Below are 144,179 nucleotides of genomic sequence, written 5' to 3' on the forward strand. Positions count from 1 at the left end.
ATAAATAAATATATATATATATATATATATATATATATATATATATATGGGGTCACATGCTCAGTGTTTGTTACTGATAGAGGTACATGATCAAAAGAGCTTGGAGGCCACTACATTAAACTATGAATTTTGTAAATATAATTTGCATTGATTTCAATTTACACATGACTTGATTTATAGCTACATCATTAAAAAAGCCACTACATGTGATATTGTACAGAAATTATGTGATATTGTATAGAAATTATGCTTGTGACATTGTACAGAAATATGCTTGCAATGGGAATGAAACTGATTCCAGCATTCATCCTGGAACAAACTTCCCCCCAAACTTCGATTACTCGAGAAAAATGTGTTTTTAACTCCCCATGTAACACTGATATTTTTCCTGATAAATCTGGGAGGCAGTACCCTACAGTGCCTTTGGGACCACATTAAATTAACAATGACATATTAAGTGCCTGATTGCCATGGCAGATGTAAGTTCTCCTGCCTACAAAAAAACTGATTGAAATTTGCATACATGACCGGGCACGGTGGCTCACGCCTGCAATCTCAGCACTTTGGGAGGCCAAGGCAGGTGGATCACCTGAAGTCAGAAGTTCAAGACCAGCCTGGCCAACGTGGTGAAACACCATCTCTGCTAATAATACAAAAAAATTAGCCAGGTCTGGTGGTGCAAGCCTGTAATCCCAACTACTTGGGAGGCTGAGGCAGGAGAATGGCTTGAACCCGGGAGGCAGAGGTTGCAGTGAGCCAAGATCGCACCATTGCACTCCAGGCTGGATGACAAGAGCAAAACTCCGTCTAAAAAAGAAAAGAAAAGAAATTTGCATACATATACCCTTCTATTGCTGCAGGGACCTTCAGTTCATTGTGTGTGGCTGTAATATTAAGGAGTGACTTGGGGTATGTGAAGCAATAGAAATGAGAACGAAAACTAAGAGAACTAATGAAGAAGAGGAACAGCAAAAAATGCAGCTGATCTTGGATTGTTAGTTGAAAGGAGCAGTTACATTTTAGCTTTTGTACTTGAAGCTTAAGTACTTCTTTCTTTTTGCTTTGCCCATCTATGCTAATTATCCATCATTCCCAAAAGATTTAATTTTATTAATCCAGTGTTAAAAGCAGAGATCCATAAATAGAGTTTTAATTCAGAAATATCCTACTATAGCCCAGTGTTCCCAGCATAATGAATTCACTGTGTAATTAAAAGTTTGATTAAACTAGAACCTACAAAAATATCATGTTTCTGAACTAATGTCCATAAATAGACTCAAAGGTCGACCCAGTATTCTCTATACATTAGATGTATTCATATAATTTACTATACACTTTTCCAAAGCAAAGCAAAAAAAAAAAAAGCGTTATTTCTATGGTTATAAAAGAAGCGTTTATCTGCTTGAAAAAATTACTAAGTCTGTGTGAGTGGGGTCTGTCGTGGGCCAAGCTGCAAAGATCTGGCATGCATCTACCACAAGAGGGCAGTAGCACTCAACCGTTAATAGGGAACCCAGCAGAGCGCTGGAGGCTCATTAGAGGAATCATTAGAGCAGGTCGTTAACGCATCAACCTCTGGAAAGGACAGGGAAACAGGAACCACCGTCCAGACACTTTCGGAGCTTCTGTCTCGGTAACAATAAGACAGGAAATAAGCAACAGGGTCTTGTGAAAGAGAGCGACCTCGCTCACCATCCTCGTGTCGTTGAATCACCATGGAGATGGCGACTAGCTTAATAATGGCTGCAGATGGGTGTCTGCTCATGTGGATGTTCAGATAAGACCACTGTGGCAGGGGTCAAAGGAACAGAGCTCTTCATGGGCATTACGGAAGGGCGGAAGAAAAGCTGAGGGGAGCAGCAGAGCTGTTCTGTCTCCGAAAATTAGGACTTTTAGGAGTGTCCTAGGTTGAATTTTATTTTATTTAGCTTCATATCATTGAGACATTAAGACTATCTTTAGAAACCTGTGTCATTTACCTTGTAGGGTTTCCAGGAAACTAATTCATAGAAAGAGAGATGAATTGGCCGGGCGCGGTTGCTCATGCCTGTAATCCCAGCACTTTGGGAGGCTGAGGCGGGCAGATCATCTGAGGTCAGGAGTTCGAGACCAGCCTGACCAACATGATGAAACTCCGTCTCTACTAAAAATATAAAAATTAGCCAGACGTGGTGGTAGGCGCCTGTAATCCCAGCTACTTGGAAGGCTGAAGCAGGAAAATTGCTTGAACTCAGGAGATAGAGGTTGCAGTGAGCCCACAAGGTGCCACTGCACTCCAGCCTGGGCAACAGAGTGAGACTCCATCTCAGAAAAAAAAAAAAAAAGAAAGAAAAGAGAAAAGAATTGTAAAACAAATGCACCTTCAATATTTTAAGTACGTATGTCGATTGGTCTAGTGTTGCCCATAAAATGAATTGTGATCTCATGAGCAGCACCTGTTTTTGTTTTTATTCCTAATTCTCTCTAATGTTACTGAGCTATAATCTGGAAAGACGTTTAGTATTTGAAATACCTAATTCATTATTCCTTAATTTAATGTTTCAGTTTAACATTTATTGAAGACTTACAATTGAATGAGAAAAGACAATGCCAGGGTGGTGTGTGTGTAAGCATATGTGTGCGTTAAAACAGAGCATTTTAGAAAATTAATTGGATCCACGTTTTAAAGTCAGCTTCAAATAAAAATTGAGACTTGTGAAAGTTTTCCACATTTTATGTGCCTTTCCTATCCCGTAGTATACCTTTTGTTGTATAGTTCCTTCCAAACCATAGGACAGCTAAACCTAATTCAGAGAATCTTGTTCCTTTGTGTTGATAAAAGACAAGAAAATAAAATACGTTCTGCTTAGCAATTCTAATAGATCATTGCCATTACTGTTAATAAGCTATTGGATGGAAGACTTGATATTTAAAAGCTTTTGCTCAATTAAAAAAAAAAAAGCCAGGTGCGGGGGCTCATGCCTGTAATCCCAGCACTTTAGGAGGCCTAGGTGGGAGGATTGCTTGAGGCCAGAAGTTCAAGACTAGCCTGGGCAACATAACAATACTCCGTCTCTATGATTAAAGATAATGAATAAATTATTTATTTATAATTATAAATAAATAAATAATAAAGCTTGAACTCAATTGTAACTAAATGGTTTACTCAAATCAGCAAACATGTATTGGGTTAGGCAGTGAGTTAGTCACTAGGAATAACAGAAATGAATAAAACAGACTTGTAGGTGAGAGGCATCTGAAAGAAAGGGGGTAGTTATTATTATTATTATTATTATTATTTGAAATGGAGTCTCACTCTGCCACCCAGGCTGGAGTGCAGTGGCACAATGTCAGTTCACTGCAATCTCCACTTCCCAGGTTCAAGTGATTCTCCTGCCTCAGCTTCCCGAGTAGCTGGGATCACAGGTGCCCACCACCACACCTGGCTAATTTTTGTATTTTTAGTAGAGATGGGGTTTCACCATGTTGGCCAGGCTGATCTCGAACTCCTGACCTCAAGTGATCCACCCACCTCTGCCTCCCAGTGTGCTGGGATTACAGGTGTGAGTCACCGCACCCAGCTAATAGTTAATATTTTTGAGCAACTACTCTGGGACAGATCTTCACAAATATTTTCTCAGCCTCTGGTCCCAGCTACTTGGGAGGCTGAAGTGGGAGGATCACCTGAGCATGGGAGGTCGAGGCTGCAGTGAGCCATGATCATGCCACTGCACTTCAGCCTGGGCGACAGGGCAAGACCCTGTCTCAAAAGAAAAAACAATTCTTCCAATTTTGTTTTATGGGAGAAGAAACTGAGGCTCAGAGCAGTTAAGTGACAAAACTCATTGGTGTAGAGCCAAGATCTGTTAAACTCTAGATAGTCTTTCCATTGGACAGAACCCACATCTGTTCAACTCTATATAGTCTTTCCATTGGACCATTCTATTTGAATATTAGTCACTGACTCCTGGGAAAAAGCAACTTTTATGAATGACAGTTTAACAGTTTTCAATTTTAAAAACTTAAAACATATAATGGTGTGCAGTTACTACATAGCTTTAAATAATTTTTAATTAGAAAACATTTCAAACATGCAAGTATAGAGAATAACACCTGCATAGTCATTATGAAGCTATATTCTATATCCAACCTTAACACTGTGTTTGAGTTAGACTTTCTAAAGAAAACATTATAAGAACAGTTAAGGATTCCTATCCTTCCTCGATCCCACTGTCTTCTTGTCTTTCCCTAGAGATAATACTATCATGAATTTGGTATTAGTTTCATGCATGATGTCCTATTTTTACCATATGCTAATGAATCCATAAATAATATAATACTATCTTGCAGGTTTTAAAACTGTTTAATTGTGTCCAAAAGTACATATTATTCTATGACTTACTTTTTCTATTGAATATTTTGAGATTTATTCATGAATACAAATAACTAATTCTTTGTTAACTGCTGTCAAGTATTCCATTGTATGACTACACCAAAATTTATCCATAATCCTGTAAATACAAGATTCTGCTTGGTTTTGACTCAAAACATATCTAATGAACTTTAATCATAATACTGGAACTTATCATCTTAATAGTGAAGTGTAAAACTATCCACTCTTACTTTTTTCTTCCTGATGCAGGTCATTCCCGAACCGAAGTATGGAAATTTGGTAATGTTGTCATTGAACATCTATACCACTGGATACACATCTGTTCAGCTCTCACGAAGATAACCAAAAAACTAAATAGTTCTATTACACCCCCGTTGCCCTCCAAGACTGACAATTATATGTATGCAAAAATGCCAGGGGAAGGTTTGCAAGAGAAGTGATCATGAATGATAATGGAATTGGTACTGTATTTAGGATCCTTTGTTCATGTTCAGTTTTGTTTGTTAACTATAAAATATTTTCCACTGGAAAGGGGTACCCATAAAAGTCTTCTGCTCCTAACATTTTTCTCAGCACTTTCTAAACCGAAGAGTGGTACCTAAGAAGAAATTTAGCCAAAAAATATCCAGCGAAGGTAGCCATAGCCAAGTGTATTCAAGTATGTTATAGAATATATTTGAAAGCTTCCTTTCAGTTTGAGCTTTGTATCTGCTGTGGAACTGTTATGGTTGATTGAGTAGTTATTTTTCATTCTTATAAGGTGCAAAGTAACAACTGAGGATTTAGAAAACAAGAATACCAAACAGAATACCAAATAATAAAGATAAACCAAAAGAATACCAAATAATAAAGATTTTTAAGAAATGGACTGAGAATTGTTTTTCTAATTTTTCAAAGACTTATAGCATCACCTCTTCCCTCTCTCTGCTCCCCCTACTCTTGCCTTAACAACTCAAGTCATTTTTAACTTATTAATTTTTAATTTTTGTGGGTACATAGTAGGTGTACATATTTATGGGGTACTCAAAAGTGATTTTAATGAACAGAAATTCTTGTGGGAAAATGTCCATGACTCATGGAAAAAAGAAGACACTTTTTAAATGATAAAAACCTCTTCACTTTAAGAAGTGCAAAAAGAATTTATATTTGTTTAAAGCTTGTTTTTATGACAAACTTTACTGCTCTGTGGTGAGATTTCATTTTGCAATAAGATATCTGATGACAGAGTCCAGTTTTAATAACACTTTGGGAAATTAAACTTTATTTTCTTTATTAGATTGACAAAATGTGATGTGTCCAAATATCTTATAATTTGAGATTGGCTGTCCCTTTTTAACCTTTTCTGATAAGAGGGCGGTGTTATTACCAGTCCTCCTCTCTAGGATGATCACATGCCGGTTTTAACCTATATGCCTGTTTCATATTTGGAAGAGGGCTTTTTAGGGCATTCACAGCAACATTTCAAGAAACAATGTTCTTGAAGATATTAAACTGATAACCACATATCCTGATGGCTTCAGAACAAGTTTACAGAGTTCACTGTGAATACAAATGGCATTTTAGGGAGCAAGGAAGGAAAGATTTTGCAGAATGCTATGTTTGTAACCATTATCCTGGAAATCAAATTAACTAAATGACTTCTAGCTTGATAACAAATATCATACATTTGCATGGCACTTTAACTTGAAGTATTTTCACATACTAGCTTATCTGATTCTTCCAAATATCTCTAAAGTGGGTAGTCCTGATATTATCTCCATTTTATTTTATAAATGAGTTGCTCACTTCACAATGGGTATAAGAGGCAGAGCGGACCTAGCACCTAATTTCTGGTTTATTGCCCTTGCCAGCACCCTAGAAATCTCACTCACACTTTCCAGCTTTCTTACTAGGCTAATGACCATGCTGTCAGTCTTTTGAAAACTACTTTAAAATTTGCAGCCAACAAGCCAGATTGGTTAAATTTATTAAATAATCATTCAAGTAAAATACTGTCCTTCAACCTTAGGAGCTTATATTTTGAGTGAGGAAGATGTTATTTATACCTGACAAAGGTTAGATACAGATTTATATATAAATCCATTTATTTCACTGTTAATAGATTTATTTATTATATTTACATATGCTTCAGAAGCTTGGACTTGATTAACTGAATTTGTTATTGGCTCTTTCCTCACAGTTCATAGGTAACAATGACACTGCACAGTGTAGACCATCCAGACCACTTTCTTTCCTTTGCTTTCTTTTTTATTTTTTTAAGTGACGGGGTCTCGCTCTGTCCCCCAGGCTGGAGTGCAATGGCTTGATCATAACTCACTGCAGCCTTAAACTGCTGGACTCAAGTGATCCTCCTGCCTCGGCCTCCCAAAATGTTGAGATTATAGGCATGAGCCACTGTGCCCAGCTTCACTTTCTTTTATACTTTTGGCTTGTCATGATTCAGGAACATCATGAAGTGTAAAGATAATGACTTTGGAATCTCAAAAAAGCTCCAACTGCCTTTTTAAACAGCTTTACTAACATATCCACATACCATAAAAGTTACCCATTAAAGTGCAGAATTAATTTTTGTTATATATTTAGAGAGTTGTACTACCCTCACCACAATCAATTTTGGATTTTTTTTTTTTTTTCCCCGAGACGGAGACTTGCTCTGTTGCCCAGGCTGGAGTGCTGTGGTGCATCTCGGCTCACTGCAACCTCCTGGGTTCAAGCCTCCTGGGTTCAAGCGATTCTCCTGCCTCAGCCTCCCGAGTAGCTGGGATTACAGGTGTCGGCCACCACGCCCGGCTTTTTTTTTTTTTTTTTTTTTTTTTGTATTTTTAGTAGAGACTGGTTTTTGCTAGTTTGCCAGGCTGGTCTCAAACTCCTGACCTCGTGATCTGCCCACCTTGGCGTACCAAAGTGCTGGGATTACAGGCGTGAGCCACGAGCCCGCCAAACATTTTGATCATCCCAATAAGACACCACATACCCATTAGCAGTCACTCCCCACTTTCTCCTACCCCCAGCCCTAGGCAACCGCTAATTTTTTTTCTCTACGGATTTGCCTATCTGGACATTTTGCATAAAATATGTGGTCTTTTGTAATTGGCCTCCTCTTCCCTCATTTTTTTTTTTGAGATAGAGTCTCACTCTGTCGCCCAGGCTGGAGTGCAGTGGTGCAATGTTGGCTCACTGCAACCTCTACCTCCCGGGTTCAAGTGATTCTTGTGCCTCAGCCTCACAGGTAGTTGGGATTACAGGCATGCACCACCACGCCTGGCTAATTTTTGTATTTTTAGTAGAGACAAGCTTCACCATGTTAGCCAGGCTGGTCTTGAACTCCTGGCCTCAAGTGATTGGCCCCCTCAGACTCCCAAAGTGCTGAGATTACAGGCATGAGCCAGTGCACCCAGCCAATTCCCTCTTAATCTAAATAGGCTTAAGCGACCAGATGCCCTGAACTTCTGGACATTATCAATCCTCCAACTCAGAAGACCATTTGAAGGTAATTTAAGAATTGTGCAGGCCGGGCGCGGTGGCTCATGCCTGTAATCCCAGCACTTTGGGAGGCTGAGGCGGGCAGATCAACTGAGGTCAGGAGTTCGAGACCAGCCTGACCAACATGGAGAAAACCCATCTCTACTAAAAATACAAAATTAGCTGGGTGTGGTGGCACATGCCTGTAATCCCAGCTACTTGGGAGGCTGACGCAGGAGAATCACTTGAACCTGGGAGGCGGAGGTTGCGGTGAGCCGAGATCGTGCCACTGTACTCCAGCCTGGGCAACAAGAGCGAAACTCCGTCTCAAAAAAAAAAAAAAAAAGAATTGTGCATTCCTCTCATATAGGAGGTTTTCTGCAATGCCACCCCCACAAAACTTCACTTCACATCATCAACGCCATGTTCTTACTCTCCTTTCACAGAATCTTGTTACGAAGACCTCTCTCAGGATCAGAAAAAGTAACTATTGGATACTAGACTTGGTACCTGGGTGACGAAATAATATGTACAGTGAACCCCTATGACACAAGTTTACCTATATAACCAACTTGCACATGTACCCCACAACCTAAAAGTTAAAAAAAAATTTAAAGCAAAAATAAAAATTTTAATTAAAAAACTCAACTGATAAGATCAGTGAATTAAATATTGCCTATTTCACCTGTTTTCTGGTTATAAATATAGCTCACCACTTTGAAAGTAGGGCCATTGTGAACCATCTTTGGTCTAGAATGCTGTCCAGTTCCATAATCTTTTTCTTGGTCAAATTTGTTAAATTTATAAATAAATAAATATTGCCTAATTTCTCTGCCCTTAAGCTTGGTTATTACCCTCAGTAGGTGTACCATCTCCTAGTCATTAACCGTATTTAACCTCTCCTCCATCTACTGTCTGAGCTTAGACTGTCCTGCCCAATCACTTCAAGTGATTTCACTTTGTGAAATGGCCTAATATAAAAAGCACCCAAACCATGGACAAGCCAAACTGGGAAACAGCAATGGGAGCAGTGTCTAAAAGGAAATTAAGGCCGCGCACAGTGGCTCACGCCTGTAATCCCAGCAGTTTGGGAGGTCGAGGCGGGCAGATCACTAGGTCAGGAGTTCGAGACCATCCTGGCCAATATGGTGAAACCCCGTCTCTATTAAAAATACAAAACTTCGCTGGGCGTGGTGGTGCGCACCTGTAATCTCAGCTACTCGGGAGATGAGCAGAAGAATTGCTTGAACCTGGGAGGTGGAAGTTGCAGTGAGCCAAGATCGCGCCACTGCACTCCAGTCTGGGCAACAGAGTGATACTCCGTCTCCAAAAATAAGTAAGTAAATAAATAAATAAAACTTAAAAAATAATAAAAGGAAATTAAGTGTTTAGAGAGGCCAAAGGTGTCATGAGAGGCCTTGAAGGAAGTTGGTGCATAGTGCCTTCAATATGCTATAAGTTAGCAGAAACTATAGGTAGAGAAAAGGTGTGAGTAGTTGGTTGGGGAAAAGATTGGGTGCAAAGAGAAGAAACTGAAAGTAGTGAAGTTAACATTAGTAACACTAGTGTCAAAAGATTAAATGGAAGATCCAAGGGTTTCGGTAATGGATCCAATTTAGTCAACTGTTCTGTTCTGGAAGTTGAAGATGATTGGAAATTTCTGTTGTATAATAACCATGAGGATGGTAGTGATGATACTATCTTTTACTGGTTTACCCAGCTTGTCCTTACAGCATTTCTGGTTAAAGTTTCAAAAGTTGGGTTCCAAAATGTTAGGAGGCTTCTCTGTGCCCTTATTCACCGCTGCAGTTACCACCACTGCTGCAGACTCTACAACACTGCATCTGAGAAACTGTCCCTTCTAGCCTAGGGAAAATCCCATGACCGCTTCATTAAAATGTCCCAAAGGCAATGGAAGAATACAGAATATACCAATTGAAAAACTCAAATTATCTAGGATATTGAGTTCCCCCCTGGGTAATTATGGGTAACTAATTCCCCATTCAGTCTCTTCAAGCAAGAGGCAGGCAGCCCTGGCAGGGGGCTTTATTTTTTACTCTTTATTTTAAGCAAAGTAACACATACTCCTAAAAAGTCATTCTGTTACACAAGGTCTGCTGAGACCACGGCATTTCCCAGCCCCACCTTACCTCTATTTTCCTTGCTTCTGAATCAACTACTTTCAATTCTTTTTGCTCAGGAGTTGGTAAACAGCCCATTGGCCAAATCTGGCCAGCTGCCTGGTATGGTAAAGTTTTATTGGAATAGGTACGCCCATGTCTACGGCTGCTTTCACATTATCAGGGCAGAGTTGAGTAGTTGCCACAAAAACCACATGGGTCACATGGACTAAATTATTTGCTATCTGACTGCAGTAAAAGTTTGCCAACCTCTATTTCAGCTGTGGTTTTGACATTTACCTTTATATTGTTAAATTACATGCTTGTGTGGCTATTTTTGTTTTTCCGATTTAGGCAATATCTATTAATCTCCCAGTATACAATACAAAGATTTAGCTCCTTCCTCAGCATACATACACACACACTTCCCATTCTTCTCAATATTATTACATAGTAATTTAATCAGAATATATAAATATTCAGTGTTTATATTATCATGATTATGTATGCTATTTAGAGCTTAGCCATGTTGTAAATTACAATTATTTTCCATTCCTGTACATCCTTTTGCTTTCCCTAGAGTTAATGTCAAAAGAAAACTGGAGTGGCTATAATATCACACAAGTAGATTTCAGAGCAAAGAATATTATAATGATAAAGGTTATTTGATAATGAAAAGTCAATTAAGAAGACATTACAATCGTAAACCTAATGACAGAGCTTCAAAATACATGACGTTAAAACTGATAGAACTTCAAGTCTATAGACATAAAATGGTTACCCAGGACTGGAGGATTTGGAGGAAAATAGGAGCGACTAATAGGTACATGGTTTCTTTGCTGGGTATTAAAAATAATCTAAAAGTGGCCAGGCGCAGTGGCTCACACCTGTGATCCCAGCACTTTGGGAGGCCGAGGCAGGTGGATCACCTGAGGTCAGGGGTTTGAGACCACCCTGGCCAACATGGAGAAATCCTGTCTCTACTAAAAATACAAAAATTAGCCGGGTGTGGTGGCACATGCCTGTAATCCCAGCTATTTGGGAGGCTGAGGCAGGAGAATCGCTTGAACCCAGGAGGCTTGAACCCAGGAGCTTGCAGTGAGCCAAGATGCACCACAGCACTCCAGCCTGGGCAACAGAGCAAGGCTCTGTCTCAAAAAAAAAAAAAAAAATCTAAAATTGATTGTGGTGAGGGTAGTAGAACTATGACTATACTAAAAATACAGCTTTACTCTACTAAACACCACTGAATTGTACACTTTAAATGAATGAATTGTACGATATGTGAATTACCGCTCAATAAAAATTTTAAAAAAGATTTTTAAAAATATTATACTAGACAGAAATCTGAATCTACACAAAGACATGGAAACATGAGAAATGATAAATACGTGGGTAAACATATTTTTCCTATTCAAAAAAATCTTTTTAAAAACGAATTTACTTTTTATAGCAAAAATAATTTATCGTGCATTTACGACATAGTGACAATAGCACAAACTAGGAGATAAAATGGAAGTATACTTTTGTAAGCTTCTTATACTATACAGAAAGCGGTAGATTCTTACTTTAAGGTAGACTGTGATAAGTTTAAGACATGTATTAGAAACCCTAAAGCAACAGCTTAAAAAAATAACAAGCAAAGAAGTATGGTCAATAAACCAACAAAGGAGGCTGAAGCATGAAAATCATAAGCTGAATCACAGTTGGGAAAAGTAGAAAACAGCAATCATACTTTTTTTTTCTTTTTTTTGAGATGGGGTCTGGCTACGTTGTGCATGCTGGCCTCAACCTCCCAAAGTGCTGGGACTACAGGCCTGAGCCACCCCACCCAGTCTGCAATCATAGTCACTTTAATGAAAACGTTTTAAACATCCAAATTAAATGGAAGAGACTGTCAGACTGGATAAAAAAGACCCAACTATATTCTGTCAACGTGTGATCCAATTTGAATATAAATACACAGATTAAAATCGGTTGAAAAACATACACTATGCTAGCATTAATCAAAAGAAAGCCAGTTATATTTAGAGCAGACCAAGCAAAGAATAAAGGAAGAAAGAGGGCCACTTCTTAATGCTATAGAGGTTAATGCAAGAGAACATAACAATCCTAAATGTTTACATACCTAACTTCAAAATACATGACACAAACTGATAGAATTGAAAGGAGAAGCAAATTCACAATTATAGTTGGAGACTTCAACATCCTTCTCTCAGTAATTGATCTCTTTGGCTGCTCTGAGACTAGTCTGGAATGAACCAAGAGTGAATGAGTGCACAGATGTGGGTAGAGTTTTCAAAAAGGTATCATATATGGGCCGGGCACGGTGGCTCATGCCTGTAATCCCAGCAATTTGGGAGGGCGAGTCCGGCGGATCACCTGAGGTCGGGAGTTCGAGACCAGATGGAGAAACCCCGTCTGTACTAAAAATACAAAACTAGCCGGGCCTGGTGGCACATACCTGTAATCTCAGCTACTCGGGAGGCTGAGGCAGGAGAATCGCTTGAACCCAGGAGGTGGAGGTTGCGGTAACCGAGTTCGTGCCTTTGCATTCTAGCCTGGGCAACAAGAGCGAAACTCAGTCTCAAAAAAATAAATAAATAAAAATAAAAAATAATTTTGGTCCCATGTAAGGTATTATTAATACATGGATTTTCATTTTTCGCCTAATTATCCTGAACCAGTTAAACTGAACACTTGCAAGTGGGTAGGGGGAATATCGATAGCCATGGCCGTGGTTTTCAAACTTCAGTATCAGAATTACCCGCGGGTTAAAATTCAGATAACTCTCTCCACTCCAAAACTTCTGATTCGGCGGGTTTGGGGTGGGGCCCGAGAATTTGTCATTTTAACAATATCTCCCGTTGTGGTGATGCCGCTGGTCGCAGAACCACACTCTGGAACAACTGGCCTAGAACGTTGTCATTCTTTTCTCCTACAGATTTTGAGGCAGCCGGTGGGCTCCGAAACAAAACAGAGGCCACGGGACCCGATTCCCAGTACGGTAGAAGTGACTCAAACCAGCCACTCAACAGACAAGCAGAATCCGGGGCCCCCAAAGCCGCGCGAGAGTTTAAGTGACGTCATCGGCGTCAGCGTCACGGTGGCGTCGGCCACGTTCAGCGGACACGGGAGCAAGATGGCGATTCCGGGCAGGCAGTGAGTGATGCGGGAGTTAGGGTCAGGCTGGGGGATGAGAAACTACGGCGACTGTGTCTTTGGCTGAGGAGTTTTAAATGCGCTGGAAGTGAAGGGACTGTGTCTTCAGGGGTACAGACGGGAAAAAACGAGAAGTCCTGAGGAACGTAGATTCCCCTCCCCCGTACATTTTCCAGGATGGAAGCTCGAAGTTTGAGGGAGAAACTTGTGAGGAAATAAAGGAAGTTAGGCTGAGGGGCAGAGAGCGAGACTTTTCTATTTTCCAAAAGCTCGGTCTGAGGCCCCTCAGTCTTGCTTCCTACCCCGCGCTTGAGTTTCTCCCCGCTTGGATGCTCTCAGGGGCAGTGTGAAGAGAGACAATTCCTGGCTTCCTTAGAGGGCCTTGTTCTCCTTGGCAGAAGCTCAAGTCCTGATTCCCGCCCTTCCTTCTCGTTTTAGGAATATTGTTCTGAGAAGCCACAGAAAAAGGGTAGGCATATAGGAAATTGGGATATACGTTGCCGCAAAAGAGACAAATACTGTACGTACTTGAAAGGTTTACCTTTGATGTGTAATCCTTAGTTTTGATGCGGCCTCCCGTGATCTTCGCATCTTAAAGGCCAAAACGTGAGAAACTGAAGGAGGTGGATCTGATGGGATGGTTCGCTTAGCAAAGCACGTGATCTTAGTAAAGTGTAATGCGAACTTGCCCCATGGCTACTTGGGTTTCTCAGTTAATCTTTTAAAAATTTTAGTGAGTTACACTATCCAGTCAGTTCTTAGAAACTGTATAAGTACACAGTAGGAAACAAAAAAATCTGGCCATTTTCTTGACTTGTTAGACCACAAGGATAATTGAAAGCATTTTAAAATCTTTGGTGGACATGAACTAAACTTTCCACTACACATTTTTTTTAAAAAATGTTACCGTCACTTCGCTATCTTAAAACATTTCTGAACTTTTCATTTACTTCTCTTCTTTGATAAAAATGGTATTCGAGTTTGGCCCGTGTCCACAAATGATCACTTAAAGTAATAATTATAGAATCTTACGGCATGTTAGAATTTTGACATCACTGAGAAGCAGAAACAGTCTGTTATGTGTTCATAAAGCTTATGACATGTTTTGATTTGGTAGCTTCATGTGGAAGAGATAGTAGATGTATTTGTTAACATTTAAACATAATGGTTTAATTTCTATTTCAAAAAAAATATATGCAGGTATGGGCTTATTTTGCCAAAGAAAACACAGCAGTTGCACCCTGTTTTGCAAAAACCATCAGTGTTTGGGAATGATTCTGATGATGATGATGAGGTAAGGAAACCTATGTTTTACTCGTACATTGTTGGAAATGTAAATTTTTTAAAAATTGAACTTGCGACTCTGATACATTTGCCTTTGTTATTTGTCAGTACAGTGAAGTATAATTTACAGAACTGTCAAAAAGGAATGTGTAAAGAAGGCAGCTCCACCGATTTTTAAAAATATTTTTTTCCCTCTAAAAGCTGTGAACTTTACTTTAAACAAATACACAGTCTTTTCAGACTACTGAAATTGTCATAACAAAATTGTTGGTGTAAAGATCCCTAGGTATGAAAAAAAAAAAAAAAGATCCCTAGGTATGAGTTATTAAGATGTCACCAATTTCCTACAAATTTTTATTAGCAAAAGCAGTTTTTAATTTGTTAACCATGAGCTAAGATCACTATATAACAGTTCTTAACAACACTACTTTTTTAAAATTCAGTGTCTGCCAAATGTAACTGCTCAGTTATAATCGTGGTAGTAAATAGTTACCCTTGATAGTACTACAATAACATTTTCTATTACTTTGGGAGACCGAGACGGGTGGATCACGAGGTCAGGAGATCGAGACCATCATGGCTAACACAGTGAAACCCCGTCTCTACTAAAAAATATATAAAAAACCTAGCCAGGCGAGGTGGCAGGCACCTGTAGTCCCAGCTACTCAGGAGGCTGAGGCAGGGGAATGGCATAAACCCGGGAGGCGGAGCTTGCAGTGAGCTGAGATCCGGCCACTGCACTCTAGCCTGGGTGACAGAGTGAGACTCCGTCTCAAAAAAAAAAAAAAAAAATTTTCTATTTTAGCAGCCAAAACTTTTTCTGTGAAACCCACATTTATATATCAGAAACAACCACAAATGTTTGCTTTTCTTTTTTTTTTTTTTTTTTGAGTCTTGCACAGTTGCCAAGGCTGAAGTGCAATGCCGTGATCTCGGCTCACTGCAACCTCCGCTTCCTGGGTTCAAGCTATTCTCTTGCCTAAGCTTCTTGAGTAGTTGGGATTACAGGCACCTGCCATCATGCCCACCTAAGTTTTGTATATTTTTAATATTTTTTGTAGAGACAGGGCTTCACCATATTGGCCGGGCTAGTCTCGAACTCCTCACCTCAGGTGATCCACCTACCTCAGCCTCCCAAAGTGCTGGGATTATAGGTGTGAGCCACCACGCCCAGTAAATGTGTGCTTTTCTAATACTCCTGTCATGTTTTAATATTTTTTTTTCTTTTTTTTTTGAGACAGAGTTTCGCTCTTGTTACCTAGGCTGAAGGGCGATGGTGCAATCTTGGCTCACTGCAACCTCTGCCTCCTAGGTTCAAGCGATTCTCCTGCTTCAGCCTCCCGAGTAGCTGGGGTTACAGGTGCCTGCCACCATACCTGGCTAATTTTTTTGTTGTTGTTGTATTTTTAGTATTTTTTGTATTTTTAATATTTTTTGTATATTTAGTAGATTTTCCTGCCTCAGCCTCCTGAGTAGCTGGGATTACAGGTGCCCCACCACCACGCCCAGCTTTTTATATTTTTAGGAGAGATGGGGTTTCACCATGTTGGCCAGGCTGGTCTTGAACCCGACCTCAGGTGATCCACTCACCTCGGCCTCCCAAAGTGCTGGGATTACAGACATGAGCCACCATGCCCAGCCTCTTTTTTTTTTTTTTTTTTTCAGATGGAGTCTCCCTCTGTTGCCTAGGCTGGAGTGCAGTGGTGCAATTTCAGCTCACCGCAACCTCTGCCCCCTAGGTTCAAGCGATTCTCCTGCCTCAGCCTGCTGAGTAGCAGGGATTACAGGAACGCACCATCCCACCTGGCTAATGCTTGTATTTTTAGTAGAGGTGGGAATTCACCATGTTGATCAGGCTGGTCTCAAACTCCTGACCTCAGGTGATCCACCCACCTTGGCCTCCCAAAGTGCTGGGATTACAGGCATGACCCACTGCGCCTGGCCGTTTTTCAGTTTTTGTTATATAATAGCATGGGTAGATAATTGAACATATTTGATATTTCTTTGCTACTTTTGAAGACATTGGCTCTGTATGGCTCACACTTGCTAAAAATTGAGGTATCATTTACATATAAAATTCTCAGATTTTAAGTGCTTGATGATTTTTGACAAATGTATATGCCCCAATCAAGATTTAAAACGTTTCGCTCTCTCCCAAAAGGCCTTCCATACCCTGCTGCAGTCAGTCTACCTCTCCACTTGCTGCCCTAGACAAGTGCTTGTATTTCTATCACTAGATTAGTTTCGCCTGTTACAGAATTTCATATAAAAACTATCATACAGTATGTACTCTTTTATGTCTGACTTACTCCACTCAGTATAATGCCAGATTTATCCAGTAGTTGTAGAATCACTTTTTTCTTAAAATGGATTTTTTCCCGCTTAACAGTGACTTAAGTTTTTCTTCCATTTTTCTGTTTTTATTTCTTCATAAAATTTTAGAGTAATTGACATAAGAACTGAATCAAGGTTACTAGTTAAATCTCCATTTCTGCGTAGCCAACTAGAATATTTTCAAATGGAATATTGAGGAAGTTACTAATTACAAGTTTTGAATTTTTAATTATGTTGTTTCATTAATAAATATTTAATACCTACTATAGGTTAAGAGTTGATCAGTTTTGCACCTGTAACCTCTGTACTTTTTATTATGTAGTACCCTTTTAACAGTTTTTTTGGGACCATATATAGTGTTGCTTTCAACCAGTGTCTAGTCTAGTGGGGAAGACGGACATGTGAATATGAATATAAAGCAGACTGAAATTTGAAAAGGAAACTCATATACTGAGGATTCCTGTGTGCTTGTTATACTTTATTTGATCTTCAGGATCACTCTGTGATGTATTATTTCATTTTACAGGTCAGAAAATTGAAGCTCAGGTTAAGTAATTTGTTCAAGGCCATGTGGCTGATAAATAAGTGTCAGGATTGGGATTTGAACACAGGCGTATCTGACCTTCAAACCTATACTATTCGTTCTTCTGTCTTGCCTTGTTTTAACAATAGAGTTACAGAATGTGAATGAAATGTAGAGAATGAAATGATTCACTTTGCAGGAATAAGCATTTAAATAACATTCAAGGCTGGTTTAGATTTAAATAGGCAAAAATAGAGGTGGAAATAATTTCAGTTGGGAGAGAACAGCAAGAAATACAGAATGGCATACAAGTACAAGGCATTTTTGTGGAATACTGTGGCTGGAGAATAGGGTGTATAGGAAAAAAGTGTTGCAGATGAGGTTGTAACAGGATTGGGCCGGATTGGGCCAGATTGTGGAGTACCTTAAATTTTTTGTATAAAATTTCAACTTTATATTTTTAAGTAGTTTTTGAGCAATTTGGTAATATTATCACACTTTTACCTTAGGAAGATAACTCTTGAATTGTAAAGCAAAGAAAGGGAGAAATGAGAGATAAAGTTCAAAATGCTCGTTAGCAAAGCTTGTTAGAAGGCTTTTTTAGCAGTTCAGGTGAGAGATCTTAACCTAGGTTGAGGTCAGTGGGAATGAATGGGGAAAAATGTGAGAGATACCACAGAAATAAGTAGGACCTGGCAGCCACATTGAATATATGGGAAAGTAAAGAGATGAGTCCTTATGCAAGATCCTTTTTTTTTTTTTTGGTCATCATTTTTCCTTGTTAAAAAAAATGTGTAATTCACACACTGTATACTTTACCCTTTTAAAGTGTACAATTCACGGTTTTTTGTTTGTTTGTTTTTTTGAGATGGAGTCTCGCTCTATCGCCCAGGCTGGAGTGCAGTGGCACAATCTCAGCTCATTGCAACCTCTGCCTCCCAGGTTCAAGCAATTCTCCTGCCTCAGCCTCCTGAGTAGCTGGGATTACAGGCACCCACCACCAAGCCCAGCTAATTTTTGTATTTTTAGTAGAGATGGGGTTTCGCCATGTTGGTCAGGCTGGTCTCGAACCCCTGACCTCGTGATCCACCTGCCTCGGCCTCCCAGAGTGCTGGGATTACAGGCGTGAGCCACCGCGCCTGGCCAATTCACTGATTTTTAAGAGTTGTGCAGGCATCACCACTAGAACATTTTCCTCACCCAGAAAGAAACTGTGTACCCATTACCATCACTCCCCATTCTCCCCACCCCTAAACCCTGGCAGACACTAATTTACTTTCTGTTTCTATGGGTTTGCCTATTCTGCACATTTCATATAAATAGAATCATGCAATAGGCTGTCTTTTGTGCCTGACTTCTTTCACTTAGCATGATATTCTCATGATCGTAACGTGTCAATACTTTTTATTACTGAATAATATTCCATTGTATGAATGTACCATATTTTATCTGTCAGTGGTAGGCATTTGGGTTTTTCCCAATTTCTGGCAATAATGCTGCTATAAATACTTGTGTATAGGTTTTTTGTGTGGACATGTTTTCATTTCTATTGGATATTGTATTGGATATATACCTAGGATAGAATTTCTGGTTCATATGATAACTCTGGTTTTATTTATGTGTATATTTTTTGAGACAGAGTTTGGCTCATCACCCAGGCTGGAGTGCAATGGCATGATCTCAGCTCATTGCAGTCTCTGCCTCCCTGTTTCAAGCAATTCTTCCGCCTCAGCCTCCTGAGTAGCTGGGGTTACAGGCATGTGCCACCATGCCTGGCTAATTTTGTACTTTTAGTAGAAATGGATTTTTACCATGTTAGCCAGCCTGGTTTCTTTGACCTTCCAGTCAAAGCCAATGGACAAGGGAGCTACAGCTTATTTCTTAGTGAACGGAATATAAAACCATTCTTTAGAATAATTTCCTTACCTATAAAAAAAAAAATCAGTCCGGTTAATTCCAGCTTGTCTTTTTACTGAGAAGTAAATTTCTTAGTTGAGTATATTTAAATATTTGTGAGATTTGGCCAGGCACAGTGGCTCAGGCCTGTAATCCCAGCACTTTGGGAGGCTGAGGTGGGCAGATCACTTGAGATCAGTAGTTCAAGACCAGCCTGGCCAACATGGTGAAACCCCGTCTCTACTAAAAATACAAAAATTAGCTGGACATCATGGTGGGCACCTGTAATCCCAGCTACTCAGGCCGAGGCAGGAGAATTGCTTGAACCCTGGAGCCAGAGGTTGCAGTGAGCTAAGATCGAGCCACTGTACTCCAGCCTGGGTGACAGAATAAAACTCCGTCTCAAAAAAAGATGTAAAAAAATTGTGAAATTTGACTATATATTAAAATCTCTTTCATAATTAGTCAACAATTTAAGCAGCAGTTAAATTATTAGTGCTGTGGAAAATACAGAAGAAAGATAATTTCTTATTCCCCTCCTGAGGAGAGGGTTTGATACACTTGGAAAGGAGCTGCTATGAAGCCAACTTAATCTATTCTTTTCATCAGTTCAGCAGAAGCATTTAAGATCAGATTTTCTCTCTAGTGGTCCAGCAGAGGGAGCCCTAGCACATGAATTGTTTTCCTTTTGTGCTTGCATCCGGGGTTAGTTTAGTGGGAAAGTGGTAGTCTGTCCCTTTTAATTGTAATTTAAGCATTTCCTCCTTTCTTTTTTGAGACAGAGACAGAGTCTGGCTCTGTCACCCAGGCTGGAGTGCAGTGGCGCAATCTCAGGTCACTGCAGCCTCCACCTCCCAGGTTCAAGCAATTCTTGTGCCTCAGCCTCCCAAGTAGCTGGGATCACAGGCATGCGCCACCAGGCCCAGCTAATTTTTGTATTTTTTGTAGAGATGGGGTTTTGCCATGTTGGCCAGGCTGGTCTTGAACTCCTGGCCTCAAGGGATCTGCCTGCCTCAGCCTCCCAAAGTGCTGTGATTGCAGGCGTGAGCCACCATGCCCAGCCTAGTAGAAATTGTCAGAACAAATTAGAACTAATTATCATTTTGTTCAAGGTGGGAGAGATGGTGGGGGGAGGGGTGAAAGTTTTTACACCATATGAGTAAGAAAGCATATTCTGATGCTGCTCTCAATTCATAAGTAAGTGGTTTTGCTGTCATCATAATATATTTAATCTTTTTTTTTTTTCCAATCCTCTCTTTTCTGGTCTCACTGTCACCATGTTCATTCTTTTCTCTTGGATTATTTTAATTGTTTCATAACTACTTTCCTTATTATCTGTCTCCTCAAATTACTTCAGATATTGTTGTCAGATTGATCTTCATAAAGCGGTTATAATCACTGATCCTCAGTCCTGAACGTAATTATATTTAAAATCTAATCTTGACTTGGGAAACTTTCTCTGTTCTTTGCCCCTAAAATGCTTATTAGTATTTTCTCCTAACTGTTCCTTCATAAAAAGTACACTGTCGTGCTTGCAGTTTTTCACAGCTCTGCTTTTCTTTACAGTGCAAGTCTTCTCCCCATTTTTTTAATGTCTAAATTATAGCCATCCTTCAAAACCCAGTGCAAAACCTACTTCTTTCAAGATACCTTCTTTGATTTTCCTCACTGGAAAGAATCTCTTCCTTTTTCTTACATTGTTATTGCACTTAGCTTTTAAAATCTTGCATTATAAGTTGTTTACGTACATGTCTTGTCACTGTACTAGATAAAGTATGAGCTCTGTGAGTTAGGATCTGGCCATCTAGCCTAGCTTCATTTTAATTTTTTGAAACAGAGTCTTGCTCTGTTGCCCAGGCTGGAATGCAGTGGTGAGGTTTCGGGTTACTGCAACCTCCGCTTCCCAGCCTGAGTGATGTTTTAGCCTCTGCCTCCTGAGTAGCTGGGACCACCAGTGTGAGACACCACTCTTGGCTCGTTTTTGTATTTTTTTGTAGAGACAGGGTTTCGCCATGTTGCCCAGGCGAGTCTCAAGCTCTTGAGCTCAAAGTAAAACGCCCACCTTGGCCTCCCAAAGGATTACAAGCATGAGCCACTATGCCTGGCCTAGGGTAGCTTTTAAAAATCAGTAAGATTATTTATTCAGGTGTTTTAGCTGTCTGTATTGTAAAGAGCCAGGTAGTAAATGTTTTAGGCCTTGCAGGGCAACTGTACAACTTCAGTCTCAGTGTGAAAGCAGCCATTAGGCAATACATAAATTACGAGCATGAGTAATAAATGTGTTTTAATAAAACTTTATTTACAAAAATGGAGATGGGCTGTATTTGACCCATAGCGTATAACTTGCTGACCACTGGTCTGTATGATTGTTCTTAAAAGTATTTGTGATAGCCGGGCGCGGTGGCTCAAGCCTGTAATCCCAGCACTTTGGGAGGCCGAGATGGGCGAATCACGAGGTCAGGAGATCAAGACCATCCTGGCTAACACGGTGAAACCCCGTCTCTACTAAAAAAATACAAAAAAACTAGCCGGGTGAGGTAGCAGGAGCCTGTAGTCCCAGCTGCTTGGGAGGCTGAGGCAGGAGAATGGCGTAAACCCGGAAGGCAGAGCTTGCAGTGAGCTGAGATCCGGCCACTGCGCTCCAGCCTGGGCGACAGAGCGAGACTCCATCTCAAAAAAAAAAAAAAGTATTTGTGATAACAAATATTTCACGAGTGTTGTAAGTGACCAAAATGGTTAGATGTTGCGTGACAGATTAAACATTGAACTCCTTTTTAGATGTTTATCTATGATAAATGCCTGCCCATTTTGCAGAGCATAATGAATTTTCCTTTTAATGTCAGCAATTGAAATGTTTATTTCTAAACAATGGTATACTGGTGAAATCTAGTTTTGTAGCATAATTTATATGCCACTAAGAGATACGATGTATACAATCTGAAAATTGTTGCACTTATTTTGGAGGCGAGGTTTTGCTCTGCTGCCCAGGCTGGAGTGCAGTGGTATGATCACGGCTCACTACAACCTTGACCTTCTGGGCTCAAGTGATCCTCTCACTTCAACACTCCAGTAGCTGGCACCACAGGGATATGTCATCACATCTGGCTAATTTGTTTATTTTTTGTAGAGATAGGGTCTCCCTTTGTTGCCCAGGCTGGTCTCAAACTCCTGGCCTCAAGCAATCCTCCTGCCTCAGCCTCCCAAAGTGTTGGAATTACAGGTGCGAACTACTGTAACTGGCCTGGTTGTGGCTTTTAGATAAAGAGACAAAACTTTTTAACCACTTTAAAAGAGAGTATTAAGTTTAGATAGCTAAAATTTATTAACTTAGTTTTACATTTTATTTAATTTATATTACTTCTTATTATTATTATTATTTCCATTTCTTGAGACAAGATCTTGCCCTTTCACCCAGGCTGGAGTACAGTTTGTGCAATCGCAACTCATGGCAGCCTCAACCTCCCAGGCTGAAGCACGCCTCCCACCTCAGCCTCCCAAGTAGCTGGGACTACAGTCATGCACTACTATGCCCGCTTAATTTTTTTTTATTTTTTGTTGAGATAGAGTCTCACTATGTTGCCTAGGCTGTTCTGGAGCTCCTGGCTTCAAACGATCCTCCTGCCTCAGCCTCCCAAAGTACTGGGATTAGAAGTGTGAGCCACTAAGCCCAGCCTCCACTAGTCTTTTTTACCATTGTTTTCCATTTCTGAGGTCTTTGACTTAATTTCATAGTTTTTCAACATGTGCTCATTGGGGCATTATTTCTTAAGCTTTTGATTGTTTTTTTTGTTTTTCTTTTTTTTTTTGAGACGGAGCCCAGGCTGGAGTGCAGCTCACTACAAGCTCCGCCTCCCGGGTTTACGCCATTCTCCTGCCTCAGCCTCCCAAGTAGCTGGCACTACAGGCGCCCGCCACCTCACCCAGCTAGTTTTTTGTATTTTTTAAGTGGAGACGGGGTTTCACCGTGTTAGCCCGGATGGCCTTGATCTCCTGACCTCGTGATCCACCTGTCTGGGCCTCCCAAAGTGCTGGGATTACAGGCTTGAGCCACCGCGCCCGGCCTAAGTTTTTGATTGTTAAAGAATGCTTGCCCATTGCTTTTGTCACTTAAATATCTACTTGATTGGGTGTAGTATTTCCAGAATAACAATTTATTTCAAAATCTTACAGAATTAGTCATTTTTTTCTGGTACTTAATGTTCTTATCAGGAAGTACACTATAGGTTATTTTATCCCTACTTCTAGACTTGTTTTAATTGGCTTGGACCACTGGAGAGTGTATTCTTTTATAGCCTTTTTAATTCAATGTGTCTTGCCGCAAATAATTTTGAATTTTTTTTCCAGGAATACGTTGTTGCTTGTTCTCTAAATATTTAGCTTTTTCTTCATTGCATTGAAATTTACTGTCATCCACGCGCTAGGTTATCATTTTGGAGGATCGCCTTTTCTTCCGTGCCATTGTCGTGCGTTCATTCATGCACTCACCAGACACTTACTGATCACTTGCCCTGTGCCGATGAGACATAACAAAAGCCACTGCCTCAGTGGCACTTAGATTCTAGAGGTGGCACCAGGTGGTGGGGCGGGGTGATAAGTAATTAACATAACAGAGAAGTAAGTTACATGTGAATTTAGAAGATTACAGAGCTGTGAAAAAGTAGAGTAGGGTTAAGAAGAATTAAACAGGTATTTAGGGAAATTACCCAGTCTATGTCTTTTTCTCTCTACTGACTAAGATTAAACTTTTGTCAGTGCTTCAGTTATAGCTTTTCTGTTTCTTACTGTTTCTAATTTATTTATTAGCTCTACTGGTGTTATTTTAGTCTTCAATATGTTTTCTTTAGCTCTACAGTTTTTCTGTCTTTTATTGTCCCCTCATCTGAATATTAACTTTTAAAATTTAATTAGTGATCTTATTTTGAAAGAGTTTGACAGGGAAGAGACAGAGGAAGAGATGGAAATGATAGTTCGAAGAAATACAGGTATACCTCGGTGATATTGTGGGTATGTTTCCAGACCACTGCAGTAAAATAAATATCTCGGTAAAGCAAGTCCCTAGTGTATATAAAAGTTATGTTTATGCTATGCTATAGTTTTTAAAGTGTGTAATAGTATTATAGCTAAAAAAAAAAAGCCTATACCATAATTTTAAAATACTTTATGCTAAAAATTGCTAATGATCATCTGAGCATTTAGCCAGCAATAATCTCTTTGCTGCTGGAGGGTTTCGTCTCAGTGTTAACGGCTGCTGCCTGATTAGGTAGTGGTTGCCGAAGGCTGGGTGGCTGTAGCAATTTCTTAAGATTGAAACAAAGTTTGCTGCATTGACTGACTCTTCCTTTAATGAATTATTTATTGATAACATGTAATGCTGTTTGATAGCATTTACCCACAGTAGAACTTTAAAAATTGGAGTCAGTCCTCTCAAATCCTGCTGCTGTTTTATCAACTAAGTTTATATTACATTAGTACAATCTAAATTCTTTGTTGTCATTTCAACAATGCTCATGTCGTTACCGTTGAGTAGATTCCATATAAAGAAACCAGTGCAAGGCTGGGAGCGATGGCTCACATTTGTAATCCCAGCACTTTGGGAGGCCGAGGCGGGTGGATCATGAGGTCAGGAGATCGAGACCATCCTGGCTAACATGGTGAAACCATCTCTACTAAAAATACAAAAAATTAGCCAGGCATGGTGGCAGGCGCCTGTAGTCCCAGCTACGCGGGAGGCTGAGGCAAGAGAATGTCATGAACCCAGGAGGCAGAGCTTGTGGTGTACCACTGCACTCCAGCCTGGGCAACAGAGCGAGACTCCGTCTCAAAAAAAAAAAAAAAGAAACCAGTGCAGTGGCTCACACCTGTAATCCCGACACTTTGGGAGGCTGAAGTAAGCGAATCACCTGAGGTCAGGAGTTCAAGACGACCCTGGCCAACATGGTGAAACCCCGTCTCTACTAAAAGATAGAAAAGTTAGCCAGACATGGTGGCACGCACCTGTAATCCCACCAACTCAGAAGGCTGAGGCGGAGAATCACATGAACTCAGGAGGTGGAGGTTGCAGTGAGTCAAGATCATGCCACTGCACCCCAGCTTGGGCGACAGAGCGAGACTGTCTCAAAAAGAAAAGAAAAGAAACCTTTTTCTTTGCTCATCTAGTAGAATAAATTTGTCATCAATTCAAGTTTAATCATGAGATTGTCATCAGTTCAAGTTTTATCATGAGCAGTTCAGTCACATCTTCAGACTCCATTTGTAATTCTAGTTCTCTTGCTAATTCTGCCCCATCTGCAGCCACTTCATCTACTGAAGTCTTGAAGCCCTCAGTCATTCATGAGGGTTGGAATCAGCTTCTTCCAAACTCATATTAATGATGTTTGGCCTCTTCCCATGAATCACAAGTGTTCTTAATGACTTCTAGACTGATGAATTTCTTTCAGAAGGCTTTCAGTTTACTTGCCCACCCATTTCTTAAGCTGTAGAGTTTAAGAAATGTATTTTTTTTTTTTTTTTTTGAGACAAGGTCTTGCTTTGTCACTGTGGCTGCAGTGCAGTGGTGCAATCTTGATTCACTGCAACCTCTGCCCCTGGGCTCAAACAATCCTGTCACCTCAGCCTCCCGAGTAGCATGGACCACAGGCACTGACCACCACAGCCGGCTATGTTTTGGTTTTTTTTGTTTATTTTGGTACAGACAGGGGTCTCACCATGTTGCCCAGTATGGTCTCCTGGGCTCAAGCAATTCACCCGCCTTGGCTTCCCAAAGTGCTGGGGTTACAGGTATGAGCCACCACACCTGGCCTTGACATGTATTTCATAAATAAGACTGGAAGATCAGAATTGCTCCTTGAACCATTTGCTCCATAATGGATAGTGTGTTGATAGACCTGAAAACAACGTTCGTCTCCTTGTACATCTCTGTCAGAGCTCTTGATAACCCGATGCATTGTCAGTGAGCAGTATTTTGAAAGGAATCTTCTTTTTCGAGCAGTGGGTCTCCATGACGGGATTAAAATATTCAGTAAACCAAGCTGTAAATGGATGTACTGTCATCTAGGCTTTGTTGTTTCATTTGTAGAGCACAGGCGAGTAGATTTAGCATAATTCTTAAGGACCCTAGCATTTTTCAGATGCTCAATGAGAGTCAGCCTTTGAAGCTTTGAAGCCAAGCATTGACTTCTCTTGGGCTTTGAAAGTCCTAGATGGCATCATCTTCCCATAGAAGGCTGTTTTGTCTACATTGAGAATCTGTTGTTTAGTGTAGCCACTTTCATTGATGGTCCTAGTTAGGTTTTCTGGATAACTTACAGCAGCTTCTGAATTGGCTTAAGGGAACATAGTGGCTAGTTTGATCTTCTCTTCAGACTACTGAAATTCTCTCCATATCAGCAATAAGGCTGTTTGCCTTCTTATCATTCATGTGTTCGCTGGAGTAGCAACTTTTAATTTCCTTCAGTAACTTTTCCTTTGCATTCAGAACCTGACTGTTTGGCTGCAAGAAGCCTAGCTTTCAGCCTGTCTCACCTTTCAGCATGCCTTCCTCAGTAAGCTTAATCATTTCCAGCTTTTGATTTAAAGTAAGAAACCTGCTACACTTTCCATTGTAGGGTTATTAGTTGACCTACATTCAGTATTGTAGTGGCTCAGGGAATAGGAAGGCCTGAGGAGGGGGAGAGAGGAGAACACCGGTTGGTGGAGCAGTCAGAACACACACATTTGTCAGTTAAGTTACCCATTTTATCTGGGCATGGTACATGGCTTACCCAAGCAGATACATTAGTAACACCAAAGATTGTTGATTATAGATCATTATAACATGTAATAGTGAAAAAGTTTGAAATATTGTGAGAATTACCAAAATGTGACACACTGACATGAAGTGAACACATGCTGTTGGAAAAATGGCACTGATAGACTTACTCAGTGTTGGGTTGCCACACAACTTCAATTTGCAATAAAATGTACCGGTGAAGTACAATAAAACAAAGAATGCCTATAATGGTACAGTCAATGTAATTTTCCTTTTTGTTGTTGTCTTAGGATAGAGAGAATTTGTGTAGGTTTCGGCTGAAAGAGAAGCAGTTAAGGAAAAACGAGAGATTTTACAGCTAAGGAAACCTAGGGTGTCAAGCTGGTCCATAGCACACACACAGTACTTAGATAATAGAGCTAAATTTTGAATCCAGGTCTGCTTGATTAAAGTCAATGCTTTTAAACAATTTAATGTACTCCCTCTGAGAGTTAGTTTGTTCATCATGGAATTTCCAAAGTTTCAGAGAATGGATTTCAGAAACAATAGAAAAGGAGTTAGTAGGGGACTGGTAAAGATCAGGTTGACTTCAAAGGGTCAATCTTGTTTATTATTTGGAAAGGGAACACAAATAGAAGTTGTGGTCAAATGTGCTTTTTATCATGTGAAATTACACAACTTTGCCTTCCAGTGACCTAGGAATGTTTTGAGGAGATTAGAGGATATCCCATTGTCTGGAGATATATATATGTTTTATATATATATATATATTTTTTTTTTTTTTAATAGTCTATCCCAAGGGTTTTCAGTGGGTATGTTGCTACTTCAAGAGGACATTCAGAAATTTGTGGAGTGACTTTTGCTTATCACAATTGTATTTATTTATACTTACTTATTTATTTGTTTGAGACAGGGTCTTACTCTGTCTCCCAGGCTGGAGTGCAGTGGTGCAGTCACAGCTCACTGCAACCTCTGCATCCAGGACTCAAGCGATCCTCCCATTTCAGCCTGCTGATTAGCTGGGACTACAGGCACATGCCACCATGCCCAGCTAATTTTTGTGTTTTTTTGTAGAGAGGGTTTCACCATGTTGGCCCAGGCTGGTCTTGAACTCCTGGGGCTCAAGTGATCCACCCACTTCAGCCTCCCAAAGTGCTGGAACTATAGGTGTGAGCCACCATGCCTGGCGCTTATCACAGCTATCTTAGGTAGGATGTTGTTGGCACCAGTTTCTTGTTTTGTTTTTGAGACGGAGTCTTGCTCTGTCGCCCAGGCTGGAGTGCAGTGGCGCGATCTCGGCTCACTGCAAGCTCCACTTCCCGGGTTCACGCCATTCTCCTGCCTCAGCCTCCGGAGTAGCTGGGACTATAGGCACCCGCCACCACACCTGTCTAATTTTTTTGTGTTTTTAGTACAGACAGGGTTTCACCATGTTAGCCAGGATGGTCTCGATCTCCTGCCCTTGTGACCTGCTTCAACCTCCCAAAGTGCTGGGATTGCAGGTGTGAGCCACCATGCCCGGTGCTGGCACCAGTTTTTGATGAGGACCAGAGGTGGTAGATAACTGTGCATCTCATGCCCCGATTCATATAGGTGAAATCCCTCTGAACATGCATATAGATGAAAAACTGCTTATTTTATTTTATTTCATTTTTGTGATCGTGGCCCACTGTAGCCTTGGTGTCCCAGGCTCAAGTGGTGGCTCACGCCTGTAATCCCAGCACTTTGGGAGGCCAAGGCGAGTGGATCGCCTGAGGTCAGGAGTTTGAGACCATCCTGGCCAACATGACGAAACCCCCTCTCTACTAAAAATACAAAGATTAGCTGGGTGTGGTGGTGCACATCTGTAGTCCCAGCTACTTGGGAGGCTGAGGCAGGAGAATTGCTTGAACCTGGGAGGCAGAGCAAGACTCCGTCTCAAAATTAAAAACAAAAACAAAAAGAGTATTGGGTATGATATGATTGAGAACTACCAGTCTGGGCTTTCCCCACTGACATAAAAATGGCTTATTTATTATATATTAAATTTCCATAAATATGTAGGTTTGTTTCTTTGGACTATTCTGTTTCATTGATTTTTTTTCTTTAATCCTCCTTCAATACCGTATTATTTCAATTACTCTAGCATTATAATCTCTTTTAATATATGATAGGACAAAGAATAAGAAAAGCTAAAGTTTATTGAGCACTTTGTGTATGTTAGGCATGGCTTTACGTGTTTGGTATGAATTATCTCTTGTAATCATGTGTTAATTGATTTACCATATTTTATCAAATCTAAGATGCTTTGATATTGATGCTTTCTTGGTGTTACCAGAAAGTGTCAATGAAAACTTTTCAGACAGAACATCATTATTGCTTCCTGGGTGACAGCATTTTTTTAAGAAGTCATTGATTTCTGAGAGTTTAAGATATGAAGAATCCGTGTTTTAGAATCAGTGAAATAAGATGTCATTATTCTCATTTTATAGTTGAGGAAACAGGCAGAAAGTTTAAATAACTTGCCTGAGGTTAAAAGCTGATTGACTTAATAATCCATATGGTTGATTGGGATCTTTTAAAGTTATTACATTTTCTAAGCATTTATTGCTGATACACAGCAAAAGTAATTATATACACACACACATTTGTACATATGTCATATTTTATGTATATATCTAAGGATTTTTTTTGTATGTGGATATAGTATCTGAGCACCTTGCTAAACTCTTTCATTAGTTGTAATAATAGGTTAAAAATCCTCTGGATTTTCTGGGTAGGTGATCATATTACCTGAAAATGATTTTAATATTAATTAATATTTTAATACCTTATGAAGGTATTTCTAATGTTTCACCATTAAGTATGCTATTCACACTAGGTTCATGGTAAATATCCTTTTTCAAATTAAGGGAGTTTTCCTGTATTGTAGATTTGTCATTCCCAAATCTTGTTTACAACTATTGGGCAATCCTCTTTACTAGTAGAGTCTGTCTTTATAGAGTCCTTCTATCAGGTGCCCATCCCTATGAGAGAATATACTTCCTACCTTCTTGATATCAGGCTTAGCCGTGAGGCTTGCTTTAGCCAGTGGAAGTGATGTATGCTGTATCTGAGCAAAACTTCAGGAGTCGTTGCCTGATTAAGTCATTGCTTTTTCCCCCTCTGCCATTTGAACAGTATGTTGCATATAGGTACTGTGCCTTCAGCTTCAGTCCTAGGATGAAGACAGTGAGGAGCCACGGCTGTCCACAGTGGACATGTAGCATGAGTGAGAAATAAACCTTTGTATTGTAAGCCTTGAGACTTTGGTGATGTTTGTTAACACAGGATCAATTATCAAAATTGACCAATAACTGTAGTTGCTAAACATTTTAATTAGGGATTGAATTTTGTCAGCTCTTTTTTCAGTATCTGTTACTATTGTGAATTACATTGATAGATTTTTTTGAAAAGTGAAACCACTCTAAAATACTAGGATAAACGGGACTTAGTCTTGGTGTATTATTCTTTAAATGTGCAACTGGATTTTATTTGCTGTTTTTTAAATTGTAAAATATGCATAACATAAAATTTACCATTTAAGCATTAAGCGTGTAGTTCAGTAGCATTAAATGCATTTACACTGTTGTTCAACTATTACCATGGTCTACTTTGAGAACTTTTTTATCTTCACAAACTGAAACTATATACTCGTTATACTCCCCTTCCCCCATGCCCTGCCCAGTCCTTAGCAACCACCATTCTACTTTGTGTCTATAAATTTGACCATTCCAGATACTTCATATACATGGAATCATATAGTATTTGTCTTTTTGTGACAGGGTTATATTTCACTTAGCATAATATCCTCAGGGTTCATCCATGGTATAGCATGTGTCAGAATTTCCTTCTCCATTGTATATGTGTGTCACATTTTGTTTAATCTGTTCATCCGTGCCTGGACCTTTTGGCTATTGTGAATAATGCTGCTATGTACATGGCTACACAAGTCTTCATTTCATTTCCTGCCTTCAGTTCTTTTGAGTGTACAGTTGTCCCATGGTGTCTGTGGGGGACTGGTTTGAGGTCCTTCCTCCCACAGATATGAAAATCTGTGAATGCCCAAGTCCTTGATATAAAATGGCATAGTATTTGCACATAACCTATGCATGTTCTCCCATATACTTTCAATCATCTCTGGATTACGTGTAATACCTAATACAATGTAAATGCTGTGTAAATAGTTATACTCTATTGTTTAGGGAATAATAGCAAGGAAAAATCCTGTACATCTTCAGTACAGGCACAGTTTTTTTTTCCAAATATTTTCAAACCATGGTTGGTTGGATCCATGTAGATGGAACCCACAGATATGGAGGGCCAACTGTATACTTTGGGTGGTGGTGGGGAATTGTTGGATCATATGGTAATTCTGTGTTTAAGTTTTTGAGGACTGTTTCAGTCTTAAGGAACCACCACAGTGGCTATATCATTTTACATTCCTACCAGCAATACACACAAGTTCCAATTTCTCTACATCCATTCACAGCGCTTGGTATTGACTGTTTTATTTGATAGTAGCTATCCTAAGGGGTATGAAGTGGTATCTCAAGTCTTTGCCCTTTTATTTTTATTTTTATTTTTATTTTTTGTTCCCTGAGACGGAGTCTTGCTCTGTCGCCCAGGGTGGAGTGCAGTAGCACAATCTCAGCTCACTGCAAGCTCCGTCTCCTGGGTTCATGCCATTCTTCTGCCTCAGCCTCCCGAGTAGCTGGGACTATAGGCGCCTGGCACCACGCCCAGCTAATTTTTTGTATTTTTAGCAGAGACGAGGTTTCACTGTGTTAGCCAGGATTGTCTCAATCTCCTGACCTCGTGATCTACCTGCATCAGCCTCCCAAAGTGCTGGGATTACAGGCATGAGTCGCCGCACCCAGCTGTCTTTGCCCATTTTTTAATCAGGGTTTTTGTTCTTGTTGAGTTGTAGGAGTTCTTATATCAATCCGTGTATCCAGATATATGATATGCAGATATTTTCTCCTTTGTGTGGGTTGCCTTTTCACTCTGTTGGAAGGGTCCTTTCCTGCACAAGTTTTTAATTATGCTGATCCAGTTTATCAATTTTTTTGTTACCTCTGCTTTTGGTGTCATATCTAAGAAATCATTACCAGATCCAGTTTCATTAAGCTTTCTGTTTTCTTTCAAGAGTTTTTTTAGTTTTAGCCCTTATGTTTAGGTCTTTAATCCATTTTGACACAAAATTTTTATGTACAGTGTGTTTGCTATTAAGTTGCATTGGCCTATGGTTTTCTTGTGCTATTCTAATCTGGTGTTGATTTTGCTTCTTTCTTTTTTTTCCTCTAGAACAATGACTCTTCAGGTGTGAAATGGGGGTAGCCCTTGGGAATTATTTAGGATCTGCAAAACCAAAACTTTTTCACAGAAATACTAAGACACTATTTGAGGCTGGGCGCGGTGGCTCATGCCTATAATCCCAGCACTTTGGGAGGCTGAGACGGGCAAATCACGAGGTCAGGAGATCGAGACCAGCCTGACTAACATGGTGAAACCCCGTCTTTACTAAAAATACAAAAAATTAGCCAGGCGTGGTGGCGGGCACCTGTAGTCCAAGCTACTCAGGAGGCTGAGGCAGAAGAATGGCGTGAACCCGGGAGGCAGAGCTTGCAGTGAGCCGAGATCGCACCACTGCACTCCAGCCTGGGCGACGGAGTGAGACTGCGTCTCAAAAAAAAAAAAAAGACATTATTTGCTTTTTACTCTTGTAGTCTCACAGATATATGGTGTTTTCCAGAGGCTGCTTACATGTGATATTATAATTGAGCACAGAGCACATATTAGAATTCAGCAATCATTTGTTAACAGATTTGCAAAAATACAAAATACTTTGACTTTTCTAATTTTTTGAAACTAGTTGTTTTTCATAACTAGTTTTATAACCTTTGATAAGAATGTTATTAGCATGAAATGGGTTATTTTATAGTTAATTAATAACTTAAAATTTTCTCTTTTAATTTCCACTGTGGTAAATATTGACAGCTAAATCCATGCTTATAAACAAAAGCTATTTGGGTCCTCAATAATTTTAAAGAGTATGAAAGAGACCAAAATATTTGTGAACCTCTGTTTTAGGACAGTTAACAGAACTTTTGTTAAAGTTAAAGGTAATATATTTGGAATTGGTCCTTCACTATTTCAGTTTCTTCTTTTTTTTTAATTGTTCAGATTTTTTTTTTTTTTTTTTTTTTTGAGATGAGTCTCACTGTGTGGCCCCAGTTGGAGTGCAGTGGTGTGATCTTATCTCACTGCAACCCTTGCCTCTCAGGCTCAAGCAATTCTCCTGCCTCAGTCTCTTGAGTAGCTGGGATTACAGGTGTGCACCACCATGCCCAGCTAATTTTTGTATTTTTAGTAGAGACGAGGTTTCACCACATTGGTCAGGCTGGTCTCGAACTCCTGACCTCATGATTCACCCTCCTCAGTCTCCCAAAGTGCTGGGATTACAGGCGTGAGCCACTGCGCCCGGTCCCACATTTTACTTTTTCAGCTAATTTTGGTTATTTACATTTATTTAGAGACAGGGTCTCACTGTGTAGCCATGACCTCCTGGGCTCAGGTAGTCCTCCCACCTCAGCCTCCTGAGTAGCTGGGATTATGGCATGTGACACCACGTCTGGCTAATGTAAAAGAAAAAATTGTTTTGTAGAGATGAGGTCTTGCTATGTTACCCAGGCTGGTCTTAAACTCCTGGGCTCAAGCAGTTCTGCTTTGACCTCCCAAAGGGATTATGAGCGTGACCCACCACACCTAGCTGGAATCAGCTTTTTGATTATTCATTGTCCACTGTCTTTTAGTTTTCTATTTTATTACTTTTTTATCTTTATTATCTCTGTATAATCTTTCTTTGATATTAGCTCTCTTTTAAATTCTTCAATTTTTTTCTAAGAAATTTATTAATAGCTGTAAATTTTTCTTCAGTGCTGCGTTGAGTGCATGCCACAGGCTTTTATTTAGTAACCACATTGTGTATTTTTTTAGACATAATTTGTAATTTTTGTTTTGATTCTCTGTTTTTAATACAAAACATTTAGAATTATGCTTTTAATTTTCAAATATTTGGCCTTTTTCCTCCACTTTTTGCTGTTAATCCTAACTCATTTTGTCTGTAAACATGTCTATGGCCCATGTGACTTCTGTTTTTTGTAGTTTTTTGACATTTTCTTAGTATCTTAATACATGGTCACATTTTGTGACGATTCATCTATGTTTGAAATGAATGTTTTTCCTGTTTTCTTTAAAGTACGATATACATTTACATACTTATGTACGTTTGAATATGTATTTGTGTATATATTTGTGCTTTGTTTATTAATTGGTCACAAGCAAATTGGTTGTCGTGGCAATTTTTGAAACTTTAAAAATGTGAATATCGGCCAGGCGCAGTGGCTTATGCTGGTCATCTCAGCACTGTGGGAGCCAAAGTGGGCAGATTCATTGAGCCCAGGAGTTCAAGACCAGCCTGGGCAATGTGGTGAAACCTCGTCTCTACTAAAAATACAAAGAATTAACTGGGCGTGGTGGCCCGCACTTGTAGTCCCAGCTACTTGGAAGGCTGAGGTGGGAGGATCACTTGAGCCCAGGAGGTGGAGGTTGCAGTGAGCTGAGATTACGCCAGTGCGCTCCAGCCTGGGCAACAGAGTGAGACTGTCTCAAAAAAATTTTAAAACTGTGACTGTCTTCAGGTGGGGCTTGCTCTCTTTGACTAGCTGTAGTTTCTTCCACTCCCTACTCTATTACAAGAGGCTGTATCTCTGTACCTTGCAAGCAATCTGAGTTTGTATCTCTTGTCCAACCTTAATGCTGTTATTCACATCTATATCCTTTCTCACTGGTCTACATGATTTTTTTTTTTATCTGTGTGGTGTGATAGTTTTCCACTATGGTTATAGTGTTTTAAATATCTCTCTTTTGAAATAAGTTTTACGTTTATGTATTTCAAAACTATGTTAGATATGTAAAGACTCATTACATTTTTAAAAATCTATTTTATGACCGGGCGCAGTGGCTCACGCCTGTAATCTCAGCACTTTAGGAGGCCAAGGCGGGCAGATCACAAGGTCAGGAGATTCAGACCATCCTGTGAATGGTGAAACCCCGTCTCTACTAAAAATACAAAAAATTAGCCGGGCGCAGTGGCGGGTGCCTATAGTCCCAGCTACTTGGGAGGCTGAGGCAGGAGAATGGCGTGAACCCAGGAGGCGGAGCTTGCAGTGAGCTGAGATTGCGCCACTGCACTCCAGCCTGGGCGGCAGAGTGAGACTCCGTCTCAGAAAAAAAAAAAATTTAAAAAAATGTATTTTATTTTTTTAGAGATGGGGCGGGGTGGGTTTTGCTTTGTTGCCTAGGCGGGAGTGCAGTGGCTCTGTCATAGCTCACTGCAGCCTCGAACTCCTGGGCTCAAGTGATCCTCCCACCTCAGTCTCCAGAGTAGTTGGGAATATAGGCATGTGCCACCACACCTGGCTAATTAAAAAAAAAAAAAAATTACAGAAATGAAGTCTTGCTATGTTCCCAGGCTGGTTTGGAACTCCTGGTCTCAAATGATCCTCCCAACTCAGTCTCCCAAAGTGCTGGAACCTCACCCGACCTAAGTATTAGAAACAGTATCTTAAGTGTGTAGTCCAGTGCATGACACAGAAGTGCAATAAGTGGTAGCTATATTGCTACAATAATAATTATATCTGTGCAGTAATTATTATTCATCATTAGTGGCCTGAAAGTTTCCTGTGTTGTCTCCGTCCCACTTTGTGTTTGTCGTATTTGGTAGCCTGGCTTTTTAATGACCTTTTAATAGAATCTTGATCGCCAATTTGGGTTTGTGGCCATTCACTATGTACCATTATATTAGAAAAATTCCATAAATAAGGCAGTAATGTCCATAATTACATTTTTGAGTTATTGTTTTTTTTGGTTTGTGTACAATCTCATTGCACTCTTTTTACTCAACCTGTTTGACGATTTCTAATTAGAAGGTAATATAAGCTTTACTTCCAAATTTATGAAGTTAAATAAGAAAATTAGCTTTGTGTTTCTCCAAAACCATACACATCTGCTTCCATATACTGACAGGCTTTGATATTACCCATTCCAGCTTTACCATAAAAGTCATTAAAATAAAGTTTTTCCTTTATTTTCATGTTGTGTTTCAGTGTGTGTTGTCAGACAAAAAGCAATAATCCCTCATCTCACTCTTGAATTTATCAAAAGCTGAAAATAAAATAGATCAGATCACTTTCTGAAGCAAAATTACTTTATTAGTTTAGTAATAATTTGAGGTTACTTTAAAGATAAGAGGCAGCATTTGGAAGGAGATTCATTTCCTGCCTTTGGGCTTTATCTGCAAGAACTACATCTTTAGTGTCAAGAGATTGTGTATTTATAACTGAACTCTAATAAAGTCTGTACTGGGGACACTGCACACCTGACTTGGTCATTGTGATTATATATTAGGTGCCAAACTATTGCTTGTCTCTTGAAAAAAATACTAAGTGTTTTTCATTAAAATTTGGCCTGTGTAGAAAAGGTTGTAAGACCTTTGACTGTTCATTATAAGTGTGCTAGTTGTTACCAACGTAGTTAATGATGTTCCTTTTGAAAATAAGTTTGTGTTTCTAGCTGGAACAAACTTACGGAGTTTTTCTTTTATTGGTTAATTAAGCAATAATTGGAAAACATGTCATTAATTCTAGTATATATGTTTTCACTAAAGCTTATTAAATATTTGCATTTCTGATAGCACAGTAGGGTGACTAGTCAATAATAACTTGTATATTTTAAAATAACTGAAAGAATGTAATTGAATTGTTTATAACTAAGTATAAAAGCTTGAGGGAATGGATACCCCGTTCTCCATGATGTGCTTATTTCACATGGCACGCCTGTATCAAAACATCTCTTGTACCCCATAAATGTATGCATCTACCATGTATCCACAAACATTTTTTAAATAATTTTTAAAAATAGTAAATATTTGTTTTTCTACCATGATTTTTGGCTTACATTACAGAATATTGAAAAACATATTCTGATTTTTTTCCCTTTAATCAGTATCTTAGACTATATGCGAGTGTCAGGGAACTATACTATTTTCCTCATGAGCAATCTAAAATTACCCTCCTGTTCACAACCCCTTTATGCTTCTCCCACCTTTTGCTATGGTTTTTGTTGTTTGTTTTTTAACCTCAGAGCAATTATCACACAGGCATGTAATTTTTTTTTTTTTTTTTTTTTTTTTTGAGACAGAGTTTCACTCTATTGCTTAGACTGGAGTGGAGTGGCACAATCTGCCCGCTGCAACTTCTGCCTCCCAGGTTCAAGAGATTCTCCTGCCTCAGCCTCCTGAGTAGCTGGGATTACAGGCATGCACCACCATGCCCAGCTAATTTTTGTATTTTTAGTAGAGACATGATTTTTCCATGTTGGCCATGCTGGTCTCAAACTCCTGATCTCAGGCGATCTGCCCACCTCAGCCTCCCAAAGTGCTGAGATTACAGGAGTGAGGCCACCGTGCCCGGCAATTTAAGATTATTTTCAAACTGCATCCTTCATGGAATTTATATATGTATTTGCAACTGTATGTGTATGTATATGTATAGACACACACATCTGTATGTCGATATAGATATATCTGTCTTTCTGGAAGTACGACATCTCTTCTACAAAGGAAAGAACTGTTATGCCTATGCATACAATACACTTCTTTTTTGAAACATGTTCAGAGAATTGTTAGTCATACTTCTCATTTCAAGGCGCACACTCCTATCATCAGCCCAGCCTGCACAAAGCTCTTTTCTTCTTTATTAATTTTCCTTTTCTGATCCCCTCTCATTCCCCTTTGAATATATATATGTGCTGCTTGGATATCTGTGTTTGATATATGTGCTGATGTGTTTGATATATATGCTACTTAAATATCTGTGTATACTTTTAAATTATGTTTTGTTTTGAGTACACATGATTTTATAAACATAGATGTACTGCATTATGTCATTTTTTAAGTCCATACTGCATTACAATATGTATACCTAGTTAATTGTTTTTAACTACAGCATATACATCTACTGTATTTTACCTATTCCATTCCTTCTGAGATAAACACTTCAGTTCCCTGCTACCACAGTGATGTTATTTTAAAAAATTATCATACAAGTCCCAGTAGAAACCCGTGCAACAGTTTCTGTGGGAGTATATATTTAGGAGAGGGATTTCTAGATCATAGGATATGTATATAAATTATTGCACTAAGGCCGGGCACAGTGGCTCACACCTGTAATCCCAGCACTTTGGGAGGCCAAGCTGGGTGGATCACAAGGTCAAGAGATTGAGACCATTCTGGCCAATATGGTGAAACCCTGTCTCTACTAAAAATACAAAAATTAGCTGGACGTAGTGACACACACCTGTAGTCCCAGCTACTCGGGAGGCTGAGGCAGGAGAATCACTTGAATCCGGGAGGTGGAGGTTGTAGGGAGCTGAGATCATGCCACTGCACTCCAGCCTGGCAACAGAGCAAGACTGCGTCTCAAAAAACAAAATTATTTCACTAACCACTTTCTGAAATGGCTGTATCAGTTTACATTTTCATTGGTGGCCACTGTTGTTATTCTCATCAGCACTTTATTTATTTACCTTTTCTTTTGGAGACAATTTTTACAGTACCATCCACAAATAGTGGATGCATTTTTTTCCTGATTTGTGGGTTATCTTCATCATGCTGTATGCATTTACATATATCCATGAAACTGCTGCTAAGCTTTCCTGTTTTATTTTTATATGTTGCTGTGCCAAAACATAGTTTGTTTTGTTTTAGACAAGGTCCCACTCTGTTCCTCAGGCTTGAGTGCAGAGGCATGACCATGGCTCACTGTAGCCTCGATGTACGGGGCTCAAGCAATTCTCCCACTTCTGCCTTCCAAGTAGCTAGGACTGCAGGTGCATGCCACCATACCTGGCTAATTTTTGTATTTTTGTAGAATTGGAGTTTTGCCATGTTACTGATGCTGGTCTCAAACTCCTGGCCTCAAGCAGTTCTCTTGCCTTGGCCTTTCAAACTGCTGGGGTTATAGGTGTGAGCCACTGTGCTTGACCAAAACATCTTTTTTTATTATTACTATAACTTAGTGTATCTAGTTGGGTGAGCACCCTACTCTACACGTCTTTTTCAAACTTGATCAAACTATTTGTGGACTTTTATTCTTATATAGATAAAGTTTGTGAAATTCCTTCAAAATTAAAACTATTCTGAGATTTGTATTGGAACTGCCTTGGATTTATAAGTTATATTAGTCTTGAAGGAACTACATGTTAGTGTGGTATAGTTCTTCCTTCATTTAGACTTTTTAAATTTTAAATAGAAACAGTGTCTTGCTATCTTGCCCATGCTGGTCTCAAACTCCTGGGCTCAAGCAGTCCTCCCACATTGGCCTCCCAAAGTGTTGGGATTATAGGTGTGAGCCACCACACCCCTCCTAGACTTTTTATGAGGTAATTTTTTACCCCATTGAGGTCCTGTGCCTTATCTGTAGTTTAATTCCTAGATACTTCCTACATTTTGTAGCTACTGTGAGTGGTACCATATTTTTAGGAATATATATATTTTTAAGAGTCTTGCTCTGTCCCCCAGGCTGGCCTACAGTGACGCAATCTTGGCTCACTGCCACCTCTGCCTCCTGAGTAGCTGGGATTACAGGCGTGCAGCACCATGCCCAGCTAATTTTTGCATTTTTAGTTGAGATGGAGCTTTGCCCTGTTGGCCAGGCTGGCCTCAAGCAATCTGCCCACCTGGGCTTCACAAGGTGTTGGGATTACGGGCATGAGCCACCACACCTGAGCCTAATCATATTTACTGTAATAGTTTGTCTACACGATCTGCTTCATCTCTTCTAATCCTTATACCTCTATTTATTTTTCCTGTTTTACTTTATTAGACAAGGTTTCAGTAGTATGTTGAAAAATGTCCTTAGTGGGCATTCTGACGTGTCTATCCTAAGTGGAATGCTTCTGAATTTTTTTCATTAAGTTTGATTTTTGTTATTGGCTTTTGGTATATAGACTTTTTCTTTTTCTTCTCTTTGAGACGGAGTTTTGCTCTTGTTGCCCGGGCTGGAATGCAATGGTGCGATCTCGGCTTACTGCAACCTCCACCTCCTGGATTCAAGTGATTCTGCTGCCTCAGCCTCCTGAATAGCTGGGGTTACAGGCCCCCGCCACCATGCCCCAGCTAATTTTTGTATTTTTAGTAGAGACGGGGTTTCACCATGTTGACTAGGCTGGTCTTGAACTTCTGTCCTCAGGAGATCTGCCCACCTCGGCCTCCTAAAGTGCTGGGATTACAAGTGTGAGCCACTGCACCCGGCCAGAGTTTTTTAAGTTAAAGAACTCTTATATTCATAGTTAAATGACCAACTTTTCTTTTTGTTTTTTTTGTTTGTTTGTTTTGTTTTTTTGAGACCGCGTTTCACTCTTGTCCCCCTGGCTGGAGTGCAATGGTGCAACCTCAGTTCCCTGCAACCTCTGCCTCCCGGGTTCAAGCAATTCTCCTGTCCCAGCCTCTGGAGTAGCTGGGATTACAGGCATGCACCACCATGCCCAGCTAATTTTTTGTATTTTTGGTAGGTTTCCCCATGTTGGCCAGGCTGGTCTCGCAAACTCCTGACCTCAAGTAATCCGCCCGCCTCGGCCTCCCAAAGTGCTAGGATTACAGGCGTGAGCCACCACACTTAGCCTGACAATTTTTTATAAATTACAGATAGGTACTAAATGCCTTCCTGAATTTATTGAGCTAGTTAAGTCGTTTTTCTCCTGTGTTTCATTAATATGGTTTATTAGATTGATACATTTTTAAGTGTTAAACCATTCTTGAATTTCTGGCTTAAATCCTTTTGAGCAGGATGTTTCATTTTTAATATGCTAGTGAACTCACTCAATTCACTAAAGCTTGATTTAGGGTTTTCAAACATCTGTGTCTATAAGTGGAAAAGGCTTTGTTTATTGTCTAAAAATGTCTGTAGGATTTTAATTTATGGAGGTGACAAATGACATAGTGAGACCAATGCCCTTTAAAAGAACATTATTGTTATGTACGTTTACTGACAGGAGGAGACATGCCATTTTATGCAGGGCTACATGGGGAAGAACCAGTTTGGATCAGGAAAAGCATAGTTCAGAGTCTTTATTATTTTATTTTTCATGGGAAAGAAAGGGAAAAAGTTTAGTATTGGCTAATTTGAACCATGTCAGTTGCCTCTGGGCTGTAGGGGTGATCACCAGTTTTTTCATATCTGGCCCTGGGCAATGAAGGCAGAGGACTGTTGATTCCTGGCTTAGGGGCCAGAGGAGATGGTTTTAAGTTTGGGCTGTGGATTGGCTGATTTACAGTTTTTAGAATATGTATCTGTTCTGCCCAGGTTTTGAGATTTAATTGTTCACGATAGTATTTTTTAAATCTTTCATCTACTGTTACTTGCATCTCTTTACTTTTCTTGATTAATCTCGCCAACAGTTTGTCCATCTCACAAAATCTTTTTAAATAACCAGCCTTTGATTTTGTTCATCTATATTTTGTTGATTTATTCTCTGATTTCTGCCCATATCCTTATTGCTTCCCTGGGTTATCTTGTCAGTCTTCTCGAGTTTCTTTTTGAGTACCATTTTAGCTGTATCTCATAAGTTTTGGCATGTAGTGTTTTCACTGTTATATGTTTATAAATATTTTGTAGTTTCCTTTATGATTTGTTTAACCTGAAGACTTACAAGTATAGCTTTTAGTTTTGACATACAGGTTTGGTTTTTTTCAAGGATATTTTTATTGCTGTTTCTATTATTTTATTTAATTTTTACTTTAAAAAAATAGAGATGGGGTCTTGCTGTGTTGTCCAGGCTTGTCTTGAACTCTTGGTCTCAAGTGATCCTCCAACCTTGGCCTCCCAAAGTGTTGGGATTACAGGTTTGAGCTACTGCACTTGGCTCTTGTTTTTATTCTTATGTTTTATTGTGTTATGACTGAAGAACATAAGATTATCTGATGTATATTTTTATTCTTGATCTATTTGTTTCAGAGAGGAGTAAGTTAAAATTGCCATCTAAAATGGTTACTGTCCTTATATTTCTGAGAGTTGCTGCTTTTTATTTATTCATTTATTTAAAAAACTTTATTGAGATAAAATTCACATAGCAAGGCCAGGTGCAGTGGCTCATGCCTGTAATCCCAGCCCTTTGGGAGGCTGAGGCAGGAGAATTGCTTGAGCCCAGGAGTTCAAGACTAGCCTGGGAAACATGGTGAGACCCTGTCTCTGCAAAAAAATTTAAAAATTAATTGGACATGCCTGTGGCACATGCCTCTGGTCCCAGCCACACAGGAGGCTGAGGCAGGAGCATGACTTGAGCCCAGGAGGTCAAGGCTGCAGTGAGCATTTATTAGTACATCATTCCTTTTTATGGCTGAGTAATATTCCATTGTGTTGATATACATGTCATCTTTGTTGTTTCTACTTTTTGATTATTACTCCTGAGTAAGGCTACTGTGAACACTGGTGTACAAATTTTTGTGTGGGTATATGTTTCACTTCTCCTGAGTGCATACCTAGGAGTGGAATTGCTACGTCATATGGTAACTTTACTTTTAACTTTTTGAGAAATTGCGAGAATGTTTCCAAAGTGGCGATACCATTTTACAATTCCACCAGCAGGGTACGAGGGCACCAGTTTTTCCACATCTTTTTTTTTTTTTTTTTTTCGCTCTGAGACGGAGTCTTGCTCTGTCTCCAGGCTAGAGTGCAATGGTGCAACCTCGACTCACTGCAACCTCCCAAGTAGCTGGGACTACAGATGCATGTCACCACACCCAGCTAATTTTTGTGTTTTTAGTAGAGACGGGGTTTCACCATGTTGGCCAGGATGGTCTCGATCTCTTGACCTTGTGATCTACCCGCCTCGGCCTCCCAAAGTGCTGGGATTACAGGCATGAGCCACCACGCCTGGCCGTTTTGTTTTGTTTTGTTTTTTTGGAGTCTCGCTCTGTCACCTGGGTTGGAGTTCAGTGGCGCAATCTCGGCTGGCTGCAATCTCCACCTCTTGGATTCAAGTGATTCTCCTGCCTCAGCCTCTGGAGTAGCTGGGATTATAGGTGCCCGCCACCATGCCTGGCTAATTTTTGTATTTTTAGTAGAGATGGGGTTTTGCTCTGTTGGCCACACTGGTCTCGAACTCCTGACCTCAGGTGAACTGCCTGCCTCAGCCTCCCAAAATGCTGGGATTACAGGTGAGAGCCACCACACTTGCCTGTTTCCACATCTTTATCAGCATTTGTGACTCTTTTTTATTTTAGCTATCCTGTTGGGTATGAAGTGGTATTTGAATGTGGGTTTGATTTGCATTTCCCCAATGTCTAATGATGTTGAGCACCTTTTCATGTGCTTTTTGGCCATTTGTATATCTTCTTTGAAATAAATTTTTATTTCTTCTTTGAAAAAAAAGTTCAACTCCTCTGTCCATTTTTTAGTTTATTTGTCTTTTTATTGTTGAATTGTAGGAATTCTTTATGGGCTGCAAGTTCCATAATAGATATATGATTACAAATACAGTTGATTCTTGAACGATACAGGGGTTAGAGATACCAACACCCGTGCAGTTGAAAACTTTTGACTACCCCAAAACTTAACTACCAGTAGCCTAATGTTGACTGGAATCCTCATTGATAAACAACTAACACACTTTTTATATGTATTATGTACTGTATTCTTACAGTTAAGCTAGATTTTTAAAAAATGTTACTAGGAAAATCAGAAGGAAGATATATAATAAAATATATTTCCTATTTATTAAGTAGAAGTGGATCATCATAAAGGTTTTCCTCTTCATCATCATCTTCACATTCAGCTGGCTGAGGAGGAGAAGGCGGGATTGGTCTTACGTTTCTGAGTGCCAGAGACAGAAGAGGTGGAGGAGGTGAAAGGTGAGGCAGGCACACTGGGTGTAACTTTTACTTAAAATCTACATAGAGATGTACCTATGCAGTTCAAACTTGTATTGTTCAAGAGTCAACTGTATTTTTTCCCATTCTGTGGGTTGTCACTTTCCTTTTTTTATTTTTTTTGAGACGGAGTTTTGCTTTTGTTACCGAGGCTGGAGTGCAGTGGCACAATCTTGGCTCACCTCCACCGCCACCTCCTGGGTTCAAGTGATTCTCCCAAATAGCTGGGATTACAGGCATGCGCAACCGTGCCGGGGTAATTGTGTATTTTTAGTAGATACAGGGTTTCTCAATGTTGGTCAGGCTGGTCTCGAACTCCCGACCTCAGGTGATCTGCCTGCCTTGGCCTCCCAAAGTGTTGGGATTACAGGCGTGAGCCACACACCCAGCCTAATTTGTCACTTTCCTGATGGCTTTTGAAGCAACAATTTATTTTGATGAGATTTGAAATAATTTTTTTTTTTTTTTTTTTTTTTTTGAGACGGAGTCTCACTCTGTTGCCCAGGCTGGACTGCAATGGCGCGATCTCAGTTCACTGCAACCTCTGCTTCCCGGGTTCAAGCGATTCTCCTGCCTCAGTCTCTCAAGTAGCTGGGACTACAGGTGCGCACCACTGTGCCTGGCAAATTTTTGTATTTTTAGTAGAGACAGGGTTTCACTCTGTTGGCCAAGCTGTTCTTGAATTCCTGACATCATGATCTGCCCACGTCAGCCCCCCAAAGTGCTGAGATTACAGACGTGAGCCACTACACCCAGCCTATTTGTCACTTTCTTGATGGCTTTTGAAGCAACAATTTATTTTGATGAGATTTGAAATAAATTTTTTTTTCTTTTGAAACGGAGTCTCGCTCTGTTGCCCAGGCTGGAGTGCAGTGACACAATCACAGCTCACCGCAACCTCTGCTTCCTGGGTTCAAGTGATTCTCCTGCCGCAGTCTCTCAAGTACCTGGGACTACAGGTGTGCACCACTGTGCCTGGCTAATTTTTGTGTTTTTAGTAGAGACAGGGTTTCACTCTGTTAGGCAGGCTGGTCTTGAGCTCCTGACTTCATGATCTGCCCGCCTCAGCCTCCCGAAGTGCTAGGATTACAGGCGTGAGCCATTGTGCCCAGCCTAATAGGTTTCTTTTTGTTTTTGTTTTTGTTTTTTTTTGTCATTTGGACTTTTGGTTTTAGCTACACAGATTTTGTCATGTGTCTTATTTAAGGTCACAAAGATTTACTTGTATGTTTTCTTCTAAGAGTTTTATAGTTTTAGCTAAATGTAAACATTTAGATTAACTCCATTTTAAGTTATTTTTTGCAAGGTAAGGTAAGGGCCCAACTTCATTCTTTTGCATATGTGTATCTAGTTGTTCCAGCACCGTTTGTTGAATAGACTGTTCTTTCCCCATTGGATTGTCTTGGTGTTGCTTTATTTACTTGAAAGATACATTGTTAAAAGCATAAATGTTTATGATTGCTATTTCTTCTTGATCTGTTCCTCAGTATCTAGTACCCTACTTTGTTCTTCACATATGTTTCTCTTTAATTCTGTTTTTCCTGATTTTATAATTACTATCAAGCTTTTGATTCATATTTGCCTGTCATATTTTTTCCCACTCATTTATTTTCAGCTTTTTTTTGAGACAGAGCCTTGCTGTGTTGCCCAGGCTGGAGTATAGTGACATGATCTCAGCTCACTGCACTGCAACCTCTGCCTCCCAGGTTCCAATGATTCTCATGCCTCAGCTATCCTGAGTAGCTGGGATTACAGGCGTGTGCCACCACACCCTGCTAATTTTTGTATTTTTTAGTAGAGATGGAGTTTTGCCATGTTGACCAGGCTGGTCTCAAACTCCTGGCGTCAAGTAATTCGTCTGCCTCAGCTTCCCAGAGTGCTGGGATTACAGGCATGAACCACCGTGCCCGGCCTATTTTCAGCATTTTTATATCCTGTTGTATTTAGACTCTTTTTACAGACCTCCTATTTCTGGATCTTTTAAAAATCCAATCCCAGAGTTTGTCTTCTTTTTTTCTCTCTCTCTTTCATTTAATAGGTTGAATTTTCTTTTCCTCGTTTGAAATGTACACATTTCACTGTGTTTCAGTTATAATTTTGGTCGTTATCCCAAACCAATCTATGCTTAGATTTATATGTTTGGTTTCTTTTATTGTTGTTGTAAGTATCTTTATGTCACCCACTGTCTTCAACATAAGTACCATGGCACACTCTGGCTACCTTCTGGTTGTCTTCTCTCCCTCTCTTCCACTTGCTGCTTGCCTTGCCACTGTGTTTATATCATCTAGATGAGGTGTTGGCAAACTGTGTCTCATGTTGACATCCTGTTTTAAAATAAAGTTGTATTGGAACACAGCCTTGCCATTTGTCTGTCTGTGGCTAATTTTGTGCTACATGAATAGATGCAACAGGCCACATGGTCCATCAGCCTGTGTATTCACCGTTTGTCCCTTGAGGAAATTTGCTGACCCCTGCTCTGGATCTGTGTTAATATGATAGCCAGTAGTCTTAGAGGCTGTTTAGCTCAAGTAAAATTTAAAAATTAGTTCCTTGGTCACATTAGCCACATTTCATGTGTTCTATAGGCACATATGACTGGTGGCTAACATATTGGACAGCACAAGTAAATATTTTAGCCATTTCAGAAAGTTGTATAGCCCTGCTCTAGATTTGGTCCTGGATTGTTATGGTTGTTTTTTGTCTCATTTTTAAAGATAATATTAGGGCCAGGTGTGGTGGCTCTCATGCGTGCTGTAATCTCAGCACTTTGGGAGGCTGACGCAGGAGGATTTCTTAAACCCAGGAAGGAGTTCAAGACCAGCCTGGGTAACGTACTGAGATCTCTACAAAAAATAAAAAAATAAGCCAGGTGTGGTGGCAGGTGCCTGTGGTCCCAGCTACTCGGAAGGCTGAGGTGGGAGGATTGCTTGAGCCTGGGAGCTTGAGGCTACAGTCAGTCGTGATTGCACCACTGCACTCCAGCCTGGGCAACACAGTGAGACCCTGTCTCAAAAAAAAAAAAGAATTAAGTTTTACTAAGTTGTGTATTTAGCTTTCATGTATCTCATAATATTATTATTGGGAGTACAGGTTGAGTATCCCTTTCCTAAATGCTTGGGGCCAGGTGTGGTGGCTGGTGCCTGTAATCCAGCACTTTCTGAGGCTGAGGCAGGAGAATTGCTTCAGCCCTGGAGTTAAAGAACAGCTGGGCAACACAGTGATACCCTGTCTCTACAAAAAACTAAAAAATTATCCGTGTGTAGTGGTACATACCTGTAGTCCCAGCTATTCGGGAGGCTAAGGTAGGAGGATCGCTTGAGCCTGGGAACTCAAGGCTCCAGTGAGCCATGATCATGCCACTGAACTCCAGCCTGGGCAACAGAGTGAGACCCTGTCTCAAAAAAAAAAACAAAAAAAGGGAGAGAAAGAAATGAATGCTTGGGACCAGAAGTGTTTCAGATTTCAGGTTTTTTCAGATTTGGGAATATTTGTATTATACTTAATAGCTGAACATTCCTAATCCAAAAATCCAAAATGCTTCTTTGAGCATACTGTTGACACTGGAAAAGTTTTAGATTTGGGATTGTTGGATTAGGGATATTCATCCTGTACTTCCTTTATTTTCAAAGAGGGCTTTTATGAGGCAGACCTTCTGAGATTTTATGTGCTTAAAACATCTTTACTTTTGATGATAGTTTTTCTGGATATATACACTTTTTAGTTCAAAGTGCTTTCCATTAGCACTTTAAAGTTACTCCATCTGGGTAATGTTAATTAAGATTTACTACCTTTTTTAAAAAAAATTTTGTGAGTGTGAAGTAGATGTATATATTTATGGAATATGTGAGATATTTTGGTACAGGCATGTGGTGCATAATATGGATTACTTGTTCTTAAATCCCAGGTTGCTGCTGAGATATTTGATGACATTCTGATCGTACCCCTTTATAGGTGACCTACTCTTCCTTGTTGGAAGCTCTTAGAATTTTCTTTTTATCTTTGATTTTCTTAAATTTCATTATAATGTATCTAGTTGTTGTATATACAGGTGTGTGTGTTTTATTTATCCTCTGTCCTCTTTTGCATTCAAACCCTGTTCAATATGATATTTTTCTCCAATTCTGGAAAATTACCAGTCATTCAAATAGTTCTTTGAATCTGTTTAGTTTATGTGTCTTCCTCTGCGTCTTCTGTTATGTAAATATCTTTCATATCACTATACCTTTTTTTGTTTTGTTTTTAAGATACGGGGTCTCATTATATTGCCCAAGCTGAAACGCAGTGGCTATTCACAGGCATGGTAATAGTGCACTGTGCCTCAAACTGCTGGGCTCAAGTGATCCTCTTGCCTCAGCCTCCTGGCTGTAGCTAGGACTACAGACATACACCACCGTGTGGCTTTTTTCTGTTTTTAAGCTTTTTACCCTTTCCGTGCGTGTTCTAGGAGTTTCTTAGCCTAATATTCTAAATTATTAAAACATTTTTCAGCTATATCCATTCACTCATTTACCCATCTCTTAACTTAATTTTATTTATTTATTTATTTGTTTGTTTATTTATTTATTTATTTTTGAGATGGAGTCTCAGTCTGTCACCCAAGCTGGAGTGCAGTGGCATGATCTCGGCTCACTGCAACCTCCACCTCCCGGGTTCAAGTGATTCTCGTGCCTCAGCCTCCCTAGTAGGTGGGATTACAGGCACCCACCACCAAACCTGGCTAATTTTTATACTCTTAGTAGAGACATGGTTTCACCATGTTGCCCAGGTTGATCTCAAACTGCTGACCTCAAGAGATCCGCCTGCCCCAGCCTCCTAGAGTGCTGGACTTATAGGCGTGAGCCACCGCGCCCGACCCATCTCTTAATATTTTTATTTTGACTATATTTTCCATGTACATTATTTCAGATAGTTTCTGTTTACCTTGTCTCTCAGGACACCTTGCATTAAATCCATCAGGAAGTTGCTGTTTATCAAGCACAGACCCTCATGGAAGTTCATTGAACAAACAGATCAGGGCTGCCACCTCAACCTGACTAGACTGCTGCTCTGATGTTACCTTCAGCACTAGGTTGGTGTTGCTTTTTTGCCTCAGAGGAGACTGAAGACAGATAAGAACATTTCTGAAAAACTCTCTTTCATCCTACCCACCCCACCCCCGCCTCAAGTGGTGTGCCCTGTACTTTTCAACCCTGGATTGCTACACTGCCCTCCCTTCATTTACAAAAGCGAGCTTGTGCCTCCCCAGGGGTTTTTACAGTTTTATGTTTACTTCTCACATTTAACCTCCCTGACTTGTAGAACCTCTTTAGAGGGAGGGAGCCTGACTAAAGAGGAATTGGAAGCTGAGTATAACTAATTTTTTATATTATATATATTTGGCCTTTGAGTACGTAAGATTTATTTCCACAAATTTACTAATTATATTTAAACTTTTACTAGTTGTTTTGTATTTAGTCATCACATGTTCTCTTATTAGTGGGAGAGGAACACGAGAGGCCCTGGGCAATGGAAGTAAACTGGTCTAGAAATACTATGATAATTCAAAAAGTGGAGAATTTGAGTTTCAGTAAACAATTAAATTTTGTTATTGATACATGCTGTTTGTACATATTTACAGGATACATGTGATATTTTTACATGCATAGAATGTTAATGACCAAGCTAAAGTATTTAGGCTATCTGTCATCACTAGCATTTATCATTTCTATGTGTTGAGAACATTTCAACTCCTCACTTGTAGCTATTTTGAAGTGTACAGTACATTATTGTTAGCTGTAGTCACCCTACTCTACTATCGGACATTAGAACATATTCCTCTATCTCACTGTATGTTCCTACCCATTAGTACCCATTAACCAACCTCTCTTTATCTTCCTCCTCCCCCAAGTCCTTCCCAGCCTCTGTTAACTATCATTCTACTTTCTACTTCTCTGAAATAAATTTTTTTAGTTCATACATATGGGACATGAGATTTTGTCTTTCTGTGTCTGGCTTATGTTACTTAAGATAATGACCTTTGGTTTAATCCATGTTGCTATAAGTGACATGATTCCATCCTTTTTCTTTTTTTCTTTTTTGAGTCGGAGTTTCGCTCTTGTTGCCCGGGCTAGAGTGCAATGGTGCAATCTTGGCTCACTGCAACCTCTGCCTCCCGGGTTCAAGTGATTTTCCTGCGTCAGCCTTCCAAATAGCTGCAATTACAGGCATGCACCACCATACCCGGCTAATTTTGTGTTTTTAGTAGAGACGGGGTTTCTCCATGTTGATCAGACTGGTCTCGAACTCCCAACCTCAGGTGATCTGCCCACCTCGGCCTCCCAAAGTGCTGGGATTACAGGCGTGAGCCACCGTGCCCAGCTGATTGCATTCTTTTTTATGGCCGAATAGTACTCCACTGTGTAAATATACCGCATTTTCTTTGTCAATTCATATGTGATGGAGACTTAGGTTGATTCCATATTTTGGCTGTTGTGAGTAGTGCTTCAGTGAACATAAAAATGCATGTATCCTTTTGATATACTGATTTTCTGTCCTTTGAATAAATACCAGTGGTGATATTGCTGGATCTTACGGTAGTTCTGTGTTTAATTTTTTGAAAAATCTCCATACTGTTTTCCATAATGGCTGTACTAAGTTACATTCCCACCTACAGTGTATGAGAGCTCCTTTTACTCTGCATCCTTGCCAGCATCTGTTAGTTTTTGTCTTTTTGATAATAGCTATTCTGACTGGGTAGGATGATATCATTGTGGTTTTGATTTGCATTTCCCTGATAATTAGTGGTGTTGGGCATTTTTTTATATACCTGTTGGCTACTCCTATGTATTTTGAGAAATCGCTATTACCCACTTTTTTCCCTTTTTATTGATATACAATAATTTACATATTTATGGTGTACATGTGTTTGTTACATAGAAAGAATATATAATGATCAAGGCAGGGTAATTGGGGTATCCATCACCTAGAATGTTTATCATTTTTATATGTTGGTATCATTTCAAGCCCTCTCTTCTAATCACTTTGAAATGTACATATTATTATTGCTAAGTATAGTCACCTTTGTCTGCTATCAAACATTGGAACTTATTTCTTCTATCTAACTGTATGTTTGGGTACATAAGAAATAAGTTCCAGTGTTGGATAGCGGACTAAGGTGACTATACTTCTTGTAGTCTTTGTCTCTCTGCTCTCTTTATCCCCCCTCTCCCTCCCCTTCCCAGTCTCTGTTATCTATTGTTCTATTCTCTATGTCCATGAGATCAAGTTTTTTAGCTCCCACATATGAGTGAGGACATGCAGTATTTGTCTTTCTTTGCCTGGCCTATTTCACTTAAAATAATAATCTCCGTTTCTATGCATGTTGCTGCAAATGACATTATTTCATTATGGCCAAATAGTGTTATTGTTTATGTATAGCACACTTTATCCATTTATCTGTTGCTGGGCATTTAGGTTGATTCCATGTCTTTGCTATTGTGAATAGTACTGTGAGGAACATATGAGTGAGAGTGTCCTTTTGATACACTGAGTTCTTCTTTGGATAGATACCCAATAGTGAGATTGCTGGGTCTTAATGGTAGTTCTAATTTTACTTTTTGAGAAATCTCCATACTGGTTTCTTTAGGTTTGTTTTGCTAATTTACATTCCCACCAGCAGTGTATAAGAGTTCCCTTTTCTCACCAGCATCTGTTATTTCCTGTCTTTTTAATAATAGAGGTTCTAGCTGGGGTAAGATACCTTACTATGGTTTAGATTTGCATTTCACTGATGATTAGTGATTAGCATTTTTTCATATACCTGTTGGCCATTTGTATGTCTTTTGAGAAATGTCTATTCATGTCCTTCACCCACTTTTTAATGGCTTTTTTTTTTTTTTTTTTTTTTTTGCTATTGAGTTGTTTCAGTTCCTTCTATATTCTGGATATTAGTCACTTGTCAGATGAATATTTTGTAAATGTTTTCTCTCATTCATCAGGTTGTCTCTTCTGCTGAGGGTTTTCTTTGCTGTACAGAAGCGCTTTAGTTTAATACGGTCCCATTTATCTATCTTTGTTTTTGTTTACTGTGCTTTTGGGATCTTGGCCATAAACTCTTTGCCTCAACCCATGTCCCTGGAGCATTTCTCCTATGTTTTCCTATGTAGTTTTATAGTTTGGAGCCTTACATTAAGTCTATCATCGGTTTTGTTTTGATTTTTGTATATGGTGGGAGACAGGGGTCTAGTTTTATTCTTCTCCATGTGGATATTTAGTTCTCCCAACACCATTTATTGAAGAGGGTGTCCTTTCCCCAGTATACGTTCTTGGCACCTTTGTCAAAAACCAGTTGGATATAAAGATGTGAGTGGATTTATTTCTGGGTTCTCTGTTCTGTTCCATTCTTGTCTATGTGTCTGTTTTTATACCAATACTATGCCATTTTGGTTATGATAGCCTTGTTGTATATTTTGAAGTCAGGTAGTGTGATGCCTCCAGCTGTTCTTTTTGCTCAGGATTGCTTTGGTTATTCGGGCTCTTTGTAGTTTCATGCAAATTTTAGAATTGTTTGTTCTAGTTCTGTGAAAAATATTGGTATTTTGGTAGAGATTGCATTGAATCTGTAGATTGTTTTTGGTAGAATGGTCATTTACACCATATTAATTCTTCTGATCCATGAACATGGGATGTCTTTCCATTTTTTTGTGTCCTCTTTAATTTCTTTCATCGATGTTTTATAGTTTTTCTTGTAGAGGGCTTTCACCTTGGTAAAATTTATTCCTAGGGTTTTGGTTTTTGTTTTTAGTTTTTGGAAATAACATTGCTTTCTTGATCTCTTTTTCTTCTAGTTTGTTGCTAGTATATTGAAAGCTATACTGATTTTTTGTGTTGATTTTGTGTCCTGCAGCTTTACTGAATTTGCTCATCAGTTTTAAGAGGGTTTTTTTTTTTTTTTTTTTTTTTAGTGGAGTCATTTGGTTTTTCTAAATATAAGATCATGTCATCTGCAGAGAGGGACAGTTTGACTTCCTCTTTTCCAGTGTGAATGCCTTTAATTTCCTTCTCTTACCTGATTGCTTTGGCTAGGACTTCCAGTATAGTATTGAATAAGAGTGGTGAAAGTGGGCATCCTTGTCTAGTTTCGGTTCTTACAGGAAAAGCTTTCAGCTTTTCTCTGTTCAGTATAATGTTAGCTATGGATTTGTCATATATGGCCTTTATTATGTTGAGGTATGTTCTTTCTATTTATATTTATTTATTTATTTTTGAGATGGAGTCTCGCTCTGTTGCCCAGGCTGGAATGCAGTGGCACGACCTCAACTCACTGCAACCTCTGCCTCCCGAGTTCAAGTGACTCTCTGCCTCAGCCTCCCAAGTAGCTGGGACTACAGGCATGCGCCACCATGTCCGGCTAATTTTTTTTTTGTATTTTTGGTAGAGATGGGATTTCACCATGTTGGCCAGGCTGGTCTCAGACTCCTGACCTCAAGTGATCTGCCCGCCTTGGCCTCCCAAAGTGCTGGGATTGTACATGTGAGCCATTGTGCCAGGCCGAGATGTTTTTTCTGTGCCTAGTTCGTTGAGCATTTTTATGATGAAGGGATATTGAGTTTTATTGAATGCTTTTTCTGCCCCTATTGAGATGATCATATGGTTTTTGTCTTTCATTATGTTGATGTGATATATTATGTTTATTGATTTGCATATGGTAAATTATCTTTACGACTCAGGGATAAATCCCACTTGATTGTGGTATATTGTCCTTTTGATGTACTGTTGGATTTGGTTTGATAGTATTTTGTTGAAGACTTTTGCATCTATGTTCAACTATGGCCTATAATTTTTTTGTTTTGTTTTGTTTTGTTTTTTAATGTTGTGCCCTTGTCTGGTTTTAGTTTCAGGGCTTCACAGAAAGAGTTAGGAAGAATTCCCTCCTCTTTTATTTTTTGGAATAGTTTGAGGAGAATTGGTATTCTTTGTAAGTTTAGTAGACTTTGGCAGTGAAGGCATCAGATCCTGGGCTTTTCTTTTTTAGATTTGTTGTTACTAATTCAATCTCATTACTCGTTATTTGTTCAGGTTTTCTATTTCTTCCTGATTCAATCTTGATAGGTTGTATGTGTCCAAGAATTTGTCCATTTCCTTTAGGTTTTTCAGTTTGTTGGTGTATAGTAGTTCATAGTAGTCTCTGATGATCTTTTGTATTTCTGTAGTATCAATTGTAATGTCTCCTTTTTCATTTCTGATTTTGTTTGAGTTCTTGGTTGGTCTAGAAACATAATTTTGTAAAATGGTTTTCTTGTTAAACACTTGAACCATCATTCTTGATCATCTGATGTGTAGAAGACACTGTACTGGATACTACTGGTAGTAAGTAGAAGGCTGAATAAGACAGATCTCTGCTCTCAAGGATATTTATTATACATTATGAAAATGAATTTATAGATAATTCAAGTTAAAACTAAAATATCTTCACTTCTGAGAGAAGCTAAAATTTCAGAAGCTATTAAGGGGCTTTGTTAGGATTAGGGCCTTTTCTCATGCGTAACCAGGAATCAAAGACAGCCTTACTTTGAGAAGACCATTAACAGGTGAATGGATAAACAATTTGTGCCATGTCTATACAATGGAAACACTACTTGGCAAGAAAGAACAGACTTGATACATGATGTGAATTAATCTCAAACTATGCTGAAAGAAGTAGATAACCCCCCCATACAAAGTATATATGTTTCTGGGTTTTGGCTATTACAAGTAAACTGGCTATAAACGTTTGTATACAATTCTTTATGTGTACATAGGCTTTCATTTCTCTTAAGTAAATACCTATGCATGCAATGGCTGGGTCGCTTAAGGTGTCTGTTTAAATAGTCATTTTTCTAATTATTAGAAATGTCACTTCTTTCTTATACTAGTTTTCTGTATATGCTTGTGTTCATTTTTGTCTCTTGTCTATGGATCTGCTTTGTACTGTATTAGCACTATTATATATACTGTTTTAATTTCTGTGGCTTTATAATATATCTAATGCATATTTTGGGGAAATTTTTACCCTGTTGCTTTCCTATGGAATTGTTTCAAATAGACACATTTTTAGTTTACTTGCATATTCTTCAAAACCTAAATGTTTGAATATTAAAGAAAAATGTGGAAAACAAAGTTTTCCTTTTGTGATGAGGTACAGTATTGTAAGACAGTTAGATTATGAGAATCTTGTCCTATGTATGGGATTTGAGTCATCAGTGGTGAACTGTTGAAGTATGACTTGTCAAAGATGATACATTCAGATCCTTTTGGATAGGAAGTGTAATTTTTCTTTTGTTCGTATTTAGAACCATTCTAAAAACACAGCTATGGATGAAATGATCTCTCTGTGACATTTTCCCTGTCACATTTTTATGTTGTAAGAGTATGTCTTTGCTTGCCAGTATACCTTGCCAGGGTTGAGTAATATCATTTTTAAAATCTTTACCAACATGATAGGTGATAAAAGTTAATATTTTTATTTTCACCTCTGTAGTTATTGCTAAGATTGAATATTTTTAATATAGTTAAGAGTCATGTATATTTTCTCTAAATTTTCTCTTCATAGCCTTGTCTTTTTTTTTTTTGAGACGGAGTCTTACGTTGTTACCCAGGCTGGAGTGCAGTGGTGCAATCTCAGCTCACTGCAACCTCTGTCTCCCAGGTTCAGGCGATTCTCCTGCCTCAGCCTCCCGAGTAGCTGGGACTACAGGCATGTACCACCATGCCTGGCTAGTTTTTTTATTTTTTATTTTTAGTAAAGATGGGGTTTCCCCCTGTTAGCCAGGATGGTCTTGATCTCCCTACCTCGTGATCCGCCCACCTCAGCCTCCCAAAGTGCTGGGATTACGGGCGTGAGCCACTGCACCTGGCCATCTGTGTCTATTTTTTTCTGTTGTAGTGTTTGTCTTAGGTCTGAGCTTATGTAATGAAAATGTTAGGTACTCATCACAGCTCTTAAACTGTGTACTTAAAAGAGTTGTGTGAATATGGACAAATAAGGCCCCTAGTAGAGATTGCTGAGTTATAAGACTTTTAATAAGTGATCTGTTACTAAGTTTAAAAAAGAACAAAAGAACAGGAAGTTCTCAGCACAACAGAAAATTTTAGCCGTGAGCCATTTGAAAGAAGGATTGGTTCTTGAACTGTTTTTGTTTAGCTAAGAGCCATTATGGATAATTGGGTAGGTACAATTTTATTTAAGAAAGAAGCTCATATGTCCCATTGTGCTTTATTAGTTATGGAATAATTATTTCTGCAAAAAGAAAAAACTCAGAACCCATTACTAAATTTTTGTGTTAAAATAAATTTATGATTGAAGGTAATTTAATAATATAAATAATGGTCTAGTATCTATAATTTTTTCAGTGTCATTAGACTATGTTTTGTTTCCTGCTGAAGGAGTACCAATAATACAGACCTAATTCCTTTTTTTTTTTTTGAGACCAAGTCTCACTCTGTCATCCAGACTGGAGTGCAGGGGCATGATCTCAGCTCACTGAAACCTCTGCCTCCCGGGTTCAAGCGATTCTCCTGCCTCAGCCTCCTGAATAGCTGGGATTACAGGCACATGCCACCATGCCTGGCTAATCTTTTTTTTTTATTTTTAGTGGAAACGGGACTTTACCATGTTGGCCAGGCTGGTCTCGAACTCCTGAGCTCAAGTGATCTGCCCGCCTCGGCCTCCCAAAGTGCTGGGATTACGGGCATGTGCCACCACACCCGGCTAATTTTTTTTTTTTTTCCAAAATTATTATACTTTAAGTTCTAGGGTACATGTGCATAACATGCAGGTTTGTTACATATGTATACTTGTGCCATGTTGGTGTGCTGCACCCATCAACTCGTCAGCACCCATCAACTCGTCATTTACATCAGGTATAATTCCCAATGCAATCCCTCCCCCCTCCCCCCTCCCCGTGATAGACCCCGGTGTGTGATGGTCCCCTTCCCGAGTCCAAGTGATCTCATTGTTCAGTTCCCACCTATGAATGAGAACATGCAGTGTTTGGTTTTCTGTTCTTGCGATATTTTGCTGAGAATGATGGTTTCCAGCTGCATCCATGACCCTACGAAGGACACAAACTCATCCTTTTTTATGGCTGCATAGTATTCCATAGTGTATATGTGCCACATTTTCTTAATCCAATCTGTCACTGATGGACATTTGGGTTGATTCCAAGTCTTTGCTATTGTGAATAGTGCTGCAATAAACATACGTGTGCATGTGTCTTTATAGCAGCACGATTTATAATCCTTTGAGTATATACCCAGTAATGGGATGGCTGGGTCATATGGTACTTCTAGTTCTAGATCCTTGAGGAATCGCCATACTGTTTTCTATAATGGTTGAACTAGTTTACAATCCCACCAACAGTGTAAAAGTGTTCCTATTTCTCCACATCCTCTCCAGCACCTGTTGTTTCCTGACTTTTTAATGATTGCCATTCTAACTGGTGTGAGATGGTATCTCATTGGCAACAAAAGCCAAAATTGACAAATAGGATCTAATTAAACTAAAGAGCTTCTGCACAGCAAAAGAAACTACCATCAGAGTGAACAGGCAACCTACAGAATGGGAGAAAATTTTTGCAATCTACTCATCAGACAAAGGGCTAATAATATCCAGAACCTACAAAGAACTCAAACAAATTTACAAGAAAAAAACAACCCCATCAAAAAGTGGGTAAAGGATATGAACAGATATTTCTCAAAAGAAGACATTCATACAGCCAACAGATACATGAAAAAATGCTCATCATCACTGGCCATCAGAGAAATGCAAATTTTTTTTGTATTTTTAGTAGGGACGGGGTTTCACAGCCAGCCTGGTCTCGAATTCCTGAGCTTAAGCAGTCCACCCTCCTCAGCCTCCCAAAGTGCTGGGATTACAGGCGTGAGCCACTGTGCCCGGCCCTGATTCTTTTCTGATGGTTACTACCGCCCAGGAGGTAATCAGTTTAAAATTGTATAGTGACACAACAAAGGTCCATAGTCTTTTATTTTCTCTTCGATTTATCTGAGCTAACTGTAAAGGTTTTTTGATTTTTTGTAAGTCTCCCTTTTAGGTCATATCTGACTGCTATTCAAAATGAAGCAAGTATTAGATTGATTAACTAATTTTTATTCTCTACACAGAACAATGGAGGGAGAGGAAAACTAAGAAATCTAGTTGCAGTGTTTTTCTTAATTCTGCAGTTTATGGTGCCTATACTTTGACCACTTTTTGTTTTTTTTGTTTTGTTTGGTTTGGTTTTTGAGATAGAGTCTCCCTCTGTCACTCAGGCTAGAGTGCAGTGGCGCGATCTCCACTCACTGCAACCTCCACCTCCTGGGTTCAAGCAGTTCTGCCTCAGCCTCCCCAAGTAGCTGGGACTACAGGCGCACGCCACCATTCCCAACTAATTTTTTTTTTATTTTTAGTAGAGACGAGGTTTCACCATGTTGGCAAGGCTGGTCTTGAACTCTTGACCTCAGGTGATCTGCCCACCTCCACCTCCCAAAGTGCTGGGATTACAGGCATGAGCCACTGCACCCGGCCAGTGACCACATTTTTAACCCTTATAATATGTATGTGTGTGTGTGTGCGTGTGCGTGTGTGCGAAGTATTGTTTATGTTAATTTTGTTTGTAAAATAGACCAGCCACTTTCTTCCCTTTTTTTGTGGGTTCCTTTCTTATTTGGAATTAAAGCTAACTGGAACCTACTAACTCTTAGACATAAATTTAAATGTTGACCAAATATGGCTCCTTTCCCACTAGATTGTAATCTTTTTGTAGCACCTAGTCTAAGTGCTGTCCACATGTTAGGCTCTCAGCATGTTTAGTGAATTAACTTTAAACATTTGGAAGGAGCTGCTACTTCAGATTTTTGGAAAGGTATTTTCCTGAGATTTTGATGAAGAACCTATCTTGAGATATTAGTGTGTTTTTTGTACTTTTACAAAAGTTCTAATGTTTGCATTTGAACCTGTTTATGAGTTGATTTTTTTTTCCTTTGAGATAAAGTCCCTTATAGGAAGTAAATTTTGTCTCCCTAAATTTAAAACTAATGATTTTATTAGAAGGCACCATTGGCTGAGCATGGTGGCTTATGCCTGTAATCCCAGCACTTTGGGAGGCAAAGTTGGGAGGATTGCTTGAGCCCAGGGGTTTGAGACCAGCCTGGGCAACAAAGTAAGACCCTGTCTCTACAAAAAAATTAAAAAATTAGCTGGATGTGGTGACATACATCTGTAGTCCCAGCTACTCCAGAAGCTGAGGCAGGAGGATTGCTTGAGCCCGGGAAGTTGAGGCTGCAGTGAACTGTGATCATGCCACTGCACTCCAGCCTGGACAACAGAGCAGGACCCTGTCTCAAAAAAAAGAAAAAAGAAGCCACTTTTAATGAATATTCTCCTGTGTTACACTGCAAACTGGTCCTCAGGCATAGAATTAGAATAATTGTCTACCTACTAATTCTGAAATGAGTCAATTAATGACTGTATTGTGTGGTTTGGTCATATTCAGCCTTCATCTTTTTTTAAACAGCTGTTTTTCCCTAGATAACTTGTAAGCTAAGATATTTTGTGGCAAGAACGAAATGTTTTTGCAATGTTTATACTAAACAAAATACAAAATATCCTTGAAAATAATGCTGATAGAAAAGATCCAATCTCAAAAGGATATACTGCATAATTCAATTTATTTAACATTCGTCAAACACAGAGATAATGGTTGCCAGGGATTAGAGACGGAGGAGGATGAGTATGGCTTATAAAGGAGTAGTGCAAAGGAGTATTATGGTGACTGGTACAATTAAGTGTCTTGATTGTGGTGGTAGTTACATGAAGCTATGTGTTATAAAATGGCATGGGACTACACACATACACGCACAGATGTATATGTATAAAAATGGTGAAATCTGAATAAGCAGTGTGTGTGTACCAGTGTCAGTTCACTGGTGTTGATATTGTACTCTATGCAACTTACTAACATTGGGAGAGGTTAGGTAAAGGGTACGCAGTACTTAACTGTACATTTCTTTGAAGTTTAAAAATACGCTTTTTTAAACAAGTACTTCCCCTTCTCACCCCAAACCGGGGCAATTATTAAAAACAAATGTCTGTTCATTTGGCGTGTCCTTGGTATCTTGCCATTTGATTATAGCAGCACAGCAGAGGATACCCTCAAAGGAGAATACTCTCTAACCTACTCAGGTTTGGGGGCAGTGTATTTTTGTTTATGAATAGTTCCTAGTAAAGCCACTATCAATTCTAGAAAACCCATTTCTAGTTATGCTACAGCTCCCATGGTTAATTAAGTATTCAAATATGTGCATCCTACATTTTCCTGTTTATGGACATACTGAACATAAAACCTTAAAGAATCTTAACACAAAAGAAAACATATACAGCCTTTTAAATATTCAGCAGAATAGATTTTTCTAATTCAGTAAATGGAAATATAATTATATTAATGTCACTTCAAATAAATACCAACCTTACATTTTATTAAGCACACTGATAAATGTACTATAAAGAGGAATATTGTTTGCATGCTTTTCTGGTGAATAATTTTAACTATAATACTCCAAGAAAAAAAAAAAAGTATAGCTACTGTGTTCTCATAACTTAATTTTGATTTGTTTAAATATAAGCATTTCTTCAGCCATATATTTTTAAACAGAAATGTAATAATAACAAAAATGGTAGCTAACCTTTGTGAGGTAGGTACTAATATATAGATGAGGAAACTGAAACAGGAAGAAATTAGCACACCTAGAATAACAAGCTAGCAAGAGAGAGAACAGTTGTAGACTGTTTCTGAGCCTATGCTTGTGAACGTTATTCTGTACGTCCTCCTTATGCTATACAGTATAGGAACTCTGAAGTTAGAGATTAATAATCTTTGCAGTTATATTTAAATTTTGTTTTATTCATAGGACACACATGAAATCTATTCTTCTCTTGCTGAGTTCAGTAAGATCAACCCTTCCCTGATTTATGATTTAAAAGTTCTCTTAAAATTTGTGTTAGTATTTTAAAAAATTTTATACAAGTTTATGGGGTACCTGTGAGATTTTGTTACATGTATATAATGTTTAGGGATCAAGGCGGCAATTAGTGTTTGTTACCCAAGTACAATACGTTTCTGTTAAGTATAGTCACCCTGGCTGGGCGCAGTGGCTCATGCCTGTAATCCCAACACTTTGGGAGGCCGAGGTAGGCAGATCACTTGAGGCCAGGAGTTTGAGACCAGCCTAGCCATCATGGTGGAACCCCATCTCTACTAAAAATACAAAAAAATTAGCCAGGCGTGGTGGTGCGTCCTTGTAATCCCAGCTACTCAGGAGGCTGAGGCAGGAGAATTGCTTGAACCCGGGAGGCAGAGGTTTCAGTGAGCTGAAATCACACTACTGCACTCCAGCCTGGGCAGCAGAGCAAGACTCCATCTCAAACAAACAAAAAGGGTAGTCACCTTACTCTTCTGTGAAACACTGAATATATTCCTTCTATCTTACTGTATGTTTGTACCCTTTAACCAGCTTCTCTTCATCCTCCCCACTTCCCTCACTTACCCTTCTCAGTCTCTTGTTATCTACCTTTTCACCCTACCTCCGTGTGATCAAATTTATTTTAGCTCCCACATGCAGTTGAGAACATATGATGTTTATCTTTTTGTGTGTGCCTTATTTTACTTAAGATAATGACCTCAAGTTCCTTCCATGTTGCTGTAAATGACATGGTTTCATTCTTTTTATGGCCAAATACTATTCTGTTGTGTATGTATACTGTATTAGTATTTTAGGGATACCTCTAAAAATGTAAAAAGACTTGACCTTTAAAAACATAAGATCTGGCCAGGCACAGTGGCTCACGCCTGTAATCCCAGCACTTTGGGAGGCCGAGGCCGGCGGATCATGAGGTCAGGAGTTTGAGACCACCCTGACCAGTATGGTGAAACCTGTCTCTACTAAAAATACAAAAATTAGCTGGGCATGGTGGTGCGCACCTGTAATCCCAGCTACTCAGGAGACTGAAGCAGGAAAATCACTTGAACCCGGGAGGCGGAGGTTGCAGTGAGCCGAGATTGCGCCATTGCACTCCAGCCTGGGCCGCAGAGCAAGACTCCATCTCAAAGAAAAAAAAAAAGATCTTACTGATTTTACCTTTAATTGTACTAGTTATTTTTCTGTCTGATCTGAATCTAGATGAGTTTTTTATGTTATATAGAAGATCATTTTATGTATTTTTATGTAGGGTTGCTATTATAGAAAAAAGTAAGTTTTACTGCTACTCTTTTAAGCTTTTTGTATTTGTTTAAACAGGTTTTTGGCATTTTAATCATCATCCTTAGTAGTCATTCATTGTTAAAGTACCTTTATTTAGAAAATTGAGAATCAAATGACCTTCAGAAGAAGATCGTCAATCTTCCCTACTTTTTCAGGTTAGGTTCAGAGTTATCCACTGATGCTGTTGAATTCTAGGGATATAAGTTTGTGAATAGAATATGTAAAACTATTGCACTCCTTCCATTATGTTACCTTCCTGTGTAAGTAGTAACAGCTTGTTTTTTCAACAGTCATATTTCATTCTTCTAAACAGCTGTAAACATAGAAACAAAATCTTTTGAGATATCTCAAAATAGATACAGATTACATTGGAAAGGCCTTTCCCAGTCTGTTTATTCTATACTTTATAAAAATCTGAAAAAGTATAGCCTTGTGTTTTTCTTTCCCAAGTTTTCTTTTTGAAAGTTATTTTATTTCTCTGAGTATCCTCTATAATAACCAGGTTACATAGTTTAGATTGAAGCATCCAGTTTGAAAGGCAGCAGGTAAACTCTGACAGATTAAAGGTGACAGACTGAAGGAGGAGATAGGAAAAACTAATAAAAGCAAGTAAAAGAGGAAAACATCCAGCATTTGGAGATGTATTCTCAGTCAGTCCTGAAGACATCAACTCAGTGGTCAAGAAAAACATTTTTCATTCATACTAATTAGAAATACAGACATGAAAATACATTGGAAATATTTACTGTTACTTTCAGTTTTGGTATTTAAAATTGATATTCTAATGAATGAAAGTGTCATATTACATGTAACAGAAATTTGCATTAAATGAGTAATACATGTAATACACAGCTAGTGTACTTAGCATAGCACCTAGCTCAATACATGTTAGCAGCTGTTACTGCTTTTGTTATCAACATCTTTCCCCCAATTAGTCAGTTTACCATCACCTAAAATGTCTTTAGTTCTTTGCATACTTATTTAATTTATTAAATATGTACTATATTGTAAGACCTTTGTGTATTAAATTTATTTGTCTGTGGTCATAGAGAACTATTTTGTTCTGGTTATTACCATGAAAAAAAAAAGCACCAATTGCTGATACAATACAACTGAAGATAGCAAGTGTTAATAAACTAGACTACTATAATTCTAGAGCTGAGGATTATATTTAAACATATATATGTTAATATGTTTAAACGTATATATGTTTAATATATATGTTACTTAGACATGTTTTTATCTATATTTAAGACTTCATTTTTTTTTAAACAGCAGTTTTAGACAGCAAAATTGAGACGGACAGGGATAACCCATGTAGCCCTAGCCATAAAAAGATGTAATTCACATAGCATAAAATTCACCCTTTATACAGTTCAGTGTCAGTATATTTGCAAATCCTGATACTTTAAAAAAATTTTTATTGTGCATATTTAAGGTATATAACAATGTTATGGGATATAGATGGTAAAAAGGTTACTACAGTAAAGCAAATTAACATATCCATTATCTTACATACTTCTTTTGTTTCTGTGGCAAGAGCAGCTACAATTTACTCAGTTAGCATGAATACCATATATAGTACAATTTTATTATGTATTGTCCTCATGTGGTACGTTAGATCTCTAGACTTGTTCATCTTGTTACATCCCTGCCTCTCCCCATTTCCTCCCACCCCACCCCTAGTAACCATTGTTTTTAAGTTCTTTATCTCTCAGAGATTCCACTTACAAGTGATGTCAGGTACTTTTTTTCTTTTTGTATTTGGCTTACCATGTAGCATAATGTCCTCCAGGTTCATTCATGTTGTGCAAATGGTAGGATCTCCTTTTTAAAGGCTGAATAATACTCCATCATACATATGTACCACAGTTTCTTTATCCATTCGTCAATGAACACTTAGGTTGTTTCCATACCTGGCTATTGCAAATAATGCTGCAGTGAACATGGGAGTGAACATGATACCTTTACCAGGTGGTGGCTTCATTTCCTTTGGCTATATGCCAAGAGGGACTGCTAGGCTGTATGGTAGTTCTATTTTTAATTTGTTTATAAACCTCCATACTGTTTTCCATATTGACTGTACCAGCCTACATCTGCACCAGTAGTATACAAGAATTCCCTTTTCTGACACTATGCTAACCTTTGTTATTTTCTGACTTTTTTATAATAGCTATTCTAACAGGTCTGAAGTGTTATCTTATAGTGGTTCTGATTTACATTTCCCTGATGATTAAAGCCTGATACTTTTAAGGAAACATATTTTTCTTAAGTATTTTTTTTTTCTTAGCTGTATGTAATCTTTACTTTTGCCCATGTGATGACTACTTCCTGTCTTCCTCTTGCATTCTTTTACATTTTTATTCTCTTTGATTCTCATCTAATGTCATATCTCTTTTGGAAAGGGATTCCTGATTCTTCATATACATCTAGTTGCCTTCTCTGCCCTGGGCTTCCCAGCCCTTTGTTTATTCCTTTATTATATTGCTTATCACATTTATATTGTAATTCCCCCCCTTTTTTTTTTTTTTTTTGAGATGGAGCCTGGTTCTGTTGCCCAGGCTGGAGTGCGGTGGCACAATCTCGGCTCACTGCAACGTCTGCCTCCCGGTTCAAGTGATTCTCATGTCTCAACCTTCCAAGTAGCTGGAATTACAAGTGTGCTCCAACACTCCCAGCTCATTTTTGTATTTTTAGTAGAGATAGGGTTTCAACGTGTTGGCCAGACTGGTCTCAAACTCCTGGCCTTAAGTGATCCGCCCGCCTCAGCCTCCCAAAGTGCTGGGATTACAGGCATGAGCCACCGTGCCTGTCCATATATTATAATTATCTCTTTAATTGTCTTCCCTTTCAGACCATTTATCTGAAGCAAGATCTTGTTTCAGTCTCTGGCCTTAAGACAGAGACTGTTCTTGCTTTTTCACTATCCTCAGGACCTAAGTATGCCTGGTATGGAAGGCTTTTCAGTACATAGTTTTTGAATGATTATAGCCACGAATAGTTACTGCTGTCCCTAAGCTTTAAGCGTAAACCAAGAGCTTGATACACTATATTGAGTGGTGAATGTTAAAATAATTTGCTTTTTGTAAGCTGGGAATCATACCATTTTAGTGTTGGAAGGTACCTGAAATATTATCTAGTCCAGTCTTTCCCCATTTCACACACTCAAACACATACACACACACACACACTCTCTCTCTCTCTCTCTCTCTCTCTCTCTCTCTCTCTCTGTCTCTCATGTTCACATGAAGCAAATTGAAATCCATAAAGGTTGAATGACAGTAGTGAGGTTAGGATTAAAAATTCATGTTTCCTCATTTTTTCCTGTACCATTCTATTTTCTCTGACACCTTATAATCTATTCTGAGGATTTACAATGCAAATTCATTTATTTCCTGAAGTTAAGGGGAGAAACCCTGAAAATGTTAGTTTAATTCGTATTATTATCTTTTTACTTTTAGCTATAAGTGGGCACCTGAAAATGTTAGTTTAATTCATATTATTATCTTTTTACTTTTAGCTATAAGTAAGGCACCATTGCCAACCAGAAAACAGGTTGAGCATCCCAAATATGAAAATCGAAAATCCTGAATGTTCTAAAATCTAAAACTTTTTTGAGCACTAATGTGAAGCTCAGAGGAAATGCTCATTGGAGCATCAGATATCAGATTTTCAGATTTGGGATGCTGAACCACTGAGTATTTTAAAAATCTGAAATACAAAACATTTCTGGTTCCACGTATTTTAGACAGGGGACACTCGTACTGGAAAAGAAATTTTAAATTTTTTTAAAAAGTGATAATATATTTCTGTTTGATAGACCTCCGTGAGTGAAAGCCTTCAGAGGGAAGCTGCTAAGAAGCAGGCCATGAAACAGGTAAGGTAGAAGACTGGGATAAGTGCATTCAGTGAAGCATTTTGGCTCATTTTTAAGCATCAGTTTTGGTATCTAGGTGCTGAGACTAAAACAGAGTAGATTTAAGGAAAAACACAATGAAGAATTAGCTCCTTATTGCTGTGCTATAGATTAAACCAGTTCTGCTTGTAGATGACTCATTAGTCTAATAATGGATTGTTTGGCCTATTGTTATTATTGAATTCTTGCTAGTGAGCTTACTTGGGGAAAAAAACCTTTTCACAATCAAAATGGTTTCACAAACTTATCATTATTTGAAACTCATCTGCCAAGAAAGAAGAATATCAGAGATAGATAAAAATATATAGACATAGAGATTTATTTATTTATTTATTTTTGAGATGGAGTCTTGCTCTGTTGCCCAGGCTGGAGTGCCGTGGTACACTCTCGGCTCACTGCAGTCTCCGTCTCCTGGGTTCAAACAGTTCTCCTGTCTCAGCCTCCCAAGTAGCTGGGACTAAAGGCGCATACCACCACGCCCAGCTAATTTTTGTGTTTTTAGTAGAGACGGGGTTTCACCATATTGGTCAGGCTGTTCTGAAACCCCTGACCTCAGGTGATCCGCCCACCTCAGCCTCCCAAAATGCTGGGATTACAGGCGTGAGCCACCGTGTCTGGCCTGATAATTTTAAAAGAGTTGCTAGTACCTTAGTGTTTCCAAGTACTTTTTACATACATTTATCTTTTACAATTCTCACAAACTTGCCCATAGTCCTGATTAAGAAATCTGAAACTCAGAAGGAATAAAGTGCTCCTTAAGATCATACTACTAAATATCAAACTAGGCCTGAAGACTTACTAATTTTTCTACTTCTATACTAGTATATCTTAGATTTTCTGCTATAGAATGTAATGAAATTAAACAATAGCAAGGTGCCTTTCTTTTTCATTTTAAATTATTTATCCTCCACATTAGCTTTATAATTTTTGATACTATTTCCTCTTTGTCTAACTGGAAACCTGCATAAAGGTGAGTTTATTAAGCACTTTGTATGTGCCAGGCATCATGTCAACTATGTTTTAAGAATGATCTTTAATTCTTACAATAATTACGCTTTTATAATCCTTATTTTGTAGTTAAGGAAATGAAAGCAAGAAGGATTTATGTGATTTGCATGAGACCACATAGTTAATAAATGGTAGGGCTGTGTTCAAAACTAGACAGTGAAATTTCAGAACCTAAGCTTTTAACCACTGTGTTTCACACCCTCCTGGAGGAATTAGCACAGAAGGATATATTTAGTCATTTTAAGATAATGTCAAGAGTTTCACAGTGAAATATAATGTGTAACTCAGCAGCCTCAGAATGATTTAATATACACATAAAACATAAAAAAACTGATTATTTAATATAAACACTGTAGTGCTTTGAGTCAGAATTTTAGAGAGACCGTTAAATTCAACTTCCTCACTATGGAAATGGGAGACTTAGTTCTGGAGAGTTGGGTAACTTATCCACGATAATACAGGTATCTTGTTTTCCAGGATTATTTTAACATTTTTATGCTGCCTTTTTTTCTTCACTTAAAGCATGAATCCAAAATCTAATTTTATTCTTAACTCTGTCTTGTTCAAGACACTTTATCTGTTTAGTGGGACTTTTTCATAGTTTGCTTGGAAATTAGGAATGCTGCTACAACTGTTACACCTTTCACCTGCTTTCTGCTGTTTTTTTTTTCTCACGTGTATATTACATACTCTTCCATTTGTTCCCCACTTGGTTGATTCAGCTTGTCGAGTCTTTATCCATACCAGTTGAAGCTATTTTTCATTTTACTATGAAGAATACTAGCTTGATTGCATTTACTGAATCTTAGAGAAAGTGCTCTTTAAAATGGGGTACTTTAAACGATTTTTTTCTTCTTTTATCAGAACCTCAAGTTTACAGAACCGATGATGGCAACATTATTGTCGTATTCCCTATTTCATTGGGAAAACTTTCAGTATGTCATCAGGAAATAAAACATTTGCTGTAGGTCTCTGGTAGATATTTGATGCTAATCTAAGGAAATTGTTTTCTTAGTTTGAGGGTTTTGTTGTTTATTTGTTTAAATGGTAAACTATATACAGAAAGAATACTACTTCATGACCATGTTGGTTTTATACCAATAATGTGAAGTCAGCTTAACTTTAGAAAATCAATTGCTGTGACTTCACGTAAGTGGCATAAACCTAACATGAGCATAAAATGTTATCCTTTTCTTATATTGTTGCATTTGGCTTACTGAAGTTTTTGAAAGTTTTTAAGTATTGAAGATTTTTGCATCATAAGTGAGACTGGGCAGAATAGGGTAGTTTTCCTTTTCTTTCACTATAATTACCCACATTGAAAAAGTCTGATAATACCAAGGTTTGGCGAGCCTTATACTATGAGCTAATATAATACTGTATACATTTTGTTCGTTTCTGCTTCATTTTCTGTCCTGACAGATTAGTGTTTTCTTCATTCTATTTTCTTTGGGTTTATTTTGTTATTTTTCTAACTGTTTGAGATGGGTGCATAGCTCTCTGTTTTCTGTTCTTTCTCTTTTCTGATATATGCATTTAATGCTATATGTTTCCCTCTAAGTACTTCTGTAGCTGTGTCTTATAGATTTTGATAGGCAATATTTTTGTTGTTTCATGCAAAACATTTTCTGATTTGCATTATGATTTCTGGTTTGACCCATGTATTATTAATTTCTGAACATAACGGAGGTTTTTGATTACCTTTTTGTTATTCATTCCTGATGTGATTACTTTGTTTTTTTGCTTGTTTGTTTTTGGGGTTTTTTTGTTTTGTTTTGTTTTTGTTTTTGTTTTTGAGATGGAGTCTCGCTCTGTACGTAGGCTGGAGTGCAGTGGCTCACTGCAACCTCCACCTCCTGGGTTCAAGTGATTCTTCTGCCTCAGCCTCCTTATAGCTGGGATTACAGGTGTGCACCACCATGCCCAGCTAATTTTTATATTTTTAGTAGAGACAGGGTTTCACCGTGTTGGCCAGGCTGGTCTCCTGATCTCAGGTGATCCGCCCACCTTGGCCCCCCAAAGTGTTGGGGTTACAGGCATGAGCCACCACACCGAGTCCCTAACATGATTATTTTGGGTTCCAAGACACTGCACTGTATTGTTTCATGCCTTTAAAACAGGTAGAGGTTTACTTTATGGTCCAGTATATAGTCAGTTTTTATAAATATTTCTTCTGTGTTTGAAAATGTTCTGTATTGATATAAAAATTAGCCGGGCCTGGTGGTGTGTGCACCTGTAGTCCCAGCTGCTCAGGAGGCTGAGGCAGGAGAATCACTTGAACACAGGAGGTGGAGGTTGCGGTGAGCCAAGATGGTGCCACTGCACTCCAGCCTAGGCGACAGAGCGAGATTCTGAACCCCCCCAAAAAAAAGAAAAAAGAAAATGTTCTGTATGTGCCATTGGGCCAGTTGTGTTAATCCATATATATTCATACTGTGTTTTTGTTGTTGTTGTTTGTTGGTTGGTTGGTTTTTTTGTTTTGTGGGTTTTTTTTTTTTTTTTGTCCATTCTGTTACTGAGAGGCATATGTTAAAATCTCTTGCTGTGATTGTGGATTTGTCTATTTTTCCTTGGATATCTGTTCAGTTTTTGCTTTATTTATGTTGCAACATAGTTAATAGTAACATACCTACTCAAGTGCTCCCCTACAGCTCTCCTCCCAACATATACAAAGGCATGTCATCAGTTTAAAACAGCCCTGGCCGGGCTCAGTGGCTCTCGCATGTAATCCCAGCACTTCAGGAGGCCGAAGTGGGTAGATCATGAGGTCAGGAGTTCGAGAACAGCTTGACCAACATAGTGAAACCCCATGTCTACTAAAAATACAAAAAATTAGCCAGGTGTGGTGGCACGTACCTGTAATCCTAGCTACTCTGGAGGCTGAGGCAGGGGAATTGCTTGAACCCGGGAGGCGGAGGTTGCAGCGAGCCAAGATGGCGCCACTGCACACCAGCCGGGGCAACAGTGAGAGACTTCGTCTCAAAAAAAAAACAGCCCTCAGTCTTCCTTTTCCCTTGCTTTTTGTTATTGTAGTGGTGATTATTTCTTAGATTCCATGTTTCCCTCTTTGTGTTATCCAGGCTGGTTTTGGGGAGTGAGCAGGAGTGCCATTTCAACATCTAGGCAGGAGAATCTTTCACTTTCTAAAGGTTGAGAAGTGAAAAAAATGAATTTCTTAATATTTTAAACAATATTCTAGAAAAAAGGTTTTTCAGTTAGCATGTGCATTATTCACAGTTTAAATGTTGGTATGTAAAAACCCGAGTCTATCAGATAGATTCTTTTGAATAATTACATCATCCTGTCACTTAAAAAGGATCCCTCTTGGGTTCTACATTAGCCAATCTAGCAATTCAGGAAGAAGTTAAAGTGTATAGACTCTGTACTTCAGGAATTTACAACTGGGGGCAAAAGGCTAAGATTTGTAAAACAGGAAGTAAAAACACCCATGCCTGGCATGGTGACTCAGGCGTGTAATCCCAGCACTTTGTAGGGGCGCTGAGGTAGGTGGATCATTTGAGCCCAGGAGTTCAAGACCAGCCTGAGCAACATGGTGAAACTCTGTCTCTACAAAACATATAAAAATTAGCCAGGCATGGTGGCACACGCCTATAGTCCCAGCTACTTGGGCGGCTGAAGTGGGAGGACCACTTGAAGCCTGGGAGGCAGAGGTTGCAGTGAGCCAAGATTGCACCACTGCACTCTAGCCTGGGCGACAGAGCGAGACCCCATCTCTTAAAAGAAAAAAAGAAAAATATATATAGTGTATTATTAAGGGCTAATTATTGCAGAATAGAATGTTCCTCAGTGTTTAGAAGAAAGATCATTGGGGGTTAGAGGCCTCAGAAATGGGCTCAAAGAAGAAGTAGGACTGGCCCTTAAACACTGGATAAGATTTTGATAGCTTGAAAGAGGAGAAAAAAACATCATTTAAGATGGAAGGAACATGATAAAGGCAGAGACTTTATGTTTGACAACTCTAAAAATGATAATGAAAGTTTAGTATATAATACAGGCCTGTCAAAACCAAGGTTAGGTGTTTCCATCGTACCTTTTGACCTTTTGATGTGGATAATTATATACAAATGAATAGATGATAATAATAGTTGATGTTTATTGAATACTTATTCTTTATCAGGCTCTAAGTGTTTTAAGTTTAGTCATTTAATTATAACAGCTTAGAATGTAAAGATAATCATTATTCTTTCTCTTCTAGATGAGGAAATTAAGGTACCAAAAGATTATAAACAAACTTGCCCAGAGTAATTAGTCAGTGTAGAGCCAGGATTCATACCCAGGCAGCCTGGCTCCAGAATTTATTCATAGTTCGTATCTGAAATGTGATTGTAATTTTTATGATATATTTTCAATTTATGAACCATTCTCAAAAAACATAGATTTTGTTGTATCTATTGGCTGGCTCATATTTTTGAAACATGTTTAATTTTTTTTTTAAGACCAAACTGGAAATCCAGAAGGCCCTTGCAGAAGATGCTACTGTGTATGAATATGACAGTATTTATGATGAAATGCAGAAAAAAAAGGAGGAAAATAATCCCAAATTGCTTTTGGGGAAAGACCGAAAGGTTTGTTAGCTGAAATAACACACTTTCTTTGACCTTGACCTACATTTTGTGTTTTAATCTTATTTTAACATGAGAATGATCTGAGAAAAAGCTTTTAGGTATATGAAGTGTGAAGAGTCCCTAATTCCAGATATTATAGATTTGATCTTAGAACTCAAGAAGTACTACGTATATTATCCTAACAGGCCAAGTGAATTATCTAACAATTTTGTTTTTTGCTTTGAAACCTTTGCAAATAGTTTTTTGGAAACTTTTCCTTAGAATTCTAGTGTACCAAATTTGTACTGCTCCTGCCCTGTGTATGTTTATTTGTGTTTTATTATCCTCTCATTTTTTTTATTTCTTCCTAGCTGGTAACTGAATCATCTGCCTGCACCTATCATGATTTTATTTTCAGTGAGAAAAAAATGTGGGAGGGGGAAAAACTGAAATAAGTTCAGATTTTCTTTCTATCACCTCTTGTTCTTTCACAAGCACAGGCTGATTTTAAGGGCATTTGCATCTGACAGTTACCTACTAGTAGAGTGATGGTATAAAATTATATTAAAGCTACTATTTTAAATAGTCATATTTCTACTAAATGTGAAAAACTAGCAGGAACTTTTCTGATTTTTTTTTAATTAAGAGAATATCAGAAAAAAGAAAAAAATTATATTTAGTTTGATGTTTTTTTAAAGTTAAATCACATTATAAACAATTTCTATCTCTGCTACACCTAAATTTTTATTGAAAACAGTTTCAATATTAATCTTGCTAGTAAGTTTATACTGAATGTAGGGAAGACAATCTTATTTGGGCCGATCATTTCTATCTTAATGAATTCATTATAAAAATTGTAATATTAACAATTACTATTTTTTTACTCTTTTCGTAAATCTTTTTTATTTCCTTAGCCCAAGTATATTCACAACTTGCTAAAAGCTGTTGAGATCAGAAAAAAGGAACAGGAAAAAAGAATGGAAAAGAAAATCCAGAGAGAACGAGAAATGGAAAAGGGAGAGTTTGATGATAAAGAAGCATTTGTGACGTCTGCATATAAGAAAAAACTGCAAGAGAGAGCTGAGGAAGAAGAAAGAGAAAAGAGGGCTGCTGCACTGGAAGGTAACATGAAAGAGTGGGAAAGGCACAAGGAAACAGTAGCAGAATCTCTACCCTGTGGTTAGCTGTTTGCTCTGTCACTGAATTTTTGGGTTATGAATTTGTGATCATAATTTATGTTTAGGAATTCAAGACACGAGAAATATGGTATTATATAGTACTATAAAACAGAGAGGAAAGTTTAAAAACACAGTTGAACTCTTCAGTAACTATTATTTCTACTAGACTTAGTTCTCATTTTGTGGCTTTTGCCTTAGAACATGATTTGAAATGTAAAAACATTTATTACAAAGTATAACACCATGGCATTTGTCAGAAACAATATAAATATAATTTTAAACCCTAGTTACATTTTTCTGGAATGAGAAAATAATAGAGTAACACCACTCAAGGAGCATCAATGAGGCAATTAGAAAAAGAATAACATTAATTGAAGAAAGAATAAAAATTGGATGAATTAAGAATATCTTAATGCGTTAGTGCTTTCTGCTCATGATTATGTCTCAAGATCTAAGTAGAGTATGTATTTATAAAATACTTTTTTTTTTGAGACTGGGTTTCTGTCACCCAGGCTGGAGTGCAGTGGCTCAGCCATGGCTCACTGCGGCCCTGACCTCCCAGGCTCCAGTGATCCTCCCACCTCAGCCTCTTGGGTAGCTAGGACTATAGGAACATACCACTGTGTCTGGTTAATTTTTGTATTTTTTGTAGAGGTGGGGTCTCACTATGTTTCTAGGGCTGGTCTCGAACTCTTGGGCTCAAGTAATCTTCCTGCCTCAGCCTCCCAAAGTGTTGGCATTACAGGCATGACCCACCATGCCCAGCCCTGTAAATGCTTTAATTGACAAATGCTCATCAGCCTTTTTTTTTTTTTTTTTTTTTTTTTTTTTTTTTTTTTATATCTGAGACAGAGTCTTGCTCTGTCGCCCAGGCTGAAGTGCAGTCGTGTGATCTTGGCTCACTGCAACCTCTGCCTCCCGAGTTCAAGTAATTCTTTTTTTTTTTTTTTTTTTTTTTTTTTTTAATCTTTCAAGCTTTTATTTAAATGCCATGATCCAGGATGAATTTTAGATCTTGTTGAAAGCAGCCACATCCATGGACTGCACATAGTCCTCAAAAGCAGTGATCTGCTCCTCCAGCATATCTGTTCCAACTTTATCATCTTCAACCACACACTGTATTTGAAGTTTCTTAATGCCGTATCCCACTGGAACTAGTTTAGATGAGCCCCAGACTAAGCCGTCTGCTTGAATGCTTCTGACGCACTCCTCTAATTTTGCCATATCTGTCTCATCATCCCAAGGTTTCACATCTAGTAAGATGGAAGACTTGGCAACAAGTGCAGGTTTTTTGGCTTTCTTTGATTCATATTGTGCAAGACGTTCTTCTCTTAGCCTCTTTGCTTCTTCACTTTCCTCCTCATCATCAGATCCAAAGAGATCAATATCATCATCATCTTTACTATCTGTAGCTCCACTTCCTGTAGTGTCTTCCACATCAGCAGGACCATACTTGCCCAAAGCTTTCTTCACTCCTGGCAGGCTGGCCTTTTCCTTTTCGTAGGACTTGATGTGATTATACCAACGTAGGGCATGACACAAGTCAGCAGGCGGTGGCCCGGACACGGCTTCAAATACTGCCACATCTGCTTGTGATGGCACATACCCCTCGATGTAGCTCTTGTCCGCCAGGTAGTCGTTGAGCACCTGGAGTCCGGCGGGGCTTTTCAGGTCTCCGAAACCCATGGTGTCGGCTGTACCCGAGAGCTGGGAAGCAGCAGAAAGAGAGCGCACAAGTTGTGGGCGCCCCGCGCTTAAGAGAGGAAAAAAGGGAGTTCAAGTAATTCTTATGCCTCAGCTTCCCAAGTAGCCGGGATTACAGGCATGTACCACCACACCTGGATAATTTTTATATTTTTAGTAGAGACGGAATTTTACCATGTTGGCCAGGTTTGTCTTGAACTCCTGAGCTCAGATGATCCACCCACCTTAGCCTCCCAAAGTTCTAGGATTACAGGTGTGAGCCACTGCGCCTGGCCTCTTCAGCTTTTAAGCAGAAGAAAACCAAGTCTATAACATTCTGTCTAAGCATGTACTATGTGTTTAGAGTGCCAGTCAGCAGTCTTTCTATAAAGGACCAGATAGTATTTTAGTATTTATATTTTAAGACTTTAAATTTATAAATTCATATTTATGAATGCCAGATCGTATTCATACTTTAGGGCTTTTTGTATGTGTGATCTCTGTCGCAGTTACTCAGCTCTGCTTTTGTAGTACAAAAGCAGCTTTGGACAGTACATAAATGAACAGGGCTTTGTTTCAATAAAAATGTATTTACAAAAACAGGCAACAGGCCCAATTTGGCCTGTAGGATATAGTTTGCCAAATCCTGATCCAGAGAATAGTTTACACACTGTATGTTATATACTCTACGTCTGTAAAATGAAACTGCACTGTGCCTTATTGAATATATTCTAATTTTTGCTTTCCCTCTGTTAGCATGTTTGGATGTAACCAAGCAGAGAGATCTCAGTGGATTTTATAGGCACCTATTAAATCAAGCAGTTGGTGAAGAGGAAGTACCTAAATGCAGCTTTCGTGAAGCCAGGTGAGGAGATGTATATGATGTATATGAAATATTTTGAAGAAAGATACTGTTATAATAATCTGTGGTTGTGGGATCATTTTAACCCTCTGAAAGATGGAAGATTACAACATTGCATATTGTGTTGTCAGCCAGCCGTACCTAATTGAATGAATGGCTAGAAATTTGCAGTTTCTTAATTTTAAAACCTACAGATTTAGTTTAAGATCATTTTTATTCTGTAGTTCACAGAAATTGTTACATTAAAACATAGTCAGTGATTGAGTTTAATATTATTGTAAAACCAAAGACAGACTTTTAATGTATAAAGTTTCTGAATTTTTAAGTGACTTACAAGTCTTAACAAGGGAGAGCAAAATCTTCAAGGGAAAGCAAAATCAAATTGTGGTTTTTTTCTTTTTCTTTTTTTTATTTTGAGATAGAGTCACACTCTGTCACCTAGGGTGGGATGGAGTACAGTGATTCAGTCATAGCTCACTGCAACCTTTGCCTCAGGGGCTCAAATGATCCTCCCAAGTAGCTGGGACTACAGGTGCAAGCCATCATGCCCAGCCAATTTTCTTTTGTGTTTTTTGTGGTTTTTTTGGTTTTTTGGTTGTTTTTTTTTTTTTTTTTTTGAGATGGAATGGAGTCTCGCTCTGTCGCCCAGGCTGGAGTGCAATGGCGCGATCTCAGCTCACTGCAACCTCTGCCTCCCAGGTTCAAGCGGTTTTCCTGCCTCAGCTTCCTGAGTAGCTGGGACTACAGGTGCATGCCACTATGCCCAGCTAATCTTTGTGTTTTTAGTAGAGATAGTTTCACCATGTTGGCCAGACTGATCTCGAATTCCTGACCTCAGGTGATACATCTGCCTTGGCCTCCCAAAGTGCTGTGATTATATGCGTGAGCCACCACGCCCAGCCTCTTTTTGTATTTTTGTTGTAGAGATGGGGCTTTATGTTGCCCAGGCTGGTCTTGAGCTCCTGGGCTTGAGTGATCCCTCCATCTCAGCCTCCCAAAGTGCTGGGATTACATGTATGAGCCACTGCACCTGGCTGCTTTTTTTTTTTTTTTTTTTTTTTTAATAATGTAGGTATTCCTCATGATCCTTAAAATGATTGGTGCCTGGTACCTTAAAATGATTTTGCTGTCAGAATTAAGGAGAAATTTGGAAAGAATTAGGTGTCTACAGTGTAAGTCTTATATACATGTTCAGATAGTATATAAAAAGGAAAGTGATTTATTTTCAAAAATAGGACCCAGCCTTCATAAAATGTAAGACTTACATATCAGGGGCTAGAACAGCACTGTTCAGTATGTAGGCACTGGTCACGTGTAGCTACTTAATTTAAAGTAAATGAAGTAGGTTGAGCGTGGTGGCTCACGCCTGTAATCCCAGCACTTTGGGAGACTGAGGCGGGCGGATCATGAGGTCAGGAGATCGAGACCATCCTGGCCAACATGGTGAAACTTTGTCTCTACTAAAAATACAAAAATTAGCTAGGCGTGGTGGCACATGCCTGTAATCCCAGCTACTCAGGAGGTTGAGGCAGGAGAATTGCTTAAACCCGGAAGGCGGAGATTGCAGTGAGCTGAGATTGTACCACTGCACTCCAACCTGGCGACAGAGCTAGACTCCATCTCAAAAAATAAAATAAAATGGCTGGGCGCGGTGGCTTACTCCTGTAATCCCAGCACTTTGGGAGACCGAGGCGGGTGGATCGCAAAGTCAGGAGATCAAGACCATCCTCGCTAACATGGTGAAATCCCATCTCTACTAAAAATACAAAAACAAAAAATTAGCTGGGCGTGGTGGCAGCAGCCTGTAGTCCCATCTTCTCGGGAGACTGAGGCCAGAGAATGGCATGAACCCAGGAGGCGGGGCTTGCAGTGAGCTGAGATTGCAGTGAGCTGAGATTGCGCCACTGCACTACAGCCTGGGCGACAGTGCAAGACTCTGTCTCAAAATAAATTAATTAATTAATAATAAAATAAAATAAAAAATGTAAATAAAATTTAAAGTTTTGATCACAGTGGCCACATTTCAGATACTCAGTTGCCATATTTGGCTGATGGTTGCCATACTGAGACAGCTCAGATATGAACATTGCCATTTCTTGAGGCATTTCTATTAGTGCTGGTCTGGAAGGTAAAGGATTAGAGGATTTTTGAATAAAGTTATAAGGTATTATAGGAGTGGTGAGATGATTATGCCATAAGTATGTAGCTGAAGATAAAAGAGTCTGTCCTAAGCAAAAAAAAAAAAAAAAAAATTAACAGAAACGGTTCTGAGTAGATCTGAGTCTGTGTTGCTAAGGAAGGGAAGAGGTAGGAGAATAGAATTAAGGTGAGGAGAGGAAGTTTATGCCCCACTCCCTCCCTGCGCTGCTAGGTTTTGATTATAAAATTGGTGAGAAGTATGAACCTAAGAAACTGTATTTGAAGATTCAGGTTCTGAATGGAAATTATACGTTATGTCTTTGTATTAGAGTTTCATCTGGAAACTCTGTAATGTCGTTGACATAGTTGTACTTCTCAGAGTCTAATAATCAAATTCCTAACTGTTAGTGGGTTCCTTTAGCCAAGATAGTTCTGCTGATAATTCCTGGAGAACCAAAGTTGTTGCAGCATTAGTGTGGTTAGTAAGTGATTAGTAAGAATCACTGAGTGATTCTTATTTACATTATACTCACTGTGTGAGTAGTACAAAGTTAACTGTACTTGCCAGCTGGAACAACGTAAGTAATATAAATAATTTTAGTGCTGTTGATTCTAATGGACAAATTAATATATTTCCATTTTGTGATAGGTGCCAAGGAGTGTATCAGGATACTAGTGCGTTTTTCATCATGAGAGAGAGTAAATATTTAGGATTATATTTGCCACTGTTTTGCTGTGCAGAGATTATCTTCATGTATTTCTAGGACGATTTTTATAATTTTTTGAAAAGAAAAAGGCCGAGCATGGTGGCTCACGCCTGTAATCCCTGCACTTTGGAAGGCTGAGGTGGTTGGATCACCTGAGGTCAAGAGTTTGAGACCAGTTTGGCCAATGTGGTGAAACCGCATCTCTACTAAAAATACAAAAATTAGCTGGGCGTGTTGGTGCAGGCCTGTAATCCCAGCTGCTCAGGAAGCTAAGGTGAGAGGAGCACTTGAGCCTGGGAGGCGGAGGTTGCAGTGAACCAAGATTGTGCCTCTGCACTCCAGCCTGGGTGACAAACTGTCTCAAAATAAATAAGAAAGGAAACAAAAAATCTAAGAGTCACAACTTAAGCTTCATGTTGCGAAAACAGAACTTAGATTCAGAACATATCTTACTTTTCCCAATTATTCTTTGTCTTAGGCTTACCAAAAAATGAAGACCTGTACGAACCCTTGCCTGTAGGTTCTAGTAATATAGTAGACAAGGGCTAATTTTCTCTTTTCACTTCTACAAATATTGGACATGTTCTGAATGGTATGAATTTGAAATTACTAGTTTGCATAGACATCAGGACCTTTTTGCATTTGGATAATCAGATAGTGTATATCACTATAGGTGTATTGATTTGAGTATTGATAAAAATTATATGAACCCTTCATTTGCTTATTACAACTGATAATGTGGCATTTTTTCTGCCCTTTTTTGTTTTTTTGTTTTTAAGATCTGGTATAAAGGAAGAAAAATCAAGGGGCTACTCCAATGAAGTAAGTTCAAAAAGCAGAATACCACAGGAGAAATGCATTCTTCAAACTGATGTGAAAGTAGAGAAAAACCCAGATGCGGACAGTGACTTTGATGCTAAGAGCAGTGAGGATGATGAAGTAGAAGAAACTAGAGTGAACTGCAGAAGGGAAAAGGTCATAGAGACTCCTGAGAATGACTCCAAGCACCACAGGAATCAAAACCACTCTCGGTCACCTAGTGAAGAAAGAGGGCACAGTGCCAGACACCACACGAAAGGATCACGAACATCGAGAGGACATGAGAAAAGGGAAGATCAGCACCACCAGAAGCAATCCAGAGACCAGGAGAACCACTACACTGACCGTGATTACTGGAAAGAAAGGGATTCTCATAGGCACAGAGAGGCCAGTCATAGAGATTCCCATTGGAAGAGGCATGAACAGGAAGATAAACCAAGGTCAAGGGACCAAAGAGAAAGAAGTGACAGAGTGTGGAAAAGGGAGAAAGACAGGGAGAAATATTCCCAAAGAGAACAAGAAAGAGATAGACAACAAAATGATCAGAACCGACACAGTGAGAAAGGAGAGAAGGAAGAGAAAAGCAAAGCAAAGGAAGAGCATATGAAAGTAAGGAAGGAAAGATATGAAAATAATGATAAATACAGAGATAGAGAAAAACGAGAAGTAAGTGTTCAATCTTCAGAAAGAAATCGAGATAGAAAGGAAAGCAGCCCAGATTCTAGGGCAAAGGATACATTTCTTGACCAAGAAATATCCAACAAAATGAGAAACATGGCAAAGGACAAAGAAAGAAACCAGGAGAAAGCCTCTAATTCTGAATCATCACTGGGAACAAAACCCAGACTCACAGAGGAAAGGCAAGAGAAGGGTAAAGAACCAGACAGACCACCTGAGGCAGTGAGCAAGTTTGCAAAGCGGAACAATGAAGAAACTGTAATGTCAGCTAGAGACAGGTACTTGGCCAGGCAGATGGCGCGGGTTAATACAAAGACCTATATTGAGAAAGAAGATGATTGATGGCTACCCTAAGAGAAAGATAGTTTGGAGGGCATTTTAAATTTTATTTTCAAAATTTTAGGTTAAAATCAAAAGTCAGTCTTAAATTTTGGATGTGGATGTTTGGCTGAATTTATATATAGTATGTACTCATCATTACCACATTCTTCGTTGTATTCAAGAACTGTGAGAGTGTGCTAATTTCCTGTAGGTACATAATGAGGAAAATTGGCTCCACCACAACCATTAAAAAATAATTTTGGCCAGATGTGGTAGCTCGTGCCTGTAATACCAGCATTTTGGGAGGCCAAGGCAGAAGGATCACTTGAGGCCAGGCATTCAAGACCAGCCTAGGCAGGATAATGAGACCTTGCCTCTATTTAAAAAACAAAAAGCCTGGCATGGTAGTGCATGCCTGTAGTCCCAGCTGTTCAAGAGGCTGAGGCAGGAAGATCACTTGAGCCTAGGAATTTGATGTTACAGTGAGCTGTGATCATACCACTGCACTCCAACCTGGGTGACAGAATGGGACCCTGTCTCTAAAAAAAAATTTTTTTAATAAATAATTTAACTCTTCTAATAATGTTTTGTTGCAGGAGCTGTTTGTTTTATAAATATTGTATTTAAGATAAAATACGGATTTGAAAAATAGAAAATATACTTTATGTTCTGAAATTTGTATTAAAGTGTAAAATGTGAATCATACATCTTGTCTAAATAGCTTACAGCATAGTTGGCTTAAATGAAAATAAAATGATATGCTTATACATTTTATGCGTTTATTTTAAAGTAATTTTACTCATGTCGCAGTTCATCTTTTTGCTTTTAGTAGAAATTAATTTGTAATTCTGAAACCTTGACAAGTTAGTAAATTGGTTATGTACGTAAATCACTTTTGGTTAAAGGTGAAGCTGTGGAGACATTAGCCTAAATGAAATTAGCTAAAGATCCAGGTGACCTATTTCTAAACATATCTTGTTTTACATACTCTGAAAAAGATCGTGCAGTTTATTACAAGTTCCACTTGTGTATAAAAATAAAACTAGTATCTTTCTCCTGAGTCTTTGAAACTCGGGAGAAATAATTATACACTGTAAATATTTTGTTTATGGGGAAAGATGAATGCTGTGGAGAATAGGTCTTCCCGTTACGAAAGTGCTGTTTATCTCTCTCGCAATACTTTATCATAAAGAGTTAGCACACTTTCTTATTTTTAGAAGGATAAACTTGGTTTAATAAGAATGCTGACTAGATGAAAAACATTATATATTAAGGGTCAGATTTAGCATTTATAAATCATTTTATTGTATTGTACCTTTAAAACCAGAAAGGAAAAGTCACAGGAAAGGAAAAGTCACAGGAAAGTTAACGCCCGAATCTGTGACTGATACATTGAATGTCAGTTACATCCTAATACTCTAAAGTCAGTCAGTGACAGTGACAAACTCCCAAAATCACTGACTTGGTGTACACAAAGGGAGCAACATAATGTAAGTATGGAAAGGTAAAAGGGTGACATCATGGAAGGACCATGAGTGACAGACAAAATCTTTAACTTTGGTGGGGAATATGGTTTCTTTGTTAGGATTGTTTTATAACTAGAGCCATGCATTGGGAAGATTAATTTGATCATAGGGTGCAAGGTAGTCCAGGAGGAGAGACTGATGTCAGAGACATCTGATGATAAACTCAGTTTTCCTCTCCCAGAGGGAAAAGCTCAGAGACTTTTACAAAGCAGCTTGGATCCTTAGATAGGAAAGCTATAAATTACTTTTATTAACTGACTTAATTTGACATAAATCAGTATGAGAGACTGCAAATGAAGAGTTTTCTTCTGTCTCCTCCAAATATACAGAATGTTGGTTTTGCCTCTCTGGCATTCATTCCCCCCTTTTCCTGGTAACAGCACCTTGATTTGTCCTTGAGAAAACACACCTTTACTACCCTTAGTCCACGGGTTCAAATGGGGCAGAATAGCCTACAGGAAGGGTATGCAACTCAAGCTAGGCTGTTGCTGGTCCTGTTGTCAGAATGTACAGAAAGATGTTTTCTGTTGTCTTTGCTGATTATGGCGATGAGGTAAGTCTTGAGTGTCATGAGAGAGTGCCTTGATGCCTGGCAGAAAAAAAGCCTACAAAAAAAGCCAAACAGAGAAGGACAAAAAACCTGATGATTGCTTTTGCATCTCTGGCTCTAGTGTAGCTTTTTTTTTTTTTTTTTTTTTTATAAAGACATTTAAACCAATACTTTTCCCTTTTTCTGTTACGTTAGTTTGAATTGGATTTCTGCTGTCACAACTCAAAAAGTCCTATTTGATACAAGGTTCCATTCATGATAGCTCTGTGCCAAAAATTACCAGAACACTCTTAGTAAATTGTTTTGTTGTATAATGTTTAAAGTGCACATGGAGTTTACAGCTTAATGGATTCACACAGTACACCTAGTTTAAAAAGACATTACCTGTGCCATAGAAGCTCCCCTTAAACTTCTCTCCCAGCCTACTCTTTCTGACTTTTAGCACCATAGAGTAGTTTCGCTTGTTTTCTAGAGTCTTTACTACTTCTCCATTCTGTTGATGGACATTGGTTATTTCTTTTTGGGTTGTGAATAATATCTTCCAGGTAATGTATCTTCTAGGTACATTCTTGTGCTTGTCTTCTAGTACATACATGTATGTTTTGGTTGGGTATTTCTGAGGAATGGAATTGCTGATTCATAGGGTATGCTCATGTTCTGCTTTAGCAGTTAACTACCAATCAGTTTTCGAAAATATTTGAACTAAAAGGCACTCCCTCCATCAATGTGTGAGAGTTCCAGTTGCCCCACATCTTGCTCACACTTGGTATTTGTCTTTTGGCTTTTTGTCTTTTAGCTACTCTGGTAGGTGTTGTGGTATCTCATGATTTTATTTTGTGGTTCCCTGATGGCTCTTACATCTTTATTAACATTTAACATTTCGGTATCTTGGCGAGGCAGGGGGTGGTATTTGTTTTTGAGACAGGGTCTTCCTCTGTCACCTAGGCTGGAGTGCAGTGATGTGATCATGGCTCACTGCAGCGTTGACCTCCCAGGGTGAAGCGATCCTCCCACCTCAGCCTTCCAAGTAGCTGGGACTACAGCTGCATGCCACCACGCCTGGCTAATTTTCTGTAGATACGGGGTTTTGCTATGTTGTCTAGGCTGGTCTCAACCTCCTAGGCTCAAGCAATTCGCCTGCCTCAGCTTCTCAAAGTGCTGGGATTACAGGTATTAACTACCTTTCCAGTCCCTGCTTTTTTTTTTTGGGAGGGGTGGGGGGTGGAGAGGAACTCTCTGCCTTTTTCTTAATCCAGTACAGGTTTGGTTTTGTTTTGTTGTTGAGACGGAGTTTCGCTCTTGCCCAGGCTGGAGTGCAGTGGCACGATCTCGGCTCACAGCAACTTCCACCTCCCAGGTTCAAGTGATTCTCCTGCCTCAGCCTCCCGAGTAGCTAGGATTACAGGCGCCTGCCACCATGCCTGGCTAATTTTGTATTTTTAGTAGAGACGGGGTTTCTCCACGTCAATCAGGCTGGTCTCGAACTCTCGACCTCAAGTGATCTGCCCGCTGCGGCCTCCCGAAGTGCTGGGATTACAGGCGTGAGCCACCTCGCCTGGCCCCGGTACAGGTTCTTCAGATATTCTAGATACGAGTTGTTTGTATGGAACTTCTCCCTCCCCTCTGTGACTTTACCTTTTCACTCTCTTAACAGTATTTTTAATGAACAGATAGCTCTAATTTTACAAAGTTAATTAAAATTAATAAAATTTAAGATAAAGTTCCTCAGTTGCATTAGACATTTCAAATGCTCAACATGTGGCTGGTGGCTGCCACATAGGGCAGTGCAGGTTTATAGAACATTTCCACTGCAGAAAGTTATACTGGACAACATTTTCTAGAAGCATTATTGCCTATATTTCCCATTTAGATCTACAATGCACTTGGAATTAATTTTTGTTTGTGGAGTAAGATAGGGATTAAGATTTTGTTCCATATGGATATCAAATAGATTCAACAATGAATGACAGTTCGTTCAGATTAAAACCACAGTGAATACCATTACACTTCCACAAGGATGGCAAAATGTTAAGAGTCTTCTAATACGAAGTGTTGATGAGGATGTGGAGCAACGGTAATTTTTTTTTTTTTTTTTTTTTTTGAGACGGAGTCTCACTCTGACGCCCAGGCTGGAGTGCAGTGGCGTGATCTCAGCTCACTGCAAGCTCCGCCTCCCAGGGTCACGCTAGTCTCCTGCCTCAGCCTCAGGAGTAGCTGGGACTACAGGCACCTGCCAACACACCCAGCTAATTTTTTCTGTTTTTAGTAGAGATGGGGTTTCACTGTGTTGGCCAGGATGGTCTCGATCTCCTAACCTCATGATGTCATGATCTGCCTTCCTTGTCCTCTCAAAGTGCTGGGATTACAGGCGAGAGCCACCATGCCCGGCTCCCTTTTTTTTTTTTTTTTCAAAGATAGTCTTGTTCTGTTTCCCAGGCTAGAGTGCAGTGATGCAATTTCAGCTCACTGCAACCTTTGCCTCCTGCTTCAAGCAGTTCTCCTGCCTTAGCCTCCCGAGTACCTGGGATTACGGACGTACACCACCACACCCGGCTAATTTTTGTATTTTTGGTAGAAACAGGATTTTGCCATGTTGGCCATGCTGATCTTGAACTCCTGGCCTCATATGATCTGCCTGCTTCGACCTCCCAAAGTGCTGGGATTACAGGTGTCAGCCGCTGCACCCAGCAGCAACAGTAATTTTTGTGTGCTACTAGTAATAGGTGAACTGGTACAACATTTTTGGGAAAAGTTTGGCTTTACCTAGTAACTGACACTGCATGTTTCCTATAACTCATGTTCCACAGATGCACCAGGAATATCTGTAATACATTTTTCATAAATGATACAACCTAAATCTCCATCAGTAGTAGAGAATATATAGCTAGGCGTGGTGGCTCACGCCTGTAATCGTAGCACTTTGGGAGGCCAAGGTGGGCAGACTGCCCAATCTCAGGAGTTCGAGACCAGCCTGGCCAACATGGCGAAACCCCATCTCTACTAAAATTACAAGAAATTAGCTGGGTGTGGTGGGGCGTGCCTGTAATCCCAGCTACTAGGAAGCTGAGGCACGAGAATCACTTGAACCCAGGAGATGGAAGTTGCAGTGAGCCGAGATCATGCCATTGCACTCCAGCCTGGGTGACAGAGCAAGACTGTCTCAGAAAATACATATATATATATATATATATATATATATATATATATATATATAAAATTATATATATTACATATAAATATATAAAATATATAAATATATATAAAACAAATATTTATATATAGAATATATATAATTATATATATATTCGCACGCACACATAGGCAATACAACAGTTAAATGAACACACTAGAGCTATACCCAACTTGGATGAATTTCAGTCTTGTGAGAAGAAGTAATATATATATAGGGGGAAAAAAGGCAAAACTGTATTAAAAATACATGGGTAGGTGGTAAAAGGGGTTATAAATATGGAAAGGAAGAAAATTAGAATGAACTTTCTAGTGTTGGGTTGGAATTGGAGATATCGGTGTGACCACATGGTTTTTAAGATATGGAATTAACTATTAAATTCATATTATTTATACACACTTCCGTCCAGTGAGAGGGCTGAGGATCAGTGACAGCTCAGTAGCCATGAGAATACCTAACACCTAGATCGTGGTTTCTAAATCTGCTCTTGACTAAAAGGAACCAGGGCTTCTTGGAGATATAACTGATTTCAGAGCTGTGGCAGAGAAAGTACAAGCTGGTCCTGAAACATCTCACTCTGGAAAACAAGGAACTGGTCCAAGAATGATGGGGACATGTCAAAAGCACACAGAAACCAGCTTGAAGGGACTTTCTCACTGGCTAAATTTGGGACAAATTGAGCATTAAAATAAATAATAATGGGGGCAGGTGCTGTGTTTCACGCCTATAGTCCCAGCACTTTGAGAGGCTGGGATAGGAGGATTGCTTGAGCACAGGAGACCTCCTTGGGCAACATGGTGAAACCCTGTCTCTACACAAAATACAAAAGTTAGCCAGACATGGTGGTATGCGCCTGTGATCCCAGATACTCAGGAGGCTGAGGCAGGAGAATCACTTGAGCCTGGTCGAGGCTGTAGTGAGCCATGATCGCCCCACTGTACTCCAGCCTGGGCGACACGACGAGACCCTGTATCCAAAAAATGAATGAATGAATAAATGAATAAAATTGATTATAATCCATTGGATAAAACAGGAATCTATTTTAAAAAGCAAATGGATTGATGAGGACAGGATATTTGCACAGTGTTAGAATAACTCCATCCCCCAAAATATTAATGACAAAAAGAAAAGGAACTTTACAGTGGAAAGCCCGGTGGACACCACCCTAACCAAATGATTGAAGTTAACATCACCAGTGAGGGGACAAATCAAAATCACGCTCCACCTGGTAGGAGGCAGGGAAAACAACACAGCACTATTCCAGTGATAATCCTGCCAAAAATACATACTGTATTTCATTAGGAGGAATTGATCTTCAAACAAATCAAATTGAGGGACATTCTACAGAATAACTTGCCCATTAACGTCAAAGGCTTCAAGGTGGTGAAAGTCAAGGAAAGACTGGAAAACGGTTCCAGACTGAAGAAAACAAAAGAGACATGAAACTAAATAAAAATGATTCTGGACTAGATCCTTTTTCCTAAAGATCATTGAACAGGGTCTGAAGATGAGTTGACAGTCATGTAGCAGTGTTACTTTCCTAACTATGATGGTTTAATTGCGGTTATGTAGGAGAATGTCTTCATTTGTCAGAAACACATCCCTCATTTTCATTTTTGTAGTTAGAATCTATACTTTAAGATATGTTCTACTTTTTATTCAAGTCCATTTATTCAGATCTCAGCATTAACTATCCTCTCCATCATTTTACATACTGAATTTTTTAGTTTATAAAAACCATGTCTGTGGGTGCACTGGCTTATGCCTGTAATTCCAGTACTTTGGGAGGCTGTGGCGGGCAGATTGCTTGAGCCCAGGAGTTTGAGACCAGCCTGGGCAACATAGTAAAACTCGGTCTCTATTAAAAATGCAAAGAATTAGCTGGGCATGGTGGTGCATGCCTGTAGTCCCAGCTACTCAGCAGGCTGAGGTGGGAGGATCACTTGAGTCCAGGAGTCAAGGCTACAGTGAGCCAAGATCACGCCACTGCACTCCAGCCTGGGTAACAGGATACTTTGTCTCAAAAAAAAAAAAAAAAGTGTGTAAAAAAAAAAATACTGGTAATCATTTTGAGATCTTTAGTTATGACTTAGTGATGTGTTCCAAAACTGGAGCTGAGACTCCAAAGAGAATCCTGTAATTGAAATATTACACTTGATACTGGAGTTGCCCCAACTCTCTATAAAGCACTGACAGCATTAGCATTTATTTTAAATAATAACAATATCCCTGGAAAAGCAGCAGCACCCAGAGTGACCACTAGCCTTAGTGATAATAAATGGCATCTCATATCTGGATGAAACAGTTATCTCTAACAAAGCCTAGGATCAGATTTGTGGCATACCAACGGCACATGTGAAAATCATTCTGGTGTGACATGTAGCCTCATTTCTGGTCCCATTTTATTTTCTCGCTCTTGTTTTTCTTTCTTTTTGTCACCCATCTTTGGCTTATGTTATCCTTTATTTTGGGAATCCCTACCTTAATACCCCTTTAAACAAGTCCATGTAAATCAGTTAATTTGAATCTAGTACAAGGATTAGATTGAGTGTGGTGATGGTAACTGGAGAGTCTTTAACTGTAGGGCAGGAGGTCTGTTAGGAACTGGGCCACACAGCTCATTACCACCCGAACTTCACCTCCTGTCCCATCAGCAGCAGCATTAGATTCTCACAAGAGTGTGAACCCGGTCGTGAATTATGCATGCGAGGGATCTAGGCCGTTGTGTGCTGCTTATGAGAATCTAATGTCTGATGAACTGAGGTGGGATAGTTTCATCCTGAAATACCCCTCTGCTCCCCACCATCCATGGAAAAATTGTCTTCCATGAAACCGGTCCCTGATGCCAAAAAGGCTGGGGACTGCTGCTGTAGGTTACGCGCACATGTAATGATATATCAGTAACAGGTTCTTCTCCTATGTTAATTATTCTTCCCTATCACACTTTAAAATGAGATAGAACATCCTTGAAGTTTAGAAACAAAACCCATTCTGCAGTTGAATACTCTTTGGATTTCTCAAGCTTCTATGGATGCTAATTTTAAAGCTGAACATGTAAATAACCTTTGGGCTGGAATTAGAAAACCCAGGCATAAGGCCGGTCCTGGAACGTCCCAGGTGTGTGAACTTGGGCAAATCAATCAACCTCTTTGAGCCTCAGGCTCCTCATCCCGCCCCCATCGTCACCTGGGAAAATACATCTGTCACCTAGACCTCTGGTGATCCCATGGGGAAGCACATTATAAACTAAAACTCTTCACAAATTACAAAGAATTATATTAACTTATTTAACTTTACTGAAATTGAATACATCTAATTCAATGTAGATTTCGTACTGCTATGCAGTGATGTTTTGGAAGATGTTTAAATATTTTGACTATATGGTAAGATTTTTATTTTAACCTTAAGAGTTTAGAATTTTGTGTTTTTTTAATGATATAACAAATCATGATATTAAGCATTAATTACAGTAACAGTTCACAGCATAAATCATTTATTGATATCTCACAATCTAACTTGAAATATTTATAAACACTGCATAAATGAATACAAGGGCACTATATGAATTTTAGAAAGGGGACTCTTTTACACAAATAAATTTAGGTTTAATTCTGCCAGATAAAATTAACTTTAGATATGTCCAACACGCAATCAAAAGTATTCTGAAAAGTTGTATATAAATCAAATCATAGTTTAAATGCCATTCACAAAATAACTGTAAATTCCCCAATTTTATCTTTTAAAATATGCATTTTTCATATATCACTTTCTTAAGATAAAGTACACCTTTAATTTTAGAGTGTAAATAAGAGTAATCTTTCAAAATATCGTTTAAAAAATTAGTAAATGCTCGTATTTGTTTATGATATTTAAGCAAAAAGATGGGACATCCTTCTTCACCAAATATTTTTGTTTGGACTGTCAGTATTTAAAAATTGCTAGACACGACTCTTATCTACTATAATTAGAGTCTTCAGTTACATAATTGAAGGACCGATGCCATCTATTCTTTCCCCCAAATGACAAAGTTCTTAGTTCAGTAGACATTCAAACTTATTCTGATGAGGTCCTTCACCAATGCACACTGTCTCCAAATTAGAGTTGACTGGTGAAGAAAGTTTATTTTGGTAGCTTTAAAAAAATACTTGCACTGGTGGTAGAGCAGCTTGGCATAGATTCTGTGAGGCGTTGGTAAGAGAAATACCACCTGACATTCCAACTGAACTATATTGTGAATCATTTTCAACAAAAGAGCTTTTCTGTTGCAAAGGTGACTGTTTTTGAAACACCTAATATAGAAACAATACTGAATTGATTTCAACTATATGAAACAAAAAGACAGACATATTTAAGATTCCATCCTAAAATATTTATCTTTTCTATTGTGGCATTAAACCAATTGAGAGGGTTTTTTGTTTGTTTGTTTTTAAGATGGAGTCTTGCTCTGTCACCCAGGCTGGCGTGTAGTGGCATAATCTCAGCTCACTGCAACCTCTGCCTCCTGGGTTCAAGTGATTATCCCACCTCAGTCTCCCAAGTAGCTGGGATTACAGGCACCTGCCACCATGGCCGGCTAATTTTTGTATTTTTAGTAGAGATGGGGTTTCACCATGTTGGCCAGGCTGGTCTCGAACTCCTGACCTCAAGTGATCTGCCTGCCTTGGCCTCCCAAAGTGCTGGAATTATAGGTGTGAGCCACCGCGCCTGGCGGAGAAGGTATTATTTCATTCTAGCAGGGGCAATAAAACTCCAGTTCACTTGTCTTTAGTGCTCTCAAGAGCAGAGAAATTAGCTTGGTCCCCAGGTTTGGGTTTGTCTCTGCCTCTAATGGCATTATTTGACCTTTAAAATATTATTCTATCATTCAAATTTAGAGATAGTTAAGCAATGAAGTGGGGAAAGGGCAATACTATGGAAAACAGAAAAAGAAGACTTAAAGCTTTAGAATATTCTTTCCATGGAACTAAGCGTAACAATTTTTTTTTTTTTGAGACGGAATTTCGCTCTTGCCATCCAGGCTGGAGTGCAGTGGTGCTACCTCAGCTCACTGCAACCTCTGCCTCCTGGGTTCAAGCGACTCTCCTGCCTCAGACTCTCAAGTAGCTGGAATTATAGGCGCCTACCACCACACCCAGCTAATTTTTTCTATTTTTAATAGAGACGGGGTTTCACCGTGTTGGCCAAGCTGGTCTCAAACTCCTGATGTCAGGTGATCCTCCCACCTCAGCCTCCTAAAGTGTTGGGATTTCAGGTGTGAGCCACCACACCCGGCCTCTTGTGTATTTCTTACTGATACAATTACAAGAAAAAAAATTAACTTCAGTCCTTAAATAATGTTACAATTCAATTCTATTTTTAGTTTTTGTTTTTTTATAAATGCTACATATAGATGTAAAAGGTCTTTAAAATATTATTTTAAAATCCACCTACCTACTCTTAAATTAAAAAAAAAAAAAGTAGTAGTATTGATAAATAGGGGTCAAATAAATGCATACTATGCAGAACAGACAGAGATTTTTCTTTATTTATTTATTTTAGTTTAATAAAGTTTGAAAACTTTCAAAGCTCCTGCACAATTCCCTTAATACCAGGTTTGGCAAAACTCTAATTCTGTTTGAAAAGGTGTTTTTTTTTAAAGTAGCATATTGAACAATGTCTAAGTATGTGGGGTGCAGAGAATCCATAGCTGAATATCTTCATAAAGCAAGTTCTTAAAATGTGCAAAGCTATTAGGTTGGTGCAAAAGTAATCACGGTTTTTCTTTTGCCCCAACTAATATTTACCACTCAATATGCTGGCATTTAGATCACTTCCTTCTTTTCAGCATGCTAGACGGTAAAGAGAATGGGCATGAGGCGGCAGGAAGAATGAAAGAGTGAAGATAATGGAGCTAGGTCAGTGAGGGACATTTCTAAATTCCCCTCTTCTTTTCCTCTAGTATTCTGGGAAACGTCTCAGCAGCTATCATATAAGGAAAGCATCTCACTAGGAGAAGCAAAGAATCAGAAATAGCAGGGCATGGAGAGAATGCAGGAAGCAGGCCACGGCAGACAAGGCTGGGGAAAGGGGGCCCAGGGAGAAAAACCTAGAATTGGACAGGATGTTTCCTCTGCTGTCTGGACCTTCTTTTTATAAGGTTGTTAGAATTAAATTTCATTTATACAGAGAACTGAAGTGATAGGCGACCAGATGATGAAGTCCTTTTGTCTCTGATGAGGATTTATTCCCCTCAAAATTCTGATAAGGAATTCCCATGCTACAAATATTAATTTGCTCCTCTACCTATGCCTCTGAGAGTCACGAGCCACCAAAGGCCAAATTTACCTATCTATGTTAAGGGCTTTATGTGAAATGAAAGGTGATTTACGGAGCTGACCACTTCCCAAGCAGCCTTACTTAGACTCAATCTTAAAAATTATCTGGAGGGCTCACAATTGTGACTGCCAGTAAGTGGTGAGGTCCATGTAAGGCTAACCCAGACTCTCCAGTTGCTCTTGGAGTGAAGATGCCTTGGTTTAGGTTAGGGTGCCAGATCTGTATGCCCCAGGGCTAAGCAAGAATCTGATTTTCTCTCTTCTCTTCACCTAGCAAAGCAACCTGGACAGTCACACTCAGTCGCGTAAGGCAGACAAAGCTTAAACCAGAAGGTCAGGTAAACACTGAAGGGGCATGCGACAAGATCCACCTGCAATGTACTTCACAGCCAAGCCACAGTGACTAATGAAATAGGCCAGATCTGCCTGTGGAACACTGTTGTGAATGTTTAGCACAGAGAGACAGGAAGGTGGCAATGAGGTGCAGCAAACGCCAGAGGCTGGCCCGTAAAGGAAAGTTGTGGGCCAAGCAGTGTCGCTGGAAAAGGAGTGGGTGGCAGAGCATGTAGTAGTGATTGTACCCTTCAAATAATAACCTCCATACACAATTGAGTCGGTAGAATTTGTTAATGTAAGAAAAATTTGGGAAAATTCATATATTTGTAATGGGCCCAAAGTATTGGACTAGAGATAAGAATACACTGAAACAACAATATACACAGACTCACATGCTTACATGGACACATTATTTTTCATTTTAGCTTCTTACATCTTCCTTTCCTGACACCACAGCAGCACACGGATTAGAAGGTTCTAGTAGATTCCAGCAATAAAATTCTGTATGCTACTCAGAAAATATATGGCTAGTGAGATAGCATCCCTGTTCTCTCCTACTCAGTTTACGTATTCATGAACAGTGAAAACTTTAGAAGCAAACAGATATCAGATAGCAGTGATCACACCAAGAAATGATACAGGAGACTTTCACAGACTTGATTCTAAACCTAATCCTAACTGATAGGGTGCTTTTCATCACCTCCGTTCACATCCTCGCACGTCCAAAACAGGCCAGCTCAGCTGCGTCACAGTCTACCGTGGGAATATGTCCAGGGGAGTCCATGGAAATGAGTGGCTGGAGGCCTTGAGTCTGGGCACCATCGTCTCTTGGAACTGTGTCCCTGTAGAGAAGGCCCTTTCCATCATCAGGCTTAGCTGGAAACTCATCCACTTGGAGGGGACAAGGCAGGCGTGGCTCGTCAGAACTGGAGGAGGAGGTTGTGGGGAAGCCTTTTTCCTCTCATTGAGTGTGTTACACAGCATTCAAGCGGATGTCCCCACAAGGAATTTCTGTTGGTGTTTCTGGGGTGATACTTTTAATAATACGCTATTGGGAAGAAAATACAACGTTATAAACATTCTTGTAATTTTTAAAACTTGCAAAAATAGTCAACATTAATATTAAAACAAAGCTTAAATAACACTTCAATAACATCTAACACGAGGTGGAATTTGACTTTCCTTAGGAAAAGAATTCCCAATTTATTTACTCTCAAATATGAATTAAAATGATATATTTAGGAACTATACGCATCTGTACACTAAGAAAATCATTATAACACTAATGGAAGAAAATGATGAGCCTTCAATAGAATCTCTGATGGCCAATAACACGCTTTTGAAGGACTTGGGAAAGGGTACACTTTTCTCTGGACAGAGGAGGCTTCTGCGGCCACACAGGGCTTGGGGAGCAGAGCAATTGCTGGGTTTTGGCCCCCATCCCCTCACCCAGGCTCCTTGTCCCCTGCAGACACACTGCAGCCATAGTGCCCAGTGCTATCAGCCACTGTAACAGCCAGGATGTTACTAATTTAATGAATTCACCTGTAAAGCAATACTGGTTAGTTCATACAAGAGTGTAAATTATCACATAGTTAAATTGTAAAAGATGCAATTATTGCAATCATCACTTCTAATGCAACATTGTGTTGATGTAGTACTCATCACAGAGAAGTGGCTGAGAAGGTCTACTATAGAAACAGCTGAGGTACACAGAAGCTTTAAGATGGATCCGAAATATACTTAGGCTTAAGTATGAAATATACAACCTGCCTTGTAAAACTCAGCATCAGAGTGGCAAAAAGCAGCTCAGGGATATGGAGAGAAAAAAACAGCAGCACTGCCTGCAGAGGCTTCGAAAAATCTTTATTAAGTGGCTTAATAAAATCTTTTTTGGCCAAAAGTCTGTATGTATCATAAGCAGACAATTTGGATCTCAAAGCATCCTTTGATTTACTGATCTTTAGGCGAAGTTCTGCTCCTGTCATTTTTATTTTGGACTGAAAACGTCTGGAGACGCCTTCAAGCTTTTCTATTTTCTCTTTCTGGGAGTTTGTTGTTTAAGGAATAGGGCCTATAAAATTCAAAAAGTTCCAGTCCTACAGTTAATGAAATGCACTATAGGGCGAAATGCACAAAATTGCACATGTTATGCTCCTCATGACCTTAGTATCTGTGCACTGAACTCTCACTAGAAATCCGTTTTAAAAGGAGTCATTGCAGGGCTCGTCAGCTGCCAGAGCATGCCAAGTCACGGAAAGCAGCCTTTCAGAAGGCACACATTCCCACAGATTAACATGTGAACTATGCCTGATTCAACAGAATGATGACTTGTTAGTTGAGAACTAGACAGAGATCACTATAACGAGCCTTTTATTTATTTATTTATTTTTTTAGAGTCAGGATCTTGCTCTGATGCCCAGGCTGGAGTGCAGTGGCACAATCATGCCTCACTGCAGTCTTGAACCCCTGGGCTCAAGGGATCCTCCTGCCCCAGCCTCCCAAGTAGCTGGAGCTACAGGTGCATGGTACCATGCTCGACTCCTAGAACTTGTCTTAAGTGGAGCTATCACCACAGCTCAGAGAGAGAAGAGATCACCGAGGTATTTGGTGGGGCAAGGCCAGCAATGAACAATGTCGTAAAGTCAAACACTTGGCTTTTGTGCCCTAACCTACCCACATGGTCTGCCGCCCTGTTGGTGACTGACCACCCAGGATGCCAGGCCCACGTCTGTTTTCCGTACTTTGTCAGCATTCTAGTTGCCAGGCCACTGCTGCTCTCAAAATTTGCCAGGCCCTGGCCTTCTGCAAGATGGTAACAAGTTAATGTAAGAAATGGATTCCTCTTGATATCTTCATAAACGTGTACTCATTAGGGACCATTTTCCAGTATCTTTGGGTGGATTATTAGTAGTTTCTGCAAAAATGACCTAAGCCAGTGGATGACTCCAACACGAGACTTCCAGGCTGTGGGTATGTGTGATACCCTTCAAATTACACCAGTAAGCGGTGGCTCACTCCACAAACGCCAGCCTTGCATATGGCCAGGGCCCGAAAGGATTTAATATGAGGCTTCCCTCCCTCACAGACAGAAAGTTACAGACTAGCAAGTCTGGTATTCATAAAGAATTGTGAAGAATTCTAGACCTTTGGCAAAAAAAACACAGCAATGCTTTATTCTCAGAGATTAAACATGCACATGGGCATATTTTTGAGAAGTTTTTTTGAGAAGTCCTGAGGTAAACAAACCCGTTTATTTATTTATTTAATTTTTTTGAGACAGAGTCTCACTCTGTTGCCCAGGGTGGAGTGCAGTGGCTCGATGATCTCAGCTCACTGCAATCTCTGCCTCTCAGGCTCAAGCAATTCCCATGCCTCAGCCTCCTGAGAAGCTGGAACTACAGGTGCTCGCCACCACGCCCAGCTAATTTTTGCATTTTTAGTAGAGACGGGGTTTTACCATGTTGGCCAGGCTGGTTTTGAACTCCTGACCTCAGGTGACCCATCCACCTTGGCCTGCCAAGTGCTGGGATTACAGGTGTGAGCCACCATGCCCAGCCAAGAAACCTGTTTAACTTGCCTTAGTCCAGCGTCTCCAAAAATTACCTGACTACATAAACTTTTTCTCCAGCAATAATACCTGTGACAGCCCCTGGAACACACTTTGGGAAATGTTAATATGATCGAATGAGCACATTTGAAAGATGAGGAAACCGAGGCCCAGATAAGGTGAGTGTCTGCCAGAGCCGACTAGGGCCTTTTCCATGGTCCGCACTGACAGGGTGTATGTACCACACTGCTTCCGGGTAACCACTGCTCCCCATCTGGTGGTCCCTCAGGAAGACTGCCCTACCTACAATTAGTCTTACCTCTACTGCTAACGGATCTGAACTCTGTTAGTGACACACTTTTGGGTGGCATTCCCTTGTGGCCAACTGGGGAAATTTGTGAGAAAGATGGCCAGGATCTGAGGTGTAGCCTGTGACTGAAGAATCCTGACATTTACTAACCTAACACGGTTCCCACCTCCAACCTTGGCCTCTGGATTTGAAGCAACAGAGCTCATAGATCATCACAACTGCCATGACGGACGACCGGGAGGAATGCGTTCAGTGACTCTGGGTAAGAGAGTGTCCAGGAAGCAGCACAGGGCTCAAGGCTCTTTGCGGGGAGTGCAGTCACGAGAGGGCTGCTTTGGCTCTAGGAAATTAGTAACTACAGAGCTCAGAGTTCTGTTCACCCAGAATTCAGTTTTCCTGTTTCGAAAAAGAAATGAATCCAGTTGTTCTCAGAAAGGGCTGATGTTTGGCCGGGTGCAGTGGCTCATGCCGGCAATCCCAGCACTTTGGGAAGCTGAGGCAGGAGGATTAAGCTCAGGAGTTTGAGACCGGCCTGGGCAACATAGTGAGACCTTGTTTCCATTAAAAATTTTAAAAATTGGCCAGGCGCCTATAGTCCCAGCTACTCAGGAGGCTGAGGTGAAAGGATCCCCTGCGCCCAGGAGTTTGAGGCTGCAGTAAGCCATGATTACACCACTGCATTCCAGCCTGGGGTACAGAGTGAGACCTTGTCTGAAAGAAAAGAAAGAGCTGATGTTTAATTGCCTGTGTTCTCTTGCTTCTCATTTCTTATGAAATGTCTTAGGATGACTACTGTGATGGTCTCATGTCTAAATTTTGCTGTAAGATCTCAAATTAGCCCACTCCTGGTCTCAGGCTATTATAGATTATGCTGAGTAGCTGGGACTACAGGTCAGCGCCACCACGCCCAGCTAATTTTTGTAATTTTAGTAAAGACAGGGTTTCACCATGTTGGCCAGGCTGGTCTTGAACTCCTGACCTCAAGTGATCTTCCCGCCTTGGCCTCCTAAAATGCTGGAATTACAGGTGTGAGCCACCGTGCCCGGCTGGAAATAAGGAAACTTCGAGAGGATTATTCCCCACCTCCGTGTCCTTGTCTGGTAATAATGCCTGCTTGTTTACCTCCCAAGGTACTTTGATAACAGAGTAGGATACTTGACATGCAGATGCTTTGAAAATGGCACTCATACAAATTGTAAGGTACTGTTATTAACGTTTCTACAGCGCATTCATTGCTGAAATGAATCTTGCTATCCTGGCAAAACAGTTTTACTCCAATGGTTTGAGCTAAAATTATGCTATTGTTAGATAGCTAACAATTTTGAGCTAAAACTATGATATTGTTGCAACATCCTTATTTTGTGATGATTTTCAAAATAGTACTTGTCACATTGCTGTTAGAAAAGTCACCATGGACATTTCCCACCACAATCGCCACTTAAGATTTATGTATTGCTCCAGACATCACAGATCTGATGTCCATGGCCAGTGGCAAGCAGGAGGCAGGGGAGTTGCCTGACAAGTTTGAAAACCTACGCATAGCCCAAGCTGAATGCTCTGGTGCACCCAAATGATCAGCTCACTCTTTTACCCTTGCACTTGAGGCTTTGGGAGATGCCTTAAGATGACAGTGACAGCCATGAGAGGTCTTTGCTATGGCGCAGGTACATACATATATAGGGTTGCGTGCCTCCTGGTGAATCTCATTTTGAATAGAGGATAACAAGAGAATCCTTTTCTCCCAAAACAATTAGCAGTCTGAACACACACATATACACACTAACTAGCACGTACCTCCTTAAATGTCCCTGGAGTGCTGATCAGCCGATAAGCTATGTATGTGGGGATGCAGACGAAAGATGAGGTTCCTATGCAGTAACCCAAGATGATACTCCAGTGGGGATAATTATATTGGAAAAGTCGTAGCTGTGGTGGGCTCATCAGAAAACTGCAAATGATGAACTAAAACAGAAATTCCAAGAAACATTAAAAACCTTAACAATACCCACGCAGATAGAGACATTTCCGATACCATAAACACCAAACGCTAAAGGTAAGATACTTTCAGGAAATTCCCAAGATGTGACATATCCTGGATTGAACTCTGACACACAGAATTACCAGCCTCTGTACCCAAGCTGCAAGACTAAACCAGCCAGGTGCTTTCCCTGATTTTCCTCCCCAGCCCTCACTTCCTATAGGGGGATGTTGCAGTAGCCCTACAGCTGCCCCTACAGTCAGGGAGCCTGCAGCTCCCACTTCAGGACGGGCCTCTGCCCAGGCGAAGAGACTGGCAACCTTGAGAGTGATTTGGGCCTTGTCTTGCCAGAAGGCAGACGAATAAACTGGGTGACCTCTCTGCAGGCCCCGCCAGGCCCCGGGCTTCCTCTGCTTTGTTTTCATTGCCTTGCGTTTCTGGCTGTCGTTGTTTTTGGTCAGACGGAAGGTGCCTGATGTCCAGGAAAGATAAGAAGGTTCTCAAGACCCAGAGAGGACTCAGGCTCCTGGGGGTGTGCTCCTTCTCTCATTTTCTTGAGCTCTCTGCCTTCTGCATTAAGCTTCATCGCCTGGGATTTCAAGAAAGATAGCTCTGCCACTAGGCATCTCAGCAGTGAATGACTGCCTGCCACAGGTCCTCATCGTGAAAGGAATTATGGAAGGAAAAAAAGCAGCTTAATACACCTTTCACTTGAACATACTGTGAGAATTTTGACCAAGAAAAATTTCACAGTGTGCTCCCAACACCCGGTTTATGAGTTTTCTTATTTCATTGGTTTCCATAGTTTGCTTAGTACCACTGTGCCGAAATCGTTATTGCTCTTGATTTAATTGTATTTTATTATTTCATAGTCATAAAGAAGACAGTAATGTAAATTATTTGTGTGGTTAAACATCTATTTATATCTTTTTTTTCTCTGTCTGCAGGTAATAAAATGGGAAATTGCTAAACACACATCCATCCTCTGAGCGGTGCTGTCTTAAGTCTAGGAGGAAGCCTTCAAAACAGGAGCCTGGTCAATTGCAAACCTTCCTCCTAACCCACGCTCCTCATCCCCAGAGCCGGCTACGGAGGAAGACTGGGAACAGGGAAGGAGGATGTAGTTAGGAGCCATCCCGGCTAATTGTCTCCTAATGTCAGGTGTATGGAATCCCACTCAGTCGTCGGGGGCTCGACCTCTGGCTGGGGCAAGTGCTACTCCAGAAACCCCCTCACACATCCTGGCTTCTACTCATGCACAATATTTTCTTTCCTTCAACTTGGCTGCAGTGAAAAAGAATATTTTTAGTAAGCTACTTGTTGTTTACCTAAAGCAGCCTTAAGAAGCCCAAAGCAGGGGACCTGTTAAGTAAACGCAGAAGCGGAAGACAGATGTGCCTCTCTCAATTAGGCACTACGGCAGTTGGCTGTAGAGGGGGTGAGTATGGCAAACATCATGGGAATTGTGAGCAACGCGCCCACATCCAAAGCTGCACGTGGGTTTTACTGGGCAAAGAAACGCAATGACTGTGTACCAAGAGTTTACCCAGTCTGACAGCCAGAAATTGACAGAAATGAACAGACTCAAGTCCCAGAGCACATGGAGGCACTCACCTCAGGCACAACATTTAAGTGGGAGCCAAAATCAAAATAAATAATATTTTATTACAATGTTTTAAAAGACAGGATCTAACAGGGCCAGATTAGGGTAAAGCGAGTGAGGTAAGACGTACAAGTACAGGGCTGGCTCCTGTGTTTATCGAAAATGTTGATATTTTGTTAATCATGGATCTTTCAGAATTAATTTGTATTTTTAAAAAATATTGCATTAAAATAATATTCATCATGAGTACTGAGCTCTTTGGTGCCTTCTTAAATTTTATACCCACAGTGAATGTTTTACTTGCCTTCACGTCTCCCTAGACATCATTTCCTCACTGTGGGGGGAATAAATATGGAAGTAAACACACAAACAAACAAACAATCTTTCTGCCCTCAAGGAATTAATCCAATGACTCTTCTTCCTTTGAAAAACAAATAAAAATGTTGAAGTAGATTATTGAGAAGTACTGGTAATAATATAAATTAATAACCCATTTATGGCGGGGCTTCTGCTTCTGATAGGATGGGCTAGGCGGCTTCCAACAACCCTCACTGAAAACAACGAAAACTTCCGGATTGAAAACCACATGCATTTCAAATGTGCCTAAAAGCATCAGGAAGCTGATAAGGTCATAATGAGCTCCCAGGCCAACATCTCAGGAGCCCAGAGCTTGCACCAGAGTCACTGCACCCCGGGAACATGTGCTGCTTGGTGCAAACATTGGCTTTGATTTTGGAAACCTCGAGGGTCCGGGGAAAGGAAGTCAAGGAGGAATTCTGGGGTACAGAGACACACATGCAGTGTCAAAAGAACAAGTATGTTGTCCATCATAGATAAGTGAATGTCAAGGTGTGTGGGTACAAAAGAAGTACAAAAAATAAAGGGCTACCCCAAGAAAGTCAAAACACAGAATGCAAAAAGGGCTGTTTTATCTACAGCCATCTGATCTTTGACAAACCTGAGAAAAACAAGAAATGGGGAAAGGATTCCCTATTTAATAAATGGTGCTGGGAAAATTGGCTAGCCATAAGTAGAAAGCTGAAACTGGATCCTTTCCTTACTCCTTATACGAAAATTAATTCAAGATGGATTAGAGACTTAAATGTTAGACCTAATACCATAAAAATCCTAGAGGAAAACCTAGGTAGTACCATTCAGGACATAGGCATGGGCAAAGACTTCATGTCTAAAACACCAAAAGCAACGGCAGCAAAAGCCAAAATTGACAAATGGGATCTAATTAAACTAAAGAGCTTCTGCACAGCAAAAGAAACTACCATCAGAGTGAACAGGCAACCTACAGAATGGGAGAAAATTTTTGCAATCTACTCATCTGACAAAGGGCTAATATCCAGAACCTACAAAGAACTCAAACAAATTTACAAGAAAAAAACAAACAACCCCATCAAAAAGTGGGCAAAGGATATGAACAGACATTTCTCAAAAGAAGACATTCATACAGCCAACAGACATATGAAAAAATGCTCATCATCACTGGCCATCAGAGAAATGCAAATCAAAACCACAATGAGATACCATCTCACACCAGTTAGAATGGCGATCATTAAAAAGTCAGGAAACAACAGGTGCTGGAGAGGATGTGGAGAAATAGGAACACTTTTACACTGTTGGTGGGATTGTAAACTAGTTCAACCATTATAGAAAACAGTATGGCGATTCCTCAAGGATCTAGAACTAGAAGTACCATATGACCCAGCCATCCCATTACTGGGTATATACTCAAAGGATTATAAATCGTGCTGCTATAAAGACACATGCACACGTATGTTTATTGCAGCACTATTCACAATAGCAAAGACTTGGAATCAACCCAAATGTCCATCAGTGACAGATTGGATTAAGAAAATGTGGCACATATACACCATGGAATACTATGCAGCCATAAAAAAGGATGAGTTTGCGTCCTTTGTAGGGACATGGATGCAGCTGGAAACCATCATTCTTAGCAAACTATCACAAGAACAGAAAACCAAACACCGCATGTTCTCACTCATAGGTGGGAACTGAACAATGAGATCACTTGGACTCAGGAAGGGGAACATCACACACCGGGGCCTATCATGGGGAGGGGGGAGGGGGGAGGGATTGCACTGGGAGTTATACCTGATGTAAATGACGAGTTGATGGGTGCAGCAGACCAACATGGCACAAGTATACATATGTAACAAACCTGCACGTTATGCACATGTACCCTACAACTTAAAGTATAATAATAATAAATAAATTAAAAAAAAAAAAAAAAGAAAAAAAAGGGCTGTTTTTGTTTCTGTTTTTTTTTTTTTTTTTTTTATTTAGACTGATTCTTGCTCAGGCCCTGCTAATTTTTGTATTTTTAGTAGAGACAGGGTTTCACCATGTTGCCCAGGCTGGTCTTGAACTCCTGACCTCAAGGCATCCACCTGTCTCGGCCTCCCCAAATGCTGGGATTACAGGTGTGAACCACTGCACCCAGCTGTTTTGAAAGGGGACACAGAACAGCTGGATGCCAAAGAGATATCATAAAACAAAACGGGATAGCCTACATACTCCTAAAAAGCTGTAGGTGGACTGAAGGAACAATCTAACAACATTTCTAGCTCTAAAAGACAAAACAAAAACAAAGTTCCAGATAAATGAAAGAACTGAAGAATAGTGCCTGCTGGTGTGCATGACATCAGTTTACCCCAGGCTACCTCAGCACACTCTTGGGAGGCCAGCAGGCTATCCATCTTGGACAGGGGCACGTGAACCAAGGACAAAGTGAATATTGAACACATCTCAACACATGGACAACCCTTGGGACTCAACTGTCTCACCCAGGTCCTTTGGTAATACATGGATTCTAGTTTTGACGTGCATTTTTGCTTAGAGAACTTTGTGTCATCTTAAAGAAGATGCATACAAAATTGTAAACACACAAGTACTAGTACCCCATCAGGGCCCCCATGAAGAGCACAGCAGATCCTTCCCTGGTCTTGAACAGTTCTTTTTGCTGTGTGACTTTGGACCCTTCAGTTTACATTGGCAAGCCTCAATCTCCTTTCTTTTTTCTTTTTCTTTTCTTTCTTTTTTTTTGAAACAGTCTTGCTCTGTCACCCAGACTGGAGTGCAATGGCATGATCTCAGCTCACTACAACCTCTGCCTCCCAGATTCAAACAATTCTCCTGCCTCAGCCTCCTGAGTAGCACCCAGTACCACGCCCAGTTAATTTTTGTATTTTTAGTAGAGACGGGGTTTCACCATGTTGGCCAGGCTGGTCTTGAACTCCTGACCTCAGGTGATCTGCCCGCCTCAGCCTCCCAAAGTGCTGGGATTACAGGCATGAGCCACCACACCCGGCCTCAATCTCCTTAAATGTAAAACGGGAGTGCCAGAACTATAACCACTTCATAGAACTATCGTGAGGATTTATAGAACAGTGGGTGTAAGTTGAGCCTGAAGTCTGGCCTGGCATTTAGCGCTCCATAAATGCTGAAACTGAGCAGAGGTGTGACGCGCCAGAGTGACTGAAGCCCAGACTACTCCATGGTGTTAGGAGTCAGAAGGGTGGGGAACTATGGTGGGCATAGTGGCTGGGAGGGGGCACGAGAGGGGCTTCTGAAGTGCTGGTCATGTTTTTGTCTCCTGGTATGGTTTTGGCTACATAGGTGTGCTCAATTTATAACATTTCTTTGAGATGTACACTTATGATATGTATATTAATACTTTTATGTATATGTTATTCTTCAATACTATTTATTTATTTATTTTCTGAGATAGAGTGTCGCTTTGTCACCCAGGCTGGAGTGCAGTGGTGCGATCTTGGCTCACTGCAACCTCCGCCTCCTGGGTTCAAGTGATTCTCCTGCCTCAGCCTCCTGAGTAGCTGGGATTACAGGTGCCCATCACCATACCAGGCTAATTTTTGTGTTTTTTTTAGTAGAGACGGGGTTTTGCCATGTTGGCCGCCTGCCTCAGACTCCCAAAGTGTTGGGATTACAGGATGAGCCACCGCGCCCAGCCATTACAATTCATTTTTTATGTATCTGGGGGCAAGTCTTTCGCCAGGGCAAGGAGGAACAGGGAAATCGCAACTCACCAGGAGAAACAGAGGGCTGATGGCCACCCAGCAGATCCTCCAGAACCAGCCCGGGCTGAAGCCCAGCATTTCCTTCACGTCCCTGCAGAACTGAGTGATGCCTGGAACCGCCCAAGGGGAAGAGAGGCAGAGGCTGAGAAAGGGCACGGGCTGTGCTGCCGTGCCCTGATTCTCTGGGAGAGTCAGAGTCACAGAATCAGCACTGGGAATGACAAGGGGAAATGACAAGCCGGAATTCCTACCCTGGACACACAGAGTAGCTCTGGAATTTCTCTCTAGGAGGAGTGCAGCAACAAGAATCTGGTCCGAAAGTGGGACTGGGGGACTTGTCACAAAACTGCATTTTTATAGCAAGCAAGACTCTTTCTACATAGGGTGGGAGGACGGATGTGCATCTGGAAGGATGGATGGACATCTGGGAGGATGGATGGGCATCTGGGAAGAGACGCACACCCCCTTCTTGGTGCCGCACTGCCTTCCTGAGAGCTGAGTGTGTGTCTGATTTCATTGTTATTGTAAAAAAGTTGAATTTTGTCCAGGAATGGTGAATCCGTCTGACAGACACTGGCTTTGACCATGACACTGGAAACTTTCAAGGGAAATTTTTTAACCACAATATTGGCCATTCATATGCCAGATCAAGATCAAGGTTCTTCTACAAAAAGTCACTGGTGTGGAAGTGAGAACTGAAAACTCCCAAGGAAGAGTGAGAAATTGAGAAGGAGAAGGTGCTCTGTGGTTGCTTCCCCGAAAGGTCCCAGCAGTTCCTAGGGCAGGTCTATGGAGATTCACACAATTGAACTTGGTCCTCTGAATTGCCAAGGAGGTAGGAAGATTTCTTCTTTTTTTAAAAAAAAAAACGGGCCTGTGTGCAACCCAAAATGTGTGTCCCCTCCTGGATAATATGTGTAACAAATAACATGCAAAAGTGGTTTACTTTTGTCTGTTTTTGGGTTTTTTGTTTGAGACAGACTCTCACTCTGTTGTCTAGACTGGAGTGCAGTGGCGTGATCTTGGCTCATTGCAACCTCTGCCTCCCAGGTCCAAGCAATTCTCCTGCCTCAGTCTCCCGAGTAACTGAGATTATAGGCATGCACCATCATGCCCGGCTTAATTTTTTGTTTGTTTTGTATTTTTGGTAGAGACGGAGTTTCGCCATGTTGGGCAGGCTGGTCTCAAACTCCTGATCTCAGGTGATCCACCTGCCTCAGCCTCCCAAAGTGCTGGGATTACAGGCGTGAGCCACCACGCCTGGCCGAGACTCTTACAGACCCATCGTCGGGGGGTCACATCTTGCAAACTGCCCTTCACCGCCTTTTTTGGTGAAATCAGCCCTTTGCCATTGTGCCAGCTGATGGTGTAGAAGGGACCCAGCTGGCTGAAGGAAGCGTCTTACCATAGAACCAAGACACAGCGACTGCCTCGATCAGCGCGACAGTGAGCACTGCAGGCCCCGTGGCGTACTCCTCCAGCAGCTTCACCACGTAGGCCCCTCCCTGGAGGGGAGAGCAGAGCCTGGGTGAGGGCCCTCTGAGGTGCCACCCCTTCCAACTATAGAGACCTGCAGGGGCTTCCTCACTTAGAATCATTCTGGAAAAATCCCACCTGGGACTGAACGTGAGTACCCCAGAAACTGCCTCTTAGGCCGGGTGCGGTGGCTCATGTCTGTCATCCCAGCACTTTGGGAGGCAGAGGCGGGCGGATCACCTGAGGTCAGGAGTTCAAGACCAGCCTGGCCAACATGGTGAAACCCCATCTCTACTAAAAATACAAAAAATTAGCCGGGCGTGGTGGCGGGCACCTGTAATCCCAGCTACTCAGGAGGCTGAGGCAGGAGAATTGCTTGAACACAAGAGGTGGAGGTTGCAGTGAGCTGAGAATAGCACCATTGAACTCCAGCCTGGGGGACAGAGCAAGACTCCATCTAAAAAAAAAAAAAAAAAAAACTGCTTCTTCGACAGGCCTCTGCAGTGTGGGCAGGTTTTACCCACTCAGACGCCTCTTCCCCCATCCTGTGTAGTTCATTCTTCTTATTTCCTCTCCCCATTAAACTTTAAGAGAAAAACTCCAAAGGGCCTTGGGTTCTATTTTAAACTTTCTTCAACTTATTGAACACCTGCTGTGGACCGGACCCTGGAGAATCCCTGCCTCTAAAGACTGAATCCAGAAGGGCCCAGGATACCAGACACATTAAGGGCCTTGGTCACAGTTTTGCCTTCTGTCCTAAATCATGACTCACTGGGGTTCCACTCAGTCCCTGTGACCCCCATTCCAGGGCCATCAGGGTCAGGGCTTAAAGATGCACACCTGCAAAATCTGCTTCAGAGTATTTACTTCAGTTACCAAAAAAAAAAAAAAAAGAAAGAAAGAAAGAAAGAAATCTCTAGAGAGGGTGTGACTTTTTTACCATTGCAAATTCTGGAGGAGACCAAGCGGCATGACACACATGACGTACAAAATGTCAGGGCAGTATCCCCACGAAAGCAGCTCTAAAGAGTGGAAATAGGCTGGAAAAGCAAATCCTCATTTTCTCCAGATAGTTTTTGAAGCCTGAAATCCAGGGGGATCTACTGTAAAATGCTGAGAGCTGGTGGATACTATGCACAGAGTCTACAAGCAGATGTGCAAGAAACAACTTTTCTTCTTGATGACAAACTTTTTAATGGAAATAACAACCTCCCCTCTTTTGGTCCCAAAGCCAGGGCACCGTGTGAGATGGAAGGAGAGGAACAGCTTCCTTAGTGTTCTGTTGCCCTAGGGGAGGCCAACTCAAAGCTGAGGGGGTGGTACTCACAAAAGTCAGGGTGACCAGGGATCCAAAGAAGCAGGTGATGACCACGGCGAGCACAAACCACTCCCGGCGCTTGGCCCAGATGTGTGGGAACTCATCCAGCACAGCTGTGATCACCCCCTCCAAGCCTGCAAACTGGGAGGTACAGGCAAGCAGTCACAGTGGAGGCTTTGGGACAAGGCTGTAGCCTTCAGAACAGTGAATGGGAGGGAGGGGTAAGGGGGTAACGTTGCTGAGTGACTGGTCAAGCTGATTATCACCAGTTCCCCGACTCACTGGACCATGAAAGCATCTCAAAGAGTATTTCGCCGTTTTACACTGTCATTTAAAGCCCGTCACTAAGGAGAGCCAGGAAACAAAACAGAACACGTGGACAGAACTTCGATATATGAGGTCTTGGGGAGACCTTCTCTGCACCAGAAAGGCCAACTCAAAGCTGAGACTCACTCCACACTAGTAATTCCAGGCCCTGAACTGAACGCTTGGCAAAGCAGAGACCCAGGAGAGACCTCGCCCTGGCCTGTAGGCGCCATAATTGGGCCAAGGAACAGTGCTCAATAACAGTTCACATATGTGAGCCTTGGGCCTGTGCCAGGCGCTTGACCCACATTATCCCATGAATGACTCGAATGCACCAGAGGGTGGTAAATGCTGAGGAGTCAGCGGGCGGTGTGGGGCACCAGAAGGGAGCAGCCACCACTGCCTGGGATGGCCAGGGATGGGAGGGAATTGAGTCCAGCTGTGTCCTCCTCCTTTCCTCTTCATCCTCCCACAGCCCACTTCCCCTTCCCGTGTCCTCACCGTGCTGTCCAAGCCCAGCGTGATTAACATCAGAAAGAAGATGATGGCAAAGAAAGTGGACGCTGGCATGTTGGCTATCGCTTCTGCATACGTGATGAAGAGGAGGCTGGGACCTGAGACAGAGGGGAGAGAGGAGGAGGTGGTCGACAAGACCTATCCTACAAAGATGTCACAGAGGAAAACTCAGCCACGACAAGTTACAATTCTCATCACAAGACCTTATGCGCGAATCAGGTTTTGACACGCACCAAGTGCTTCCTCACTCTCTACTCCGTCTGACCTGGCCACCCCAATTCCTGGGAGGCAGGAAGGGTGGGGCCTCCATCTTGAAAGCCGTGTGCCCTCCATGAACCCTGGGGGTGGGTAACAGACCCGAGACCCAGAGACTGGCAAAGCTGCACACAAGAATAAGAGTTTCCACCGTGTAACAATTCTGTGGGATTTTTCAGGACCCGGATTGATATTTCTGAAGTCCGTGGCAGTTACCCCCTCTGATGTCTTCAGCTCCAGAACAGTAGGAAATGTTACATTGATTTCCGTAGAGTCACAGAGGCCTTGGAATAAAGACCTCTTTCTATTGTGAAGTCCCTTTTGATAGTGTGAGGGACATGTCTTCAGCCTCTCATGGGCTAGCTAGGGGTGCCCTCGTTTGGGGCATGGGGTTGGTCAAAGCACCGAATCAGGCCAAAGATACAAGCTTGTTAGCAAGAAGGCCCTGGGACCTCGCCCACTAGATGCCATCATCTGTTTTTTCTACCTCTGTCGCTTTTTTCTTTTTCCACGAAAACTTCACGGTAAAGTAGAGTGGTCACATTGGCTAGATTTTCTTTTTCTGCAAGGCGCAGTTCTACGGATAAATGATTATTTGCTTACTAGACTTTGAGCCATCGCAAGACCATCACAGGAAGCAAACACGGGTTTTAAAGCCATCATCAGAGTCAACATTTCAAGCCCACAGATTTTGAAGGCCCCAGAACTGGGTGCCAAGGGAGTTGCCCTGTCCCTGCATGGCCTGAACACATGGAAAGATCTCCAAGGCATCAACCTTCTCTCAAATCTTTGAATAAAAAATGTTTTTATTTTGGAGACAGGGTCTTATTCTGCCACCCAGGCTGAAGTACAGTGGTGTGATCATGGCTCACTGTGGCCTTGACCTCCCAGGCTCAAGCAATCCTCCCACCTCAGCCTCCGGAGTAGCTGGGACTACAGGTGTGCACTACCATGCCCAGCTCATTTGTTTTTTACAGAGGCAGGGTCTCACTATGTTGCCCAGGCTGGTCTTGAACGCTACCATGCCCAGCCTTCTTTGGAAAATTTCGGGAACATTTAGAAATAAATCAAAATAACTTTTAAAAGGTTCAAAGCAAAGCAACTCAGTAGGAGCAAGGGACCTGCACAAAACCTGAGGTCCCACCTGCATCTTTGGCCACCTCAGACACATCTTCATTCCTCATCTCAGCCATGTAACCGAGCACCGTGAAGATGACAAATCCCGAAACGAAGCTCGTCATGCAGTTCACCACGCTGGTCACCAGGGCATCTCTGGAGGGGAAAACCCAAGGGGCCGCCTGAGACAGTTCCAAGATCAGGGCTCTAAGGAGTAACTGTCTATGTGCCTGCCCTGCCTTAGATAGGCCGGCCACAGCAAGGACAAGCAGGAGGAACTCAAGGAACCTCAAGCCTGTCCCGGAGCCCCTTCCCCTTCTCCCAGAGCCCAGCTGCCGAAGCCTGCAGCTCCGACTGCCATGACCACCACACACGGTGCAGGGAGAAGAGCAGTGGGGGGTGCTTTAAAAGGTGACCCTGCCAGCGCAGACCTCTCCATTTCAAACCAGCCTTGTTCTGGAGCAGGGCCCGGGTTGCAGTGGGGGCCAGGACAGGGCCTGAGCCTCACATTTGTGAGAGCCTCAGAGTTAGACTTTGACATTATCTTCAAACTAAGTCACAGACTTCCAGCCAGAGAGATACTCTCATACCTTTTTTCTTCTCTTTTTTTTTTTTTTTTTGAGACGAAGCCTTGCTCTATTGCCCAGGCTGGAGTGCGGGTAGCACAATCTCGGCTACCTCTGCCTCCCGGGTTCAAGTGATTCTCCTGCTTCAGCCTCCCAAGTAGCTGGGATTACAGGCGCCTGCCACCATGCCTGGCTAATTTTTTTTTTTTTTTTTTTTTTGAGACGGAGTCTCGCTCTGTCGCCCAGGCTGGAGTGCAGTAGCCGGATCTCAGCTCACTGCAAGCTCCACCTCCCGGGTTCCCGCCATTCTCCTGCCTCAGCCTCCCGAGTAGCTGGGACTACAGGCACCCGCCACCTCGCCCGGCTAGTTTTTTGTATTTTTTAGTAGAGACGGGGTTTCACCGTGTTAGCCAGGATGGTCTCGATCTCCTGACCTCGTGATCCACCCGTCTCGGCCTCCCAAAGTGCTGGGATTACAGGCTTGAGCCACCGCGCCCGGCCACCTGGCTAATTTTTGTATTTTTAGTAGAGACGGGGTCTTCCCATGTTGGCCAGGCTGGTCTCAAACTCCCACCCTCACACTTTTAAATGACAGCCTCATCATACAACTGCAGGGTGGTGTCCCAGTGCAAGGCCACATTGCTTAGGGTACATGGGAATTTCCCTCCCACCTTTAAAAAAAAACCAGTTCTACAATTATCTTATGCATAGCACAAGGAGATTGCTGGATGCTGCCATCTGTGATCAATCAAAATTAAGTCTAAAGATGATGGGTGATATTTATTCATTTATTTTTGAGACAGGGTCTCCCTCTGTTGCACAGGCTATAGTGCAGTGGCATGAACACAGCTCACTGCAGCCTTAACCTCCTGGGCTCAAGCAATCCTCCTGCTTCAGCCTCCTGAATAGCTGGGACCATAGGCATGCACTACCACACTCAGCTAATTTTTAAATTTTTTGTAGAGATGGGGTCTCACCATGTTACCCAGGCTGGACTCAAACTTTTAGGCTCAAATGATCCTCCTGCCTCAGCCTCCCAAAGAGCTAAGATTACAGGTGTGAGCCACCGCACCTGGCCTAGTGGGTGATATTTAAAACCATAATTGGTGTAACACTTCCTATTTTGTTAAAATTTCTGAAATAGGATTTTGTTGCAAAAATTATGGCATTTTGGCTGGGTGCAGTGGCTCACGCCTGTAATCCCAGCACTTTGGGAGGCCGAGGTGGGTGGATCACCTGAGGTTGGGAGTTCGAGATCAGCCTGACCAACATGGAGAAACCCTGTCTCTACTAAAAATACAAAATTAGGCCGGGCGTGGTGGCTCAAGCCTGTAATCCCAGCACTTTGGGAGGCCAAGACGGGCGGATCACAAGGTCAGGAGATCGAGACCATCCTGGCTAACACAGTGAAACCCCGTCTCTACTAAAAAATACAAAAAACTAGCAGGGCGAGGTGGCGGGCGCCTGTAGTCCCAGCTACTCGGGAGGCTAAGGCAGGAGAATGGCGTGAACCCGGGAGGCGGAGCTTGCTGTGAGCTGAGATCCGGCCACTGCACTCCAGCCTGGGTGACAGAGCGAGACTCCGTCTCAAAAAAAAGAATTAAAAAAAAAAAAATACAAAATTAGCCGGGCATGGTGGTGCATGCCTGTAATCCCAGCTACTTGGGAGGCTGAAGCAGGAGAATCACTTGAACCCGGGAGGCAGAGGTTGCGGTGAGCCGAGATCACACCATTGCACTCCAGCCTGGGCAACAAGAAACTCTGTCTCAAAAAAAAGAAAAGAAAAGAAAAGAAAAATTATGGCATTTTGTGTTAGTCAAAATAACGTGATCATCACACTTTTTGTTTATACGTAATACAAATAATCACGTTATAATTTTTGTTGTTAAACACATTGACTAGTTAAACCTAACTATGTAATTGTATGTTGCAGCTTTTTGTAAACTTACTTTGCAATCTTTCTCTCTCTCTCTCTCTCTCTCTCTCTCTCTCTTTCTTTCTGGAATCTTGCTCTGTCACTCAGGTTGGAGTGCAATGGCACGATCTCGGCTCACTGTAACCTCTTGTGCCTTAGCCTCCCAAGTGGCTGGGATTACAGGTGTGCACCACCATGCCTGGCTAATCTTTGTATTTTTAGTACAGACAGGGTTTCGCCATGTTGGCCAGGTTAGCCTGGAACTCCCAACCTCAGGTGATCCGCCTGCCTAGGCCTCCCAAAGTGCTGGGATTACAGGTGTTAGCCACCATGCCCAGCCTCTTATTATTTTTATATAGAGGAGCACTGACAAAACCGAAGGGCCTGGGGTCCCTCTCAGCCTCTGAGCGGTCCGGGTGAAGCCCCGGCCTCAATGAGTGCTCTAGCCATGGGTGAGCTGGTCAGGGGCCTGCAGTACCCTTGAGGGGCAGTGGCATCAAGGCCTAAACCTGGCCAGATTCGAGGCCATCGGTCCAATCACCTTCCTCCACACTGGCTGACTTTCACTCACGCCACTTTCAAGCTTTCTTTGGGGACCCCAGATACTCACTGGTAGCAGTTGTTGTTGAATTTGTTGTAGCTAGCAAAAGCCAGCAGGACCCCAAAGCCCGGACCAAGAGAGAAGAAGATCTGAGCAGCTGCATCTATCCACACCTGGAACACAGCAGGGGTAAGGGCCTGGGGTGAGGGGGAGACACAGGCTGACCCTGGCACCAACAGGGTCGTCTCTCCTGCCTCCATGTGGCTAAGTGCAGAGGCAGAAAACCAGCTTTTAAGGCTCATTCCAGGCATAGCCATAAATCAAGTGCCAACAAATGTGATTTCTCTTCCTATCATCTAGGCATAAACCCATCCAGTGGCCTCAACTGTACTTTACTGCTTGTATTTCTTGGTTAAAGTATCATGGCAGACTTGCACAGTAAAGCCACATTTCAGTTGTCCCTACTGTCCTATGTGGAGGAGGACCAGCTTCGTTTAGTAAAATGAGACAGGTACAGATATTTCCCTCATTATCTTACCCCTGTCTCTAGGAGTTTCTGCCAGTTGGGTTTCAAGTAGAAGAGAACACCCCTCCAGGCTCCAGGGAGGGTGGCACCCCTCACCAGCAGGACAGAAAGGATGATATAAGGGAAGGTGGCTGTCACCCACACCACCTGTAAGGAAGAAGGGCGAAAGCATGGGTTATCACCATGCTGTTCCAGGGAGGGGAGGGGAGGGAAACAGCGGAGGGGAGCAGGGGAGGGGAGGGGAGGGAGGTGGGTGGATGGACGTCAGTGTCTCTCATTCTTTTTTTTTTTTTTTTTTTGAGACGGAGTCTCGCTCTGTCGCCCAGGCTGGAGTGCAGTGGCCGGATCTTGGCTCACTGCAAGCTCCGCCTCCTGGGTTTATGCCATTTTCCTGCCTCAGCCTCCCGAGTAGCTGGGACTACAGGCATCCGCCACCTCGCCCGGCTAGTTTGGTTTTTTTTTTGTATTTTTAGTAGAGACGGGGTTTCACTGTGTTAGCCAGGATGGTCTCGATCTCCTGACCTCGTGATCCGCCCGTCTTGGCCTCCCAAAGTGCTGGGATTACAGGCTTGAGCCACCACGCCCAGCCGTGTCTTTTATTCTTGAAGACCTTGGGAAAGGAGGGCAAGGTGGTGTGGCAGAAAGATCACAGCCCTTGGAATCACACAGACAGGATCAGATTCAGGTTGGCCAGTAGAACTACCTCTGAGCCCACTACGCATCTGTAAGGTTGAGGGAGTATCTAGCAGGAAACAATAGCACTGGCCAGTGTATAAAAAGCACTGAACATGGTCCACGATGGGTTTCCAGTAAATTATTGCCACAATTATTAATTGTGGTACTACCGGTTGGTTAAAGGAATTTTGAGAAAAAAAAAATCATGTAATGGTTCTTGGCATTGGCCCATTTCTAGAAAATATTGTTTTTTCTTTTCCTTTTTTTTTTTTTTTTGTGAGACAGAATCTCGCTCTGTTGCCCAGGAGTGTAATGGCATGATCTTGGCTCACAGAAACCTCCACCTCCCAGGTTCAAGTGATTCTCTTGCCTCAGCCTCCCGAGTAACTGGGATTACAGGTGCCTGCCACCACGCCTAGCTATTTTTTTTTTTCTTTGGTGGAGATGAGGTTTTGACATGTTGGCCAGGCTGGTCTTGAACTCCTGGCCTCAAATGATCCACCCATCTCAGCTTCCCAAAGTGCTGGGATTAGAGGCGTGAGCCACCATGCCCAACCCACTTCTAGAATTTTCTAACAAATGTGGTGAAGAGAGAGAGGGTGCATCACAGAATGTGTTTGGTGTGGAAGGAAACAGTGCTGTCTGTCCAGGCTACTGGGTTTTGAGTTTGAGAGCCTGTGGGCCCCTGGGCAGGCCGGGTCAGCAGTCAGAGCCCTCCTCACCTTGCCAGAGGTCTTGACGCCTTTCCAGATGCTGAAGTAGATAACAGTGAAGATCAGCATGATGCAGAGGGCCAGCTGCCAGCTGATGCCCCCCAGGTCCTGGAGCCCCTTAGACCGGTGGATCTGCAGGACGTGGCGCCTGGGGTGAAGGAGAAAGAAAGGCCCGGAGAGGCTCTGGAGAGTGACCTGGGCACATATCTGTGTTGCTCCTTTGAGGGTGCCCAGGACAAATGGACACTGTGCTGCTAGGACCAAGTGGTCACTGAGGCCCAGGAAGAGCTGGGATTGGCCCTGCCTGTCCTGAAGGACCACAAAGCCCATTTGGCTAACACCCCGGGAAGAGTGTTCAACCTCAAGGCAGACTTCCTGGATTCTCCTTTGCTGGCTGGGACCTGAACTCCTTTGCCAATGTGACCGGCTTTTGGGAACATGAGGGATGTGTAAGTGTGGGGAGTCGGCTCTCTTCCCTACCCCAAAGTAGCTCTCTCTTTGGGCTGCCGTTGCCTGAAATTCCAGCATTAAAGAATACTACCTTCCCCAAGCTGCTTCTTCCAAAGGGTAGATGCCACTTATGAAGTTAACACATTAAACCATTTGAATAGTTTTGAACTTTCAAAGTACTAGGATGCTTTGCCTCCATGACATTCGGCTGAGAGGAGGACCCAGAAGAAGGGGAGTAATTTTGGAATGTGAAGGGAGGGACGGGCTTGGGCGCGTTGGAGCAACCTGGCTTGGCACATGAGAAAGTGCAGGGAGGCACAGCAGCGCCAGGCCGTGGAGCACTTGAGGTAGAGTTTCCCAACTCAGAATTCTGCTACTCCCACCCCTGATAGCTTCATCTCTCAGAAATCTGCCAGGAGAGAGGTGGGGAGCCCTTGGCCCTGGCCTTCCTAAGAAGACAAATCCCAGGGGTGTGGCCTGCCCCTAACAGGCCCACCCCTCACTTACATGCACTTACGTGTAAAATTCTTCAGCTGGGGAGGTGGAATGGAGGGTCCAGGTGATGTTGTCCTCAGAGAAGTAATTGGTGCAGTTGCCAGTGTTCCAGGAGTTCTTGCAGCTGGTCCAGGGCAGCTGGTCCGTGAAGGAGGAGATGAGGTAGTATAGCGCCCAGGCCATGATGGTGTTGTAGTAGGAGGCAATGTAAAAGGCAATGATGCAGATGGCATAACCAATCCCTGGGCAGTGGGTGAGACGGGGAGACAGAGGCCGAGTTTAAGGGTGGCCCAATGACAAAAGACTGAAACGCGGCATCGGAAAGCCCCGCAGCCCAGCAGAGGGGTACAGGTGGGTGCCGCCCTCCGTTCCATTTCAAGGACTCCAGGCCACCACGGGAAAAGTGGCCCTGCCGTGAGTCACTCATATGTATTTGCAAGGTAACATGTTTTAGAAAATGTGTACATGTCTTGCTAATGCTTTAAAATGTTTACATTCGTTTACTTCTCATTGCCATTTATTCTGTTTCTCTTTAACCATTTCACACCACTTACACAGTCAAAGCCTTAATTACTCAAGCCATCTCCTAAGGCCTGACTGATTCCAGGAGAAGGTCCCCAGCTCCCACCCACTGATGGAAATCCCTTCCTGAGAGGCTCCACTAACCCACCCCACCAAGCCCTTCAGTTACCTTTGAAAATCGGGCAGATTTTCCTCCATATTGAAATGCATCCATTTCGGTGGTACTGTCCCAGCGCGAGCTCCATGTAAAAGAGCGGGATTCCCCCAAAAATGGCCATGATGGTGTAGGGGAGGAGGAATGCCCCTGAGGCAGATGAAAGACAACTTCACTTCCTGCCCACATCTGTCCCAGGATAGCCCAACCCATCTGTGACTCTGAGAATCACAGTCGCCAGATGATGTGAGTGTCACGGAGCCACCCTGGGCTGAGCGGCCTCACGGTATGCTCCTCTGGTCTTACTGCATTGCCAGAAGCAGTCGTAGGGGGAGCGCCATGACTAAAATGAGGTTTCAGAGGAGGCCAAGAGACCAATTGGGAAGAAAGCCGGGTTTGGGAGTCAACAGAACTGACTGCCTGGAGAACTGCCTTCTGACTGCCTGGAGAACCCTGGGCCACTTCCCCTCTCTGAGCCCCAGTTTCCTCCCTATAAAAGAACACAGTTGAGGAGAGCTGAGTTTCCCAAATGTAGCCACGCATCATAGTCACCTAGATTCCTGGGTCTACCCCAGACCTCCTGAAGCAGAATCTCCAAGCATGGGTACAACACAAAACTTGTGTTCAAGCTCCCTAAGGTAATTCTGATGCAACCAGTACCTGGGATCCTTGGAACAGATCACCTGTGACAATCTGTAGCAACAGCTGCAACACCTGTGAGTCACCGAATCAGTATCTTTGTTCATCAGTATTGTCTATGGCTCCAGACACACGGTTATTGATATTTGGCTACACTTCCATAATTCCACTGAGCCGGAACGCTCCCTGACAAGCGCCGTTTGCAGGAGGGGCTGGACAGGGTAGTTTTCACAGAACAGGAAAGCACAGAGCTGCTACCTAACTGGAGATGCTGGTGTCTCCTGGATCTTGTGGCTGAGGCTGAATTTAAAAATATCAAGTTGGGGAATGTTCACCTGCAGCCTGAGTTTTTAGCCTAAAGTGGGGGTCAGCTGTGATTTTTCCCTGATAATTTTACCTGCTGTAAAATGCTCTGAACCCAGAAACCTGAGGTCCATGCAAGTCATAAAGGTCCACGTAATTTACAGTCACACTGGGTAAGGCTGGCTCGAGAATAAAACCATGTGTTCTCGTGACGGCCTTCCTCCAAAGAACCTGCTTGATCAGCTTTACGCTGGGGAATGAGTGTAAGGGAAACGTCACCAGTGACCCATCCCCTTACATAATGCTCAGGCTAAAGGTGAGTCCTCTGGAGCAGGAGATAAGGTGATTATGACTTTTGCTCCTCCTAGGCAGGAAGCTCTGAACTTCCCGGGGGCCCCCTGGAACTACCTTTGTAGCTGCACGGACAGAAATCCTTAAAAGAGACAGTAAATCCAGGCCATTCTGTGTTAGGTCACGGGAGAAGTGAGAGTGACACAAATGGATGATCCCCAAACCTCTTTTTAACTGCCCTCCCAAATCTGTTGTCAGAGCTTCCAACAAAATCAAGCTTGATTCATTTGACACCCACTTCTTGTTATTTTCCTGTGCTGATAACAAGTCCAGAGGCCCCAAACCCACTCACTTTCCCCCACTGCTCCGCTCTCCCCCAGGTTCCCATCTTCAGGCCTACAGTCAGCTACTATTTTTGATAATCTATAAGTTACCTACTTGATAGGCTTTAGGGGTACAAGGAACAAGATAGGGCCTCTGGCCTCAAAAATCTAACATCCCAGGGGGAGATAGGAGGGCCAGCCATTCGTATTTTGAGGTTGGCATTAATGTCATGCTGTGAATCTAATCCAGCTTAAATTCTGCCCAGACTGGTAATTAAGACTCTGGACCTACGTTGATGCCCTTCTCTGATCTCACACGGGCCCAAAGGATCAGAAGCATCTGGGACGCTGAAGCAACCTCCAAATTTTCCCTTACGCAGGCCTACCCTTCTGGACTCTTCCCAGCAGAACTTGCCAGCAGGAGTGAAGGGACTCAGCACAGGGCTGATGGCCATTCCCTCACTGCTAGCTGAGGGAGGACAGAGCCTGGAGAATGCAGGATGAGAAGGCGGCCCTTCAGTAAATGGAGTGCTAATGATGCTAGAGATCTGTGAGGTCAGGCTTGCGAGGGCTTCACCCAGCTTCAACCCGGAGAGCCTCAGACACACTCCCTTCAGCTTTTGGCTTGCTGGAGATTTGACTTCTCTTTTCTTTTCTTTTCTTTTCTTTTCTTTTCTTTTTTTTTTTTTTTTTGAGACAGAGTCTAGCTCTGTCACCCAGGCTGGAGTGCAGTGGCATCATCTTGGCTCACTGCAACCTCCACCTCCCAGGTTCATGTGATTCTCCTGCCTCAGCCTCCCAAGTAGCTGGGACTACAGGGGCCCACCACCATACCCAGCTAATTTTTATACTTTTAGTGAAGATGGGGTTTTGCCATGTTGGCAAGGCTGGTCTTGAACTCCTGACCTCAGGTGATCCACCTGCCTGAGCCTCCCAAAGTTCTGGGATTACAGGCATGAGACACCATGCCTGGCGAGATTTGACTTTTCGACCAGCTCGAAAGTCTAAGCCATCATGTTCCCAGACTTACACCAGTGAAGACTGAAAAGATGTGATCTGTGTTCTGGCCTCTCAAGAGGACCTACAGCCCACCCCAGGTTGCAGCCCACCCGGGTCACAGCCTACCCGGGTCTCAGCCCACCCCGGCTCACAGCCCACCCCAGGTCACAGCCTCTACTCGCAGCCTGTGATACTGACCTCCTCCATTCTGGTAACATATGTAGGGGAAGCGCCAGACATTGCCCAGGTCCACAGCATAGCCAATGACTGAGAGGAGGAAATCCACCTTCTTGCCCCAGGTCTCCCGTTCCCCTTGATGAAGCTCAGCCACTAGGGTGGTGGTGGCCGCCGGGATAGAGTGCCGTGTATCGTCTCCCGTACCAGGACTTGGAACTGCTGAGTATCCATTGGATATTTGCCCGGACTCCACTTTGTCCCCTGGGGTGGGAACAACCTTCTGTAGAACTCCATTTTCCTGACAGTCTTCTCCATCCTTACACGCTGAGAGCTGCTTCTGAGAATTTAAGGGCATGGTCTCCATCCTGCTGGTTAGTAAATGGCACTGATGTCCATCTGCCAAGGATCCCAACTGAACTCTGGGTGCTTGGATTTGTGGATCACCTCCGAGCTTTCTATCGTCGGGATTGACACGTCAGGATTGACTCTGTTGGAAAGAAACACAGAGGAAGGAGAATAAAGTTAGACATTTTACTCGTCTTTGGTATTAACTCATCATACATCTTAAACTACGTTAGCTAACACGATTACAAATGCATCTGTTAAATGTGAGACATCCTATTTGCTACATGGCAGTCCATAAAATCAACTAAATTTCTCAACCTATACAGGGCATCAAATTACAATCAAATAATTTCAAAAGGAAACAACAAAACCAACAAAAATAGATAGCAAATCACCAAGTTTTGCACAGGCTGGACTGGAGAGTAAAGCACTCGCTTCCCTTTGAGCTACTGGAATCTCACCTTATGGTTTGCCAGCAGCTCAGAAGAACGTGAGGGAGGCTCCGAAGTGTCACAGAGCACCCCCTTTGTCTTGGATGCCATGTTGGGGAAACAATGACAAGCAAAGGCGTTTCTGCCTTTCAGTAGGCAGGACAGTCCTCGCCAGCATTTAAGCTGCACACCCAAAGTTACATTTTGTATCAACTACAGACACGATTTTAAAAGGATAAAAGCAAAGGACAGAGGTGAAAAGGCCTCCCTTTGTGAGGCACCCCAGCTCCTTAGCTATGTACTCTGTCACTCGTCTTTTAACCCCTAGGAAGGTTGGGGCAGCTTTGAGCTGCCTCCAGATGTGTCCAGTCTATCTGCACATGGCCTTTCTGCGTTCCCATTATGCATTTGCAAGCCCGACTGGTCCTTAAACGGCACTGCTGCTCACCATTTACTCTTCTTGCCACTTGCCAGCAACTCCTGTGGCTAAGCCCCTTGTTATTCTGCAATAGCGGGCAAGCAAGGTCGCCCTGCCTCCAGGAGACCCAGGGAGAAGAGCGTGCAGGTTACCGACGCTGGAGTGGCTGGTGTCGCCGTCCCCCTGCGCCTCCATCGGGAGGGCCCAGCTGGGGCTGCTGTGCCTTCACTTCACCCCCGTGGCCTGGGCGCAGGGAAGTCAGCTCAGCTCTGAATTGAAGTCTGAGTCGTCAAACATGGGGTAGAAATTTGAGCCCTTTTGGACTTTAAACCTATGGCCTGTTATAAAGTTGTAAGCAGCAGTTGTAAGACGGTTCGACTGCTCACTCTGTTTCTTCTGGGCCTGAGCTTTTCACACTCTTGAAACAGTTTGGGAGTTGAAATATGTTTCTGCCTAGCTGAGATGACACTGGACACTTCTAGAAAAGATAGCCAGGGATGGACTATTTATAACTGCAATGATCTGAGGCTAACCCTCCAGATCCAACAGTTAGGAGGATGGCTAGGGACTGGCTAATAGAAACGGCACATGGTGTCTCCTGCCTACTTGGGGTTTTCGGTGACTGCAACTTAACTGTCTACACACGTGAAGACAAAAACATAGTAAGTGAAAAATCAGGACACAAAATAGTAGCTTCACATGGATGACTATGGTTATAAATATGAGCAAGGATTAGACAAGAACACCAGGGAATGTCAGTCACTAGGGTTGTGCGTCTGCTGCGTTTTCTCTGCAAAGTGGAAAATAAAAATTTTAAAGGGATTGATAGTTGCCAAAAATATCTACAGCAACAAGGGATAAATCAGCTCCATGTAGCCAGGGGGTGTGTGTGTGTAAGGGGGGGTAGATGTCTTGGGCTGTACCCCACTGTTTGGGCCCTCCGCCACCCACCCCAGGCTCAAAGATGTAAACACCACTCAGAAGGGTATGAGTTTCTGACAAGAGCAATCTCACCATTCCGCTCACCATCTATGCTACTGTCTGGCCTTGGCCTCCCCCTGCCTCCCCCTTCCTTGGGCCCTCAACTAGGCTTGATAGGCTTTTAAAATAACCACACATGCCCTCACCCGCCACAGGTAACCATTTTACCAGGCCAACGGATATGATTATTTTATTACATGATGAGATGTCAACGTATTTAAATATTCAGCTAAATTAAACCTGAACTTGGTGGTCAATGGTTGTGTTGTTTAAGAAGGCCTCTGTACTTCCCTCCGGCCTATATCAATTACATGTTTTGCACGTTTAACAACCGACGAACTTGAAGGCCAAATGGCAGGGAGGAAGAGCTTTTCCCTGTGCGGCCGGAGGGCACCAAGCTGACAGAGCTGCCCCACCCCTTGCTTTTCCTCCGGCTGGCCTTCCAAAATTTTTTTTTTTTTTTTTGAGACAGAGACTTGCTGTGTCGCCCACGCTGGTGTTCAGTGGCACAATTTTGGCTCACTGCAACTTCTGCCTCCCGGGTTCAAGCAATTCTCATGCCCCAGCCTCCGAGTAGCTGAGACTACAGGTGCGTTCCACCATGCCTGGCTCATTTTTATATTTTTAGTAGAGACGGGGTTTCACTATGTTGGTCAGGACGGTCTCGAACTCCTGACCTCACATGATCCACCCGCCTCGGCCTCCCAAAGAGCTGGGATTACAGGTGTGAGCCACCACACCCAGCCTGGCCCCACAGTTTTCTGCAAGAACCTCTTCTATTTTCAGTACTGCCACTTTCCTCTCACTTGAACAGAAGCTCCAATTGCATCACCCAATCTTTCCCTGGCCTCTCTACCCAGGCCCAGAGGGTCTACGGAAGGGAAACTAGGTCCATCTCAGAAGCAATACTTTGGGGAGAGGAAATAAACATTTAGCCACAGCAGTGAGCAGTTATGCTTCTGCCTCAGGGGCCAAATGATTTGTTCTGGATTTCGTTTACCTTCTCCCTTGAGGCATCCTGCAGAGAGGGTAGAAAATGGGCCGGGCGCGGTGGCTCAAGCCTGTAATCCCAGCACTTTGGGAGGCCGAGACGGGCGGATCACGAGGTCAGGAGTTCGAGACCATCCTGGCTAACACGGTGAAACCCCGTCTCTACTAAAAAATACGAAAAACTAGCCGGGCGAGGTGGCAGGCGCCTGTAGTCCCGGCTACTCGGGAGGCTGAGGCAGGAGAATGGCGTAAAAACCCGGGAGGCGGAGCTTGCAGTGAGCTGAGATCTGGCCACTGCACTCCAGCCTGGGCGACACAGCGAGACTCCGTCTCAAAAAAAAAAAAAAAAAAAAAAAGAAAATGGGTTCAGGTAGGTAGACTTTGGGGGACAACCTGTGTTCTCGGGAGTCCTCAGGGCTTCAGCCCCGAAGGCATCCAGTCCTGAATTCCTGGCGACTATGACGAGCAGCTCCTGGAAGAGTAATACACTGTTTCTGTGTGTTCTGAGCCGTTACAGAGGTCTTGTTTCCTGAAATATCCCCTAGTTCTTTTTAATTTTTTTAATTAAAAAATTTTATATCCATAGGCTGAAGTGGCCTCAGTGCAAGAAAACCCAGAGCATCCCTCAGACAACTCATGCCCGGGCAGCCTCTCCCCAGAGGCTGTCTCTCTCTATCCAGTGGTGCTTTCTGGGGTTCTCCTACTGAGCCCCCACCCCTCATCACAGAATCTGGGATGCAAACAGAAAGTTACAGCCACTCAAAGGAGACACACATCTCCTTTTCTTAACTCACTCCTCTGCCTCTGCCAGGTAGAGGAAAACTCCTCTCGGTGACTAACCGGGTCGGCTAGGAGCAGATGCCATGTGCCTGGGGCCCTTTCTGCCTGCAAGCTCCTGCCTGTGGAGCCCCAGACTCTCTTCTCATTTTTTTTTCTGATTCTGCAGAGCCCTGGCTGGCTTTTTCTATCAAGACTTGCACATAACAATGGCTGAAAACAAACTGGCCCAGCAATAGAGAAGTGTGAGTTGTTAAGAAGGTTGGTTTCTGAGAATGCCCTCTTCTAAGCTTTCTTTTTTTAAAAGGTATTTTTATCCTGCTGGGTGGAAAGATTGCAAACGAAGTCCATGTTACAGCTGTGACCTTCTCCAGGCAGCCTCTGAGTTTCTCCATGGCCAGAAAAAGCCCCCGAAGGAAGCCTTCCTTTGCATCTTGGATGTGTGCTGTTGTTCCAGGTTGCGCTGGTGACAGGCTGAGGGTGGTGCCACGGACCCCATCTCTGCAGTGGGATGACAGCTGGCAGACAGGAGCCTCGCCCCCCAGGTCTCTGTACATGAGGGGTGCAGTTGACCAGCCAATGGGCGTGGTTGACTTTCTCTTCACTCTCCTGAAGTTAATGCACTCCATTTCCCCAATCCCTGACTCCAAGTAAAAAAGGAGTGTTTCTATTTAAACTTCTCCTGATCAAATCTCCATTCCTCTTTCCACACACTCTGTCTCTATAGCCAGGAGCAACCGGTACCTGAACAAGCATGCAATCATCATGACTGGTCATAAACACCCAGCCCTTTGGAAATGCCTGTGACATTCCATCTGCTTGAAGTCCATCAGTGCCTTCTAAGCAGAAAGACACTACAGAAATGTTGAACTTTGACTTCATGCGTCAAGATCAAAGTGAGTTCATTTCTCAGGAAACTCAACTTTCTTTTTCAAAACAAACAAAAACAAATGAACTGTGGGTTTAACGCTGATGAGATAGGATTAGTTACAGGTCATAGAGGCAACTGGTAGTTAGTATTCTCTATTCAGAGGGAGGCCAAAGTTCCCAGGGCATCTCCCATGGGTGGTGGGAATTGCAGAATGCTGGTGCCGCCCGGAGCAGTAAACATGGAATCTGGCCCTCTCCACGGAGAAGTACTCCTTCAGCAAAGATGTGCGCAGGCCCACATGTGCTAGGCTCCTCAGGAACGAGGCAGGCAGGCCGGGCCGGGTGACTCACCACTGCAATCCCAGCACTTTGGGAGGCCAAGGGGGGCGGATCACCTGAGGTCAGGAGTTTGAGACCAGCCTAGCCAGCATGGTGAAATCCTGTCTCTACTAAAAATACAAAAAGTAGCTGGGTATGGTGGCGGGCACCTGTAATCTCAGCTACTTGTGAGGCTGAGGCAGGAGAATTGCTTGAACCCAGGAGGCGGAGGTTGCAGTGAGCCAAGATCCAGCCACTACACTCCAGCCTGGGTGACAAGAGTGAAACTCTGTTTCAAATAAATACATACATACATACATACAAAAATTAGCCAGGCGTGATGGTGCATGTCTGTAATCTCAGCTACTCAGAAGGCTGATGCATGAGAATCGCCTGAACCTGGGAGGCAGAGGTTACAGTGAACTGAACTGCGCTCCAGCCTGGGCGACAGAGTGAGACTCTGTCTCAAAAAAAAAAAAAAAAAAAGAAAGAAAGAAAGAAAAAAGAAACAACAGGCGCAGTCCTGCCTGCATGGTGTCCACAGGCCAAGCCCAAAATCTGAAAAGGAAGACCCATTGCTAGGAAAAACACGATGCTTCTGGAGAGAGGCTTGGTGCTGCCGCACATCCCGTGGTGAAGGGTGGCTGCCGCTGGCTTGCCGCGGCATGTTTAGATAGCTCACATGTTTTGCAACCACAGTTGCTCCACGCTTTAAGTATTCTTTTGCTGCTATTGCACAGTTTCTGTCACAGGACCTCGGCTTTCGGCTGATCCTTCCTTGCAGGCTCCGCAGTGTAAAATGGAGGCTCACGTTTGCGTCTGCGGAAGGCACCGCTGTGTTCCAGAAGTGTGCAGGGTCACAGGGGCACAGGTTGGAAGCCATAGGGACTCCTGGCTTGCCTTTCCAATGAATTGAAGAGACTTCATGATAGAAATGAAGAGAATAGAGAAAATCTGCTTGTTTTTTTGGGCAAAAAGGGTAGAAATGAACTCCACTATCACAGCCATCTTCTTATCCAAAGGATTCCTTATATGACAGAGTCAAACAGCTTCGTGGTTTTTCTGTTTGTTTGTTGTTTGTTTGTTGTCGTTGTTGTTGTTAAGAGACAGGGTCTTGCTCTGTCATCCATGTTGGAGTGCAGGGGCACGATCACGGCTCTCTGCAGCCTCAACCTCCCGGGCTCAAGGAATCCTCCCACCTCAGGCTCCCGAGTAGCTGAGATTACAGGTGTGTGCCACCATACCCAGCTAATTTTTTGTACTTTTTTCAAAGACGGGGTTTCATCATGTTGCCCAGGTTGGTCTTGAACTCCTGGCCTATAAGCGATCCTCCTGCCTTGGCCTCCCAAAGTGCTGGGATTACAGGCATGATCCACTGCACCCAGCCTGGTTTAATTTTTTGGAGAGGAATTAAGTAGGATAAAATTCTCAGGGCCATTTGGGCCTGTTACCATGAGAAAGGAAAAGAATCTCTGTCCAGAACTTTCCCTGCCTGGGAGAGGATAGCCCTGGGCTTCTCTCTACACAGAGTATAAAATCTAGAGGATTTGCCCCTTGTGATGGGGTTAAGATCCCCCCGAGAGGCTGGCCAAAAGGACACTGGATTAATTTTGACTTTACTAGAAAGAAATGAATTTGGCATAGCAGACATGAACAGTCTCCTCCAGTGAACATAAACGGTCAAGCCCAGACTAACTTCCTTCCAGAGTCATCCTTCATTAGTTCCTGTGTTCATAACCCATAGCTCTCCTTTCTGTTTCAGGTCTGCACTGGAAGCCCTGGTCCACCACTTACTGGCTGTGTGACTTTGAGTAGGTCACTTAACCTCTCTTAGCTTCCATTTCCTCCTGTGTAAAAGCAGACTGTTAAAACTGCTACTTCCTAAAGGCTGTCATGGGAATTAAAGTATGACACATGCTTAACTCAGGGTCTAGCACAGGGAAGCATCAATCAATGACAGTGAGTTGATGTCAGTATCACCACCACACATCCGCAACCCATTCTGCCTTTCTATTTCACACCCTAGTCAGGGAAACTAAGGCCCACGAGACTTGAGATTTAAGTGATCTCTGGCTCCCAGCACGGGCCTCAATGGGTCATGCTTGTTTCTCTCAATCAGTGCTTAGGGCCACCTGGGAAACAGACTCCTGGGCTGCTCTCCCAGAGATTCTAATTCAAGAGATCCACGTGGGCACTCAGGGATCTGCAGTTTTTAACAAATACTGCAGGTTACTAAGGGGCCAGTAGGCACCAACAGTGCCGTGTGCGTCCCCACCCTGTAGCTTCCCTTCCTCTAATTATCCTGCACCCTCCAAGGCCTGGCATAAACTTCTATCCACCTCCTCTCACCACTCCAGCCCAAGATACACTCTTTCTACTCGATTCTCATTTGTCACTCGCCATTGATTACCAGGTATCATTAGTTATCCTTTTAAGTACATTTGCTTTGTGTTCCTCTGGAAGCAGGGGCTATGGCTGCACGTCCCTGAGTCCAAATACTTGCAGACTGGAGCAGGCCCTGTACAGTTCTCAGCACGGAGGGCTTGTTTTCGGTTTCCTGGCTGGGCAAGGGTGTCAACAGATTTGAGCTCCATGTGAGGTGCTGCTCTTTCTCTCCTCCCTGGAGTTAAGTCAAATGGGATCAGGGTTCTATTCTAAGGGACCCTACCCCTCCCTGCCCCTCCCGCCAGGAAGACTGGCATGCATCTTGGTAGCAGAGGAGGAGGGCTGCCTTAAAATCATTTTCATGGACTATGGACAGGAAGAGACTGGCATGCCTAGGATTAAAGAGCCCAGGACGGGCTTTCAGACTTTGAAACAAGTACTGGCAGGCACACCCATCAGCGGCCTGGGCTCCGAATGTTCATCTGTGAGCTGGTGGTTTGGAACTTAGAATATGTTTCCCACCCACAGAAATAAACGTGGTAAACTAAAGCATCTGAAATGAAAGCTGTGATGAACACAGCATTGTTAAGTGCTACAAGACGGTGTAGGGGTGGGGAGGGGGTTGACAATGAGACTGATCCGAAGTTCGTTCTTTCTTTATTTTAACCTTCTTTTTGGTTCTTAAGGAAAACTAAATTTAAGGAAAGAAGAACAAGGAGCAGGGAGATCCTTGTACAGATTCCATGGAGGTGTCTTTTAGGCACTTTCGAGGTCTTTAGTTTTGTTTGTTGTTCAATTTAAAAATACACAACAGAGATGAGGTCTCCCTATGTTGCCCAGGCTGGTCTCGAACTCCTGGACTCCAGTAATCCTCCTGCCTCAGCCTCCCAAAGTGCTGGGATTACAGGCATAAGCCACTGCACCCAGCCCAAGTTCTTTAGAAGTTGATGACATGGGCCAGGTGCAGTGGCTCATGCCTGTAATCCCATCACTTTGGGAGGCCGAGGCGGGTGGATTACCTGAGGTCAGGAGTTTGAGACTAGCCTGATCAACATGGAGAAACCCCGTATCTACTAAAAATACAAAAATTATCCAGGCGTGATGGCGCATGCCTGTAATCCCAGCTACTTGGGAGGCTGAGGCAGGACAATCGCTTAAACCCAGGAGGCAGAGGCTGTGGCGAGCTGAGATCGGGCCATTGCACTCCAGCCTGGGCAACAAGAGCAAAACTCCATCTCAAAAAAAAAAAAGAAAAAAAAGAAAAAAGAAGAAGAAGTTGATGACATGAATTACTTGTGACACATAATTTCACAACTTACAACTTTTTGCAGAAAACAAAACTGCTTTTACTCTGTTACTATAGTATATTTAAATGTGGACGAGGCTGGGAAAGAGACTTGAGAAACTCAAAACAGGTGATGTGTTAGATTAAGCAGGATTACGAGTGTCACTTACACCTTCTAAACACTCCTTTACTGTTGTGATAAATACAATTTATGCAATAAGTAAAAATCAAGATAAAACACATGGGAACATGTCCACACACAGCTTCTCTTTTCCTTTGTACGGGTATATTACTAAGATTACCTTTGTGTAAAACAGACATGATTGGGCCCACAAAGGGACCCAAGACAGGGAGAAGAGGGAAAAAGCCCCAGGGAGAGGGTGCTATGAAATAAGGGTGGATTTACCTGTGGCTGCTTAGCAAGGTGGAAGAGGGAAGCGGGGAAAAACAGGTTTGAAGTGGAATTACAAAATAAAATGGGAGTGGAGAAGAGAAAAGAGAGGAGAAACTGGCCCATTTCTCTGGGCAGGGCATGGAGGGGAGAAGGAGAGGTGAGGTCAGGTGAGGTGAGGCTGCTGGAGGAGAGGGGTGCATCCAGGTGGAGAGGGGGCGTGGAGGCCACGTGCGGCCACCTCTTCAGCCACAAGGTGTTTGGAGTTTGGGTGTTGCTGCTCAACGGTGCCTCTACTCTTAGGTCAAACATTTCTGAGATGTGCTTTAGTGTGAGTCACACAGTTGGGGACACTCAAGAAAAATCAGTTCATCCTCACACACCATTGCACCAATCTAGTTCTCAGATATGCACTGAGATGAGGGCAAGAAAAGCTTTCTGACCCCTAGTTTACAGTCTCACAAAGTAACACTGTAAGCTAAAAAGGACATCACTGAGACAGTGGGGGAAATGGGAATATGAGCTGTATGTGTGATAATAGTATTGTATCCATCTCCAGTTTCCCCAGCATGAACATGGCGCTGTGGTTATGTACCAGAAGGTCCTTGTTTGTTGGAAATGTATGCTGAAGTATTTAAGGAAGAAGTATCTGGAAGTCTGCAAACTCTCAAAGGTTCAACTATATATATTAGTTGAACCTATATATATATAGAGTGTATATATATCTGTATATATACAGATATACACTATATATATCTGTATGTACAGATTATATATACTATATATCTATATATACATGATATATGGCTGTATGTATATATACAAATATATAAAAGGCATAATAATATTAATGATCTTACATATTACACATATCAAATTATACATATACTGCATATGCAAAAATTAGATCTATGCATAATTAGAGTGACTTTGTACACAAATTGGCAAAATGTTAACTGGGGAAAATGGACCGTATCTCTGATTTTTCAGTTGAACATTTTCAAAAGAAAAAATAATTCTAGCCCTCAGCCAGTGCTGGGAAACTTCCAGTCAGCCAAAGCTCCCTGCTGGCCAGAATAGCTTATCTCCCCTCTCCCCTCCAGGCTCCTCCCTCTCTGTTCCTTCGGCCCAGCTCCCCTCCCCTGAAACACGGGAAAGGGCCAGCTAATTTGATTCGCCTTTTAAAGACGACATGCCCACCATTACGGAGGGAAGAGAAGAGAGTGAAAGTACAAGAGTCTCAAGTTCCAGGCCTGGCTCTGTCCTCATGAGCTGTGGGCGAGCTCGAGCCAGCCACACACAGAGCTACGGGGAGCAGAACCCCTCCCTGGTCCTTCCGGGTCTCACACTCTCTAATTCTTGGCCCCTTAGAGAAAACAAATCGGCTTATTTTATTCGACAGTTCAGTAACAAAGGAAATGAAATGCACTTTTTTCCTGGTATCCACACAGAAAGATCACAGCAAAACCCAGGATGGCAAAGGCCTACGTACTTGCCCCCTCCCACCGGCTGCCCACCCAGCCTGGGGCTCTGGGCTCTCCCGAAGCACACAACGGGCTCGCTGTGTCCCCAACGTGGCTGAGAAGTGCTTGCCCAGATCACCACCTGGTCTCGTCACAACCCCTCCTGTCACCTCTGCCCTCCCTACCTCAAATAATGTACCTGAAGAACTTGACTTCACCATCCCAGGAGACCCTCCCAGGAGACAGACCCGTCTGTCACTCCTCAGTACCTGAAGGCCCTGGGACATTGCCTCTGTGTCTCCACATCACTGGGGTGCGTCTCTCCTTTTGCAGCCCAGGGGCTTCTGGGATTAATGGAGGTCCATCTAGTCCTGGGTGCTAAAGAGCCTGTGGCTTAAATCCCATTAACAAATCCCTTTGGTTCACAGTTGGGATGGAAGCTGGGGAGCTGCTGCCAGGTTCCAGGGGGGCCAAAGGAAAGATGGAAATAATAATAAGACAGTCAGACTGCCTCACACCCACTTTATCACTACTCATTTTGTCACCTCATTAGACACAGGGCTGGGAAAACACTTGCTCCCATTTAAAAGCACGTTGTTGACATTCAGTAAATGAGCCTTTATCTTCCCAGTCACCCAGAGCGAACAAAAGTCAGGCTGAAGGGACCAGCCGCTGCAGAGACCAACATTTCTGAATGTGAACCAAAGTCAGCACGGTGAGCTCCACCTGGAAACACGGGGCTGTGCAGGCCGATGGTGGAGCCCGTGCACACCCTAGAAGAGCAATTTGCCTTTCTGCTCAGGGAAGATCATTGATGCCAGGTTTCTATGAAAGGCTAGTTTCATGTTTTCCCCTGGATTCCTCCTAGAAAGATGGGAGTTTTCTTTCCTTGGAATGTCATTTTGCCTGGTTAAGCCCAGAAACAGATTCTCTGTAAGAGCAAGGGAGTGTGCCTCACTTGTCCCAAGTGTGGACAAACAGGCACTTTTATGAGAGGTTTTGCTCCACACCCACGTATATTCCATGAACACTGCAAACCTCAGGGGAGTGCAGGCGGCTGTCAGTAGCCCAGGGACTGGACAGGAAAATCGGCGCAGCCCAAATTTGTGCTGCCTGGGGGCTGTTTCTACCTCACCACACCCTGGGCATCTTGCAAAGGGCATTTGGGCAGCTGGGGGGTTATTGGGCCCCTGTTGGTTGGATGTGGTTAAGGTGCCGGGCTTAACTCACTTACGTGTGTCAGAGTGTGCACAGCCTCTGCCTTAGAGTGAAACCCGAGGGGATCCCCAGGAGACCCTGATTTGAAGGTGATCTCTGGGTAGAGAGTACTAGCCCTGCAGCATTTTTGCACCATCGTTTCAACTCGTGTTTTCTTCAAGTGGAGAGGTTAGGGTTACGGTTGCAGAGTGAGTTGGAGGGGATTTGGACATCGTGTTAGGCAGGCCTCCTCATAGCCCCTCATTTAGAGCTGAGGACCACGAGGAGCTGATGTGTTACTGGGAATAACTAAGGTCTGAGTTACCTTCTCAACAACAGCCAAAAATGACTGTATAATGTTTGCTCTGACTGTCCAGACATCTTTAGAAAAAGTCAAGTCATGACCATATCCTGTTGATTCATGAAGCCAAATTAAAATTAAGCTTCTTCAGGAAACCCTGCCTTCTATGTTCTCTCCAATTATACCATTCATTCCACAAGTAGGAAGCAGAAGGAGCCGCTACGTATTGGCTTAATGTCTGGAGTTACCTGTGTTTCTGTTTGGCAGGGGACATCCAGGGTGTTTGGGAAGCAAGCACCTGCTATAAGAAAGAGACTGATCCATGCTCCTAACCCCCCCTCCAGCCAAGCATCCCCATTCTTCAGGCACCTCACCCATTTGCAAAACTCTTCAACATGCCTCTCCAAGTTTCATCAAAATGCTCAGACGACTCTAAACATCCCCCAAGAGGAATTCCTGAGGTCTTTCGGATTCCATTAAAACATCAACATTATTCCCTCTATCCCACTCCTAGTATACATATATTTCTTAAACAACCAGATTGGAAAAAATGTGTTTGAATATCTGTGTTGGTGGTTACATCTCTGAGAGGTCTTAGATGGATCACCAGAGTGTTGAGGGAACTTTTGATTAACTGTGAAACAGTTCCAATCTGTTCTTTAGTGGGAAAAAGAAAGAAAGAAAATAGAAAAGCCCATGCCCCAAGTGGCTTGCTCAATTTACACAAACTTCCTAAGAACCTGCCTCTCACTCATCCATGCTGGAACGGTCACTGCAACCCGAGTGCGTGCTAGGAAAACCCAAACCCTGGGGCCTCAGTGGCTTCACAGAAGCAAGTAATGGGACAAAGAGTCAAAGCTGTGTGCTCCCTGCCCGCCTAAAAACCCAACACTGACGCTGCCCACAGTTCTCTGTTTCATTAAACACAAGTCCCAATGTCACCTTCTTAGACATTTTTCCTATGTAACTGAAGGCAAAACACATTAAATATTTGATCTCGTCTTCCTATGATGAGAGTTAGCTAGCAGGCTCATAAATAATCCATTGACCTGGTTCACTTTTCTGGACAAAACTGATCGTAAAAATACACACACAAAGCCTTTGCAATGTCTGATTCAGAAAGTCTACCCCTCTCAAATTCTTCACAGTCCCAAATGGAAAAGGAACAATTCAATATGCAAAAGCCCCAGTTCAGAAGAAAATCTGCTCCTTAGCCCGAGACCCAAATCCACTCTCGAGCTCCAGAGAGCTTTTTTTTTTTCAAGAACAAATTTGAATGTACACAATTTTCAAGCAAATGATGGTTATACCCTTCAACCATGCAGCACAATCATTGCAGTTGGAGTTACGCATAAATTCTGAATGGCCTGTGAGATGTCTGAGCGCGCCTCAGCTCTGACAGTGAAACCACCCAAGCGCGCGGAGACTGGGCCCACTTAAGCGCCACTCAGAGATTTCTCTAGCTATCCGGGCATTTGTGTCAACCAGAACTCTCCCTTTGCATAAAGCCACCTGCACGCGATGACAGTAAAGATCAAACCTAAACCATGAGTTGAAACGAAAGCAACTTTTCCCAAAGCGCAGGACAGCACTTTGCTCAAGACCCTCTTTAAGGGGTCTTTCGGGGGTCCTCAAGAGGTTGCAAAGCCACTGCAACCACAAAGAAACCCCCTACGCCCGCCCCCCAGGCTCCTTTCAGCACTCCACGTTCCTCGTCCCCCACCCCGGCCGGTCCGCTTCAGCTCTGGCTCTTGCTGAGCTTGGAGGGCGCAGGGCCAGGATCCGGCGCCCACCGCTGGGGCGCATACACGTCCTCGCCTCCTCGCCTCCTCGCCTGGCGGTGAGGCGCAGCGGTTCTCTCCCCCTCCCTGAGGTGGGGAAGAAGTTCTGGAAAGAAACGTGGGTTCGAGGCGGAGAGGAAAAGCGGACCCACCTGCAGGGCTGTGCCGGGAGGCTGGTCCCGGGCTGGGGAGACGGCCGGGCCTCGCGCCCTCGAGGCACCGGGCAGCGCTGGCTGTGCGGAGGGGCGCCCGCGCGGCCGTATTTGTACCCGCGGCTCCTCACATGGTCTGATCTCTAGATAGCCGCCGCCAAAGAGCTCTTGAAGAATTTTTGCGTCACTTTGAGGCGAATAAACTTAATGCTTCCCCGCTCCCGCTGGATAGAGTTGCGCTCGCCCGGGAGGGGCCGCGCTACTGGGCGGAGTGCGCGCCCGACCCCAGCGCCAGGAGGGGAGGGACCCCCGACACACACACGCTAGCAGGGAGGAGCGGAGCGCGGAGCGCGGAGCAGCAGGCAGGGTAGGGCAGGGCCGAGCGAGGAATCCTGACTTTCCTGCTCTTTAACTTTGCGGGAGGGGGGAGGCTGCACAACGGGGCACGGGGTATGCGCCTCCCCTGCCGCCCCCCTCCCCCAGGACGGCACATAGGGGTCTGCTGGTGCCGCTTCCTCTTGACCTCCAACACCTCCCCATCGCCCCCATCCTGAAACCTGCTTTTTCTTCCTGGGACGTTAACAGTACTTGGTACCCATGCGTTTATCTGACTGCTGGGATGTGAGCTCAGCTTAGCCTTGTCTAATTCCTCTCTGTCCCCAGAGTCTCACAATAAAGACTTCCACAATGAAGGAATGAAGAACTGGTTCTCATTTTGTTAACCAGCTGCTGTTCAAAGCTGCGTCAAAACGGAGCACAGTGCTTTGGGAGGTTGAGGCAGGGGAGGATCGCTTGAGCCCAGGAATTCGAGACTAGCCTGGGAAAAAAAAAAATTTTTTTTAATTAATCGGGCGTGGTTGCCCGCACCTGTGGTCCCAGCTACTCAGGAGGCTGAGGTGGAGGATCAGCTGAGCCCAGGAGGTCGAGGCTGCAGTGAGCCGTGATGGAGCCACTGCACTCAAACCTGGGTGACAATTTGAATTATCTGAAAGCGCCCAGCAGGAGCCTATTGTTTTGAACCATGTGCATGTTATTTTGATAATTTTTTTCAAAAAGTTTAAAAATGGATTTAATGTTAATACCCTTTTTGCTAAAATTATTTAAAACTTTAAAAAGGGCACATGCAGTACTTGCTTTGGGTTGTCCCTGAGGCAGAGAGGAGAAGGCTCTACCTCTCCCCAAGAAGAGGCCAGGAACGATAGGAAGTAGAAGACTGAAAGGAAATAGCAGTAACAAGTTTGCAGCTCCAGAGAAGCCACAGCCCCTTGTACTTGGAGGAACTGACCCCTGAAAACTGTGCGGCCGGTTGGGCTGAGCGTCTAGAGGGACTGAGCTGGACAACCACGGGCAAGCGAGGGCGGCACCCAGCGGGAGGAGTCCGCGCGGGATTCTGGTGCCACCTAGACGCCAGGGCGGGGACCGCAAGGTGGGCGGGAGGCTTGGAGCCCGGGATGCAGGGGGATACTGGGAGGGTGCAAGGGGAATGCTGGAGGGGTGCAGGGGGGATTCCGGGGGGTGCAGAGGGTATGTTGGGGGGTGTAGGGGGATGCCGCGAGGGGTGCAGGGGTGATAATGGGGTTGCAGGGGAGATCCTGGGAGGGATGCAGGGGGATGCTGGAAGGGCTGCAGGGGGGATGCTGAGCGGTGCGGGGGAGATGCTGGGGGGGGCTGCAGGGGGGAATACTGGGGGGTGCAGGGGGATGCCGCAAGGGGTGCAGGGGGGATAATGGAGGTGTGGGGGGATACTGCGAGGGGTGCAGGGGAGATAATGAGGGTGCAAGGGAGATCCTGGGAGGGGTGCAGGGGGATGCTGAAAGGGCTGCAGGGGGGATGCTGGGGGCTGCAGGGGAGATGCTGGGAGGCTGCAGGGGGGATGCTGGGGGGTGCAGGGGGATGCCGCAAGGGGTGCAGGGAGGATAATGGGTGCAGGGGAGATCCTAGGAGGGGTACAGGGAGAGGCTGGGAGTGCTGCAGCAGGGACATTAGGGGGTTAGGTGCTGGCATTCAGAGCGGCAACGCCAGGCGGGGAATTCCCCAACAAGCTTGGGAATTTCATCCCCAGGGGCAGCGCCTGCATGGGGGTGGGGGCTCCTCCTTTCAGATGAACACAGTTGTCTGCTGCCTCCCACGTTCCACTTCTCGTTCTTTTTTTTTTTTTTTTTTTTTTGAGACGGAGTCTCGCTCTGTCGCCCAGGCTGGGGTGCAGTGGCCGGATCTCAGCTCACTGCAAGCTCCGCCTCCCGGGTTTACGCCATTCTCCCGCCTCAGCCTCCCGAGTAGCTGGGACTACAGGCGCCCACCACCTCGCCCGGCTAGTTTTTTGTATTTTTTTTTAGTAGAGACGGGGTTTCACCGTGTTAGCCAGGATAGTCTCGATCTCCTGACCTCATGATCCGCCCGTCTCGGCCTCCCAAAGTGCTGGGATTACAGGCTTGAGCCACCGCGCCCGGCCCCTAGTTCTCGTTCTTGAATGAGCATGTTTGTGCCGTATAGGCAAGGGCAACAAAAAACGCGAGGTGCTGTTTCCAGGAGGGCCAAAGGAGGAGGGCAGGGGCGCTGGGAAGAGGCGCCAGCGGAGGACGGCGGCAGGGGTGGCTTTACCGCTTGGCCACCAAGACCAGGTCTGTCCAGTGTGACTTAATACTTCTTAACTGTGCAGTCTCGTGAACTTGACCTCATCACTCCTGGCCTTCCTTCTAGATTCTTTCTAGCCGAACATCCATTCCTGCCCAGCGCGCAGCCCCTCCCTACGGCACTGCCCTGTTCTGTGCGGGTGCTGCCTAGAGAGTGGGCACCCTGTGGACCTGGGTCAAATCCCGGCCCCCACCCTGTACAGTCGTGTGGGCTTGGCCGAGCTCCTTAACCTCAAGCTGTCTGGCCTTTGTGTCTCTGTCTGCGAAGTAGGGAGGATGATCTCAGTGGGCACTGCCCAGCTGTGGGTGGGGAAGGGACCAACTCCTTGCAGACCCTGTGCGCTGGGCCCTTCCTCCAAGGGGGCCTTCGACCCATCCTCTGTCTGGCCGAGTGATCCCATCTCCTCCTCTCTTGCTCCCTGGCTGCAGGCACCCACCATTAGCAAACGACATTAGAATTACACAGACGGCCCCACCCTGATTCCCCCTGCCTCCCTGGCAGAGTCCGCACACAATTGGTCCAGACCCTCCCCCTCTCTTTAAACAGGTGTTTCTCTTTCTCCTGCCCTAGGCACCATCCCACAGAAAGGACAGGCCCACCCGCAGGTCCTCACCTCCACAGGGCCAGCCCTTCTCCCCACTGGAGCAGCCCCGCTCTGCCTTCGACTCATCGCCACAAGCGCCTTGTCCTTCTCGGGCCTCCCACTCCCTCCCTCTGAACCCGCACCGTGCTCCCCTGCCAGGCGGTCAGTCGACTGCCCCTCCCCACCTCCAATTCAGGTGGACAGGTTTCAGCGTCCACCGCCCGGGAAGGGGCAGCCCCGCACCCGTGCCTCCCGCACCTCTGGGCCGCTCCTTCCCAGCCTGAGCCTGACAGCATGAGGAAGTCACAACCTCTGTTGCTTCAGAGACCTGGGGAGGCTGGGAGACCCTATCCTGGGCGTGGAAGGCAAGAGGGAGCCCTGAGCGCGGCAGGAGGGAAGCAGTGTTTCGGGGAAGAATCTAATATCTATGACCTGCGTGCGCTGCAGGTAACAAACAGCGGGGAGCGTCGTGGTGGTTGGGGTTCCTTAGAATGTGAATGCAGGTGTCAGCGGGTGGCCGCAGGGAAGGGATGCAAGCCAGAAACCCAGCAGGCACCTGCGAAGCTTGGTGCTGGTGATGTATAGGGACAGCCATGGAGATGTCAAGGGCGATAGGTCCTGGGCAGCTGGGAAGAGGCTGCCAGGCGATCACCGCACGGCAATATTTTTCTTTGTTCACCTGCTTGAGCCCAGAAATAGTGGGGCTTAGAAGCTGCTCTGGGGCTCAGAATAAACGTAGGCTTTCGCTTTGAGAGGTAAGGAGCACATAAATATTTACACCTGCCCCAAACACCGCCAAGAAAACCCACTTACTGGGAGTCTCAAAGGCCAGCAGTGAGTCCTCGGTGGAGCCAGCCAGGACCCAACCATGCGAATCCCGTGATCTCCCTCCGGAAGCCTTTGGTGCCATCTGTCTGTCCTGCCTCTGCCCTGTTTATACAATAAAGGAAGAAGGAGGCCCACCCCTCCTTGTGGGCTTTTTCTCAGGCCCAGGAAAATGCTGACAGTATTCTGTCCTTAGAGTGTCCTCTTGCTCCATTCCCACCAGCGCCTCCCCGACACCCCCAGTTTTTCCTGGGACCTGGCGTGGTTTTGGTGACTCTACATTCATGTTCAGTGGCACCTCCAAGGCAGGACTTGCTGCCACTGGGAACCTTGGGCTCCTCTCTACAGAGGTCTCCATGGGAGCCCCTAGCAGGCCCACCCCATCCAGATGAAGCAAGCTAAAGGGAGCTCCAAGCAAGGTCCCTTTGGGAATGCGGGGGGTGTGGGAGAGGAACAGATCAGGTTCGGCCCTAAGGAAGGCCAGAAACATTTGGAAGTAGGTTCATTTTGTCATTGGTCACTTTTCCTAGCTCCTTCCTCCCATATTCCTTCAGAGCCTTCTGCCTTTGCTAAACCCTCCTCCTAGCACCCCATCACCCGGCCTCCCACCTCCCTCTCCCCAGCCGCACTGTCCTCTCCACTTGAACTCCCGTTATCTCTTATCTCGTGTTATGGCAGCAGCCTCACCACACCACCCACTCTACGATAGCACCCCAAACCCTCCCAGAAGCATTTGCTGGGCAAATGCTAATGCCAACAACAATAACTAAGACTTTTAAAGCGCTTTCTAAGGCCCATAATTGACTCCCTCAGTCTTCACCAGGGGCGCCCCTGCTGCTTCCACAACCCCATTGAGAGGCACAGTCATAATTGTTTAAAATCAGGAAGTATTTTTCAGATTAGCGTCGACGTAAGTTTCCATTGCTACCCTTGCTTAACTCATTGTATATTCAGACTTCATGGAGAACTTTTTCTAAAAGAGGGGGAAAGGTGGGAGTGGTTGATGTGGAAAGGCCCAGCTTGAAGGACACTCACACATGAGGAGAAATCAAGGTTGTAGGTGACCCCCAGACTTTACAGATGCTGTGACTACCCCACGATCTAGCTGCAATCTCTGTGAGCCAGGGTGTAGCAAGACAAACGGGAGACAAAACCCCTCAGACACCGGGCTGAAGAAGGAAGTGGCTTTATTCAGCTGGGAGCATCAGCGGACTCATGTCTCAAGAACTGAACTCCCTGAAAAAGAAATTCCTGCCCTTTTAAGGGCTTACAACTCTAAGGGGCACACGTGAAAGGGTCGTGATAGATCGAGCAAGCGTGGAGAACGTGGCTGGGGGCTACATACATCAGCTAACAGAATAGAAAGTTTTGCAATGCTTCCTCATACAATGTCTGGAATTTACAGATAGCACAAGTAGTTGTAGTTTAGGTCAGGGGTTGATAATATTATTATATTATTATTATTATTATTATTTTTAACCACCAGGACCGGGTGGTGTCAAGGTCATCTGGCTATTTATCTTACTTCTGGTTTTTTTTTTTTTTTTACTTTTTGCTTTTTTCATTTTCTTCTGTCTTATAAACTAGGCGTGGGCCAGGGGTGGCAGGGGGAAGGTGGAGAGGGGGAGGTGGGCAGCAGGAGAAGTGGTGGTCTCCTTCCTTAAGGGTTTATGATTTCTACTTCCTCCCTAGGGGATTCCCTTCCCTGACTGCATCAGCCAGGGCCACACTCTGGAGGGCAGCTGTTTTTCCCTTCCACCTTGGTGGAGATGTTGACGCCAGAAGCACAGAGAACCAGGGAGGGCCCCACCGCCCTGTACACACACAGAGCTGTTGGAGCACATTGGTCCCTCTCCGAATTTCCTAGACTCTGGGTTCCCAAGGGACAGAGTGCTTGCTGCCTGTCTCCGTGCCTCAACACCTATCACTGTGTGGGCGCACAGCAGCCTCCATCAATGTACACACTGGCAATGAAGGGCTTGGAAAATGCCTCTGAGTCTTACCAGACTTCGTGCCATAAAACCAGGGCCCCAGGGACATATCCACCAATGGAGTACCATGCAGCAGGTAAAAAGAGTAAGGCAGTTTTCTATGGGCTGATCTGGGGAAGTTCTCAAGATTTATTATAAATGGAGGGAAAAAAATGTACAGAACAGGTGTTACTCCAATTTGTTGAGGGCGAGGCATGGGGGCTGATATGTGTATTGAAATCTGTAAGTGCACAGAAGAGACTGGGAACAGTAGGTGCCTTGGAAGAAGAGGTTATTAGGGTGGAAGGAAACCCCCTTTGTCAACGTCTACCCTGCTATACTATTTACATATTTGCCATGTACAGGTGATATTTTTATGAAACTTTTTCAGAAAAGCATTTTTTAAATTATAAAAGGCAAAGAAAGAAAGGGGTAAGGGTGGAAAGGAGGCAAAAGAAAGAAAAGAGGAGAAGAAGTGGAAAAAACATGTTCTAAGGGGCCTCAGGCGTCTCACAAAGGGGGGAGGAGCCCTAGGGAGTTCAAAGGAGCTCAGCTCCATGTTACAGCAGACGCACTACCCCACTAATGTTGCCACATTACACATCACCAGTGCTGTTCACTTAAGGAGTACATTTTTTTTCCTATTTATTAGCAAAGATGCTGGGAGCCAAGAGGTGAAGTCCAAGGCTTTGCTCAAGACTTGATCAAAGAGTTAGACCCACTCCGAGAACTCAAGCCCTCTGCTCCCAGCTCCTGAAGCCAATCCTCTCTCCTGTATCCCATTTCCATTTTTCTTTCTCCTGCTCAAGTTTATAAGACACTCATCCTCTCTTTGGCTCTTCTTCCTCTCAGCAAACTTCAGGGTAACTTGTGTCTCTCCATCTAGGAAGGGCTTCCCTTACTTTCTTCTTGGTGAGCTGATCACCCTCACCCTTGACGTCGGTGTTCACTGTAGGTTGAAGTTACTTTAAAACCAGTCAGCACGTTTCCTTCTCCAACGTCAAGCCCTTTCACAATTATTACGGAGTTTACTGGAAGACCTCTCTCATATAAAGTCACCTTCTTTTTCAACTGGTTCATGCATAAACATGTTATTTTCCCAAGTAAATGACTACTTTGGTTGGAGAGAAGCGAATCGTTTCAACTCCTAGAGGGGCTCCCACAACACTGGACACATTGAAGAAGCTCCATGAGAACTGTTTTTAATAAAAGCTGCCATTTATTGAGCCTCTGCTGGGTACATTATATGAATTATCTTCTGTCTCTTTTCTACCATATGGGAAATATGCAATATAAACTGGTATTATTTTTGGATAACTATATATGTTATCAAAAACTAAATTACGGTTTTCCTCCTTTTCAGGCTGAGTTCTCATGTTTAATAATTTTTTTTTTGAGATGGAGTCTCGCTCTGTCATTCAGGCTGGAGTGCAGTGGTGTGATCTCAGCTCACTGAAACCTCTGCCTCCTGGGTTCAAGCGATTCTCCTGCCTCAGCCTCCCAAGTAGCTGGGACTACAGGTGCGCAACACCACGCCCAGCTAATTTTTGTATTTTTAGTAGAGACAGGGTTTCACCATGTTGGCCAGATGATCTCAATCTCTTGACCTTGTGATCCGCCCATCTCAGCCTCACAAAGTGAATAAATTTTAATATTGTTTTTCAACAAAGGAAGTACGGAAATGGAGGCTCAGAGAGGTTAAGTAGCTTCTCCACATTTATACAGGCTTGCCAGGTGTAAGCACTTATATGGTTGCCAAGTGGCAAGGCCAGCATATCTGAGTCCAAAGGCCCTGGTCTTCCCATTGTGTTGGGCTGATTTGAAACAAGGTTCAAGCAGTGAGGAAGCCAGGTAAGCCTCTGTTGTTCTCTCCCTACCTATTCTCCCCGCTGCCACGCACCTGCATGAAATGAAATCGAGACCTTAATGTGAAATGTTGGAATACAAAGATCTCCGGGGGCTTTGTTCTCGTTCTAGTTGTCCCTACTGAGCAAGTTACAGTGAAGCTGACTTCAGGTCTATGTAAAAACTTCATTAATTATAGCTGTCAGAATGGAAGGTGTGCTCAGTGTCAGCCTACCCTATATTTCTTATGAGCCAGGCACTGAGAATACAGTCACTAGCAGGACAAGGTTCCCGCCCCTGGGAGCTGACAGGGAGTAACTGACTTTGGGGAAAACAGACAATACACATATAAATACATCGGTACCTCCAGAAAGTGGTAAGTGCTGTGAATAAAATAGACCCTGAAACAGCATGGAGGTGGCAGAGGCAGGGGGAGGAGGAAGTTGGCTCCCTAGATAAGGTGGTCAGAGATGGCCTTGACACTGAAGGCGTGACCCGAATGAGAAGCCAGCCATGCAAAGACCTGAGGGAAGAGCTTTAGGTAGAAGGAACAGCAAGGAGTTGGAGATGAGCATGGTGTGTCTGAGGGACAAAGTGCGGGACAGGGTAGGAGGTGGTCAGTGGTTGGCCGAAGCAGAGTGTACAAGAAGGGGAGTAAGTCGAGTGTGGACAGGTGGGCAGGGGCCACAGTGAGAGGCTGTGTGTACCTGTCATTCAGTGTGTGCAAGTAGAACTTAAAAGACTTACTCGTTTTGGAGAAGTTGTCCTAAATATGACCATGCTCATCTGGAATTACTTTAAAAATTAGTGGAATCTAATTTAACAAATGACTAACCAGAGCCGCAGTGGACAGCGGTGCCCACCCGCACACTGGAGGAACGGGACTTCAAGTACGAGTGCCCTGGTGCTGCCAACAGCAAATTAGAATTAAGTTGCTCTTTACGGACAAGCCAAGGCAGGCAGATGGGGCCACACCACATCCTGAAGGCATGTCTCATTATCATGTCTTGGCTTCTTGGACATGTAGGGTCACCATTACTCAGGCCAGGACTTCCCAGAGGCCACAGTCATGAAGCTCTCCTCTGGTGACACTTAAGATTCGGAGTTAAAGCAAAAGACAACTCCATGCCTTCCCATTTCCTCATTCGTCACCCAAATATTAGCAGTTTCTTCCAACTGAGACCTCTAGCTACAACTTCAGCCCATTTCCCTGATCGTTTAGCAGAGAAGATAAACCCACCATGCTTCAATTCTCCCCTCTGGATCCTAATTTCATTTGAAAAATGGATTTTATTAAGTATTTGGTAATGAAGATTATCTTTTTTACATATTACTGCATTTGGTTTAGGACTTTGCATCTATGTTTATGGGTGAGGTTTACATGTATTTTTTCCACTATCCTTATCAGGGTTATACCACCCTCATAAAATCATTCTTTAGGCCATAAAGTCATTTTTTACATCTTGCCTATTGAGCTAATCAAGTTGCTCCTGAGAAGACTTCCAACTTCCTGGCTACTAGAGTTCTAGGAGCCAAGGATGGCAAGAAGATTCAGAATGTAAATGCTCATTTAATCCCCTTGGGGATTCACCTGACACCTAGACTACACTTTTTCTCTCTCTAATGGGCTGATGAACGGAGGAAGGGCAGTCACCAAGCTGGTGGGTATAGGAAGGGGACCCAACAGACATTCAACTCTTTGGTAACCCTCCCTTCACACCCAATTCCAGAAGTCATGCTTTCTGTTGCTACCGTATCTGCGCTTTTCGGGGGACGATGCATTGTAAACCGATTTGCTTATCACCGGCTTTCTCCACCAGGGTTCAGTGAAATTCAAGTTTTTCAGCTCTGCTAAATCTTCCAAGGTCTGCATCTGCTTTCTGGGTTTAAATATTTCATTGACTCCTCTCCTGGCCTTCCCGAGCTTGTGGATTTGTCTTTTTTTTTTTTTTTTTTTTTTTTTTTGAGACGGAGTCTCGCTCTGTCGCCCAACCTGGAGTGCAGTGGCCGGATCTCGGCTCACTGCAAGCTCCGCCTCCCGGGTTTACGCCATTCTCCTGCCTCAGCCTCCCGAGTAGCTGGGACTACAGATGCTCGCCACCTCGCCCGGCTATTTTTTTTGTATTTTTTTACTAGAGACGGGGTTTCACCGGGTTAGCCAGGATGGTCTCGATCTCCTGACCTCATGATCCGCCCGTCTCGGCCTCCCAAAGTGCTGGGATTACAGGCTTGAGCCACCGCACCCGGCCGGATTTGTCTTCTAAACAAATCCCTTTACTGTTGCTTTGAGGGTATCTTCTAGTTTTCTAATATTTTTCTAATATTTGCAGCATCTATAATATCCTTTTAATTCCATGTGTACTTAAAAAATATTTGTTAACTTTTCTTTAAAAGAACCAACTTCTTCTGGCTTTGTTGATGGCATGCTTAATTTCTGTGCATATCTACTTTCTTTAGGTTTATTTTGCTGTTCTAATTTCTTGAAACAGATGTTTAGCTCAATTTTCAGCCTTTATTACATCCTAGCATAATTTTTATATTTAGATTTAGAATAATTTACATTATTCTATTATTCAGAACTATAAAATTCTGTAATCTTAATACATTAATGTAACATTAATTTAATGCTGTAAAATTTTTAAATTACTGTTGTAGCTGCATCCCTCATTTTTACATATTTTTATTATTGTTCAGGTTAAATTTTCTTCATGATTTCTTCTTGGACCCATCAGTTAATTTCTAAACATACAGAGGTCATCTTGTAATCTTTTAATTTTGGTTTCTAACATAATTGCACTGTGGTTGGAGTGTGGTCTACGTGGCAACAACCTTTTCAAATTTGTTGAGGTTGACTCTACTGTTCAGCGTGTGGTCAATTTTTGAAAAAGTTCCATATGTGATCAACATGAAAGTGCAGTTGTTAGATGCATTTTTTTTTTTTTAAACAGGTTTATGCTCGGTCATTGGTTTCCACACGTCTGCGCTTTCAGGATGAAGATGTGGTCTTCTACACATGTCCATTTTACCAAACTCGCTAAATGCTTAAATCTCTTACATACTTACCTGAATTTTTTGTTGCTTGGTCTATGTGAAGTATATTAAAATCTCCCACTATGATGTTGGATTTCTTATTTTTCCATATAGCTGTTTTTGTTTTACATATTTTGAGGCAATGTTATTAGGTACGTAACTTAGAATCTTTATGTTTTTCTGAAGAATTGGGTAAGCGTATCATTATGTAGTGGTTCTATCTGTAGTAATGCTTTTTGTCTTAAGGCCTGTTTCCAGGGCTGCGGTGTTCCACAGCTCTAGGGAGGACATTCACATTACAGTTATGCAAATAGCATACCCTGGAATTAGACCGTCTGTTTCGTTATTCGGAGTGGCCTTAATTTTGTGGGTTATGAATATAACTTCTCAGTTTTATTTTGGTTAGTATCTGCCTGATGTATCTTTTCCATCCTTTCTTATATTCTAGGTAGCCTATGTCTCTCTCTTGTCATCACATATGGCTGGATTTCTTTTAAAAATCCAGTTTGGCTTTTTTTTTTTTTTTTTCTGGAACATTTAGTCCATTTACATATAATTATTGGCACATTTAGATTTCTCTCTAGTATCTTATTTTGGATGCTCTATTTGTCCTGCCTTTTCTTTCTCTACCCTATCTTGTCTTCTTATGGACTGATTGCATTTTTCCATTCTATTTATTCTTGACTGGAAACTGTATCCTCTGCTTATTTTTAGTAGATACTACAGAAGTTTTTGGCACACATGTTTACATACCAAAGTCTGAAGTTAAACAATGTATTTATCTTCTTCCTGAAAGACCCAAGGATCTTAGAGTATGTTCATTCCTATTACCTCCCCTCCCTAGTTATCTGCTACCTTCATGGATTTTAGTTTCACCTTTTTTCAAACCCTGTAAGACTCATCTATAGTTGCTTTTTGTGTAGCTGATCCACATAACAATCATGTTCTTTATTCTACATTCCTTGATACATTTCAACCCTTCCATATGATCACTTCCCTTCTGTTGGGGCAAACTCAGTTTTTTTGTGAAAATGTCTTCTATTTCACCCTTGTTCTTGAAAGGGTGGGCCAATCTCAGTAAGATAACTTACTGACCTATTCTAAGGCTGGGCCCAACAGAGCCTCACTCCCCACCCTTGCAGGGACCCTGGATCTGGGCAGAACATTTACATGGTAGGGAACAGTCCTTAAACAGGCACTTGGAAGCCCTTTGCAGATGCCGGTGAGAACCGGCAGTCTGGGAAAGAGCACACATCTTGCGAAGAAGATGAGGAGGGAAAAGCCCTTTTCCTGTTTTTCACTTTCAAGAACATGAGCCAGCCACCTGGCTGCTCTCTTTTGTAGTTAAACAAACACTTCTTAGACAGATCCCATAAATCAGCTTATTTTCATTTAGCAAAGTTTTTATTCAAAAGCTTCTCAGCACCATCTAGTTATCAGAAAGAAT

The 144,179-nt window shown here is 42.3% G+C and overlaps 5 protein-coding genes across 9 annotated transcripts in view; 2 read left to right on the top strand and 3 right to left on the bottom strand.

Moving 5' to 3' along the window:
* Nucleotides 1-5,240, top strand: part of EFCAB5 (EF-hand calcium binding domain 5) — a 181,928-nt gene extending 176,688 nt beyond the window's left edge. The window contains exon 24 of the mRNA XM_025363693.1: nucleotides 4,622-5,240. Within this exon, the coding sequence (XP_025219478.1) occupies nucleotides 4,622-4,812 (191 nt within the window). The 3' untranslated portion in view covers nucleotides 4,813-5,240. The remainder of the gene's footprint in view (nucleotides 1-4,621) is intronic.
* A 7,827-nt stretch (nucleotides 5,241-13,067) lies between these two features.
* On the top strand, nucleotides 13,068-80,829 carry NSRP1 (nuclear speckle splicing regulatory protein 1). Of its 5 annotated transcripts, XM_025363697.1 has the most exons (9): nucleotides 13,072-13,116; nucleotides 14,317-14,410; nucleotides 48,841-50,111; nucleotides 56,520-56,615; nucleotides 66,002-66,058; nucleotides 71,563-71,691; nucleotides 72,585-72,792; nucleotides 75,288-75,396; nucleotides 79,019-80,078. In XM_025363697.1, exons 5-9 carry the CDS (start codon nucleotides 66,050-66,052, stop codon nucleotides 80,076-80,078), a joined length of 1,515 nt encoding a protein of 504 aa, XP_025219482.1. In that variant the 5' UTR covers nucleotides 13,072-13,116; nucleotides 14,317-14,410; nucleotides 48,841-50,111; nucleotides 56,520-56,615; nucleotides 66,002-66,049. The 5 variants fall into 5 exon arrangements, with proteins under 5 accessions (XP_025219479.1, XP_025219482.1, XP_025219480.1 ...); XM_025363695.1 differs by lacking the exons at nucleotides 48,841-50,111; nucleotides 56,520-56,615 and adding an exon at nucleotides 13,555-13,585 and having other exon boundaries at nucleotides 13,082-13,116; XM_025363694.1 differs by lacking the exons at nucleotides 48,841-50,111; nucleotides 56,520-56,615 and having other exon boundaries at nucleotides 13,068-13,116; nucleotides 79,019-80,829.
* Nucleotides 73,803-74,618, bottom strand: LOC112610301 (elongation factor 1-beta). Its single transcript, XM_025363700.1, has one exon. It carries the CDS (start codon nucleotides 74,532-74,534, stop codon nucleotides 73,857-73,859), a length of 678 nt encoding a protein of 225 aa, XP_025219485.1. The 5' UTR covers nucleotides 74,535-74,618; the 3' UTR covers nucleotides 73,803-73,856.
* A 9,830-nt stretch (nucleotides 80,830-90,659) lies between the features above and the next one.
* On the bottom strand, nucleotides 90,660-119,082 carry SLC6A4 (solute carrier family 6 member 4). Its single transcript, XM_025362573.1, has 14 exons — nucleotides 118,985-119,082; nucleotides 117,782-118,247; nucleotides 115,044-115,178; nucleotides 114,375-114,594; nucleotides 113,417-113,555; nucleotides 112,032-112,166; nucleotides 111,563-111,666; nucleotides 108,500-108,627; nucleotides 107,086-107,198; nucleotides 106,288-106,419; nucleotides 104,890-104,989; nucleotides 103,494-103,594; nucleotides 97,628-97,795; nucleotides 90,660-93,021 (listed from the first exon to the last, which is right to left on the bottom strand). The coding sequence occupies exons 2-14, from the start codon at nucleotides 118,122-118,124 to the stop codon at nucleotides 92,947-92,949; spliced, it is 1,893 nt and encodes a 630-aa protein (XP_025218358.1). The 5' UTR covers nucleotides 118,125-118,247; nucleotides 118,985-119,082; the 3' UTR covers nucleotides 90,660-92,946.
* Nucleotides 119,083-144,117: 25,035 nt separating this feature from the next.
* The window catches only part of BLMH (bleomycin hydrolase), a 46,994-nt gene continuing 46,932 nt past the window's right edge, over nucleotides 144,118-144,179 (bottom strand). Inside the window, exon 12 of the mRNA XM_025361646.1 lies at nucleotides 144,118-144,179. This exon is cut by the window's right edge and continues 903 nt beyond it. The gene's annotated coding sequence lies outside the window, so the exon portion shown is untranslated.

This window comes from Theropithecus gelada, chromosome 16 (genome assembly GCF_003255815.1).
Source record: "Theropithecus gelada isolate Dixy chromosome 16, Tgel_1.0, whole genome shotgun sequence".
In the NCBI taxonomy this organism is placed as follows: Eukaryota; Metazoa; Chordata; class Mammalia; order Primates; family Cercopithecidae; genus Theropithecus; species Theropithecus gelada.

Excerpts from the sequence above, each read along its gene's own strand:
- NSRP1 (XM_025363694.1), top strand. The coding sequence starts at position 13,097 with ATGGCGATTCCGGGCAGGCA. Across the intron at positions 66,059-71,562 it reads AGAAGCAGGCCATGAAACAG|ACCAAACTGGAAATCCAGAA; the intron begins GTAAGGTAGAAG and ends TTTTTTTTTAAG. Across the intron at positions 71,692-72,584 it reads TTTTGGGGAAAGACCGAAAG|CCCAAGTATATTCACAACTT; the intron begins GTTTGTTAGCTG and ends TTATTTCCTTAG.
- LOC112610301 (XM_025363700.1), bottom strand. The coding sequence starts at position 74,534 with ATGGGTTTCGGAGACCTGAAAAGCCCCGCCGGACTCCAGGTGCTCAAC.
- SLC6A4 (XM_025362573.1), bottom strand. The coding sequence starts at position 118,124 with ATGGAGACCATGCCCTTAAATTCTCAGAAGCAGCTCTCAGCGTGTAAG. Across the intron at positions 114,595-115,043 it reads AATCTGCCCGATTTTCAAAG|GGATTGGTTATGCCATCTGC; the intron begins GTAACTGAAGGG and ends CCCACTGCCCAG. Across the intron at positions 93,022-97,627 it reads CTCCAGGGACATTTAAGGAG|CGTATTATTAAAAGTATCAC; the intron begins GTACGTGCTAGT and ends TCTTCCCAATAG.